The following is a 144,179-nucleotide window of genomic DNA, read 5'->3' as shown; positions in this document are numbered from 1 at the left end:
TTTAAGAGAAAAAAATGACATTTATACTCATTTGTATTATATGAAGCCACTTTTGCTTCATATACCTCATAGTCTTTATCATTAATCTCCTCGGTTGGGATTTTGTTTGGGTTCTTCTTAGTAAGAACATAAACAACTTTCAAAAGGCTGAGGTAAAAAAGAACTTTTTATTTCCACCTCTTAAAATGAACTCCCTTGAACTTGAAAGGCTTGTTGAGATCTCCAATTCCGTCATTGGTTTTTTCTGGTACTTGTTCCATATTGATCTACTTAAAATTGTTGGCGAAAATACAAGAAGAATTATATTTTATTGATAAATAATGTAAAGAAAATGAGATACAAATAGATTAGGCTGAGGCATGGATATCTCATTTTCTTTAAGAAGATCAAGCCCATTACGGTAGGAAGAACCCAGATACCAATGCAGCAATCACTAAATTCTGACTTGTCCCCTCTAGGATGCAATAGCCCGACCACTTGTCGTATGGTTCATGTCAACTCTGCATAAGATGGTGAACCCAAAGCTCCACCCAAAAAAACACCCTTCTTTGGCTAGTAACTCTCAAGTGTAAAAATAGTTGGTCTAAAAAAGAGTAGATGAGAGGAACAATATATAGGCCACTAGGACCTTACAAATTATACCCAAAAAAAATGGCCATAATACTAGAGAAAAGGGAGAATCTCGAAATCTCCAAATATTAACTCACCACTAAGCTCATGACCTTCCAATTAACCTCCATTCATGGACAAGACAAAAGGTCACCCAAAAAAAAATAATAATAAATAAATAAATATATTAAAATGGTCCAACATTGTGTATCTGTGAAGGTTTCAATTGCAGTAAGAGTGCCTCAAAACAGAAAATCACTTCCAAATTAATTGCTTTAACTACATTTATGGTAATAATTTGTATATGAAACATTGTGTTTGTGGTCCTATATATCTAAATCATTGCTTTAAATTTGCTTAATAGGTTCACATTAGAGAGCTTGAGAAAGAAGTGAAACTTCTTAAGAACCTTTCGCATCCAAACATTGCATTCTTACTAAAGCATTTTAATGTTTCCTTTGCCCATCCCTTAGAAAACAATTCAAATATCTTTCTGTGCCTATCCATAAATTCTTCAAAAGGTAAGGTATAATTTCCAATTTCTAGCTGTAAAAATACATTCTAATGATTTGAGCACATGCAAGTTTGTTCAAAATTATATAAGTGGTGATCCTCTCCACCATGCATAGAACTTTAAACCCAAATGAAAGTATAATTTTGCAAGGCAATTAAAATCCATTGGGGTTTCTGTTTGATTATTTGTCGTGGTATTGCTTTGTTTTCACTTATAAATTCAAATGGCTTTGGTCTGGCTTCCTTTGCTTATATAGATTTATGAGCCATCATATTGGTTTTCATTTTTCTTGATAATTAATTATTTTCTTTTATCCACCAATGTCGACAGCTATTATGGGCAATTTGGAAGTTGATTTCAATAATTTCTGACTTCTATGATTCTTTGATTTTGAAAACCAACACATGCTCTACATAGTTGATTTTTGGTGATTCTCTCTCTCTCTCTCTCTCTCTCTCTCTCTCTCTCTCTCGATTTATATTTGATGGGTTCAATAACTTTTTCATGGTGAGCACCCAAACTTAGACTTTTAGATATATTTTTCATGTGAATGGGTTGTTATTTCGTGCTTTTATTGGTATATTAGTATGGGGATTTTGGGATTTTTAGTATGTTGTTATTGCATTATTGTACGAAAAGGTTTTCATTTGAACCTTTCTGACCTTTGTTTTTTTCCCCCAATATTTAATGTACATTTGTAATTTCATCATACACCACCAGTTGAGCCCACGTGTGTTTGGATTTTGTTTTAGGCTGAAGATTCATAATGGAATGATTCCCACTCACTCCCACCCCCAATCTCAGTTAAATCTAAATAAAAATTTGGTTTTGTTTAATTGGTACAAATGTATTCAATTTCCATGGAATTTGAAACTTTACCAATGTAAGCAATTTCAAGTTGAGGCATGAGTTATAGATATAGAAGGTAAATTCATGAGTCAATTTGTTTTATACTTATAGAAGTTGAGTCATAGTTTTTATTTACAAAGATTTCAAATTCATGGCTTCTTTCTATTAATGATTAATATTTGAATTTTTTTTCAGTTAATTGGTTTTGAATTTCATAACTTAATCATTTGGATTTGTAGTATCATCCTGTTCAATCTTTGATTAATCTCATTAACAAAAGTCTTCTTATTTACATAGAATCCTCTAATTGGTTGTTTAGAATTTCATCATTATCGATTATTTAATAGAGAAGCCTTCTATTTGTTAAGCCTTATATTTTCCAAACCTTCTATTTCCAATGCTTTCAATTTGATTTCCAAATTCTATTTTTTTTTCAGTGTAATGATTTCACTATGTTTATTGTGGAATCTAATCTCTTTTTGTTCTTGGTATTATTGATTGGCAGGTTATTGATATTAACATAAAACAGTGCATCTTTAGCTTAAATTTTATATGATTAGTTTGGCATCTGCATATGTGTGTGGTTTTGATTGATTGCTTGAATTAGATGGTTTGATTCTTGGTCTAAAGAAACTAACAAAATTCATAGGAAAACAATGTGCAATAGCTCATATCTTTGTCAGATTGATTCAATTTAGTTAGTATTGGGTAATAGTAAAATGAATAAATACTGTCTTTTGGGTATAAATAGGACAGTTTCATGATTTCATCATAAATTTTTATCATTTTTACTCGAATAATCAAATGAAATTAGGAAGTTTGAACTAAAAAGTTTTGTGGATGGGACTGTTTTGTTGAGTATTGCTCATTTGGGACATTTAATTTTGTTTTTGCCTGTGTAACCTTTGTTATTAGGTGATTTTGAATAGAGCTTCAATAAAGTTGTTAACAGTTGTTGATTCACTTCCTTCCTCTCTCAGCTAAATCTCAATTTGCTTTTTTATTTTTTATTTTTTTATTTTTATACTGGTTGGGTGGATTCAATTTGTATGGAATTCAAAATAGAAAACTGTCATTTTTTTAAGTTGAATTGATGGTGTGAAATGTTGTGGTGATGACTGAATTTTACCCTCTATCCATATGGTCTTGGAGTACTTACCACCATTGACTGAATTTCATCATAACTTTTCTAGCATTTTCTACTACTGATTTGGTTTCATTTGTGGGTTTTTGACTGGATCACGTTTTTGACAAAAGCATAATTATGCTAATTACATTTGTTTTTACTTAAACACAGAATAATATTTGAACTATTATTTTTTCCCAAGTGGATTAGGCATAACTGCGTGTCTTTCCTAAATTGTAATTTGTGAACTTTATCATTTCTTCTTCCAAATTTTTCTTTGTCAACATCTATGCGGTGACACCGGATGTTCAGTTCACAGTTCAGTTTTCAATCTACAGTTGCTAATGTTTCAGCATGTGTTTTGAATGCTGTGACAACCATTTGGGTACTTTTTGAATGGTCAAGTTCTCTCTCTCTCTCTCTCTCTCTCTCTCTCTCTCTGGCTTTTCTTAAAGTACCACTCTCCACTCCTCTTTAAAATTTTCTCTGATTTTTTTTTCTTCTATTGTTCATTTTCATCACTTGAATTGCAAGCTGTTAGGTGACGGAATATACAAGCAGAAGACATGGTTTGCACAACTGGGAGACAACACATATCTAATGTAAAAAAGCCTTTTCTTTTTACTGTCATTCCTTCTATAAATACTTTAAATGCATACACATATGTATGCGCATAATGTAATGGATAGAATGAATTTGTCTAACATGAAAAGATCAACTTTGTTCCCTTTGAAAGATATTAATTCGTGAGACTGTAATTCCCTTTGAAAGATCAACTGCATTTGCAAATGGATCTTTTGATCTTTTTCAAGCATCATGCATTTATGGTGGTGTGCTACTGGCAATAAGAAATAATCAGAGCTAAAATGCATATAGAGATGTTGAACCAAGTTTAAAGTGGGACTACACACTTGAGCGGAGCTAGGATTTCGATTTAGGAGGGGCAACATTGAATTAAGATCATAGTGATCTACCATAATGCAAATAATTTGAATCTTAATTAAGGATAAAACAACAAAAAATGAACATAGTTTCATATTTAAAATTTTAAAGTTATGCTCAAATTAGTGAGTTTTTTTGCTTTATGTTTTTTTTATTTTTGATTGTTTATTTATTATTAATATGATGGCTATTTTAGTTTTGTGAACATGATAATCATTATAATTTAAAATGCGATCACATTCTATTATTAAAAATGAGAATGACAAAATTACACCAAAATACACCCAAAGAAAAAAGAGAGTGGAAGAGAAAGACATGAGAGAAAAGAGAGAAATAATATAGAATTTAAAAGAAAATATTTTAGCAAAATTAAATATTTAGAGTGACAAATTACAAGAATTTGTATTTTATTTTTAATGAATGAATCATGTTATAATGAAACTACTGAATTATAATCATAATGAAAATCAATACACCATATAACTAACATAAATAATTTTTTTCAAAAATAAGAGAGAGAATCATTAATAAATAATAAGGAAAATACAATCAATAACCAGATTGAGATATTTGAATCTCTAACCTCATAATGAAAAATGTAAGAATTTTGACTAATAGATTAACCCTGTTGGTTTTGCAAAGATTTTGTCAAAAATAAAAAATAAAAAAAAACAAAAATAGAAGAAGAGATATAAAAAATTATGACATACTTTGAATTTTAAAAATTAATTATTTTTCAAATAGGGTTAAAAGTGCAATTTTCAAAAATTGAGAGGGGGGCACGTAACCCTCCTGGTCCCAACGTGCCTCCACCCTTGTATAGAATGCATGATTATTTATTTTTTGGTTTCAAATTAATTCATGAACTATATGTGTTAAGTTAATCTCTTCTGATTTCATATTGTAATTACAAACTAAAAGGACGAGGGAATTAAAAATGATTGTAATTGTCTATATGTGAATACTTAAAGCTTCGTATTGCCTATGATATGGAGTTTAATCTTGAATATGAAGAATCTTTAATGGATTCAATGTGTTAGGTTTTATTCTTGGCAATTCCGTTTGACAAAACTCCTTTGTGTTGTAATTTTATTCGCATTTTTATTTCAGTGAGGATATGAATTGTTAAATGCGATCCAACCTGAATTGTGCCCTGCAGAGAAGTTTGTGATGTTAATACTTTCAAGATTGCCACTTCGCTGATTATGACGGGGATCGAGCTGCTCGGTCAGCTCGCGGGGGTCCAGGGGACAGCGCCCCTTGGTGGGTCAGGGGCAGCGCTACGGCGGGGTTAAGGGGGAGCACCCCCAAAGCAATATGCAAAAATATATTTGCCTGTCCGCTCGAGCGGACATTCCCCCGCTCAAGCGGAGAATTCTAGGTTTCAGAAGTTTGTTCACCTGCAAAAATACTAAATGTTGTTTTTTCCCGCTCGAGCGGAACTTTCCGCGCTCGAGCGTAGGTCCGCTCGAGCGGTCAATCTGACGCTCGAGGGGAGATCGCGGGACAGTTTTCTATAAATACGTGTTTCAGTCCAAATCTAGGATGACTTCTCCGGATCTTCTTTTTGGGTTCTAAGGTTTATATCTGGGGATATTTTGCTAGTTTTCTTTGATGTTTTGATTGAGTATTCAACTCATGGTTTAAAGAGTATATATCAAAGGATTATTTGTTTGTTCTACACAAAAGAGAGAGTTGTTCTTTGGTGGATTCTGAAGAATTCGAGCCTGAAGCTTTGGTGGATTCCAGAGTGGCTCATCGTCAAGACAATTACGAGGTGAAGACGGGATTGGAAGAGGCACATAGGGGTTGGTTCAATTCGGGCGTGGATTCGCTAGGTAATTGAGAGTATACCTGCGTAATTCCTTTATATCTTCTTAGTGGATTGTTTTGTGGTTGTTGCCCGTGGTTTTTTGTCACAATTGGAGGCAGAATCCAAAGTTGTGGGAAAAATTTTGAGATTCTTGCCCGATCGGTTCCAACCAAAAGTTACGACTATTGAGGAGGCTCAAGATGTTGACAACCTCAAGCTGGATCACTTGGTTGGAAATCTCCAAACTTATGAAGCACATAGGAATTTCAAAAAGAAACAAAAAGATGCTATAGCTTTTAGTAGTGCTCATAGAGTTGGAAAGGATTCTGATGAGGATTTTGAGATAGATTCCAAGATTACAGCTGCCTTTGTTAAACAGTTTAAAAAAAAAATTTTGAAAAAGAATCCTATTCTTTTGGAATCTACTCATACTCATAAATCCAAAGGCAAAGATAAACTCAAAATTAATTCTATAACCAAGAAGAAGAAAGGAAAGATACAAGGGAACTCTAAAAGAGTCCAATGCTATGAATGCCAAGGATTTAGCCACTTTGCTTCAGAATGCCCTACTCGTTTGAGGAAGAAGAAAGCCCTCGCTATCACTTGGGATGATGAATCAGAATCTGATGAAGATGAAAGTGACAATGAATGTAACGCCCTCAAAATAACAACATTAAACCCATCAATATAGACATGCATTGATATATAAAAGTTCCACATTCTTCCATTTATCAGAGTTTCATTACAAAAAGTATTACATGTCAACGACAAAAGCAAATGCCCTAAAGGCTTACAGCTTTCCAAGTTAACACTTGGTTACAACCAAAGAGTACTAACTCATTTACACATTAGCCTTTGGCTTGAATTTACATGTAATACATCAAAAATAATACGACAAAAGTGTGTCCGCCTCTAGCCTCCCAAGCTATGTCCTTGGAGGTGGCATGCTACCTGTACCTGAAAATGATATTCCCATATAGGGTGAGCCACAGCCCAGTAGAAATACACTAAACCATATATGAACAATGACTAAAAGATTAGCAATTGATAGATGGCCAACACAGATACTTTCCCTTATCACACTTTACGGTTTCATGACATACAAGTCCATATTACAGTCCATTTTCCATTTCTTTCCATTCTCAATTTACAACCATGGCTCAGAACCTGGCCAAACAACTCATATGAGACAGTAACTCATATCAAACACTTCCCATTTCATAATAGATAAGCATACTAGCTATATCACACAACAATAGATAAGCATACAAGCTATATCATCACTTCCACAGATATGCATATGAGCGCTATCACACTTCCAATGACAAGCATATGAGCTCTGTCAACACATTAATAGATAAGCATATGAGCTCTATCTATGGAGTCCATCCCCTATCTCCTCCCAACACATCCGGTTTAGAGGTCCATCCCCTATCTTCCCCTAAACCGTGGAGTACATCCCCTATCTCCTCCAACACAACACAATGCATATAAACAACAATTATACATATCATCACACAATACATAAATTTAATGTATTCTTTCAATCATCATACTCAATGACTCATTCCAGTGATTAGTTTCCGTTTGCCTAATCATCATGCATTGTCTACAACAATCAAGACTATCCTCCACCGATAGCCCAAAGCAGTTATTTCTATACAGAAAATAAATGCAACAATGGCTATATAATCAACATTCCAACTAGGCGAGTGATAAATAATCCAACTACACCCTTTAATCCCTTCCCGTTCCAATTTCCATATTCTCAATTCAATTCCTCATTTCCAACAATTAATTATACAAATTAATCAATCAATGTAATCAGGGCATTTTCCATAATTAACATTACAACCCTTAGGTTCCATTTTCATTAATGTTTTATCATTAATTTCACTTTTTCCATGCCAAACATGCATCTAGGCTTTATTTAGCTAAAATCCCAACCTTTGTAAATTTACACAAAAGCCCTAAATTTTCACCAAATTACCAAACCAACCCCAACATCTCAAAATATTAAAATTTAAAGACAAAGTTCATAGAAAGGAGTAGGATATCCCTACCTCAAAGTTTGAGCTCCAATGAAGATGAAGACCAAAACCAAAATGCTTCAAATTCTGAAATTTTCAGATTAAAATGTTGCCCTCGACGATCAACACAACTTTCGTAAAGACCAAAAGTGAGCAAACAACTCCTACTAGATCAAATCTAAGATAGAAGGGCCGGTTTTAGAGTGAGAAGCTCTGAAAATGGCTTTTTGGAAAAGTAAGAGAGATAAAAGATCTTGAAAAAGTGATCCAAAAGTCGGATCTCGGATTTATATAAAAGTCGCCCCGCTCGAGCGTCAAACTCCCCGCTCGAGCGGCACTCACAGACTCCCGCTCAAGCGGCCAATCCCCCGCTCGAGCTCCAGATGCACACTCCCAGAACCTTTGCAAACACGTCTCCCGCTCGAGCGTCCAACTCCCCGCTCGAGTGGCAATCACACAAACCCGCTCAAGCAGCCAATCCCACGCTCGAGCGTCCAACACTGCACAGGAAATACTGGATGGGTGAACTTCCCGCTCGAGCGCCAAAACCCCCGCTCGAGCGGACAGGTCAAAATCTGGGCAACTAGTTTTGGTTTCTAAACTCAATCAACCTGTAACAAGCCTGCCCAACACATCCTATAACCCAAATACAAAGTAAGAAAGGATGTACACCAGGTAATAATCAACTACTATCATCCACGGACACATGTCCAGATCACTGTACAACAAGGGTAAACCCGGGATCGCTATAACCTCCCCCCCTTAAAGAATTTCGTCCCCGAAATTAAACACAAGTTTTTCAAAAATAGGTTTTCTCCATTCTCATTAATATTACAACATAATACTAAACAACCCGACCCATTACCGGTCAATTCCATCTCTTTTCAAGAGGCATTTCACAACAAATATTGCAAATGCATTATCAACATGCAATTTTCTTCCATTTCCAACCATTTCCAACATGCATGGTTCACAGTTCATATCATAATCACTATACATGATACAACTCCAATTCTACAATATAGCCAACATATGCAATATCATAATCAACTCCCATATCAGGGTAAGTTCTACAACATACTTTCATTAAACCAAAACATTACCAATGTTTTACAACTTAAGACATATTTAAAGCTCTTAAGTCCAACAATATCACAGAAATTTTTTTTTTACAAAATTACTCATCAATGAACAAGTCCGGATATTTCTCGCGGACCTCCAACTCTCGTTCCCAAGTGGCTTCCTCCACTCCGTGATGTTTCGACAAAACCTTAACCAAAGGGATGGTCTTGCCACGCAGGACTTGATCCCGCCTATCCAAGACCCGAACCGGTCTCTCCTCATACGAGGCATCCTCATCTACCTCTAAGTCGGTCCAATCTAACACATGCGATGGATCCGGCTCATACTTCCGAAGCATACTCACATGAAACACGACATGCACTCCGGACAACTCCGGCGGTAAGGCTAACCGATAAGCAACCTCGCCAATCCTCTCAAGGATCTCAAAAGGCCCAATGAACCGAAGAGATAACTTCCCACTCTTCCCGAATCTCATCAAACCTCGCCTAGGTGATATTTTCAAGAAAACATGATCACCTACCTCAAACGCCAAAGGCCTCCTCCTACGGTCGGCATAACTCTTTTGGCGACTCTGGGCTGTAACAAGCCTCCTACGGATGAGCTCAACTTTCTCCATCGTCTCCCTAACCAACTCCGGACCCAACAAAGGTGCATCACCCACCTCGGCCCAACAAACTGGAGACCTACACGGTCGGCCATACAAGGCCTCAAACGGTGCCATACCGATACTAGACTGAAAGCTGTTGTTGTAGGCAAACTCCACCAATGGTAAGTGCCTCTCCCACGTCCCACTAAAGTCAAGGACACAACCTCGAAGCATATCCTCAAGGATCTGAATAGTACGCTCGGACTGCCCGTCAGTCTGAGGATGATAAGCCGTACTAAAGGTCAACTTAGTACCCAAGGCACTCTGCAAACTCTGCCACAACCTAGCAGTAAAACGAGGATCTCTATCTGAGACGATCGTCACTGGGACCCCGTGCAATCTCACTATGTCCCGAATATACAAGTCGGCGAGATGATCTACCGAATCTCTCACGCGCATGGGAATGAAGTGCGCCGACTTAGTCAACCGGTCTACAACCACCCAAATGGCATCACTACCCCGCTGAGTCCTCGGAAGACCGACAACGAAGTCCATAGTGATATGCTCCCACTTCCACTCGGCAATAGGCAAGGGTTGCAACAAACCCGCTGGCCTCTGATGCTCGGCCTTCACTTGCTGGCAAGTAAGGCACTTCGATACGAAAACAGCCATATCTCTCTTCATACCCCGCCACCAAAACTGGCGACCCAAATCCCGATACATCTTAGTGCCTCCCGGATGCACCGCAAGACGTGAATGGTGAAACCCTCGGAGTACTTCCTCTCGGCAAGACTCCGGCACAAACAGACGGTCTCGGTATCTCACACTCAGGTCGGGGTACACCGTCAAACCCTTCTCAACCTTCCCACCTGAGATCTTCTCTCGGAGGGATTCTACCTCAAGGTCACCTCTCTGTGCCTCTAACACTCTAGTCACAAGTGTAGGCTGCGCAACAACAAAAAACAAGGCCGCAGCCTCAACAGATTTGCCCAGAAGCAAATCAAACTCGCCAAGTGTACCCAACATCTCCCATTCCCGGATGGCTATACAAGCTACATTACTAATGGATTTCCTACTAAGGGCATCGGCCACAACATTGGCCTTCCCCGGGTAATAATGCAACTCAAAATCGTAGTCCTCAATGAACTCCATCCATCTCCTCTGCCTTAGATTCAAGTCTCCCTGTGTAAATAGATACTTCAAACTCTTGTGGTCCGAGAATACCTCGAACCTCTCACCATAAAGGTAGTTCCTCCAGATTTTCAAGGCAAAGATCACTGCTGCTAACTCTAGGTCGTGTGTAGGGTAATTCTTCTCGTGAATTTTCAACTGACGTGAGCCATATGCTACCACGCTCCCCTCTTGCATCAACACACAACCCAAACCCTCTCGTGAGGCATCACAATAAACCGCATAACCCAACCCTCTCTCCAGAATAATCAAAACCGGAGCGGTGGTCAGCCTAATCTTCAACTCTTTGAACAACTTTTCACAAGTCTCACTCCATACAAACTTGACCCCTTTCCGCGTCAATCTAGTCAAAGGCGAAGCTAGCCTGGAAAAATCCTTCACAAACCGACGGTAATACCCAGCTAATCCCAGAAAACTGCGGATCTCAAACACACTCTTAGGCTGTGCCCAATCTTGCACTGCCTCAAACTTGGATGTATCAACAGACACTCCTTCCCTGGATACCACATGGCCTAAGAATTTCACCTCTCCTAGCCAGAACTCACACTTCCCAAACTTGGCATACAGCCTATGGGCTCTAAGTAACTCAAGCACCACTCTCAAGTGTGCCTCGTGCTCCTCCTCTGAAGGCGAATAAACAAGAATGTCATCCACGAAAACGACTACAAATCGATCCAAGAATTCCCGGAAGATCCGGTTCATCAAGTCCATAAAAACTGCCGGTGCATTGGTAAGCCCGAATGGCATCACCAAAAACTCATAATGGCCATACCGTGTACGGAATGCCGTCTTAGGAATATCCTCCTCCCTGACCCTTAACTGGTGGTAACCCGATCTCAAGTCTATCTTAGAGAAACAACGGGAACCCTTCAACTGGTCAAACAAATCATCTATACGGGGCATAGGGTACTTATTCTTGACCGTAGCCCGATTTAACTTTCGGTAATCGATACACAATCTCAAGGCACCATCTTTCTTTTTAGCAAAGAGGGCCGGTGCTCCCCACGGCGAAACACTAGGGCGAACAAAACCCTTATCTAACAACTCCTGGAGCTGAGTCTTTAACTCACTCAACTCGGCTGGGGAAAAACGATAAGGTGCCATAGAAATCGGCGCCGTGTCAGGCACTAGATCAATAGAGAACTCTATCTCTCGGTGAGGTGGCAAACTAACAAGGTCTTCGGGAAAGACATCCGAATACTCACAAACCACCCTCGGTAACACAATCTGGGTCTCATCACACTCACCACTCTCAAAGCTAGCAAGTAGACCACTAAGCTCACTTCGCCCTCGCGAATCATACCCCGATGGCAAAACGCTACCAACCCGGTCTCCCAAGAAATGGAACCACTCCCCGTTCAAGGTACATAACGTGACCCTCTGGCGGTAGCAATCGATAACAGCCCGGTATGACGATAGCCAGTCCATACCCAAAATAACATCAAAGCCCTTCATGGGCATGACAACAAACGGAAAAGGAAGCCTATGGTCAGCGACCTCTATATCACAACCCCTAACACCTTGTTTCAAGATCAACTCACCACCCAAAGGCGATACCACACAAATAGGAGATGCTAACTGTGCCAACTCCAATTCTAAAACAGATGCAAATGCAGCAGATACAAAAGAATGAGATGCACCCGTGTCAATCAACACACTAGCAACCGAGTTGCAAAACAGAAAAGTACCTCTCACTACCGATGGAGCCGGTACTAAATCCTACGCGGTAACAGCATACACGCGCCCTGTAGGCCCCTGATCTACCTGCTCACCCCTCGGAGCAAAAGACTGCTGCACAGACTGGGATGACAAAGCTCCCGGATTAGCCCTCGAGGCCTGCACGGACTGAGCTGGCTGATAACTCTGCGTCTGCCTAGAACCAGACGCTTCCGAAGTAGCACTCAACTGCGGGCAATACCTCTTCAGGTGCCCAGGCTGACCACACTGATAACAAGACAAAGGCTGGCCTCTGCCCTGACTCTGGCCCTGAGGTCTAGCTGATGAAGAAGCAGCTCACTGACCCCCTCCCTTCTGCAGGCAAACTGAAGACTTGTGACCCAGCTGGCCATACCCAAAACAAGTCAGGCCTCCCTGACTACCTTTCCCCGAGCCTACACTCAGCACCGGAAAGGTCAATCGAGCAACTCCTCCCTGAGACTGCTGAGGGTTAGAACCCCTCTGTGTCCTGCCATCACCCTGACCATCTTGGCTCCTCTTGGAGCCTCTCTGCCTCTCATCCTCCTCCTGCATCATGAGCTCCATATGAGCTGCAGCATCCACTAAATGTCTATACTCTCGGATGTAAGACCCACCAACCCTCAACTTCCGCTCAAACTCATAGCCACAGCGTTCTTCGGACGCCACCAACTCAGGTGCAAACCTGGACAAACTAGTGAAAGTGGCCTCAAACTCTGCCACAGACATACCCTGTTGATTAAGCTGGCTAAACTGATCCCTCAGCTTCTCCCTAGCCACTGTCGATAAGAACCTCTCCTGGAAAGCATTCACAAACGCCTCCCATGTACCACCAACACGAACCTTCTCGTACTTCCACCATTGACCCGCATCTTCCTTTAGCTGGAAGGATGCCAAGGTCACTTTCAATGCTCCGTCCTCGATGCCAAGCATCTCGAACGTCTTACTCATCTGTTCTAACCACTCGTCAGCCTTCAGTGGTTCCTTTGGATCCCCAACAAACTCATCCGGATTAAACCGGAAGAACTCCCTCTTCAAGAAGGAAGGCCCTGCCTCAGCTGCTTGATTCCCTGCTCTGAGAATACCCAAAGCCCCTGCTATCTCTCGTGCCAAGGCACTCATAGCCTGTTGACCCGCTGGTTCGGCCACGTTGGCCTGACCAACTCCCTCCTGCACTGCCAGAATATCATCCGGTAAAGGTACTTCCTGCCTCGCAAGCCTACCATGCCTAGCACCTCTTCCTCTTCCTGACATCCTAATAAAGGTAATATAGAACGTTAGCACATTCACAAATGTGCCAAAACTAAACACTCACGTCCTAATGCATGGACAAATGAAATTCACTCCACGTAAGCACATAAACACAAAAGCACTTACGAATTTCATTTCCGGATAATGATAGTCCCGAGGCGTTACTAGAGTTCCGGTTAGAAACAGCATTGATCAAGTGCCTTTCCAACAAGACTCCCAGAAATCCAAGGATCCAATCGACATCCTAGAAACTAAATCCCATACCCACATAGTCACATAAGCATGTTATCAATTAAGCACATAGCATATGACACTACATCTAAGTCTCTATCAAGCGAGACAAACCCATTGTGATCCTAATCAGTTCCCACGTACCCAAAGTATTCGAACCCGGTACGCTCTGATACCAAGTTGTAACGCCCTCAAAATAACAACATTAAACCCATTAATATAGACATGCATTGATATATAAAAGTTCCACATTCTTCTATTTATCAGAGTTTCATTACAAAAAGTATTACATATCAACGACAAAAGCAAATGCCCTAAAGGCTTACAGCTTTCCAAGTTAACACTTGGTTACAACAAAAGAGTACTAACTCATTTACACATTAGCCCTTGGCTTAAATTTACATGTAATACATCAAAAATAATACGATAAAAGTGTGTCCGCCTCTAGCCTCCCAAGCTATGTCCTTGGAGGTGGCATGCTACCTGTACCTGAAAATGATATTCCCATATAGGGTGAGCCACAGCCCAGTAGAAATACACTAAACCAGATATGAACAATGACTAAAAGATTAGCAATTGATAGATGGCCAACACAGATACTTTCCCTTATCACACTTTACGGTTTCATGACATACAAGTCCATATTACAGTCCATTTTCCATTTCTTTCAATTCTCAATTTACAACCATGACTCAGAACCTGGCCAAACAACTCATATGAGACAGTAACTCGTATCAAACACTTCCCATTTCATAATAGATAAGCATACTAGCTATATCACACAACAATAGATAAGCATACAAGCTATATCATCACTTCCACAGATATGCATATGAGCACTATCACACTTCCAATGACAAGCATATGAGCTCTGTCAACACATTAATAGATAAGCATATGAGCTCTATCTATGGAGTCCATCCCCTATCTCCTCCCAACACATCCGGTTTAGAGGTCCATCCCCTATCTTCCCCTAAACCGTGGAGTACATCCCCTATCTCCTCCAACACAACACAATGCATATAAACAACAATTATACACATCATCACACAATACATAAATTTAATGTATTCTTTCAATCATCATACTCAATGACTCATTCCAGTGATTAGTTTCCGTTTGCCTAATCATCATGCATTGTCTACAACAATCAAGACTATCCTCCACCGATAGCCCAAAGCAGTTATTTCTATACAGAAAATAAATGCAACAATGGATATATAATCAACATTCCAACTAGGTGAGTGATAAATAATCCAACTACACCCTTTAATCCCTTCCCTTTCCAATTTCCATATTCTCAATTCAATTCCTCATTTCCAACAATTAATTATACAAATTAATCAATCAATGTAATCAGGGCATTTTCCATAATTAACATTACAACCCTTAGGTTCCATTTTCATTAATGTTTTATCATTAATTTCACTTTTTCCATGCCAAACATGCATCTAGGCTTTATTTAGCTAAAACCCCAACCTTTGTAAATTTACACAAAAGCCCCAAATTTTTACCAAATTACCAAACCAACCCCAACATCTCAAAATACTAAAATTTAAAGACAAAGTTCATAGAAAGGAGTAGGATATCCCTACCTCAAAGTTTGAGCTCCAATGGAGATGAAGACCAAAACCAAAATGCTTCAAATTCCGAAATTTTCAGATTAAAATGTTGCCCTCGACGATCAACACAACTTTCATAAAGACCAAAAGTGAGCAAACAACTCCTACTAGATCAAAGCTAAGATAGAAGGGCCGGTTTTAAAGTGAGAAGCTCTAAAAATGGCTTTTTGGAAAAGTAAGAGAGATAAAAGATCTTGAAAAAGTGATCCAAAAGTCGGATCTCGGATTTATATAAACGTCGCCCCGCTCGAGCGTCAAACTCCCCGCTCGAGCGGCACTCACAGACTCCCGCTCAAGCGGCCAATCTCCCGCTCGAGCTCCGGATACACACTCCCAGAACCTTTGCAGACAGGTCTCCCGCTCGAGCGTCCAACTCCCCGCTCGAGCGGCAATCACACAAACCCGCTCGAGCGGCCAATCCCACGCTCGAGTGTCCAACACTGCACAGGAAATACTGGATGGGTGAACTTCCCGCTCGAGCGCCAAAACCCCCGCTCGAGCGGACAGGTCAAAATCTGGGCAACTAGTTTTGGTTTCTAAACTCAACCAACTTGTAACAAGCCTACCCAACACATCCTATAACCCAAATACAAAGTGGGAAAGGATGTACACTAGGTAATAATCAACTACTATCATCCACGGACACATGTCCGGATCACTGTACAACAAGGGTAAACCCGGGATCGCTATAATGAAGATCAAGGTGAAGAGGGACATAAACAATTCCTTGCTTTCATGGCGGCTTCTCAAACTGAAGGACGAACAGAGTATTCGAAGAGCCTGGTTGAGAATGCCACTGATGATGAATCCTCAGGAAGTGACGATGAAGAGCTTGAGCAAGCTTATGAAAAGTTGTATAAGGAATCTCTTAAGTTATCCAAATTGAGTGACAAACTCACTGTGAAACTCACAGCATGTGAAAGTCAAACTAAAGGAGGAGATTTCCGAGGCTAGGAATGATGCCCTTAAGATTTCTAATGATTGACAAGCTCTTTGTGCAATACTCTTGACTTGTGAGACAGAGAGGAATGAGCTACAGCAAATCTATGCAACATATGAAGAAAAGATTGAAACTCTCGAAATGTCTCAAGTTGCTTTGGAAGAACTAATGATCAAGAAAGAGGAAGAACTCAAGTTTGCTATGGCTACCATTGGTCTTTGGAACAGAGGATCAAAGACTTTGGACAATATCATTGGGTCTCAACAAATTTGTCCTGACAAGAGTAGCATTGGGTTTGGTGGTAAGAAAGAGAAAAAACAGAGTGCTTCCACATCTCATGATACAAGAACTCAAGGAAAGGGAGAACAAAAAATTCAACATAAGGATGGACTTCTCAAACTTCCTAGAGTTGGTAAGGTAAAAGAAAAGAAGGTACACCCCGTACATCCTGTTTTTATTTGTCATCATTGTGGTATGCATGGTCATATTCGCCCTTATTGCTATAAGTTGCATGGGAGAGTGTATTTGCCTAGACCTAAAAATAGGAAGTTGGAAACCAAGTCGAGACGGGTTCCATTGAAAGCAAAGGGAGCCACAATGTTAAGACACCACCCAAGAACCGCAATGCTCACAACTTTGTTTATACTAAAGAGGTTTGGGTGAGAAAACTTGACTTGTGTTAATTTGTTTATTTGTTTTAGTTTTTGGGTTTCTGTGTGTTTTTTTTTAATGGAAAAAAAATGTGTGCATGTTCGTTTTTTGTCTTGCTTTGTTTAGAAAAAGAAAAAAAAAATCCCAAAAAGATTTTCTTTGTATGGTTTAGCAAGCTTAAAATTCTTGAGTGGTCCTTGGTGCATATTGGAATTGATAAGAATATCCATTACATGTTAATATGTGTGTGCTTTCAGTGGTCATTACTCATTTTGGAGTGTGTGTTTTTTGATTAGTGTGTCTCATTCTGTACACACTCTTGGAATAGCAAATTCAGGAGTCTTCCGCCTTAGTGATTATTTTTTTTATGGACTTCTAGCATGGTATCTTTTGTTTTATAGAGGAATTAACTTATACTAGCATATCATGGGTGATATTGAGTCTCTTAACCATCTTCCATCTTTTTGCATCTCCACGGCTTTCCCCTTTATTCTTTGTAGTCCAGCCATGAGGAAAAGGCTACCTCAGAGTCACCAACCAGGCCATCCTTATTATATCCATGCTTCTCTGGTTCGGTTTCCATACTCTTGAGCGTGTCAGCCACCAATGAGTGTGCAAAAGAAAGAAACAAAAAAAAAAAAAAAAAAAGATGTGCAAAAGAAAGAAAAGAAAAAGATGTGAAAAAAAAGGAACAAGTAAAGGATTCATTGATTGAGGGGGAGCCTCCGCCTTTACTCACCAAATACCCCTTGATTCCTAGTGGTTTGACTTTCCTTTGTTGTGCTTAGATTCACTTGTCAGAGGTCCAGCTTTCATATCACTACTAGGATTGAATCTAGTGTTTGTCGAACTCCAAGAGTCACACACACACTTTTCTCATGGGATCTATACTTTTCACATAATGCATCACTTTCTTGTATGAGGAATCTTCTAGAGGTTGTGCACATTGTGTTTTCAAGTAATTGTGTTTCTTGGATAATCTTGTATGTTCTAAGGTACAAATCTGAGATTTCTTGTTTGCTCCACCATATTATTTTTGTCATTTTCTTCTTGTTCATTGTTTTTAGTAAGGGGGAGTTTGCTTTATCTTTGCAAGAGTTTGTTAGCATGGACACTTTGATTTGTTTGGTAAGGGAGATTGGCTTTAGTTGTTTTGCATGTTGCTATATGCACTGTTTGCTTGTTATTTCCTTTTTGCATGCCCCTGATATTTACATCATCATATCATTGCTTGTGTGGTTTATGATCTTGCTTTTGTTGTTTGAGCTTCATTTGTCAATTCGTGACAAAAAGGGGAGAAGATTGTTTTTCATGTGTCTTAGGATTTCATGTATTCATGTCATGAGTTGGGTGCATATGTCTTAGTTTTCATCTATCCATCTATCCATGCTACATGTTCTTAAAATCTCCAAGTCGCATCTATTCATGTTTTCCATCTCATGCTTCAAATGCTTCAAGATAATCTAGCCAGCCATATGTTTATTGCTTTTTCATATACTCTTGTGGGACTAATAGTTGTTTTGGAGATTGCACTAATAGCTGTTTTGCAGATCATGACCTTGAGAAAGAAGTTTGTTTTTGTTGACTGCAATGGGTTGGGGTGATTAGGATTTTATTTGATAGGTGTGTTTTGTCACGGCATTGCCAAAGGGGGAGATTGTTAGGTTTTATTATTAGCAATCCCGTTTGACAAAACTCCTTTGTGTTGTAATTTTATTCGCATTTTTATTTCAGTGAGGATATGAGTTGTTAGATGCGAATCCAACATGAATTGTGCCTTGCAGAGAAGTTTGTGATGTTAATACTTTTAAGATTGCCACTTCGCTGATTATGACGGGGATCGAGCTGTCCGGTCAGCTCGCGGGGGTCCAGGGGGCAGCGCCCCTTGGCGGGTCCGGGGCAGCGCCCCCGAAGCAATATGCAAAAATGCATTCAAAGTTGCCTGTCTACTCGAGCGGACATTCCTCCGCTCGAGCGGAGAATGCTAGGTTTCAGAAGTTTGTTTGCCTGCAAAAATACTGAATGTTGGTTTTTTTCGCTCGAACGGAACTTTCCGTGCTCGAGCGTAGGTCCGCTCGAGCGGTCAACCTGACGCTCGAGCGGAGATCGCAGGACAGTTTTCTATAAATACGTGTTTCAGTCCAAATCTAGGATGACTTCTCCAGATCTTCTTTTTGGGTTCTAAGGTTTATATCTGGGGATATTTTGCTAGTTTTCTTTGATGTTTTGATTGAGTATTCAACTCATGGTTTAAAGAGTATACATCAAATGATTATTTGTTTGTTCTACACAAAAAAGAGAGTTGTTCTTCGGTGGATTCTGAAGAATTCGAGCCTGAAGCTTTGGTGGATTCCGGAGTGGCTCATCGTCAAGACAATTCCGAGGTGAAAACGGGGTTGGAAGAGGCACGTAGAGGTTGGTTCAGTTCGGGTGTGGATTCGCTAGGTAATTGAGAGTATACCTGTGTAATTCATTTATATCTTCTTAGTGGATTGTTTTATGCCTGTTGCCCGTGGTTTTTTTTATCACAATTGGAGGTGCTCCAATTGTGGTTTTTTCACGTTAAAATCGTTGTGTCGATTTGTCATGATTGTTTGATTGGGATTGTTTTATTGTTTTAAATTGATACATAATCACAAATCAATATCTAGTGGATTTCTAGATTTTTCACAATGGATCATAATTACAATGTGGTGGATTTTTACTAGTATGGAAACACTACATTAGTTTGTCCTAACTTTTATTTTTCATTGGTCAAAAATATATTAAATGTGATTTTTTTTTCTTTAAAAAAAAAAAAAAACCTTAAAGTGTCGTAGGTACGGTCATCTGCTAGTAAATACATAAAAAGGAAGAAAAAATAAAATAGAATGCAATTTGGACTTCTTCATTGCTCACTTTTGTCAGGAATTTGAAACCATCATTTTCGTTGTAGTCTGTACCCAATTTTGTTGTGTCTGTCGGTTTCCCAATTGTAAACACACTTGCCCCACTGGCCTTTTGGAAGTTTGAATTACATTTAAAAATAAAAAATAATAATAAAAATAAAGGACAGTCCATTCTTAACTCAACATATGGATAGTTAGATAGACATTAAAATATAGACATGACCTGGTTAAAATATTATTTAATCTAAGAAATGTTGCCAAACAAGCCCCACTTAAAATATATTTGTAAGAATGTAAATTCAAAAGAGTAAATAATAGAAATCAACTAAAATTCCATGTATTATCATCATTGTTACGAGTTGATGAATTGTGATTGGCTAGTGTCCAATTAATCTATCAAATATAAAATAAGACGACTGCTATTTGTCCTCATTTTTTAACTTTGGCCCCACTTTTTTGAATTCATATCTAAAAAAATGAGCTCCTTACCTTTTCTCTTTAAACTCCCACCTTAATACCAACTATACCCCTAATCCCAAACCCTTGCCCCTATCCCTAATCTCATCCCCACCAACTCCAGCAACTACCACTGCTATCTCTAGTGGCCAATCCTCATCCCCTCTCCACTATTTCCCAGCCTAGACCTAGGGTTTTTAGAAATCGGTGATGACAACAATAGCAGCTTTAGGCGGTGATAGTGGCAGTGGGTCACGATCTAGGTCGCGATGGGGAGAAGAAGAAGAAGAATAAGAGAAAGAGGTAGCGGCAGCGACCGGGAATCCCACCCCTTCGACGGCATTCTAGCACCTCTCCCACCTGTGGCCACTCTTCCACAACCTCCAACCATTGCGACCCCATTCCTTTTCCTTTTTCTTTTTCTTTCAAATTTGTAGCAGAGATCACTATGGCAACTGTGATTGTCGAACGAATCAAAGTGGTGACTGCCACTTCTCTCTCTTTCTCTCTCTCTCTCTCTCTCTCTCTCTCTCTCTCTTGTGGTGGCGACGATGAAGGGCTACGAAGGTGGTGGTGGTCGAGATGGTATTGCGAGGTTGGTGGTGTCGGGAATGGCTAAAGAAGAAGAAGAGAATGAGGAGGTGGTAGCGAGGTGGAGCAAATGAGATCTGGTGATGGCAGGAGGCTACCGACTGGAGTAAAATATAGGTGGAGGTGGGGTTGGGGTTGAGGTTAGGGTTAGGGTTGGAAAGATAGAGATGGGGTCAAAAATGGAAATTAGTAATAGGATAAAATTGTAATTAAAAAAAAATACAAGAGGTGGGGGTCCAAAAGAAAAAAAAAAGAAAAGAGTATGTAGCAACCCTCTAAAATAATTCTAAATTTATTCACAATATTACGTTTTAACCCAAGCTTGGGACCTCGCCAACTTCATCTCTCTAAATTCTCCAAGGCCATCTCATATTTTTGAGTCCTCAATAATAATTTGACAATCTATGAAGATAGTTTGTAGATTGGATTTGGCTTCTCTCAAATTGAAAGTTGAACTAAACCAGACAGTTGAGATCTCTAACCAAAAAAAATTATTAAACGGAAGAGTCTTTGAAAAATTTTAACTGAGTGGTAAGAGTCAAGAGTTTTCTGTTTAATGATTCTTTCCGATCAGAATTTTTCGTTTAATGATTCTTCCTTGTCAGAAACCCACTACAAAAAATTAAGGCTTTAGAGACCAAAATTTAGGGAAAAAAATATTTTTTAGAGACCAAACATTTTTGTTGCGAAAAGTGTCGTTATTATATTTTTAGCAACGCAAATTAGACATTAGTGATGAATTATTATCTTTTTGGGACCAAATTTTTTGTCTCAAAAAATAAACTATTTTGAGACCAAATTATTTTGTCCCTAAAAATCTATTTGTTAGTGACATTTTCAAAATTTTGTCACTAAAAACCTTATTTTTGACTTTTCAGGACGACCTTTTAGCAACTATCCTCATAACGATAGAAATTATTTCCTAAATGTCTTTTGTAACAAAATTTTCACTTTCAAAGACCAAAACATTTAGTTTCTAAAACTCTTATATGTTGTAGTGACCTCAACTATCTAATACAGTTGAAATTTTAATTAGAAACAAGTCATTCCCTTGTAGATTATAGTTCAAGGCCTCCGATTAGAACAATGATATTGATAGATAGATTCCTTTTCTGATGCACGGAAAAAATTATAGATAGAAAAATATTTACCACCCAAAATATATGAATTAAATCTGAATTAGAGAAAATTATACAATAGTTTCAGAGTACCACGTGATTATACTCCCTCACAAATCATTATTTATTGGGTGAATTACACTAATAGTCCCTATAGTTTGGGACTTGTGTCACTTTGGTTCATGACTTTTCAATTGTGACACATTTGACCTTGAATTTTGAATCTTGTTCCAAATAAGGACAATTGAAGATATCATTAAATTTTTCAAGGGTAAAATCATCAATTTGATAAAATATAAACTAATTTGACAAAAATAAATGTCAAACAAATATTTTTGAATTTTTAAAAATTATTTCTACCCAAAATTATATAAAATTGATAAATCTGTTAGACATTTATTTTATTTTTTTGCCAAATTAATTTTTATCATGCGTTTGGATGATGATCATATAAAATTAATTTTTAAAAATTAATCATGTAATTTTTATTAATTTTTATCAATTTTACATAATTTTATCATTGGTGGATAAAAATAATTTTTAAAAAATTAAAAATATTTTTTTGACATTTATTTTTGTCAAATTAGTTTATATTTTATTATATTAACAATTTTGCCCTTGAAATTAAACAATGGTATCTTCAATTGTCCTTATTTGGAACAAGATTCAAAATTCATGGTCAAATGTGTCACAATTGAAAAGTTAGAGAGCAAAGTGACACGAGTCTCAAACTATAGAGACTGTTAGTGTAATTTGCCCTTATTTATTATGCTTCTTATGTTTCTCAATCACTCAATACAAATAATCAACATTCTATTTTCTCCACCAATCATACTACCATATAACATCACATTATTGTACTCTATAATTATTGAATAATTACTCATTAAATATTATTATTTTTTATAATATATTGGTTATGACATTTTTGCGAATAACTTTATTCAAACCTGATGATTTAATTACTAATATATTGTCGCCCACAACTAGACAGTAGTATGATCATTGATTACATCATTCAAATTCCTATCCAAGAAAGGATATTTTTTGAAGTCTTTTTCTCTCCGGTTAATGTGGATAGGATCGCTTGATTAGAACAATTAACACTTGCCGATTAAAAATAATAAATAAATAAATAAATAAAGTCAGATTCGTTCCTTTATTTTTTTCCTTGCTAGTGGTAGGTATTGTTTTGGTTTTTTGGCGTAACTTCTGTTGAAATAATTTAAATAAATTGATTATTTAAAAATTTAGAGAAAAATATTTTGAATTCCTCCTTATGATTATTAATTTTTAATTTTTTTTATAATAAGTTGCGCCAGTTTATTTATTTATTTTTGAATAGCAAAAAGAATTTTATTGATACAAATCATACAAAATGAGAACATCAATACAAAGGGTGAGGAAGTATCATAGCAAAATCAAACGATTCCAACCTAGTTGGGGCCAAAGAGCTCCACTGCTCAAATGTAGTTATTTATTGAGAAAATTTCAAATCAGTACAAGCCTTAAAAAATAATTATAAATAAATAATAAATTTTATAAATATTAACAATTTAAATCATAAGTCTTTCAATGAATCTGTAATAATTTTATAAAATTTCCAATTAATGGTAATTTTTCATTATTTATTTCAAGATAATTTTGTAACTAATACATCTGAAAGTTATTATGTTACATGTTAATTTATTATTAACTAATAATATCTCAAGTCAAAAGGTAAGCCGCAATGTATTGTATCAGTTAACAAGTAATATGTTTTTGGTTGAACCGATATACCTCGCCATCGAAAATTCATGTTGACTAATACTGATCATCAATTCTATGGTTATATTTGATTCATAGATTTGAGAAAAAAATAAAAAATATATTAAAAAAATGTGTAAAATATTAGTGAATATGCAGTTATATTTCTATTCGGTTTGTCCTACCCATAAATGAGATGAGATTTGCTTTTAAGTTCTAACATAACGGGAAAGTCTATAGTACATTTTGTTCAAAAAATGTATAGTACATAGAAAATTAATGGTTAAAATTGAGCCACATCATTAAAAGTAACCTGATAAACATGCCACTTTTTATAGTTATGAGCCAAAATCATATTTCTTCATAACTATAATCAAATTGATCATAATTTAGTTATAACCACATCTCATAATTAACATCATTTTGTTTATAACTAATATCATATGTTTCATAACCATAATCACATTTCTCATAACCAATACCCTTTGGCTCATAACCACATATAGATGTGCTCGAACGTCGCGGCTCCGCGCGCAAAGGTGCGAAACCCGTTTGTTCTTAGCTACTACAGTTCGGACTCCATGTCACGGTTCTGAATCTAATCTCGCAAAGTGCAATACAAGACCAATAAATCACCAAAGAGTCCAAATCCGACAAATCGTTTTGGAAAACTGATTTTCATAAAGAAGTGCTAAACATGGACTGCTTTGCCAGACACAGAGTCGCCACCTAAATATTTTATTTTTGGGAATTTAGAAAACCCTAACTCGTGCCTAAGGCCACGTGTCCGTCATCACCAAAGTTGCCTCGGCTCGGGAACTTGGGTACGAGAGGGGAAAGTCATGCAATGAGCACCCCCGCTCGCCCGATCAAAAAGATTGGCCTTTACTAAGCATGATATTTTGTTTTTGAAAACACATGTGTTCTTATTCCGGTTTATTAGTTAGCTTACTATGTGATGCACACAGCATACAAGTATAGACTAGATCGCCTAAGTTGGAACAAAACATCTCATGTTTGTTTGAAAATGGTTTGAAGGTGCTACTCACAAGTAGGCTAAGATGTGGATTTGCCACCCTCGAGCGGGCTTTAGAAAACATGATTTTGCCACTCTCAAGTGGGCTTAAAAACTCGCATTTCAATGAATTGTTCCAATTCAAGCAATCCAACCTTCACCCACAGGCATTCAGGCAGTTATATCATATAAGCAGTTAGCCTCATGGCAAACATGCTATCATGACAGTCACTTGCACACATGCAAAATGCTAAAGTGTAAAAGCTTACCTAGTACTCCGAGCCAATACAACAACTAGTTAGAAATCATGCATGATCCTAGTTATGTTAAGATGGCTAATACAACACATGCAAAATACAACTAGAAATAGGCTCGGCTATTCTAAGATGTCATGTGAAATGCAACTTGATAACATGTATTCAAATCGGTATTAAAATACAATGCGGTTTGTATGATGCGCCGAGCCCGGTGCATGCAAGACAAATGAATGAATACAAACATGCATAGCATAAGGATGCTAATCAAAATATGACCTAGAACTAACCATCATAAGCGGTTAAGTAAAAGGGAGAAAGACGTGGGGTTGGAAGACATTCACACACTCACGCACACTTATTACAACAGTTGGCCCTCTTGATGGAGGGTCCGAATAAATAATACAAATCAACTAATTAACTAACTATCCTAGCAAGTTAATTATTACAAAACCCTTAACTAATTAAACAAATTAATCAAGTTACAAAACCAGCCAAGTATGAAACTAAAACAGGCTGCCACAGCTCTGCCTCGAAGTGATGAATGATGCATGCTCGATCGCCTCGCTCGGAAATCTGTTGCCATGCCTCATGTTGTCTCTGTTTGCACTGTTTTAGACTTCTGAAAACTGTGCCAACTTTTGAAACACTTCTAATCCACCTCGTAGATATGCTGAGAGGCCATCGGCCAAATGGTATGGTCATCGGCCAAGGGATAAGCGTCATCGACCACTTTTGAGTCCATCGGCCAAATACTGATAGCCGATCGGCACACTAGATAGCCGATCGGCCATCTATTCCTGCAAACTGCTCCTTTTGCTGCAGCAGAGTACAAACAGAGGCATGGCAATACATTTGCAAGAAAATGTTGTGCAATTACACCCCTTATCATGTTTGAAGTTCAAAGGAGTGTAGTGTGTAGATGTCCCCGAACGTTCCGGGAGGAAAACCTCCCGTTTTGTTCATTGGGCTCACTACAGTTCAGGACTCAAAGTCACGGTCCAGTATCTAATCTCATAGAGTGCAATGCAAGACTGATGAATCATCAAAGAGTCCAAAGAGTCCAAATCCGGCAAATTATTTTTGAAAACAGATTTTTTTGAAAGAAGTGCCAAACATGGACTGCTTTGCCAGGTACAGAGTCGCCACCTAAATATTTTATTTTGGGAAATTTAGGAAACCCTGACTCGTTGCCTAAGGCCACGTGTCCGTCATCACCAAAGTTACCTCTACTCGGGAACTTGGGTACGATTGGGGAAGGTCACTTCGTGAGCACCCCCCCTCGCCCGATCAAAGATCGGCCTCTACTAACCATGATATCTAGTTTTGAAAACATTATGCATTCTTATTCCGGTTATTAGCCTAGATTTACTATGTGATGCGCACAGCATACAAGTATAGACCGGATCGCCTGAATTGGAATAACACATCTCATGTTTATTTTGAAAATGGTTTGATGGTGCTACTCGCAAGTAGGCTAAGACGTGGATTTGCCACCCTCGGGTGGGCTTAGAAAAAAAATGATTTTGCCACTTTCAAGTGGGCTTAAAACTCACATTTAATGAATTATTTCAATTCAGATAATCTAACCTTCACCCACAGGCATTTAGGCAGTTATATCACATAAGCAATTAGCCTCATGGTAAGCATGCTATCATGGCAGTCACTCACACACATGCAAGGATGCTAAAGCATAAGTACTTACCGAGTACTCCAAGCCAAAACAAAAGCTATGTTAGAAATCCATGCATGATCCTAACTATACAGAAATGCCTAATGCAACACATGCAAAATGCAACTATAGTAGGCTCGGTTATTCTAAGGATGGCGTGTGAAATGCTACAGCTAACTCGTATTCAACTTGGAATTGAGATACAAATGCAGTTAGTATGATGCGCCGAGCCCGGTGCATGCAAAACAGATGAATGATGCAAACATGCAAGCGTAAGTATGCTAATTGAAACATGCCCTAATCTAACCATCATAAGCTGGTAAATAAAAGGGAGAAAGATGTGGGGTTGGAAGACATACATCGCACGCACGCACGCACACTTATTATAGTTGTGCCCTCGCTCGGAGGGTCCGAATAAATAATACAGTCCGAATAAATAGTACAGTCCGAATAAATACAAAATTCTAATTAATTAACAAATTAATCTAGGAAAGCAGGTAAATTAGCACGCAAATCCATGGACCGCCTCAGCTCTGTTCCAAATGATGAATGATGCATGCATGCTCGATGCGCTTTGCCGGTAAATTCCATGGCAATGCCTTGCCTCGCCATTGTTTGCAGTTGATTTCAGAAACTTACACAAAGCTCCAGGAGCCTGAAACTCCACCTTGGGAAAGCCACCAACCGCTTGGAAATCCCCTGCCGACCACCCCTCATGGTGAAAACCAAAAAAGGTGGTCGACCTACCAGAAAACCTGGTCGGCCGACCACTTTCTGCCCCTGGACTTTGGTTTTTCTGCAACAAAGGCAAGAAAGAGAGAAAGCAATGTATTTTCAGCATATGTGTGCGCGACCACTCCTCCCCGTCCTTGCACAAGCTCTAGGGAGTGTGGCCCTCGGTTCTCGAGCCACCAATCACGCATCTCGAAGCATGATGGCTGAAAGAACGAATTGCACATTTTTAATATGACATGAATGCGGGTATGAACATATGAAGCCAACAATTCTATCATAGATAATCAAGAACGTCAGGGACCGGGAATCGAGGCACGTTTCGTCACTTGGAGTACGAAACGCCCCTCGTTTCCCGTGCTTGGACTAATCCCTATTCCAAACACCATGCAAATGGAATGGCATGCACAATGCGACTAACATGCAACCTAGCATACGCAACACTCTGTACTAAAATGGCATACACAATGCGCGTGATGTAACATGGCATACACAATGCTCTAAAATGCAATCTAGCATACGCAATGCTATGGATTGAAATGGCATACACAATGCACGATGGACTTACACCAACATGAGTAGACCTCAGCCACACTCACATCAGTGGCCATGAGATGGAAAAGAGACAACCGAAATGTGTGCACACGTGCACGCATACCGAGGATCGAACCTAAGGCATAAAATGCCACTCTACCAAAGCATGGCAAGGGATGAAAGATAGCATACAAACATGTAATTTCCAGCACTGAAACATGATGCTAAATGGTCCCGAAACATGGAAATTTGGCACTCGATGCATGAAATAAGCCCCGAAACTCAAAGCTAGGCACATGTATTGAATTGTAACTATGCAAAGCAAGCATTATTTGGCTATGAAGTACAAAGACAGAGCCAAGGCAGTCCCAAAACATGCACATTTTTAGTTTAAAGCATGGCCAAAAAGTGCTAACATTATGGACTAAAATAGCATGCAAATTTGGCTAGCAAGCATGATTTACATGGCATGTATATGAAGCGTATGAGAACTCATCAAACCAGCCAAAAACAGTGAATAAAACATGACAAAATATGCCCAAATAACCACTGAAATGCATCCAATGCATGCGAAAATGATGAGCTCCTTTGAAGGGCCATGCAAGGGGTTACTCAACACATACAAGATAGACACTTAGCATGGCAAAACCAACTTTGGAAATCAAATATGACAAGCCTAAAACTCACCAAATTGGCTCTGAAATGGGTTGGTGAAGCATACAATGAAAGGCCCCCTCAAAAGGCCTTGAATGAAATTGTTCTACACATGCATTATAGACATAAAATATGGTCAAAGAGGCCCTGGACAGAGCTAGGGAAGACCTTGAAACTCACCAAATTGGGCCCAAAAAGTGACTTCACAACATGCTAGTGAGGGGCCCTTTGGAAGGCCAACAAGGCTAGTAAAGAGAATGAGGGGTGAGAGGGTCACCCCTCTATGATTTTGGAGCTCAAAGACACACCAAGGCCACTGAAAATCTACTGGATTTCAGTGGCTAAAAGGCCAAATCAAGGCCAATGCAAGTGCTCACATGCATAGCTCAAAACATGAGGAAATAAGACATGAAAGGGGGTAAATGACCCCAAACAGAAAAAGTATCTTAAACAAGCATGTTTATAACCTCAAAAGGAAACTTTTTCTAGTTTATGACAAATCTCAAAACTGCTCACAAGTAGGACTAAGATATGATGCAAAATAGGCCTACAAAGAGGGATAAAGCATACAAGGATGTAGGAGACCTCAAACAGAAAAGTGTCCTGAATCAATATTCAAGAGGAGCTCAAAATATGACACTTTCTGGTTTATGACAAAGTCTAAAAATACTTGCAAGTAAGGCTAATCAATGGAGCAAAAAAATGCAAGTTTAAGGGAAATAGGCACTTACCCTTGAAGAGCAGCAAAGCTAGAGCTTTTGGATCAAGTTGGTGAACCTTCAACCCTTGCAAGTCAGTCCTAAAGTGCTGGAATGGATGATGGAGGTGTGGTGCTAAGGGTTGTAGTGTAAAATGGCCAAGAACAAGGGTGCTTGGAGGCTTGAAGTAGAGAGATGGAGGGTTGTATGTATATATCTCAGCCCAAAGCTTCTAACCCTTGCCATAGAAGATCAGCCTCCCCTTTATAGAGGAGAGGCTCCAAAATATCCCAAAAGGGAGAGGATGCACCAAATGGCCTCCAGCTGTCACAGCTGGATTACACTCAAAGAGAGCAAAAAGCAAGAAGCAGGCCGGCCAGTTCAAGTGGCCGGCCGGCCACTCCCCCTGGTCGGCCGACTAGGGGTCAAAAAGGTCAACAAAAATTTTTGGCTAGCCACCCCAAAAAGGTGGCCTCCCAGATGAGTGCAACACAGCTGTATGGTGGAAAACCAAAAAAAGTGACCCATGAGAGAGAAAAGCTAGCTTTTAAGCAAGGTTCAAAAAGGTCAAGGTGAATTTCTGGCTAGCCTACCCATATTGGTGGCCTCCCAGATGAGCACAACACAATGGTGTTATGAAAAGCCAGAAAATGTGGCTTAAAAGTGAGAAAAATCAGCTTTCTGTCAGAAAACCGGCTTTTGGAGAGAGAAAATGAGAAAACTGGTTTTTCAGGGGAAAAGGTGGCCTCCCACCATCCTACCACCTTTCTAACAATGAAAATAGGGTCCCTACCAAAAATGGACCAAAACAGATGCAAAACGAAGGTTCGGGGGCCAAAACGCGCGGTTCGGGGCCCCGAAAACAGGCTGTTAGGCACCGGAAGTGGCGTATGACCACGAAGGTGGTCTCCCGGGCCACAGTGTGCCTCTAAAGGAAGGAAATAAGGTGTGTGCCAAAAATCGGAGCAATTGGAGGTAGTTAAGCGGTTTCGAACCGAGACACACGGCCAACGGCTCCGAAAACTGAAAACTGGCCTCCAAACGAGAAAAATGGCCTACGACCACGAAACGTAGCCTACGGACACTGAGAGATGGTCTACGAGACCTCTCCCTCCCTTTGGGAAGTGAAAATAAAGAAAAAAAGACCTGGTTTGCAAACCGAGGCAAAGCACAAAAGAGCTCCGAAGTCCAGAGGCAAGGCTCGCAGTCGAGACTCCGCAAACTCAAAATGAGCACAATATGCAACATCACCGAGCGCTCAACTGGTGACGTCTGAGTCTAAAGGTCGGTCAAAAATGGGGTGTCTACATAGTGCTCGACTCTCGAGCCATCAATCACGCATTTCGATGCATGATGGCCAAAGAAGCCGAGTCACACAATTCAATGTGAATGAAATGCAAAAAAACACATAAGAGACCTTAACCTCCATCATGTTTGATCAAGAGGCAAGGCATGCACACACAATGCAATGCAACAAGCATGCAAAATCATGCAATGCAACAAGCATGCAACAACATGCAATGCACCAAGCATGTATCAACAATGCAAGCAACAAGCATGCAAAACACAATGCAACCCAAACATGCAAGCATGATGCAATGTAACAATATTTGAACAACATGAAAAGATGAACTTAAACCAAAATGCACAGACCTCAATCATGCCCAAATCAGTGGCCAAAACACCAAAACTAAGGCACCAAAAGGCAAAATATACATGCACACATAGTGGTCTATAAACTAGGAAACAATGCACAATCTCAAACATGAGCAAGGTGTGACAAACATGAGAATGTGGCAATGAAATAAGCTCTGAAATCATGTGAGAAATGATGCCAAATCATACACATAATACAAGCATGGTATGTTAGGAGGTTCAAAGCATAAGGGTAGCCAAGGATTTTGTACCAAGGCCACATGAATCAAGCCCAAAGGGCCAAGGACAACCAAAACAGTCCTAGATCATGCCAAAATGAGTCTAAAACATGCATGGACCAAAGTCAAAACAAGTCAACATGAAAGGCATAAGGCATGATGCAAGTAAGGCCAACAAAGGGGATTGCACTACACCTATCAAAACCAAACATGGCATGACTTAACCAACAAAAATCAGAGTTATATCATGGCAAAATAACTCCCAAAAAAACACATTGAAACAGTAGCTCACAAGCTCAGGCATGAAGGCATACGCAATGGTTCATGTTAAGAAATAAAGGGCAAACCCTCCAACGCATTGAAAGAATGACAAAGGCAAGTGTATGACCATGAAACATGGACTGAAATCACATAACAAATGATGTCAAATCATTCAAATAGGCCAAGCAACGCATGCTAGTGGACTTGATACACAAAGCTAACAAGCTAGAATGCACTATAGCTATACAAAGCATGGCATGTATGACTAAAACAACACAAATCAGAGCTAAAGCATGCTAAAACATGGACAAAAGCTTCTTAGAGTTAAGCCAAAATCATGCTAGAATGATAGTCTAAAGCATGGCACACATTAGGCTAATTCATGGAAATGCACTACAAGTGCATGGAGCATGCATAGGGCCATCAAACCAAACCAAAACAGACCTAAGGCATGGCAAAACAACACTAGAAACATGCTGAAATGGACTCAAAATAAGCTAGAATGACATGCTATTTCATAAAGCATACAAGACTAGTTTATGAGGATTACACTACAAGTGTATAAGGCATGCATGGAATGATCAAACCAAGTCAAAATAGATCTGAGGCATGCTGAAATAACCCCAAATACATGCCAAAAACAAGCCAACAGAAGCTTAACAAACATGCTCAAACATTAGGCAAATATGACAAGTATTGAATACACAAGGAGAAGGGATGACCCTCTCCTATTTGGGACCTCAAAACACCATTTCGACGACTGAAAATCCTCTGAGTTTCAATGGTGAGAAGGTCAAAACAAGGTGGTCCCAATAGCTCAAAAATGAAGGCACAAAACAAGGCCAAACAGGGCCTAAGAGGGTGTAGACTACCCCTAACACAAAAGTGACCTTAAACAAACATCACAAGCATGCAAAATCAGAACTTTTTACAGTAGAGAGTTAAGCTTAAATCAGCATGCAAATAGGTCTAAAAGCTTAAGCCAAAATAAGGGATTAAAAGGTTAGTTTCTCACCCTTGAAGAACACCTTCAAGAACACAACTCCAGCACTCTTCTCTGATCAAAACTAGTCCAAAAACACTAACACCAGCTCCTAAGTACCTCAGCAACAAAAGGATGGTGTTCTAGTAGGTGCTTTAGTGCAAAAGTATGAAGAAAATACACTTTCAAGCACAAACAAGCACAAGTATGGAGAGAGAGGTAAAATATAGAGAGAAAGTGATATGTTTTGTCTCTCAACTTTCAGAACCTCTGAAAAGGGAGAGGGGTCTCCCTTCTTATAGAAAATCAATTCTCAAGCTTGTTGAACAAGCTTGAGTCTTGATTCAATCCCTCCATACACGTGTATGGAGGATGAGAATTGTGCTCACCAGCTGTCATAGCTGGCACAAAAATATCTGCAAAAGTAGGTGGAAAGGTCTCGGCCAGAAAATATGGCCGATCGACCAAAAAGAGTGCCGATCGGCCAATAGTTATGGCTGATGGCAAGAAAACAAGGTCGATGGCACAAGGCCTTAGCCGATGGGTTGTAGGGATGGCCAACAAGCCACCCTCTTCCCTCACAAGCAAAATCACAAGTCCTTGGTCTACAACCAAGCACAAAACAAACAAGTTGAGAGATCCTAAGGCAAGGCGCGTAGCCGAGACCTTCGGGAACTCAAAACGAACACGAGCATGGATGATCATCGAGTGTTCAAACGATGGCGTCCAAGTCATGAGGACGGTCAAAAATGGGGTGTCTATACCACACCACTTTGATCATAACTAATATCACATATCTCATAACCATTGATCACATCTCTCATAACTACTATCCATATGAATCATAACCACATCTCATAACCAACCCCTTTTAGTCATAACCAACATCACATATCTCATAACCACTAGTCACATATCTTATAACCAATACCTTTTTATTTATAACTACACCACTTTTATCATAATCAATATCACATATCTCATAACCATTAATGACATATCTCATAACCACTACCCACATGGATCATAACCACGTCTCATAAGTAACCCCCTTTGAGTCATAACCAACATCGCATATCTCATAACCACTACTCACATATCTCATAACTAACACCCTTTTACTCATAAACACACCACTTTGATCATAACCAATACCTCATATCTCATAACCACCAACACATATAGCATAACCAAACACCCTTTGACTCATAACCACACCACTTTGCTCATAATCAAAATCACATATCTTATAATCACTAATCAAATATTTCATAACCATTACCCACATATCTCATAACCAACACCCTTTGGTGTATAACTAACATCACATATATCATAACCACTAATCACATATCTCATAACCGCACCACTTTGATCATAACCAACATTACATATCTCATAACCATTAATCACATATCTCATAACCAAACACCCTTTGACTTATAATTACACCACTTTGCTAATAACCAAAATCACATATCTCATAATCGCTAATCATATATCTCATAAGCTTTACCCACATATGTCACAACCACATCTCATAACCAACACCCTTTACCTCATAACCAACATCACATATATCATAACCACTAGTCACATATCTCATAATCAACACCCTTTGACTCGTAACGACACTATTTTGATCATAACTAATATCACATATGTCATAACCATTACCTATATATCTCATAAGCAATATCATTTGGCTCATAACCATACCACTTTGATCATAACCAGCATCACATATCTCATAACCATTACCCACATATAGGGGTGTAAATTTGGCTCACGAGCTCGCGGCACACCCGAAGTCTGCCCGCGCCCTGGGTGGGTCCAACCAAGCCCGACCCTAAGCCCAACTCGAAACCCTAGGCTATGTGTTATGGAGCCTGGCCTGACCTGGGTGTGTTATGGAGTGCGACCCATCCCGTGAGCTCTGCTCGAAAGTTTTTTCCCTATCTGGCCCGACCCGACCCCAACAACTCCCTGTCCCCTGTTAGTGCAACGGTCAAAAAATTTAAAAAAAAAAAATTGAAACAGTCATATAACCGTTAATTCCACCAACAACCAATTTTATTTTATTTATTTATATATATATATATATAAATTAACCCATCCCGCCCAAGTCCTATAAATACCACCACTCTCTCATTTTATTTCTCACAAACAAATCTCTTTCTCAAACTCTCATTTTCTCTGAACTCTGAACTCTGAACTAACTCAATTAATTTTGAAGTGTCATCCCTAAATGACAATTGCAATTGAGCACCTATCCCTATTTTAGATTTCTTTTTAGTCGCCAATTATTTTTCCCGACAATCATTCAATGATAAAGCTGGCGACCAAAACTATAGCGACCCTGGTTTTGAACTGTCTCTTGTGGTGTTCCGGACTCGGGTTTTTATGGTTTGGAGGGTAGTTTATGTCTTGTTTCCCTTGTCTTCCCCTTAATGTTGGTCATTGGGTTGTAGTTGAGTATTTGGAACAAGTTGGTTGCTTGTTTTTCCAAAACTTTGTTGCCCAGATTTTGGCTTCTTCGCTCGAGCGAGGCTTCTTGCGCTTAGGCAAGCATTGTGTAAACTGTTCTTCACTCGAGTGAGAACTCTTGCGCTCGAGTGTGCGTCTGCATCTCTGTAAAACCTGAAGGTTGGTGTTCTTTACTCGAGCGAGCTTTCCTTCGCTCGAGCGTGCTTTTGTATTGTAGACCTGAAGCTTTGTATTGTTCGCTCGAGCTAGCATTCTTTCGCTCGAGTGAGGCGACCTTTTTGTGTCTGGTCGTTCGAGCGAGCCTGTTCATATCAGATCGTGAATGTAACATTTTAGGCCACTTTCAGCAGCCCATTCTCTCTCTAAAACCCTCCACAAACAATGATCTTCATATTCTCTCTCTAAAATACACCTTCTCTCTAAGATTTCTTCTAGATCCACTGTGTCCTTGACCCTAGTGTCTTTGAGAATAAGGTAGAGGGCTTCAAGAGCTTTGTTTTGATCCAAGAAGAAATTGGTTTCGTCATCTTTGGAGTTCCATCTTGTTGCTTGGGTTTTCTACACTTGAGGTAGAGATTTTTTACACTTTAATATGGTTTTTAGCTTAGTTATTTACTATTTGGTATAGATGATGAGATTTGGTTGTGGTTTGGACAAATCTAAGATTTGGGTGTAAAATGAAAATAGGGGTTTTTGATGTATGAGAGATAAATGAGTATGGGGTTTGAATATAAGATCTTGGTGTACCAAAATAGTTGATTTTGGGTGTTTGGGTTAATATTGGAAAAAGGGGAATTTTTGCCCTAATTTGATAAAATGATTATTTTGTATAAATTATTGGAATTAACATTGAATATGTTAAATTGGATGGTTATTGATGTAGGTAGTGAAATTGGATATGTAATATCTCACACCTTTGGAAGTTTTAAATAGTTATTTATCTTGAGATTTAATATATGTCTAGAGATAAATGTGTTGGGCTATTGGTGGAGGATAGTCATGATTGTTGTAGAAATTATATGAGGATTAGGTGATTTAATGATAATCTATTGTTGGTTGTCATTGAATATGACCGTACTATAAATACATTGTATATGTATGTTTATTGGGAGGAGATAAGAGATGTACTCCATATATGACTATGTTTATAAATACATTGTATATGTATGTTTATTGGAAAGAGATAGGGGATGTACTCCATATGTGATCATGTTTATAAATACATTGTATATGTATGTTTATTGGGAAGAGATAGGGGATGTACTCCATATATGATTATGTTTATAAATGCATTGCATATGTATATTTGTTTGGGAGGAGAAAGGGGATGGACTCCATTTAAAGCAAGTTGGCCGGAGTGTCCTGGGTGAAGACCCGAAAGTATATATATACATGGGTGCCAGTTCCTTCGGACGAAATTTTCGTAAAATGGCAAGGTTTGAAGTGTTTATGTGTATTTTGCATAGTTGGAAAAACCATTGATCTGCAATCTCATTTTGGTTGTTAAAAGGTAATGGATTTAAGTCATGAATTGAGCAGTATATATGAACTAGAAATGAATTGAAGGAAAATGGAATAATATTGGTCTTAGTGGCATATGAATATGCGGGCTTGGGGATGCTTCCATATCGGTATTGTTTATATACGTGGTGTTTATACCTTTGCTAAACTTCATAAATTGTGTTAGATTATCTCTACTGGATTGTTGGCTCACCCTATAGAGGAATATCATTTTCAGGTGCAGGTGAGGTGTTACCTCCAAGGCAATAGCATGGATGGACTTTTGGGAAGCAAGAGCTTCATATTTATGCTTGATGTGTGTAGGTTTGTTGATTGTAAAACCAAGGGCTTAAGTTGTAAAGAGCGAGACTCTATTCGTGTAACCAAGTAATGACTTGAAAAGATATAAGCCTTCATGGTATTTAATTGTTTGTTATATAGTGAACTCTGATGTATTCGTGTAACCAAGTAATGACTTGAAAAGATATAAGCCTTCATGGTATTTAATTGTTTGTTAAACAGTGAACTCTGATGTATGAATGTATGTTGTTTCTCATATTTATTCCGCATATCAGTTATCTTTATTGTATTATTTTTTAGGCGTTACAACTTAGTATTAGAGCGTACCGGGTTTGAATACTTTGGGTACGTAGGAAGTGGTTAGTACCACAGTGGGTTTGTCTCGCTTGATTGAGATGCTTGTATGTATTGTATGCTTATGTGATTATGTGGGTATGGAATTTAGTTCCTAAGATGTTGATTGGGTCTACGTGATCACTACTATTTCTTATTAGAACTCTAGCAATGCCGTAAGACGGTCATTATCTAGGAAGGAAATTCGTATGTGTTTATATGATTGCATGTCTATGTGGAGTGATTTATTGTTGTCCAATGTATTAGGCCGTAAGTGAGTTAAATTTGGCATGTTTATAAATGTGCTAATCCTGTTGTTACTTTTATTAGGATGTCAGGACATGGACGTGGTGGTAATAGGCGTGGTAGGCCTAGAAGGCATGAGGTGCCTTTACCGGATGATATTCCGGCACAGGAAGAAGGAGTTGGTCAAGCCAATGTGGCCGAACCGGTAAATCAATAGGCCATGGGCGCCTTAGCCCATGAAATGGCCGAAGCATTGAGAGAATCTATGGACATTCTCTGAGTTGAGAATCAAGTCCAGGCCCAAGTAGCTGAAGCAAGGCCATCTTTCCTAAAGAGAGAGTTCTTCCGGTCGAATCCGGATGAGTTTTTGGGTGATCCTAAGGAGCCACTGAAGGTAGATGAGTGGCTAAAACAGTTAGTGAAAATGTTTGAGATGCTTGGCATCGAAGACGGAGGTCTAAGAGTGACCTTGGCATCCTTCCAGTTGAAGGGAGACGCAGGTCAGTGGTGGAAGTATGCGCGGGGGTGCATTGGAGGGACTTGGGAGGCATTTGTTGATGCCTTTTAGGGGAAGTTTTTGCCTCCCACTATTAGGAAGAAGTTGAGGGATCAGTTCTGTCAACTTAAACAGCTAAATACACCTGTGGCAGAGTTTGAAACCACATTCACCAATTTATCGAGGTTTGCACCAGAGTTGGTGGCAACTGAAGAGCGTAGGTGCTTGGAATTCGAGAAGAAATTGAGGACCGGACTCATGTTTAGAGTGGCCAGGTCCATGACTAGAGAGTATGGGCGCTTAGTGCAGTCTGCAGCCCACCTTGAAACTATTATGCAGGCTGAAGAGAAAAGGATAAGGGGCTCCAAGAGGAGTCAGGATAGTCAGGGGGACAGTAAGAGGCAGAGGGGTTCTAACTCTTAGCAGTCCCAGGGGTTTCAGTCGAGGTCCACTTTTCCAATACCGAGTTCAGGTTCTAGGAGAGGTGGGCAGGGAGATTTTACTTGCTATAAGTGTGGTCAGTTGGGCCACAAGTCTCCAGCTTGTCCTCAGAGAGGAGGAGGACATCGAGCAGCATCATATTTGGCTCGTTTTCAGAGCCAGAGTCAAGGGAGAGGCCAGCTGCTCACTTGTTATCAGTGCGAGTAGGCGGGCCACCTGAAAAGATTTTGTCCATAGTCAGGTGGTGCATCTAGTGCGTCTGGTTTGAGACAGACACAGAGTTACCAGCCAACATAGTCAGCACAGGCCTCGATGGCCAATCAGGGAGTCTCTTCGGCTTAGTCTGTGCATCGGGCTTATGCTGCGAGGGGTGAGCAGGTTGGGCAGAGGCCTACTGGACGTATGTATGCGGTAGTAAAACAAGATCTTGTACCTGATCCTTCTGTGGTGAGAGGTACCTTTTTGTTTTGCAATTCAGTCGCTCATGTGTTAATTGATACGGGTGCATCCCATTCTTTTATTTCATTTGTGTTTGCATCAGTTTTGGGTTTGGAGTTGGCACAGTTAGAATCTCCTATTTGTGTAGAGTCACCTATTGGTGGTCAGACTGTCTTAAGGTAGGGATGTCGAGGTTATGACATCGAGGTTGCTGGTCGTCGATTACCTTTTGCATTTGTATTGATTGACATGCATAGTTTTGATGTCATATTGGGTATGGACTGGTTATCGTCATACCGAGCTGTTATAGATTGCTACCGTCAGAAGGTTACTGTATGTACCTTGAGCGGTGATTGCTTTTATTTCTTGGGTGACCATGTGGATAGGGTTTTATCACCGGTGTATGATCCGCGTGGGCGGAGTGAACTTAGTTGTCTCCTTGCTAGCTTTATCAGTAGTGAGTGTAATGAAGTTTGGGTTGAATTGCCGAGGGTAGTTTGTGAATACTTGGATGTTTTTCCCAAGGATCTTGTTAGTTTACCATCTCACCGAGAGATCGAGTTCTCTATTGATTTAGTGCCTAGTACGACACCGATTTCTATGGCTCCATATAGATTTGCACCTACTGAATTGAGTGAGTTAAAGATTCAACTCTAGGAATTGTTAAATAAGGGTTTTATTCGCCCTAGTACTTCACCTTGGGGAGCGCCGGCTCTCTTTGCTAAAAAGAAAGATGGAGCATTACGGCTTTGTATTGATTACAGAAAGTTGAATCGGGTTACTATTAAGAATAAGTACCCAATGCCTCGTATAGATGATCTGTTTGATCTGTTGAAGGGGTCTTGTTATTTCTCCAAGATAGACCTGAAATCGGGTTATTATCAGTTGAGGGTAAGGGAGGAGGATATCCCAAAAACGGCATTCCGTACGCGGTATGGCCATTATGAGTTTCATGTCATGCCTTTTGGGCTAACTAATGCTCCAGCTATGTTTATGGATTTAATGAATCGAATCTTCTGCGAATTCTTAGATCGTTTTGTAGTTGTCTTTGTGGATGACATTTTGATTTATTCACCTTCTAAGGAGGAACACGAGGAACATTTACGAGTAGTACTTGAGTTACTTAGAGCCCATAAGTTGTATGCTAAGTTTAGGAAATGTGACTTTTGGCTGGAAGAAGTTAAATTCCTAGGGCATGTAGTGTCAAGGGAAGGGGTGACTGTAGATTCATCCAAGATAGAGGCAGTGCAAGATTGGGCACAACCTAAGAATGCTTTCGAGATTCGTAGTTTCTTAGGGTTAGCCGGGTATTACCGACGATTTGTGAAGGATTTCTCTAGACTAAAGGAAATCAAGTTTGTGTGGAGTGAGACTTGTGAAATGTCGTTCCAAGAGCTCAAGATTAGACTCACCACTGCTCCAGTATTGATTATACCGAAGAGGGGTTTGAGTTACTCAGTTTATTGTGATGCTTCACGAGAAGGTCTAGGTTGTGTGTTGATGCAAGAGGGTAAAGTGTAGCCTATGGCTCACGGAAGTTGAAAACACATGAGAGGAATTATCCCACCCATGACCTAGAGTTAGCAGCAGTGATATTTGCCTTGAAGATTTGGAGACACTATCTCTATGGTGAGAAATTTGAAGTGTTCTCTAATCACAAAAGTCTGAAATATCTGTTTACACAGAAAGACTTAAATTTGAGACAGAGAAGATGGATGGAATTCATAGAGGATTATGTGTTTGAGTTGCATTATCATCCCAGGAAGGCCAATGTTGTGGCCGATGCTTTGAGTAGAAAGCCAGTTAGCAGTATAGCTTCTATCGCCATCCGAGAATGGAAAATGTTAGGTACTCTTAATGAGTTTGACTTGTAACTGGGCGAGTCTGTTGAATTCACAGCTTTGTTCTCAATAGTTGCGCAATCTACACTTGTGAATTGAGTGTTGGAAGCACAGAAGGGTGACCTTGAGGTGGAATCCTTTCGAGAGAAGATTTCCAATGGGAAGGTAGAAAGAGGTTTGACTGTGTATCCTGACCTACGTGTGGGATACCGTGACCGTTTGTTTGTACCGGAGTCTTGCCGAAAGGAAGTACTCCGAGAGTTTCATCATTCGCGCCTTGCGGTGCATCCGGGAGGCACAAAGATGTATCATGACCTTAGTTGCCAATTTTGGTGGAGAGGTATGAAAAACGATGTAGCTGTGTTTGTATCAAAATGCCTTACTTGTCAATAAGTAAAGGCTGAGCATCAGAGGCCAGCGGGTTTGTTGCAACCCTTACCTATAGCTGAGTGGAAGTGGGAGCATGTTACGATGGAATTTGTTGTGGGTCTTCCGAGGACTCAACGGAGTAATGATGCCATTTTGGTGGTAGGTCGGTTGACTAAATTGGCGCACTTTATTCCTATGCGCGTAAGTGACTCGGTAGATTATCTTGCCGACTTGTACATTAGGGACATAGTAAGGTTGCACGGGGTCCCTGTGATGATTGTTTCGAATAGAGATTCGCGTTTCACTGCTCGGTTGTGGCAGAGTTTGCAGAGTTCCTTGGGCACTAGATTGACTTTTAGTACTGCGTATCATCCTCAGACTGACGGGCAGTCCGAGCGTACTATTTAGATCCTTGAGGATATGCTTCGAGGCTATGTCCTTGATTTTAAGGGCTCATGGAAGAGACACTTACCCTTAGTGGAGTTTTCCAACAATAACAGTTTCCAATCGAGTATTGGTATGGCACCATTTGAGGCCTTGTATGGTCGACTGTGTAGATCTCTAGTGTGGTGGGCCGAGGTGGGTGATGCACCTTTGATAGGTCCAGAGTTGGTTCGGGAAACTACAGAGAAAGTAGTACTTATCCGTAAGACGCTAGCTACGGCTCAGAGTCGCCAGGAAAGTTATGCCGACTATAGGAGACCTTTGTCTTTTGAGGTGGGAGATCATGTCTTTTTGAAGATATCACCTAAACAGGGTTTGATGAGATTTGGGAAGAGTGGGAAGTTGTCCCCTCGGTTTATTGGCCCTTTTGAGATCCTTGAGTGGATTGGAGAGGTTACTTCCCGTTTGGCGTTACCACCACAAATTTCTGGGGTACATGACGTGTTTCATATTTGTATGCTTCGAAAATACGAGCCGGATCCATCGCACGTGTTGGATTGGACCGACTTAGAGGTAGATGAGGATGCCCCGTATGAGGAGAGACCGGTGAGAGTCTTGGATAGACGGGATCAAGTTTTGCAAGGCAAGACAATTCCCTTGGTAAAAGTAATGTCGAAACATCACGGAGTCGAGGAAGCGACTTGGGAACGTGAATTAGAAGTCCGAGAAAAATATCCGGATTTGTTTATTGATGCATGAGCATGTATTGAGAAAAAAATTTTGTTAATGAAAAGTATAAGCATTGTATATGTTTTAACTTGTAAAAACATTGTATATGTTATAATTGTTTGGGAAGAACATGGACTCAATATAAACATTGAATATGTTTTGAGAATTTGGAATATTGATGATGTTTTATCATTTTGGAAGCATTGTATGTGCTATGTACAATTTTTGAAAATTTGGACTTTGGTTGAGCATTGTAAATGTTTTGGGAAATTGAAATTTTCATTTTAATTCGGAACTTGTGAATCGAGTCGGTGTGAATAGATGACCGGAGAATGGGTCGTGGTGTTGAACTTGTGGGAATAACATGAGTATGAGTAGTTCAATTATGTTTTTGAGCCTGATTTGTAATTTCGGGGACGAAATTCTTTAAGGGGAGAGGTTATAGCGACCCTGGTTTTGAACCGTCTCTTGTGGTGTTCCGGACTCGGGTTTGTATGGTTTGGAGGGTAGTTTATGTCTTGTTTCCCTTGTCTTCCCCATAATGTTAGTCATTGGGTTGTAGTTGAGTGTTTGAAACAAGTTGGTTAAATAGTTGATTTTGGGTGTTTGGGTCAATATTGGAAAAAGGGAAATTTTTGCCCTAATTTGATAAAAAGATTATTTTGTATAAATAATTGGAATTAACATTGAATATGTTAAATTGGATGGTTATTGATGTAGGTGGTGAAATTGGATGTGTAATATCTCACACCTTTGGAAGTTTTAAATAATTATTTATCTTGAGATTTAATATGTCTAGAGATAAATGTATTGGGCTATCAGTGGAGGATAGTCATGATTGTTGTAGAAATTGTATGAAGATTAGGCAATTTAATGCTAATCTATTGTTGGTTGTCATTGAATATGACCATACTATAAATACATTGTATTTGTATGTTTATTGGGAGGAGATAGGGGATGTACTCCATATATGACTATGTTTATAACTACATTGTATATGTATGTTTATTGGAAGGAGATAGGGGATGTACTCCATTTGTGATCATGTGTATAAATACATTGTATATGTATGTTTATTGGGAGGAGATAGGGAATGTACTCCATATATGATTATGTTTATAAATGCATTGCATATGTATATTTGTTTGGGAGTAGAAAGGGGATAGACTCCATTTAAAGCAAGTTGGCCGGAGTGTCCTGGGTGAAGACCCGAAAGTATATATATACATGGGTACTGGTTCCTTCGGATAAAATTTCTGTAAAATGGCAAGGTTTGAAGTGTTTATATGTATTTTGCATAGTTGGCAAAACCATTGAGCTGTAATCTCATTTTGGTTGTTGAAAGGTAATGGATTTAAGTCATGAATTGAGTAGTATATATGAACTAGAAATGAATTGAAGCAAAATAAAATAATATTGGTCTTAGTGGCATATGAATATGCGGGCTTGGGGATGCTTCCATATCGGTATTGTTTATATACGTGGTATTTATACCTTTGCTAAACTTCATAAATTGTGTTAGATTATCTCTACTGGGCTGTTGGCTCACCCTATACGGGAATATCATTTTCAGGTGCAGGTGAGGTGTTACCTCCAAGGCAATAGCATGGATGGACTTTTGGAAAGCAAGAACTTCATATTTATGCTTGATGAGTGTATGTTTGTTGATTGTAAAGCCAAGGGATTAAGTTGTAAAGAGCAAGACTCTATTCGTGTAACCAAGTAATGACTTGGAAAGATGTAAGCCTTCATGGCATTTAATTGTTTGTTAAACAGTGAACTCTGATGTATGAATGTATGTTGTGTCTCATATTTATTCCGCATATGAGTTATCTTTATTGTATTATTTTGGGGGTGTTACAAAAACATTTAGTCAGCAAAAGTTTTGGGTGACTAAAATGTGACTTTTGGCGACTTTTGGCGAAAATTTATTGGGTACTTTGTGTGTGTGCGCGCGCAATAGTAACTAGTTTATTATCCTAATTACTTTCAATAGACTTGATTAACTAATAGTAATTTTAAATTGAGTGGGAAAAAAATTCATAATTTGGTAACTACCCGGTACGGGTATGACATGTTTGTCGACATACCCATGCTTCATAGTCTCAAGATAATTCTAAATGATAGTTTTTATATTTTTTTGCAAAGTATATATTATTTAAAAGTCATTTTCATAATTTGGTGGTGTTGGTGTAGGAGGCGGTACCCTTTGTCCAATCCATTTGAATCCAATTATAATTGAGTTTGTAGGATAAAAGTCATTTAAATTATGACGAATTTCTCACATAAAATTACATAATTATTTAATGATAATTGAATTTATAAATATTTATACACAGGCATCAACATACAACATTATAACCTCACAATCGCTACAATTATCACTAATATTGCTATAACCATCATCACCATCACTATCACTGTCACTGTCACTGTCACTGTCACCACCACCACCATTATGAAGCCACTATTGCTATTACCACCATCTTCATTATCATTGTCATCGTTATCATAAAACATACCATCATTTCAACTAGTAAAATTTCATTCTCTTTAAATAGTGAAATTTAACCTTATTAAAAGGTGAAATTTCTACTAAAGACGTAAAAATTATAAAATTAAAGGCCAAGATGAGCTAGTGAGTAGATGGAAAACTTATGAGTTAAAGAGAGATGTCACCAATGGTTTCGTTGGAGTAACAAGTGATTGTCACTATATTTTTAATTAGCTAACGATAATTTAATTTTCTTAATTAATTTGTTGTCTAATTAATTCTATAATGTGTGTAATTACAAAATTTTTAATATTGTTTAATAAAAACTTGATAGTAATAATTATTTAATTATCTTTAACTAGGGAAATTTCATTCTTTTCAAATAGTGAAATTCAGTCTTAATGTTTAGGTGTAATTTAACTATTAGCAAAGTGAAATTTCTAGTAAATGAGTAGAACTTATAAAATTAAATGCCAAAGACAAAATAATGAGTAAATTAGTATATTTATTGGAGGGTTTAATTTTATCATTTTATAATTTAGGTAGTAAAGTAATATTTCGTGATAGTTTCATAGGAGGAGAGGTAAAGTAAGACTTTATGCTAGTTTCAATAGAAAGGAGTAAATTGATACCTCATGATAGCTTTAGGAAGGTCAAATACTACAGGGGGTGTGGGACATTTTTGTATAACGGAAGAGAGGCCTACAATGATGTAGAATTGCAGAAGAATCACGAGTTCAATGAGAGAAAAGTATGCTTTCAACCCTTTGACAATTGCCTCTACAAATTTTAATTTTTCTATCGACAACATAGAGGCCAAGAGACATAAAAAGAAAGGTGGAAAAAAAATAAAGACTTGTGATGGATCTAAATGAGTGTCAATCGATCTAAAATCTTATTGCTGCAACAATGGTAATAGACAATCATGAGACAGAGTTTGCAAGGTACTGGATTGTCATGAGACAGAGTTTGCATGGTGATGGACAATCGTTGTGGATATGCAATTATTTATTTATGATAATAAAAAGTAATATATCTTTTCTTTTTTCTAGTTTTAAATTTGAAAAACTAATACTATGTTTGATTTAGAATTGCAAAAGTTATTTTTGAATTTTAAATACATTTTTTTTTTGTTTTAAGTGAATTTTATTAATATTTTAATTAAAATTTTTAATTTTTAAATTCAGTTAATCTAGATATAATTAAAAAGTAAAATATTTATAAAAAAATCTATAAATACAAAAAATAAAAAAATAAATGATTTTTTCATGTTTTTATATTTGGTGTAATTTTAATTTTTTAAATAAAATTTATACTTTTAAATGTATTTAAATTTTGTACTTTTTTTTCTTTTCTCAAACTGAGTCATAAAACTCCAATAAAATAAAAATTATAAACAATAAATAATAATTAAAAATATTAATTTAACAAGCATAACATACACATCTGCCCAAAAAAAAAAAATTAGAAACAAATTTTTTCACAAAATTTTATCATAATTTGAAATTCCCTCTCAAAATCTAGGACCTCAAAATTTTGCCCCTAATCACTCATACGTTTCTCTTGTCTCTTTCTCTCCCTCTCTCTCACACAACTACTTCCTCTCATCCCTTCTCCCTCATGGACGATTTTGTTGCTCCCATTCCACCATTGTACCGCATGAAATCCAAAGTCGACATCGCTGATTCACGAACTTGGACTATTTCATTGTCACCAGGTATGTTGATTTCTTTTTCTCTCTCTGGATCTTATTCTCTACCCTAATTTCTCACAAATCGACTCCCTCTCCTAGCAATCTCTACCTCAGACACTTTCACCGCTCTATAATCACTACCGCACCATGCCACCGTTGGCACCGTCTCTCTGAATATAGCGGAACCGCCTCCGTCGCCACAGTCCCCACATTCGCATGACCCATCACTACCGCCAGTCAATCCCACCGGTAAGCCCGCTTTCCATTGCTTTTGTTGCCTCTCTACATTCTCTCTTGCTTCCTGCTATCGTGCCCTAATCTCTCTCTCTCAGCCACCATATTTCGTTCTGGGTATATGTTAATTTCCAGATTTGGTAATTCGAGGAGTATTTTGGGTTGGTACTTTGCATTTATGTTTCTTTGATCAATTGCAAATTCAGTTAAACACACAATATATTTATGTTAGATGTACATATGAATTATTGGAAGAAAAAACCTAGCGTGAATTGAGAATTTGGTCTATTGAAATGTATAGTTTGGATATTGTCCCTTCAGTATTATTGGGAATGCAATTGATCTATTGATGAGTATTGAAATTAGAGGCTTATTGTTTGAAATCTTAAATCTAAATATTCAAAATGTATATGAATCTCATCAATGAACTTTTGTCAAGTATTTGGGATATTTATCTAGTTGAAGCCATTGTACTTGGTAATTAATTCATTTCAGAGGTTCGCAGCTAACAGCCCATTGCCATCACTTAGAAAATTCAGGTAGAGAATTTTGTTACTGACACCTTTGGTTTTGAATCCATAGAATTTTGTGTTTATTTAATGGTGTTTGCAAGAGTGAAAGGGATCTAAAGGCTTCTGTGCGTGCTTCTCAAGTTGAAGACGAAGTATTCTCTAACTCCATTGGTAAGATTATTTAGAATTTTTTCATGAGGGATGGAACAACAAAAAAAGAAAATCCTTTTGAGTTGTGAATTTGGTTTGGTCTTTTTGTTTTGTTCAAATATGGGACATTGGTATTTCAGCCATTTATGCTCCTGGTGGTTTCCTGAGCTATATTTAATTGGATTGTGATCTTTGATTTAATTAAACTATTACTACTGATTAAAGTCACATTTGAATGTCTAGATAACTGTTCTGTTCGAAAGTTGATGATGCTTTGGGTTATCTTAATGGAGGGTTGAATTTTTTTATTTTTAAGCTAACCTTCTGCTTGAAATTGTATGTGTCATGAGAAGCACAATCTCGTATGATCACCAATTAGGCACAATTATGAAGATAGGGTATTTATTATTTAATATTGTATCTTTAGCTATTGTTGGTTTGCTGAAAGATTACTACTTTGTTTTCTTTTTATAAAATTGTCTTTTTGTTTGTTTTAACTGGAAAAATTATGGTTATAGAGAGAAATATGGAAACTTTGTTTTATTTTTACATTATAAAATTCATAGCTATAAAAGGTAAATTCATTAGTGAATTGCGTTTTTTATTTAAAAGATGTTTTCAAATTAATGGTTTCTTTATGTTAATGGTTAGGATATGAATTTTTTCAGTTAATTGACTTTAAAATTGAGGAACAATTTAAAATTCCCTTGTTGTTTTCATTAAACATGGTGACTTATAGGTCCACTTTTATAATTATTTAATAGTGTTCAATACGAGGGGAATGGGGATTTGGTGAGGGGCACTATGTATTGTAATGAATATAGGTTGAAAATTTTTAATTTTGTTTGAATGGAGTGACAGTACATATTGTAATGGTGCATGATAGTCCTTTTATAGTGATATTGGTGAGTAATTAGATTTTGGTAGCAGAATTGCAGTTCCAATCCACTTTAATATTTTGCAAAATAGTGAACAATCAGAAAGAGGCTGGAATTGCACATCTAGTTGTTTTCAAAGTTGATTTGCATACTTTGCTTTCCAGTCTGTTTTCTTTATATATAACATATTTTAGATCACTACTTGTGGTTAAGATACAATTGCTCTTAGTGGAAATCAATCTGTTGATCTCTCTCCATTGCCCAACTCTTTCCTATTTCAGGTTGAAATAAAAAAGATAAACACTACACATTCGTTACCTAGGAGGCACTGAAGTAAGCTTAGAATAAACCGACAAACCCTTTAAAATATATATATATAATTAAAGAAATTATTAAGTTTACCTGTCATGGAAAGGCAAAATCTTTTCCAGCACTTTCCCATGCTCTGGCATTTCATCATAACACCAAATGAGAGAAATAAAATAATTCACCAACAATATATTCAAATGGTAGAATTATATGCTTCGATGATATCAAAATAAGGTATTCATGCATTTTTTGTGGTTCTTTTGTTTTTTTGGTTAGTGAGATAAGTTTAGTTTGTTGTTGTGAGAAGAACCATACCAAGAGAGAAACAATCGCAAATTAATAGTTGTCAAAGTAGAGTTGGTTTCATAATAATTGTTTATATTTAGATATTTTGGTTTTTTATTATTTGTTGCTCTTTTTTTTGAGTACATTAGTTGGTGTCCTTTTGGTTTTATTGAATTTCCATGCCATTGGTATGTTGTTGGTGAGAGTTAAGAGATAAGAATTTTTTTTTTGGAGCACATTAGTTGGTGCCCTTTGGTATGTTCTTGGTATGTCGTTAGTGAATTACATTAATTGGTATCCTTTGCTTGATAAGATTTGTTGTTTTTGTATTTTATGAATTAGCTGGAAAACTCATATTACTTAACTTTCTAGAATGATTTGTTTTAGGAATAGTATATTTGTTTTTGTATTGTGGCGGAGGGTTGTTGTCTTTGGGTTTGATATTAATGTTAGGTACATTTTTTAAAAAAGTCTTCGGACCAAGTGTTTTATTGTAAATTTTATCACTTCAAAGTTGAAATACTACTAATAATGTTAGGACTTATTGCTACACCTGCGTGTGTCCACTCACCTTGCATTTATATTTCTTTATTTTCTATCATGTTTGGATGCCATCTTCATACTAGCTTTTTTTTCTATCATGATAGCTGGAAAAAATGAATGAAAACTCGCATCTTAGCTATGTTACAGCAGACATGGTTATATTATAAGTCAATCTTTGTAAACATGGATATTATATTTTTGTTTTCAATTGGAAAATTTTCAGGTTTTGGAGGTTTGAAAGGGTTGTGCAGGTCCATTAACGAGCCTTTTCTTTGAATTGTTTGCCTTAACATCTTCAAATCTTTGTTTGGGGAGCTTGAATCTGATTTATTGAGCTAGAATCAAATTTTTTGTTGGACTAAGATTTGTTAGAAAATTTTACTAAAAATATTTACTACATTATGTATGTTGAAATTTTACGTAGAGGGAGTTTATACTTTCGTGATAATCAGCTTCAGTTTTTTTTTGAATTACATTTAACATTGACATTTTTCTTTTGGTTGGAATAAAGGTTTTTAAAGGATTTTGACAAAGCCTAAAGGATTATTGGAATTGGCATGAGTGATTTGAAGTTCATATATTACAAGACAACCATCTCTTTGAACTTTTTCATTTTTTTATTTTTTCCCCTTATTTAACTATTATTATTATGGCTACGCTTCAGTGGTTTGGCCTTGCTCGGGGAAAGGAAAAAGTTGTAATTTTATTAATTAAATAACTCTCATTTGTTCTTTGTGGACACCCAAGGCGATTTTGTAATGGAAAACATATTTATCGGGTTTCTATGAAATGTGAATATGCTAGAAATTTTAGAGATGTAAATAAGGCAGGAACTTTACTAATAAATTCTAGGTATGGAATGATGGAAGTCTTCTACTAAAGTAACCATTTAAAAACAATGCTTAAAAAAATTAAAAAATTCTTTTTATGTAGAAAGATGTTTTCAATTATGACGTACAAACAAAATTAGAATGTACACAAGAAACAACCTCAATTGGAACCTCTTCTATCTAAAGTGACCATAGATGGGCAGTTTTGTTTCCTGGCATTTTGTCATGAATACAAGAAGATTTAAAACTCCCATCCAATCTTTAATATCAAATCAGCAATGATATTTCTAATAGATGAGAAATTTTCTTCATTACAACTAATTTGTATGGTTAAAAGTAACTAATCTCATCTTATGAAGTAACTGAAATATTGAACATAAGTTAATGCAAGAAAAATGAAGGGTAGTGGAAATTAGTGACTAAATGTTTTAGTTGCTAATAATAATACATTTAGCAACTAAATAGTTTAGTTGTTATTTTTTATGACTAAACATTTTAATCGTCAAAAGATTGGATATTTTCATTTCATTTTATTTTACGACCAAACATTTTAATCGCTGAAAGATGTTGCGTTCTTTCGTGACTAAAATATTTAGTCGACAATAATTTCTTCCCTCATTCTGATTTGTTTTGATTACTGACTATTTGGTCGCCAAAAGTCTTTTGTTTCTTTTTTACTATTAAATATTTAGTCACCAAAAACCTTTACTTACATTTTTGGCTATCAAAATATAGTCGCCAAAAACTTTATAATTTTCTAAAAAAAAAATTAATTTCTCCACCACCTATATTTATTCCATTATTAGTCCAACCTGTATCCTGTATATAAACAAAATAATCCTTGAATACTAATTATATTAACATCTATTCCACAACATGCACACATTTCACTTTCAACTATTCAAAAAATTCATATTTAACGTCAAATTCTAAATGTAATAGAAATTCCATACAAACCAAGTATAATCCAACCTCAAAAATATAATTGCATACATAACAAAGGATTAACCAAATTTAATATCCAAAAGGTAATATATACCAAGCCAAAAGAGTGATCTATACCACACCAAAAATTAATCTGTACTGCACCAAAAGGTAATTTGTACCACGTCAAAAGGTAATTTGTACCACGCCAAATTTTAGATATGTACCACGCCAAAAAATTAATTTGTACGAAGAATTCTAATCTGTAGACTAAAAACAATGTCTTTCGTACTTGTCAAAAAAATCAGTATCCACAATTCCACGCCAAAAACCACCTGTAAAAATAAAATTAATCATTAGTGTTGACTAAATATTGGCATATTTAAAATTATAAATAAACCATATAAAACTTGAATTTAATTAATCATTTCAAATTAATCATTAGTTCTGAATACTTGAATATATATAGAGAAAAATATGTAAAACTCGAATGCATATATTAGGCAACAAGTAATATTTTATAAGTAATCATTGTACATAATAATTATTTTTTCATTTTTGGGCTCCGAACGCCCTTTTTTGGACTAAGTTTAAGCCATTCTCGACTCTAACTGCCAAGCTACGTGTCCTATTTACGTACCGCCTGTCCCTACAAGTCATATTTGTCAAGGGAAAGATGCCCATTACATCACAACAGTGGTTGGGGGGCTGTTTTGCATTTTCACCCCCCGAACGCCTTTTTCGGCTAAGTTTAAGGCATTCTCGACTCTAACTCCTAACAACGAGCAAGGCCATAAGGAACAAATTCGAACAGATTTTTGAAGGGAACTATTTTTCAATTTTACTATGATTGACACCTGTATGAATATTATCATGTCCTCCTTGTATCACGATAATCAATGATAACGCAACCAATATAGCTTCCTACAAATGGCAACTAACAACTAAGGACATTACAAATTGTATATGAATGAAACTACTTATATTTCAGAACTCAAACCAAAAATGTAAACAAATAAAAAATAATTGGGCATTGAAAAACAAAATATAACAACATTTATATTGGGCCGTGCATACCCAACTAAAGTTTTTTCACGTAAAATCCAATTTAGCAAAATCCAAAAACAAAATAAATTAATCTCAAACATCTTTACTACTATATAAAAGCATAAGACAAATTGGTTACTCTAAATTTATGTTCTTTTAACTATCTCCAATAACAAAGTAATCCTCAACAAATGTATTTTACCCTATTTAATTAAGTTCCAACTTCATTGATTTGAAAGGGCAAAATAAAAAATCAAATGGCCATGTAATACACAAAACTACATATCTTTTCAGACTCCCACGACTATCCTCTTTTTAAGTCAACTAAAACCTGCTTCAATTATTCACTAGCATTGATCTGCGCGCAATGCACGGGACTTGTCAAATTCAATGGTTTCAAAAAGAAAATGATTGTTTTATTTTAATTCCTATTATTATAACTAAAATAATTATTAAATAATTAAATTAAGTTTTATCGATTTAATATGTGGATGTACAATCTATTCATTATTCAACACAACAATCAACATCATATAAAATTTTAAAAAATTGGCTAAACTTTTTTTTCAAATGATCTCATATTAAATTCCAAATTTATTCAAGAAGATTTTTTACCACTCTTAAAACATGAATATGGACTACTTTATGATAGTTGTTTGGTTTAAAAATCAACTACGTAAGATCCAATCCCCTATGACATCATTAGGGGTGAATTTTAAAGTCATATTGTAGAAATCTCTATTTAGAAGTTTACCTAGCTGTGTTTCGATTTTAAATTTGTAACTGAAAAAGAAAATAGGATTCATTATATGTAATCATTGGTATAGGTAACTAAAACTAAAAATGCAATTAATTCGCAAATTGATAAATGTTTTCTTCGCATTATCAAAAAACAAAATATAGGGATCTTTCTCCAGTATTTAGAAAGCCTAATACAATTAGCAAGAAGGTTCTTGTTTTTATATTCCTTTTGCTGAATGATAATATATTTTTTATTAGCGCATTCATAATTGTTGTTTCATAATAACTAATTAAACTGCCCACACATTACCACCAAGACCCCAACTTTTCTAAACTTGAAATAATATTATTGCACCATATTTTACTTTGATGAAAATTTTGAATGGTTAAAAGAAATTTAACATGTAGCCAGAAGCATCCAAATTAGTAATGAAGAATAAAATGGAATGACTTCTCCATCTAACTACAATGCATCAATAATCTCGCACATATATTTGAAGTATCTTTGAAGAAAGACATATAGCATTATTGAGAGTTGAATTATGTATACAATTTAGGAAATAATTTAAAGCTTTTGTCTTTTTTCTCTAACTAAAAAAAATCTGAATAAAACTAACGGCAAAGATTGCATTCAAAATTAGCCATTTAATTATTGTGTACATCTACATATCTAGCATGATCAAGCAGTTGTCACAAAGTACAAAAAGGAAAATAAATTTTCAGAGAAGTTGAAAACTTGACTACGCAAATACTCAATATTAGTATTGAAAATCCTAAGTGATTCATGATTAGATCAAAATTTAATTACTCCAATTCCCAATCATTCAAAACACACAATCTAAATCATCAAATACTTACGAAAGTGATTTAGATTGTTGTTTTTCGAAAAACAATAAATCGACACAAACGATTTTTACATGGAAAAACCACAATTGAAGCACCTTCAATTGTGATAAAAAAAATCACGGGCGAAACGCCACTAATCAATCCACTACTGAAGAAAGAAAGATTACAAAGATAACAAACAAATTACCCAAACACTTCCAATTTGTCTTCAAATCTTCTGTATATCTTTCACCGTAACCTTTGTCTCAGAATTGATTAGACTGAAGTTGAATCCACAACTTCTATTGTCGTATCAACGACTACGCACAGTATCAAACTCCTTTGAAAACTCCACGCTTGAATCTTCGGATTTCACCGAAGAAGAACACTCTTGAATATAACCAATCAACCTCCTTGATATGTGCTTATCAAAACATGAGTTTAATACTCACTCAAATCATCAAGGAAAAGTCACAAAAAATCCTAAAAGAAAACCTCAGAAGAAACCCTAAGACCCTTAAAGAAGATTTAGGAAAAGTAACCCTAGAGTTAGACCAACAAGCGAATTTATAGAAGCAGAGATCGCGTGGTCCGCTCAAGCGTGGGAATGGGCACTCGAGTGGGGACTCTATATCACGTGTTCCAAACCAGGGTTCACGCTCAAGCGGAAGATCCCACGCTCGAGCGTAAAAACACATCACTCAGTATTTTTGCAAACATGCAAAATACTATGAGAGTGTAAACTCCGCTCGAGCGGCCCTTTCCCCGCTCGAGCGGGAAGAAAAAAAATTGGAAAATTACAACTCGACTAACAACATAGTTTTTCCATGGATTTTGACAAACAAAGGTCCTAACAATCTCCCTCTTTGTCAAATCTCGGACAAAACCATTCTAAACAATTTTCCTAACAAAACCACCACAAAAAAAACAACAAAAAGAAACAAAAAAACAACCACCAAGGACCATGCAATTCTTGAACAATTTCTTTGAACAATCCACCTGAAGAACAACCACACAAACCAACCAAAACTATGGAACTGTATAAATAACCAAATATAAGATATCTGAAAAACATAATACCCATCACCAATAATAATGCATATAACAAGTATACCATCCAAAATCCTAAAATATTCCCAAAACATTCCTAAATCTAATAATATCCAATATGCATGCAACAAGTATAAAAGCCAAAAATATAATCTCAAATTCTAACAATATAACAATATCCACTCCCTTTTTTTGGCTGGGAGAAAACAAAACAGTAGCTAAGAAGAATGTCTGAGGAACGAAAAATCACTGAGTTGGTGGCTGGGAAGGTGACGGCATCTGGAGAAGAGCCAAGATCTGAGATAAATGAGCAAAAGACTGGGCAACGGACTACTCAATGTGCCTGGATGAGGCCTCTAACGTAGTGAACCGTGCATTAGCAGTCGTCTCCAAATCCATGAGCCAGGATTTGAAAATATCCATCCGGCCCTCAAGATGATCAAAACGAGAAACAACAGACTACTCAAAATGGTGGAGCTGGCCACGAATAGTAGCATCACCTATACCTATACTGGAACGACGCACCCCAGTGGAAACCCCCCGAATATGTGACTGACTCTGGGAGACAGTTTTCTTGGTGAAAGGCCGGGACAGTGAAGCAAATTCATCCTCGTCAAACGAGGAAACCTCAAATTTGGCGAGAAGCCTGTTAGTGAGGCACCCATAAGGCAAACCAAGGTTGTTACGTTCAAGCGCAGCAACCGTCTTCTGAATAATCAAAGTAACAAGGTCAATGGAGCAATTGAGAGCAATACACTATAGAACAAACCCTTGTTCTTGGTTTATTTCCAAGCTATGGGTAGTCGCTATAATGTTAGCACACACGATGAGATTGAGTAACCGAAAATGGGGTAGAAGCTCATTTTGTTTGATCAATGCCCTAGGGAGCCAAGGACAAGATGTACCACATAAAGTACTGGCCACCTAATTGAAATCGCAAGTAGGTCTCACAGGAAAAGGATAGAAAATAGGGAAGACTTTACTTATCCCTAAAAGCTCTCTAACAAGATCAGTGGTAACAGTGATAGATTTGGACCGGACCCAAGTCTTGAATGACGGACCAATGTCATCAAGACTCTCCATATTACAGTAGAACTCTCTAACCCAACTGAGATTTTGTGGACCCGAGAAAGAGAGTGCCAAATCCCCACCCAAGGGATCAAAAAGTGGACAGATATGGATAGACTCAAAGGTGTTAGGTTGAAAATTTCGTTCGAGATGAACCGTTCGAGACGGATAGGACTCTTGAAACAGTTTGGCTTTCTCAGCCGAAGGAAACTGGTCGGAGTTAAAGGAAGGTCGAGAGGCAATGGACTTCCTTCTCTTGAAAGAAGACATGACTAACCAAACAAAAAAAAAAACAAAAAAAAAAAAAATCACAAAACCCCCAACCTAAGACAAAAATTAAACCAAAAAAGAAAACATTAGTAGCACAGTCAAATCTATCATCATGAGTCAGGCAAAAAATGGTATAAATCAAAATGGTCAATGCATATTAATCCCAAGAGAATAAAATGCATCAGAGATGAGTCATGGTGAATATAGCAGTCACATCCAAAGACACAAAAAGACTTAATGGAAATCAGTAAAACATACGACAGTAATAGATCGTAACCCATCTCAGTATGCCAAAGACTCAATAAAACAGGACAAGCTTCACACTACTAATAAGACACAATCATTACGAACATGAGTGAAGGATGAAACAAGAGTGGAAAAAAAATAGAAAAAATAGAGATGAAACTGAAGATAGACATACCTTAGGTGTGCAAGAAGAACATGAATCAACAAAGAAGAGACCAAGGATGAACAATGGACTGAATTGCCAAGAAGCCCTAGGAGAGAGAAGGATTTTTTGGGGGAAAATGAACTGAAGAGTCGAAGGAGAGAGTTTTAAACCAAACCAGTCCGCTCGAGCGTGAATTTGAACACTCGAGCAGGATCCAAAACACGCGTGGATACACTCGAGCTCGAAAAAGGACGCTCGAGCTCCAAAACTACCCTCGCAGAATTGCAAAAACACTGCACTAAATGCTGAATGAAAGAAATTCACGCTCGAGCATGATAAGTCCCGCTCGAGTGGGGACAAAACCCCACCAAATCCCAATTTTTTTTAATTTTAAAAAAAAAAAAACAAAAACAAAAACAAAAAACAACTGAACCAAAGAAAGGTGACCTGTAAAACAAAGAGGAGTAGCATTGGAAGACTGTAACACTGGGATGAGATGATCCACACGCCATGAAGTCTGTAAACTTGTATATTTAAAGAATATGAACCACAAAATCATGAGCAAGTCAGATAATATTTAATCAATGATCATAAGCAACATGAGAATTCATAACTCAAAAACAAACATGAGAGCTCACAAAAAAAAAAATGTGTGTGTGTGATCCTTGAGAGGCCACAGAGCTAGGGTTAATCCTCATAGTGATCAAATGACTGGACCTCCGGCAAGAGTAACTAAACATCACAAAGAAAAGTCAAACCATTAGGAATTACGGGGTATTTGTTGAGTAAACGCAGAGGCTCCCCCTCAATCAATGAGTCCTTTTTTAAAAAAAAAAAAAAACTTTTCTTTCTTGTGGGCACTCATTGGTGGCATGCACGCTCAAGAGTATGGAGACCAAACCAGACGTATAAAATAAAAAAGGATGGCCTGGTTGGTGCCTCTGAGATAGCCTTTTCCTAATGCCCGGACTACAATGAACTGAGGGAGAAACCGCGGAAGTGAAAAGAGATGGTAGATGGTTAAGAGACTCAACATCACCCATGATATACTAGTATAGGTCAATTCCTCTGAAAAAGTACAAGAAACACTATTAGTGGTCCATAGAGAACTTTGATCATTGGTGCAGAAACCCCTGCAACAGTTTATCTCAAGGATGTGTACAAAATGAGATCATGAAGTTAATGAGTATGGGCATTCAAAATGAGCTATGAACAAAGAAGAATGAGATCTTGTAAGCAGCATGAGTAGTGTTCATATAAATGTAGATGCAAAGATGATAGAAATCAATGACAATGAAATTAGAGCATCCAAGCACACAATAAACCAAACACTCACACCACTCACACCCACTCAAGGAACAGGTAACACCCTAGTTACTAAGCACTACACCCAATGTCTTTCTAAGGAACTCAAATCGAAGAAGATCAAGGGGTTTTGTAAAAATATCAGCTTTTTGATGCTTAGTGAGAGAACAACAAGGCCCTCTTCTACTAACTCTCGAATAAAATGATGACAAATGTCAGTGTGTTTGGTGCAAGAGTGTTGGACAGGATTTTTTGAAATGTTTATGGCACTTGTGTTATCACAGAAAAGAGTGAGAGTGTTCTGATCTATCCCATAATCATGAAGCATTTGCTTCATCCACAGCATTTGTGCACAACAACTTCCAGCAGCAATGTACTCAGCCTCAGCAGTCGAAAGAGAGATGGTATTTTGCTTTTTACTATGCCAGGAAACCAAATTATTCCCACGATGAAAACACCCCCCGGATGTACTCTTCCAATCATTAGCACACCCTGCCCAGTCAGCATCAGAAAAACCAGTAATTTCAGTTGTAGTATCGATAGAAAACCAAACCCCATACCCCACTGTCCCATTAATATATTTAATGATGCGTTTGACCGCAAGAAGATGAGACTCTTTAGCGCTGGCTTGGTAACAAACACAAACACCTACACTGAAAGCAATATCAGGATGACTGGTAGTGAGGTAAAGAAGACTCCCTATCATACTCCTATAAAGGGTAGGATCAACATTAGTACCAAAGGAATCTTTGGAAAGGTGAAGACTGGTGCTCATGGGAGTGCGTGCATGTTTGGAAAACTCAAGACCGAACTTTGACACAAGATTTTTGGCATACTTGGTCTGAGAAACAAACATACCAGAAGGAGACTGCTCAATTTGAAGACCCAAGAAATAAGACAACTCTCTCATCATGCTCATCTCAAACTCGTGTGTCATGCAATTCGAAAAATATTTTACAAGATGATCAGCAGTGGATCCAAACACAATATCATCAACATAAATCTGAGCAACAAGAATATGAGACTTAGTATGTTTTACAAATAAGGTCTTATCCACACTACCCCTTTGAAAGTCATTATCAAGAAGAAAGGTAGTAAGTCTATCATACCAAGCTCGAGGAGCTTGTTTCAACCCATACAAAACCTTGTCTAACTTGTAGACATGGTTTGGACATTTAAGGTCCTCAAACCCTTTTAGTTGCTCAACATAAGCCTCTTCTTTCAAGTACCCATTCAGAAAGGCACTTTTCACATCCATTTGATACAATTTGAAACCAATAAAACATGCAACACCAAGTAAAATACAAATAGATTCGAGACGTGCAACTAGGGCAAACGTCTCATCATAGTCAACACCGTCTACTTGTGTGTAGCCTTGAGCAACCAACCTGGCTTTACTTCTAACCACAGTACCATTCTCATCAGATTTATTTTTAAAGATCCACTTGGTACCTATCACATTCATGTCTCTAGGTCTGGGAACTAGAGTCCAAACATTGTTATGTTCAAATTGACCTAATTCTTCATGCATAGCATTAACCTAACTATCATCTAGTAAGGCCTCTTTAATATTCTTAGGTTCAATTAATGAAACATAACACATATAAGATACGTCATCCCGAATTTGTCTTCGGGTTTTCATTCGATCTGATACACTTCCAATCACCTGTTGAGATGGATGATTCAGTTTCACCCTTGCTGATGGTTTGAACTCAGGACTTGTGGTGACAGAAGTATTAGAAGTGGTGTCTCTCTGTGCACTCTTTGGACTCTGACTTACCTAAGAAGATGGTGTTGTCTCAACTTCTTGTGCTTGGACCTCAACTTCTTTTTGACTTTGCGGTTCAGTATCCAGGATTGGAGACTCACCATTTTCATTCTCATTTGTCGCTGGAGTAGGGGAACCTGTGTCATCTATAACCACATTGATCGATTCCATTGAAGAAGAAGTTCGCAGGTTATAGACTCGAAAAGCCCTACTAGTGGTTGAATACCCTAGAAAAATTCCTTCATCACTTCAGGAGTCAAATTTGCCCAAAGGCTCTCTATCTTTGTAAGTGTAACACTTACTCCCAAAAGTTTTGAAGTATTTTACATTAGGTTTCAATCCCTTTCACAATTCATATGGAGTTTGTAGAGTGTCAGGCCTTAAATACACGGGATTTATGACATAAACAGCAGTATTTAGGGCTTCAGCCCAAAACTTTGGAGGAAGTTTCTTACTAAGGAGCATGACCCTAGCCATCTCTTGAACAACCATGTTCTTCCTCTCAACCACTCCATTTTGTTGTGGAGTAATAGGTGCAGAAAATTCATGCTTAATTCTATGCATATCACAAAAATCTGAAAATGAACTGTTTTTAAACTCACGGCCATGATCAGTTTGGATTCTTATGATACACCCAATGGAAACACCTTGTTCATTTTGGATTTTAAGGACTAAGGCCTGGAAAGCATCAAACGTATCAGATATTTCCTTTAAAAAATTTACCCACGAAAAACGAGTAAAATCATCAACAGTTAAAAGAATGTATCTTTTACCTCTAATGCTTTCAGTGCGAGTGGGTCCCATAAGATCCATAAGCACCAATTCAAGAGGACATTTGGTTGTAAAGTTGTTCACCTTTTTATAAGGGGCACGGGTTTGCTTCCCAAGTTGACATGGTCCACACACATGATTCAGATTCTTACCCAGTTTAGGTACTCCTCTCACAAGCTCTTTGTTGGCTATCTTAGTAAGGTCTTTGAAATTCATGTGACCTAATCTTTGATGTCACAAATCAATGTTACTTATGATGGCTGAGTGACAAGTGAGATAATTAGTAGTAACAATCCCATAGCAGTTATCAGATGTGCGAATCCCATGCAAGACCGTATTTCCCTTTTTATCCAATATTTCACATTTATTTTTTGAAAACAATACTTCATGGTGGGAATCACACATTTGACTGATGCTCAAAAGATTTGCTTTAAGACCATCAACAAGTAATGCATTTTCAAGCTTGGGAAGACCAACTACACTTATAGAGCCCTTACCAATGACTCTAGAGGTGCCACCATCTCCAAAGGTAACAACTCTACCTTCATATTTTTCAAAGGATGTGAAGTAGGATTTGTCACCTGACATGTGACGAGAGCACCCACTATCAAGATACCACATGTGTGAGTCATGTGCTTTTAGAGCAGTGTGAACAACTAAACAAGTCAAATCATCTTTTCTCACCCAAATCTTTTTGGTCTTAACAAAATCAGGTCTGGCGGTCTTGGTAACTGTCTTGGCGTTATGAACACCCTCATGTATCTTGGTGTTCCGCCTAGACATGTAAGATTGTCTCCTAACCCAAAAAATATTCGAATTTCTACCCTTTTGAGACACCTTACAAACAATTCAAAGCAATAAGGATGAATGTGGCCATACCTACCACAATGATGACAAATAAAAACAAGTTTTACCTCCATTTTGTTGATCTTACCCCCTTTAGGTAGATGAAGAGAGGGATCACCCTGGTGTACCTTCAACTTTCCCTTTGCTTGAGTCTTCAGGTCATGTAATGTAGAGGCCTATCCCTTGTGAGCTGTCGCATTACCATAGCCTAGCCCACTTTTGTCGCAACCCATTTGTTGAGACCCGAGGATGTCTTCTAATGATTTGGAACCTTTGTTCTACGTGGCAATTGTGGCTCAAGCAATTCGGAGTTCTTCACCTTTATGAAAAACCATTTCTTCCAATGTAGCTTATGACATCTCAAGGCTTTCAAGCTTCTCTTCATATGTGGAATACACTTTCAGGAGTTCATTCCTTTCAGTTTCACAGGATAGAAGTTTCCCACATAGGTCTTTCCTGTCACTAGAGATCTTCATGACATTCTGCTTTGCTGTTACAAGTTCTCCTTTTAGTTTGACATTCTCATTTTCACATGCTTTGAGCTTGAGAGTGAGTTTGTCATTGATCTTGGACAAATTCAGAGATTCATCGTAAAGCTTTTTGTAAGCTTGTTGTAGATCATCACCATTAATCTCATCATTGTGTTCTGATGTTTCATCATCTTCTTTTTGCTCCTCATTCTTCTTGACCTCATCTAGTCGAGCAACTAAGGCAGGAAAGGTGACAGATAGTGGTGAAGATGACTCTCCTCTTTCATGAAATTGGCTCAGAATGTCCCATGCATCTTTAGCCTTTGTGCAGTGAGCAACCCTTTGCTGTTCTTCATCAGAAATTGCTCCACGAATAGTAATCAGAACTCTCTGATAGCTCGGATTGTCAGTACTTTCAACATCCTCTTCAATGGCTTGCTAGCCTTCTTGGTCAAAGCTCTCAGAAACACCCACATTATGATCTTCCAATACAAATAATGATTCTCATCAAAGGTGGGAGCATGGTATAGATTCTGACCACGAGCAAATTCCATTGGCTTCAGAAGAGGTTGAGCGAAAGTGGACCAAAATGCCATGAAAGCACTATCCCCATCTTCACCGGATTCAGTTTCTTCGAGTTCTTGCTCCGACCCGCTTTCATCATCCCAAGTCACTGTGTAGACTTTCTTCCGATTCTTTTTCGAAGGACATTCAAGGGCAATATGTCCAAACCCTTGACATTCATAACACTTGACCCTTTGCCCCTTTACAATCTTCTTTTCAGTTTTTGGAGCAAGTTTTGGTGGAAAAGTTTTGGGTTTATCATTACTCTTGTCTTTTGAAATAGGGTCTCTGAAATTAGGCTTCTTTTTCTTTAAATTTTTTTTGAACTGTTTAGTAAACATAGCCGTCAACTCAGACTCTAAATCAAACTCAGTCTCAAGAGTTTTTGCAGTCTCATGAGCACTTGTGAAAGTCACACTATTTTTTTGTTTTTTCTTAGAAATCTGGTGGGCTTCATAAGTCTGCAAGTTTCCAACCAACTGATCAAGCTTGAGGGTATCAACATCTTGACCCTCCTCAATGCCTGTCACTTTTGATTGGAACCTCTCGGGTAAAGATGTCAAAATTTTTCTAACAACTTTAGCTTCAGGGATTTTTCCACCGAGTGTGAAACAGAAATTCACAATGTCACTAAGTTTAGCATAGAAATCATCAAACGTTTCATCATCATGCATAAAAAGGGTTTCAAAGGCAGAGGTGAGACGTTGAAGTTTTGACCTTTTAACAGAAGTAGTACCCTTGTGAATCGTTTCAAGAATGTCCCAAGCCTCTTTTGCTACCTCACACGTGCAAATACGACGAAACTTTTCAGGTGTGACGGAGTAAAAAAGGAAATTGAGAGCCTTATTGTTCCAACTCAAGTTTGGATAATCGGTTGTGTCCCATTTATCAAGGGGTTTGGGAATATCAATACCATCAATGATGACAATAGGCTCACTCCATCCATAGATCACACAGTGCCAAACTTTCTCATCAATGGATTTTAAAATCGTTGTCATACGAGCTTTCCAATAAGAATAGTTTGTACCATCAAGTAACAGATGTCTATGGGTTGAGTTACCTTCATGAATTGAATCCATATCACCAATCACACAAAATCACACTCCTATAGTTTTGATGAAAACAAAGAGTGACCTTCTCTGATTCCAATTGAAAATCCTAAGTGATTCGTGATTAGATCAAGATTTAATTACTCCAATTCCCAATCATTCAAAACACACAATCTAAATCATCAAGCACTTACGAAAATGATTTAGATTGTTGTTTTTCGAAAAAAACCACAATTGAAGCACCTTCAATTGTGATCAAAAAACCACGGGCGAAATGCCACTAATCAATCCACTACTGAAGAAAGAAAGATTACAAAGATAACAAACAAATTACCTAAACGCTTTCAATTTGTCTTCAAATTTTCTGTATATCTTTCACCTCGTCTCGGAATTGATTAGACTGAAGTTGAATCCACGACTTCTATTGTCCTATCAACGACTACGCACAGTATCAAACTCCTTTGAAAACTCCACGCTTGAATCTTCGGATTCCACCGAAGAAGAACACTCTTGAATATAACCAATCAACCTCCTTGATATGTGCTTATCAAAACATGAGTTTAATACTCACTCAAATCGTCAAGGAAAAGTCACAAAAAAAATCTAAAAGAAAACCTCTGAAGAAACCCTAAGACCTTTAAAGAAGATCTAGGAAAAGTAACCCTAGAGTTGGACTAACAAGCGAATTTATAGAAGCAGAGATCGTGCGGTCCGCTCGAGCGTGGGAATGGATGCTCGAGCGGGGATTGTATATTGCGTGTTCCAAACCAGGGTTCACGCTCGAGCGGAAGATCCCACGCTCGAGCGTAAAAACACATCACTCAGTATTTTTGCAGACACGCAAAATACTGTGAGAGTGTAAACTCCGCTCGAGCGAGAAGAAAAAAACTGGAAAATTACAACTCGACTAACAACATAGTTTTTCCATGGATTTTGACAAACAAAGGTCCTAACAAATATCAAGATTTTTAACAAAGATAAACAAAAAGTCATAAACATACCTACAATAGTCAACACAGAAAATGCTTGAATTATTTTAATTTCCTGACAAAGAAACATCAAGAAAACAACAAAGAAAGATTACACGAGACACCAATCAATTAAAAACAGAAAAGAGTCCTCAATTCAATTCCAACAATATCTCTAATGGCCTAGCTAAAAAACAAAAAAGAAAGCAAGGAGAGAATGCAATTACGCTATTTTTGGTTTGAGGATTTAATTGGGGATTTGGAAAGGGAAAAGGAAAGGGAAAGGGAAAGGGAAAGGGAAAGGGAAAATGTGTGTGAAACTAAGTGAAATATAAGTATGTACCTTTTTCATTTTCCTTTCGAAATCCCTCCAAATCCCTAACCAAACACGGTATTAAAGAAATGTGAATATGACTAAGAACTTATGTTAACTTTGACTTAGGGTTAGGGTTTTGAAATCAAAGCCCCAATAATGTTAATTTTGACTAAGAACCAGACTTAATATCAGATATTCAATAAGGTTTAACGTTTTGAAATCAAAGCCCCAATCGCACAACTATTGTAAATGAAACTTAGAGTTAGGAACAAACCTAAGCTACAGAAAAGAGCTCTTGGAAAGATTTGATTCGATTCGATGGGAAGATAAAAGACACCGGCTAGGGGGTCCTTGCTCACAAACCCATGGTGGAGAACAGTGGATCGCCGACGGGGCTGCTGGTCTTCAGGGTGGTGGTCTTCAGCTATGGCAGAAGAGGAGGGAGAAAAGAGAAGAGCAACCAAGAAGTGGCAAATCTTTCTCTATTGGACCCGATTGACTGCCCTACTCTTTTCTTTGGTAACTGGCTATACCGGTTGCCAATTAAAAATTATCTTATTTAAGTAGTTGAGTTATGATGCGGTTACAAAGGAATATGGTATGTATCTGTAATTGAATATAACTAAATTATGAACTAATATAATAATAGTTATGATTTAAATGGTATGAGTTATGATATTAAAGTATATAAGCTCATAACTAGATGTATAGTACATCCAAATGTACCGTAGCATCACCCCTAACATAAAAAGCATTTTGTGTTTCAGAAAATCAAAAAACCACCTCAGAGCAAACCAAACTTTTTGCTACCAATCTACTCCACAGCAATGACCAAGCAAGTAAAACATCTCAGCCTTTTTGCTACCTTTTTGCTAGTTTCTTTACTAGTTTTGCTACCTTTTTGCAATGCTCAACCATCACCAAACTCACAAGTTGAGGAACTTCTCAAATGGAAACAAAGCATAGTCAACCAATCAATCCTCACCTCATGGGCCATTAAAACCAACCTCTCAAGCTCAAGCCACTGCAAATGGCTTGGAATAGCCTGCAACAATGCCAGAGATGTGATCGGACTAAACCTCGCTTACACCGGCCTAAAAGGTACACTCGAGCGCTTAGACTTCTCTTCTTTCCCTCAACTTCTTCGCCTCGATCTCAAAGTAAACCAACTCACTGGCACCATACCAATCACCATAGGCCTCCTCACAAACCTCCAAATCCTTGATCTCTCTACAAATGCTTTCACTGGCATTTTTTCACTTTCTGTTGCCAACCTTTCCATGGTTGTCGAGCTAGACGTGTCGGGAAACATGATCAGTGGTGAGCTCAATTCGTGCTTGTTTCCTAATGGAACAAAAGGGGCGAAAACCAGGCTTTTTAGCCTCTAGAAGCTACTAATCCAAGACTTTAACATGAGTGGTTATATTTCGTTAGAATTAGGGAATTGTAAGAACTTGACTCTTATTGCTTTAGATGGGAGTCATTTCTTTGGTACAATACCTAGTTCTTTGGGTAATTTGAGTGAGCTAACCGCTTTGCGCATGACAGAAAATCAGCTTTCTGGAGAAATTCCCTGGAATATTGGTTCATTGACTAAGTTAACCGATCTGTGCCTATTTAAAAACCGGTTATTTGGTTTTGTTCCTCAAGGGATAGGAGACTCATCAACTTTGACAACCCTTCATATAGCCGAGAATAACTTCACCGGTCACTTGCCTCTACAAGTGTGTCGAAATGGGAAGCTTGTGAATTTCACAGCTTCCTATAACAAGTTTAGTGGTCCTATTCCAACAAGTCTAAGAAATTGCACAACCTCGTTTAGAGTTCGACTTGAATATAATGAACTAACTAGTATTCTAGACCAAGATTTTGGTGTATATCCAAGCCTTAATTACATCGATATGAGCTATAACCGGCTACAAGGTAGGCTCTCACCGCAATGGGGAGAATCCAGGCATCTGACACTACTGAGAATTGCTGGGAATATGATTGTTGGGAAAGTCCCTGAGGAAATAGTTCAGTTGAACCAACTGGTTGTTCTTGACATTTCTTCTAATAAACTTTCTGGGGAAATACCGGTACAAATTGGAAATTTAATTAAATTAAGCTACTTAAGCTTAAACACTAACAAATTTTCCGATCAAATACCTTCACAAATCGGAGCATTGTCCAATTTGGGATATCTAGATCTATCACTGAACATGCTAAGTGGTCCAATTCCAAATCAAATTGGGAATTGCGTAAAACTATAGTTCATGAGTTTGAGCAAGAATGGCTTGAATGGTTCAATCCCAAACCAGATTGGTTATCTTGTAGCCTTACAAACTTTGTTTGATTTGAGTTACAATTCACTCACTGGAGAGATATTGTCCGAGTTTGGAAAGCTTGTAAATCTTGAAAATTTGAATCTCTCCCACAACAATCTCTCTGGTTTCATACCCAATTCTCTAGTTGACATGGTTAGCTTGTCGTTCATTGACTTGCCCTACAATGATCTTGAGGGTCCTTTTCCTAATACCAAGGCCTTTAATTCTTCTCCAAAATCTTTTGCTAATAACAAAGATTTATGTGGTGAAATCCAAGGATTGAGGGCATGTAACACATCATTATCTCCCAAAAATAGTAGCCAAAAAAGTGAACACTCTCGTATGATTGTTATTATCGTCACCTCTTCCATTTACTTACTATTGCCCGTATTCGCGGTTGTTGGGATCATTGCACTTTACCGTAGAGGACGCCAAAGGAGTGTGCAAGAATACAAGTCCCAATTGAGGAATGAAAATCTCTTTTCAATTTGGAATTTTGATGGGAGACACTACAAGAATTTTCACTTTTGGCGACTAAATATTTAGCCGCCAAAAGTTAATTTTTAGTCGCCGAATGGTTTTAGCGACTAATTATTTGGTCGCAAAAGTAGTCGCCAAAAAATTGTCAGTAGAGGTAATTAGCGACTAAAATTATTTTAGTCACCAAATGTATACAATTTCCAACTAAAATTTTAGTCACCAAAAGGTTGGACATTAAATTAAACTAGACCCTTTTTGGCGACCAAACTCTTAGTCGCCTAAAGTCCCACATTTTTAGCTACTAAAATTTTAGTCGGCAAAGAGTTCTTCTTTTGGCTACTAAAAATTTGGTCGCCTAAAGTCCCACAATTTTTTGTTACTAAAATTTTAGTCGGCAAAGAGTTCCTCTTTTGGCTACTAAAATTTTAGTCGTCGAAAGTCCCACATCTTTAGCCACTAAATTTTTAGTCAGCAAAGAGTTCCTCTTTTGGCTACTAAATATTTGATCGCCTAAAGTTCTACATTTTTTGCTACTAAAATTTTAGTCGGCAAAAGTGTTTTTATCCTTTAGTTTTTGTTTTTAGCTACGAAATATTTTAGTTGCCAAATGTTTGATTTTCTTTTGGCTACTAAACTTTTAGTCGCCAAATGTCTTCTTTTTTTTTTGTTACAAAACTTTTAGTCGCCAAACGTCTTTTCCTAATTTCTTTTTATCTAATAATTGTTTAGTCACCAAAAACATGATATTATGTTTTATCGCAAAATTATAATTTCTCCACAACCTGTCTATATTCCATGCAACCTGTAATACGTATATAAACAAAATGATACATACTATCAAACATTCCACAATCTGCATCGATATACAAAAAATAAATAACTTTAAATGTCAAAGTCCATACAAATCAACTATTATCTAAACTAAAATAATAATTCCATACAAAATATATCATACAAAAATCAAAGCCCTCCGTATACAAAAAATACATTTACTACCAAGCGAAATTACCATTTGGCATGGTACAAATTACCATTGTAATCTGTACCACGACAAAAGGTGATATATGTACCACGACAAAAGTTTCTATAGACCATGACAAAACGTCCTATATGTACGCTGACAAATGGTATATATGTACCACGACAGTCATTATCTATTGATTGCCAAAAGTTTTCTATATCAGTAATAATGAACTACACAAAAGCTTAGGACGACAAAAGTATTATATTAGTTCTACACAAAAGTGAAAATTCTTTTCTATACACCAATATGGATTATCCACAAGTCCACGCAACAAGGCCATCAACAAAGAAAAACAAAAAACGAAATATTAGAATTGGTTACAAAATATCAATTCAGTCAGCCATATGGAACATGTTCTAACATGCATTTAAAGTAGAACAATCGAGAAATGTCTTCTTGGAAATAAAAGAAAGTATATATATATATATATGTATCATGTAATATTTATTCCAAACAACTGCACAAACAATCTAATATGTAATTTATTCATCCTATAAATATATAAAGGAAATTATTAGAATATGTAGATATTATTTTCATAAAGTTGTCACTTTTTAAACTAAGTGTTGCGAGTTTTTTGACAAAGTGTAAGGCGTATTCGGGGCCTGTTATGAATTTTCGCCTCCGAAAAGCTTTTTTTCGAGTAAGTTTAGGGAGTATTCGGCTCTAACTCCCAACCTACGAGCCCAAATTACGTTTCGTCAGTTCTCACAACTCCTATTTGTCATGGAGAAGATATCCATGTGTGTCACGACCCCAAACCGCCCCTAGTAGTTTGGTGCCATGATGGCCAGTAATCCGAGATTACCGAAGGCCAACTTTCAAAATTCACACACAATAGAGTATAAATATATGGGGCTCGCAAGTACGGAAGCAATACATACAATCAGATTGGTCCATAAGAGCTGTGCGTAAGTCAAATGAAATAGCAACCATCTACATATGGGTTATAACTTAATTACAAACAAAGCAAAGTACAAATTACATCTTACATATTAGTAGAGGGCTCCACAAGTCGACATAAACAAAATGTACGAATTACAGGTCTAAGAACACAGTCTGCCAGGTTACCGACATCTACTTTGCCGACATAACAATTATACAAAACACACATCTTGATCAAAGGGCTTCTCAAGCCGACGTATGCAACATACAAGTATTACAAATCGAGAAGCATAATTTTCAAGACTGCCGACGTAAATACGGTTAAGCCGACATAATCAAAAACCCAAAATAAGCTCCAGAATCACATCTAGGCGTCACCGCCTTCCTGTTCATCACCTACATATATATAGAGAAGGTGAGCTTGGATACTCAGTGAATGGTATAAATAATAAAGGGGTTTGCATGAATCATAACCGAAATCCTTTCAAAACAATACAAGACAAAACTCTATATATAACAAGGAATGGACCTCGTCCATCTAACAAATCTTCAAAGTTTCAAGGGATACTTACTAGCATCACATATTACAAATAATAACATTCCGGCAAACATATCCACGCGGTAAACCGTCCGTGGTAAAACAAGACAAAGCAAGAGAGGCATCTCAAACAAGGGTGCTACAAAAGTTTAGAGTCCTCTAGCACAAGGGACCTATGTTACAAAGGCCCGTAGCCTTTCAACACGAGAGTGTTGCGAAAGTTTAGAGTCCTCCGGCACAAGGGACTTTCAAGACAAGATGTGCTACGAAAGTTTAGAGTCCTCCAGCACAAGGGACTTCCAAAACAAGATGTGCTGCGAAAGTTCAGAGTCCTCCAGCACAAGGGACTTTCAAACGAGATGTGCTGCGAAAGTTTAGAGTCCTCCAGCACAAGGGACTTTCAAACGAGATGTGCTACGAAAGTTTAGAGTCCTCCAGCACAAGGGACTTTCCGAAAAGGTCATCAAGACAAGATCATACTTGATATACGAAATAGGGACAATTATTCATGCTTAACAAACACTTTCAAAACAAAGCAACACAAAGTCTTTATCAAAACGTATAACATAGCTTTATTAAAAATACCACTCACATAGTTCTTCACACGTCGGGGTCAAAGCAAGTCCAAGTCCTACAAACACATGGCAAAGTCCATTGAATGCACTACTCAAAACAAGTCTAGCATACATGCAAATGACCTTGGCATTCTTCAAAACTAAGTCAAATCAAATCAAATCAAAACACAGTTTCTTATTTTTGGAAAACACGCTGGGCAACTACCAGGTCTAGGCCGATGTCCCACACCTCCTTGCTGAGGTGTGGCCTCGATGGCCACATTCAAAAGCGAAGTAGGGAAAAACTGGGTTTCCCTCTTGACAACATGAAGAACATGAGCATGAGGAGCATGAAGAACATGAACACGAGGAAAATGAATGCAAAGATCAAAACTTGCTATAGCGAAAGCTAAGATTTCATGCTATGAATTCAAAAACGTGGACTTGGGTACCCATACACAAGGATCTTATCAAAACAAACACAAAAACATGAGCCTTAGTGCAAACTTTCGGATCAAACAAGGCTTTTCTTCAAGAACACATGAAACCCATTTTCTCTTTCTAAAACCAACTTTAAATCAATGCATGACGTGCCGAACAGGTTTGATCGTGCAATGCAGCTAGATGATCAGTAAGAACAACAAGAGTAGATTAAGATTCTAACCTCAAAACTCGAATCTAACGGTTCAAGCTCCAACGATCAAGCTTGGAAGTTCACTCTCTCTTGCTCAAACTTCTCCTTCTTCTTCCTAGAGTTTCTCTCTCTAAAAGGCAAGATTTGATACAAAAATGATATGTTTCTCGCGACAATCACTGACTTAATCCCTCTGTCGGGACACGTGGCATCGGCCGATTGGCTCTACTCAAAAAGGTGACTGACTGATTAGACAAGACCAAGACAAGGTGTATTCAACAAGCTAAACAGCAAGAGTACTCCGGCAAGTGATGATCTCGGATAAGGGCAAAGTTTCGGCAAGCAGGGTAACAATGACATCGGCTTGGAAGGACAACACTTGACTAAGTTGTGCCACACCTCAGTCTAGATGTGCCACACCTCGGTCTAGGTCATACCGTTCCAGGAACAAAATCACTCATGCAAGGATCAAGGATCTAGAACGCCTAGATATTTACATCTCGGCCCAGATGATGCACATCTCGGCCTAGGCGACGCGCACCTCGGCCTATATGGTGACATCTCGGCCAATATGCCAGGGTGAAGATGGAGGTCAACCAACGGGGTTCCAAGATAGTTCTAAGTGACAAAGGTCTCGAAGGTGTCTAGGCTTAAGATGACCTCGGCAACGCACCAGACGAGAACAAAGCATGCAAGCAATCATTCAAGCAAAACAAGACAAGATTTGCAAATGCACATATTAAAACAAGATCATCCACAAATGTATGCAAGTATGACTAAGTCAAAATGAGGGTTGTTACATCCTACCCCCCTTAAAGAAGTTTGGTCCCCAAACTTGAGTTACCTCGCTCCAAAAACAATTCTGGATGTCGGACTTTCATTTCCTCTTCCATTTCCCATGTAGCATCCTCTCCATAATGCTCCTTCCATTCAACTTTCACCATTGGTATCGACTTGCTTCTCAACTATTTCACCTGCCTATCGACAATCCGTATCGGCTTCTCTTCATAGCCTAAATCTTCATTAATTACAATTCCGAAATAGTCGATCACATGTAGCGGATCTCGAATATATTTCCTCAACATCGAAACATGAAATACATTATGGACTTGGCTCAATCTTGGCGGCAAAGCAAGTCTGTAGGCAGCGAGGTTAATCTTCTCAAGAATTTCAAAAGGCCCGATGTAACGGGGTGCTAACTTACCCTTCTTCCCAAATCTCGTGACTCCTTTCATCGGCGAAACCTTTAGGAACACGTGGTCCCCGACTTCAAATTCCAACTCTCTTCTTCTCTGGTCGGCATAACTCTTCTGTCGACTCTATACGATTTTGATTCTTTGCTGGACGAGCTTAATCTTCTCGGTTGTTACTTGAATTAAGTTGGGACCAAGCAGAGCTTTGTCTACTACCTCAGTCCAACATATCGGCGACCTGCACTTCCTTCCATACAGTGCTTCATACGGCGCCATGCCAATGCTAGCTTGATAACTGTTGTTGTAGGTAAATTCCACCAAAGGCAAATGTACTCCCCAACTTCCTTAGAGGTCCAATACACATAGTCTAAGCATATCTTCAAGTGTTTGAATCGTCCTCTTTGTTTGCCCATCAGTTTGGGGATGAAAAGCTGTGCTAAACCTCAACTCGACTCCGAAAGCTCTTTGTAGGCTCTGCCAAAATCTGGAAACCAGCTTCGGATCTCGGTCCGACACAATTGACATCGGCACTCCATGAAGTCTAACAATCTCATTCACATACAACAAAGCAAGTTTATCGGCGTTGAAGGTGGTCTTGACAGGCAAGAAGTGTGCTGACTTAGTTAGTCTATCCATGATAACCCAAATCGAATCCATACCCTTTTGTGTCTTCGGCAAACCAACCACAAAGTCCATGGAGATGTGCTCCTATTTCCACTCGGGAATCGGTAAAGGTTGAAGAAGTCCTGCTGGCCTTTGATGTTCTGTTTTCACTTGTTGGCAATACAGACACTGCGACACGAACTCGGCTATTTCTCCTTTCATATTCGGCCACCAAAACGTTTGCTTCACATCCTGATACATCTTGGTGTTCCCTAGGTAAACAGCAAACTTGGAACCATGAGCTTCCTGCAGAATTTTTCTTTTCAACTCTGGGATGTCGGCTACACACAACCTTCCTTCAAACTTGAGCACTTGATTCTCTATGGTGTACCCTGATCTCGGCTTTGTGATAATCTCATCGGCTACTTTCTTGAAGAATTCATCTTCCATTTGTCTTGTCTTTACTTCCTCAACAATAGTCGGCTCCACTGAGATCGCGGTTAGGCATGCCAAATTTCCAACCATCTTTCTGCTCAAAGCATCGACTACGGTGTTAGCTTTTCCTGGGTGATATTGAATCCGCATATCGTAATCTTTCAACAACTCAAGCCATCTTCTCTGCCTCAAATTCAATTCCTTCTGAGTGAACAAGTACTTCAAGCTTTTATGATCTGTAAAAACCTGACAAGAAGCTCCATACAAGTAGTGGCACCAAATCTTCAAAGCAAATACCACGGCTGCTAATTCTAAATCATGGGTGGGATAGTTCTTTTCATGTGGCTTTAACTGACGAGATGCATATGTTATAACCCTACCTTTTTGCATTAATACACAACCCAGACCCTTATGCGAAGCATCACTGTAGACATGGAACTCTTCATTACTTGATAGTAGTACAAGAATTGGTGTTGCGACTAACCTCGTCTTCAACTCCTGGAAGGCCGCTTCTCTATCCTTAGTCCATTCGTAAGCCACTCCCTTCTTAGTCAGTTGTGTCAATGGAATTGCAATCCTTGAGAAATCCTTTACAAATTTTCTGTAATAACCAGCCACTCCCAGAAAGCTACGAACCTCGGACACATTAACCGGCCTCGGCCAATTCACAACAGCTTCAATTTTACTAGGATCGACCGAAATACCCTCTTCATCAATTACATGACCCAAAAATGAAATAGTGGAAAGCCAAAACTCACACTTGTTAAATTTAGCATATAATTTCCGATCCCTCAAAGTCTGTAAGGTAAGTCTCAAATGCTCCTCGTGTTCGGCTTTACTTCTAGAGTAAATCAATATATCATCGATGAAGACAACCACAAACTCTTCTAGATATGGCTTAAAGACTCTGTTCATCAAATCCATAAATGCTGCAGGGGCATTGGTCACTCCAAAAGGCATTACTAAAAACTCGTAGTGGCCATACCTCGTCCGAAAAGTGGTCTTCTCAACATCCTCGGCTTTAACCTTAAGCTAATGATAACCCGACCTAAGGTCAATTTTGGAAAAGACTCGTGCTCCTTGCAACTGGTCAAACAAATCGTCTATCCTCGGCAATGGGTACTTATTCTTAATGGTTACCTTATTCAGTTCCCGGTAATCAATACAAAGACGAAGTGTACCATCCTTCTTAACAAATAAGACGGGTGCTCCCCAGGGTGAAGTGCTCGGCCTAATAAAACCCTTATCTAGCAACTCTTGTAGCTGAAGTTTCAATTCCTTAAGCTCGGCGGGGGCCATCCTATAGGGTGTTTTAGAGATGGGCTGGGTTCCCGATATGATGTCAACAGCAAACTCTACCTCTCTATCAACTAAGTGGCCAGGCAAATCATTCAGGAATACGTCGGGGAATTCATTAACCACTGGGACGTCGGCTAACTCAACACTTTCATTCAAATTACTTAATATGCTACACAGGTAACCTTGGCACCCTTTTTGGATTAACCTATAGGCCTTCATGGATGAAATTAAGTAAGGTGGGGATACCACACCTTTTCCCTGAAACGTGACCTCGGCTAGGTTTGGGGGTTTTAACGTGACACTCTTAGAAACACAATTTATGGACGCGTGATTTGCCACTAACCAATCCATCCCCAATATAACATCAAAATGAGTTATGTCCAATCGCATTAAATCAGCTAACAGTTCAACATTCCCAATCACAACAACACATGCTCGATAGATGGATGCAACATTCATAGATCTCCTAGATGGAGTAAATACAGATAATACATAATTAAGGGGTTCTAGTTTCCTATTAATCTTCTCGGTAAACTTAGCAGAAATGAATGAATGCGTAGAACCCGAATCAATCAATACATATGCACTTTGAGAGCAAATTGAAAGTATACCTGACACCACTGTCTCAGCATTTTGAGTGTCCCCTGGTACCAGTGCAAAAACTCTGCCTTGTCTCATTGGTCCTTTCCCAGCGTTACCTTTCTGCACGGAGCCCGAAGTATTCTCATCTTTCTTACCTTCATCAGCCTTCGTTTTTGGACAGTCCCTCACAGAGTGACCTATTTCACCACATTCGTAACAAGCCCCAGACGCCCGACACAGACCCCGAAATATGGCTTCCCACAACTGGAACATGTCAGCTTAGTACCACTCTCTTGTCTTGGGTTGCTTGAACTGCCGACGTTCGCTTTCTTCTTGGTACCAAACTGTGCTCGGCGATTGTCATAACTCTGCCTCTTCCTCTGGCTCTCTCCCGAACCCTGGTATCTGTTCAAGTTGGCTTCGGCCAGAATAGCTTTGTCCAACACTCCGACATAAGTCGGCATGTTGAGCATGTTAACCCGGTCTTGTATCTGTCCACGGAGTCCACTTTCAAACTTCCTAGCCTTCATATATTCATCATTGACCATGTGGGGTGCGTACCTTGCCAACTCGGTAAAGGCACGGTCATATTCAGCTACTGTTCTACTGCCTTGCGTCAAAGTCTGAAACTCAGTAGCCTTGCGATTCCGAACACTTAAGGGAAAATTCTTGGTGTAGAACAATTCTAAAAATTGGGTCCAAGTCAAGTCTGGATTGCTTTCTCGAACCATCATCCACCATCTGCGGGCGTCGTCATCTAGTGTAAAAGCTGCTAATGTCACTGTGACGACCCAGAATTTTTCCCTCCGCTCGAGCGGAGGATTTGACGCTCGAGCGGACTTTTGGGGTTCCCAGCAATTTTGCAGACGGCTTGAGATTCTGGGAGTTGAGAATTTTCGCTCGAGCGAAGGAGTTGACGCTCGAGCGGACTGCCTTATTGGTCTGTGCGCGCTCGAGCGTAGGTAGAAGTGCTCGAGCGTGAAAGGTAAGATTGCCCTTGACATTGTAGTAGTGTATTTGGAACCTTCTTATTTTATTTTGGAGTATTCATTGAGATAGTAATTTGATGGTAAGGTAAGATTGGACAAAAAAATCTTTAATTCGAACAATTCGTTACGTTCAGCAGTTACTATTTTGCCCTTTTCTTTTTCCATACTTCAAATTTGTATGTGAGGTTAGAACCATTGGAAAGCTTATTCTCGGGGCTTCAATTTGGACACAAGAACGACCTAAAACGGAGTTCGGATGAGAGAGTTACGCATGTTTTGAAGTTTTGGAGTCTGTGCTGGGAGCAGATACGCTCGAGCGGGAATAAGGATGCTCGAGCGGGTTTGGCGAGTACAGCAACGTAAAAACGGGATTTTGAGATCTTTTTCCACATTTTCTTTTTCCCCTCTTCTTTCCTCTTCTTCTAAGTCCAAAACCCTAGCCTCAAAACCTTGATTTCCTCTATTTTGATCAACAATCCACCATGGTTTTTGCATCAAGGATGGAGAACAAGAGAAGATCAATGTTTTTACCCGATTGGAACTCGGATTTGTGAAGGCTTCTTCTCAAGCTCACTTCTTTGCATGATTATGGAGGTAGGGGTCCTAGTTCTCTTCAATACTTACATCAAGATATAGATTTGTGGTCTTTCCATTGTATAAATGTACAAATTTGCATTTTTTGAGCAAATAGAGTAAATTATGAGATTTGGGAATTTCGGGTTTGAAGCATTGAGGGTTCAATTGATGGGTTAAGGTGATGGAGTATGACCCTTAGATGTATAATCAAGGAGAAAATTGGGATGTAAGGTCATGGTATGAGAAGTTTGAATTTTTATGAAAAACTTTATTTTCCTTGAAACCCTAGGTTAATTTGTGATGATAAATAATGATTTTGCCCAAATTGAAAATAGAATCATGGAATTGGTGGGTTGAATTATACGTGTACAAGTTTAATTGGATTTTTGAGATGTTTTGAAATAATGTTAAAAATTTGCGAATGAACTATATTATGAGCATTGTGAATCATGTTAAAATGAGGAAGGAAATTAAGGGAAATGATTTAGAAAAGTAATGTGTGACTTCATATGTGTGTAGGACACGCTTCGGGAGGAATAAATGCTCCACCAACACACGGTGAGTAATAGTACGAAGATATACATTTTATTTATCATTGATAACAATTATCACTAACGCTTTGTTTCTTGTAAGTGTTACACGAACATGTTACACGAACATTTATGACGATTGAAAGTCAATGTGAACATTGAAAGATTGGCATACATCGGTATGACTTTGAAATGACTATGTTCTGTTAATAACGAATAATAATTCTCTGTTATTTATAAGCAAACCACGTCGTTTCTGAATGAATATATGGAATTATGTTCATCTTTAAACCAAGTATCTGTATGAAATTAAGATTATTCCATTGTGATACATATGGACCTAAGGTCGTTAAGAACCTATGACAAACATGCAAATGTGTAACATTCTTATGGGACTCACGTTAGGATGTGGGTTATTCTGTCCTTATTAAGAATATGGTAATGATATATGTGGCCTCAGTTAACAGTTGTTATTATTATTATTCAGTTGTCTGCGAGACACCTGTATTAATTTGTAACCAAACTATGGGAAACTTATGGGCATTATTACATAATGGTATTCTACGAAAACTGGAATTATTTCTATTACTGTTCCAATTATGTTATGCTAAGACATGATATGATGATTCGGTCTTTAAGACTTATGAAATTATGGTATGGAGCAAAGTGTTGTACGGAACTAAGTACTACAATTATTTTTCTTAATTGTAACGGCCCCGAAATACGTGTTACAATTATTTTTCTTAATTATGCATTAATATGAAGTAATTTGAGAATATCTGTCGAAATTGGAGAAATATATGTTGGGGTTATGACTTTGGAACTGAAATTGATAATCTTAATGAGTTCAAAAACTGAAATTGAGTACATGGATATGCTAATGGAAATTTTTAGAGCCATTTGGAAAGTTTAATTAAAAATTAATTTCGTTTGATTCGTTAAGTTATGTTTGGCTCTCATTATTGTATTAAGCATAGAGTTATATATATATATATATATATATATATAAGACTTAAAGCCTATGTTTGGAGCTCAAATTTATCCTTTAAGAGACAAAAATCTGAGAGAGAAAGAGAGAGGGATAGAAACTCTAGAGAGCTTGAGAGAACAAGAGAAGAAAGGAAGGAGAGAAAGAGGAAACTCAAGCTTTGGCTTGTATTTGCCTAGATTGAGCAAGAACAAGTGTTAGTGGTAAGACTCTAACTCTTAAATCTTAAAGATCATGTGATGTAGAGTGGGATTTGTAGATTATATAGAAACTTTACATGTATTTTGCTAAGAAGATGTTTAATCTTTGCATACATGGCATCAACTCATGAAGTAATGTTTGGCAACTTGTTTTTCATGCATAGCTCTTGAGTTTTGACAAGAATTCCCATGAAAGTTGGGCTTGGAACCCTCATTGTACATTGTCAAGCTTTTGTTCCTTCTTAATACCAATTGAGTTTTGTTGCATATATGATTTGTGCATGAAGTTAGACATACTAATTTGACATGCTTTAAAAGGGTTTTGAGCCTTAATTTGTAGAAATTGAAGTTGGTTTTGAAAATGGAGGGTGTCAAGACAAAACTAGAATTTTCGAACAACTTTTCAACCTAGACCGCTTGAGCGGCCAAGCTGCAGTTGCCCAATTTGCATATTGCTTCTTCACCGCACGTGCGGCCAACAGGGCCAGTGCAATCTGTTTTTCTATCTATTTTGATGACTTCCAGCCCTCCATTTACATGGTTTTCGTACATGTTTCATATGCATTTGCATATCATATGCATAAAGGAGATTAAAGAACCGAACGAATAAGTAACGCAAGAAATGAAAGAACCGAACGAATAAATAACACAAGAAATGAAGTAACGAATGAATTGAACCGAGATAAGAAACGACTGAATGAATAAGAGTTAATATAAGAAATGCCAAGCACTATTGACCATTTAACTGTGTATAATGATAAGATATATGGTATGCTGTGTGCATTGTGATTGTAGGTCACGAATTGAGGACGACACAACCGTTTTTGGAAGCCACTGTGAGTAACAACTTTGTAAAGAGATGTTGATTATATGTATATCCTGACTGATATGATATGCTCTGTTAAACATTATTTTCTAAAATATATGAATGATTGTCTATTCTTCTGAAATGTTCACGTTGCCTTTACCCGGAGGTAACAACACCATGGTTTTATATTTATATGTTCGCGTGGCCCTTACCCGGGGGTAACAATACCGTGGTTTTATATTTATATGTTCACGTGGCCCTTACCCAGGGGGTAACAATACCGTGGTTGTGTTCATATGGCCCTTGCTCGGGGGTAACAATACCGCAGCCTCTGTTCATGTGGCCCTCGCCCGGGGGTAACAATACCGTGGCCTATGTTCGTGTGGCCCTCGCCTGGGGGTAATAATACCATGGTTATATGTGCACAGAAATCTTTGACTATACCAATTGGAACCATCGTACTATTATGCTAAGAGGTGTATTGATATGACTGTTTACAAGTACTGATAAGACTTTTTACAAGTATTGGAATGGCTGTTTACATATACTGATAAGATATGTTATTAAGCTCTGATTCGGGAATCACTGTTGAACTAAATTATTTGAATTACTGATTTGAGACATCATTCATTAACCCTTTACCTTGTTGTTATTTACTAGGCTTTAGCTCACTATGTGTATTTATGTGAATAGGTGAACGTCAAGAAACACAAGCCCAGAAGGAACCTGTTAACCGAGCCATCGTGTAAAGTCTTTAAAGTTCTGCTTGGGTGCCTCCAAGTTGAGGCTAGGTCCAGAGGACCGTTGTCTAGTTTTGAGTTTGGTATTGAGTTATTGTTATAAGTGTATATGTATATAAATGTTTTGTATAAGTAATTATGTGTGTCATACAGGGTGGGTAAATTAACGTTATGTGCATGTGTAGTTCATATAGACTCACAACTCAATGGACTATTTGTTAATTTTGTATAATGCTTCCGCTAGCCCCTAGTTACTGTATGGCTATTACGAGGCCTTTGGTAATCTCAGATTACTGGCCGGTCATGACGCCAAACCTATAAGGACGGGTTTGAGTCGTGACGATATGTCTCAAACTTTTGAATCTGTTGTTTTGTTTTGATTTGTTTGTAGATAGGTGTTGAAGCTCTGTCCAAATTATAATCACTTGAACTATTGGCTTGTGAGTTATGGTCCATTGGCTTAGTCACCGAGCTTGACAAAAACAAAAAAATAGGAGAAACTAAGGAGAGAAAAAAAATTTAAAAAAACAAAAAAAAGGTCGAAAAGTAAGTTTGAATTTCAACCCATTGGATAAACTCAAATCAAAATCTTATTTGTACTAGCCTAAAACTTGTTTGTAGTATGAGTTTAAGTCAAATAAAACTCTTAACAAGCCTAACAGGTTATGATTAAATTGCATATTTTTAGTTAGATAGAATGATGGCTTTTTATAACAACGAGCCCACCAAATGTTACGAATTATCAAAGAATTCTATTTCGTTTACCAAAAAAAAAATAAATAAATAAGCTTTTTTTTGGGGGGGGGTGAGATTTCTAATAGAAGGTCCATTTCCATATATCTCAGTCAGACTTTGTTAGAAATTGGACGCCCATATGACATGACCTTTGACCCTTTTGAACCTTATCCATGTAAGTTTTGAATTTGAATTCAAAACCTATTTTGATAACCCACTCTTGATATCTATATCTATCATATCAATTGATATGGATAGACTGATATATATATGGTTATATATCTGATTATATATTTTGAATATTATATTGATATCAGATACGTTAAGTGGTTTTCACCCATAACATTTTTATATACTCTCTCTCTAACTCTCTCCCATTATGAGAACGATCCATCCTTTGCACTGTGACTTGTGTGGGTGATACTCATATTGTGGTATCACTCCACTGCTGAGAGTTCGTTGTTCGCATTTTTGAAACGCGTGATTTACCCACAAGATTCTTCGCTTCAGGTTCTGTCATTAAGGTATGATCTGAAATTTTTATCCGCTGTGTTATACTTGATTTACATTGGTATCAGAGCCATTAATGGGTATTTTCATGCTTATTTTATGCATTAAAATATGTGTATAATTTTATATAAATATATACACGTTATATGCATGGAAATTAATGTTTTTTCAAAACTTTACATGCATGATGGTTTTACATGCTTTAATTTCAGTCTGCAAATCTTACATATTTATAATCCTTGTTTCGAAACCTTCGAAACCATATATTATTTGTTAGATTTGCATTTACAATTGATGAGATACATCAAACCCTAATTTGGGTTCGTTTTGTTTTTTTGATGGTTTGAGGAGGAAGATGAAGTACAGGATTTCTACACTTCCACTCTCATTAGAAAGAGAGTGTAATACACCTCATCTTTTATGTTCGTTAAATGTCTTTTAAGAGACCACAAATGTTTTAAATTTCGAAAATGGAGTCCGGAAGTACTAAAATTAGACCAGAAAACACCCCGGAAGGCGACGCGTGATCCGCACGCGCCAGATGACACCGTCAGTGGGGGGCACGTGCTTCCACGCACTGCGACATGCTGTCACGCGCCAGGCGCGCTTCCCACGCACTCTGTGTGTCTTCCACGTGCGTGACTTGCACCCTTCCACGCACACGTTAGCTGCGCCGATTCGAACCGCGCCACGTGCGCTGCCACGCATGAGCCGTGCGCTGAGCCGCTCGCCGAGCCAAGTCGCGCCATTTTTCGTGCTGGCTTGGCTGGTTTAATGGCTGGATGTAAGGGTCTGTTTGGTTTTTTTTAAATTCAGAATTACGTTAAATGGTCATAAGTAATTCGTTATAGCTTTATTTTAAGCGTGGTTGATACTGTTAGACTCAGAATTATATTTTTTATCTACTGTAAAATTTTCAAAATTTTATGAAAATAAAAAATATTTTTCCTGAAATAATAATTCATTATTTCTGCTTTAAAATACTTCTGAGATTGCATGACTAAGTTTCTGGGGCTGAAATTTTTATAGTAGACTACTGTAATGGTTTACTATTTACTGGTATAATTGTTGCATTTTCACAGATTCTGGAATATTTATTTATGATTTTTTGTGTGTTTATTAATTATTTAAAATTTCAGAAAATTTCAAAAGTGATATACTTTCTATTATGGCATAATCTGAATATTAAATACAACATATTGTTTTTTTTTTTTTTTTGCCTAGAATTTCTAATATGTTGTGATTCGAATAGCATGATTAATTTTTTTTATTTGTCTAAATTCCATTATTAATTGTAACATAGCATGAGTTGATTGTGAATCTACATTATGATGCTATTGTATGGAATTAGAATATTTTATCATGCTTTTAGACATGCCATAGTTAGTGGAAGGTTGTCCAGTTGAGAGAAATCTTTGTAGATTTACTCCCAAAAACTAATATTTTGCGCATAAATAAAATTAAATTTTGGATAATTGTCACCTGTGGCGCAAGAGATGATTACGAGCATTGCGGATTTTCGATCTTGCAACTTGTGTAATATTGTCACGATTTAATTTAGATTTTTTCAGCAAACTTATATTATGCTAATCAAATTAATCCCAATACGAATTTCTCTCTAAATTGACTTAGCTTATGGAAGTTAATTTGGTTGACCTAGACTTAGTAAAGATGTTCAAATGTGAGTAATGTAATCCTATTCTTTAGATGAGCAAAAGTCTTGGAGACTTTAGGTCAGACCTTAATTGAGCCAAAGTAAGGAAACATGACTCAAAGTCGTCGTGGTTTTGTTGCCTTGTTTGACACAATAAAAACTAATGTGTGCGCTATGGTTAGTGGCACGCTATGTAGTTTTGGTTGGTGAGTTTTGGAGTTATGAAATTAGTAAGCCCTCAATAGATCTGTATATGATCTTGACTATTGAGTTGCGCGGATTGACTTTGTAATTTGACTTGTAATGATGTTGCATCATTGGATGAAGTAACATTCAAGAGTCACGTCATCCAAGAAATGCGAGCTTAAATGAATTAGCCATTAAGTGTAAGATGAGTAGCCAGAATGAGCAGTGTTTTGCTCTCTATCTAACTGTTGGGAGTGGATGGAGCAAAATTTTATGCACTATAATAGTGTGCATTAAAGTATCACTTGAAGTTAAAAGATTAGTGCTTCATAGCCGAAAAATCTATTAACGCTAAGTGAAGAGATTAGCGCCAAGTGGCTGCAAAATCTATTAGCATTGCCAACTTGTCTAAGTCTGGGCACTTACTATTTCCGCAGTTAAGTGTGAGACATAAGGAGATGCTTCTTTGTATAATTCGTTAGCTAGGCTAACGTTTTTTTTTAACGTTTACCATTAAGCGCAAACGTTGTAGCATAGTAATGAAAAGGTCAAGGCCGACAAGGTTATAATGACTCTAAGAATTTGGCACATCGCTTGCGAGAGCATTGTATTGAATTATACTCTTTAGCATAATTCGCGCTTAAGTTACTTCAAGAGCTGTCATAGATTGATAGATTATTCTTTTCTTCTTGTGGATAGTAGAATTAATTGCAAGTAACTATGAAGTGAGAAACAGAGATGGCAAGAGGAGTATCATCATCTTTCAACTAGATGCAGTAAAGTGTATGGAGAATAAAATTGACTTGAAGGTGTAGGGGATTTGCACTTACTAGTTAAATTTGCGACTTAGGCGCACTTGATATCTCCATGACACCATTTTATGATCTAGTGAATATGAATTCGTCGTGAGTCATTACCTAGTTGGACCTAAGCCTTTAAAACTTGTCTTCGAGAACTCACACATTAGGATGCTTGGAATTAGTTTATGACATTGGTCATAAACCGGCAGCTTATTATACTTAATCACATTAATGAGAAGATGACATGAATGGTTTGAATAGGCCCTCTCGGCCCCACTCGCTTGTGACATCCTGCTCTCATGTGAATGTATAACTTTGTTCACAATGATTGCACACAAGTAAGTAGGAAAGCCGTAGAAGGTCATTTGTATTGGTGCATTTAGTCCACTATGATATTTGTGACTGGATATGTGTAAGGGTATGATAGCTAGCCCCAAATCTCGACACATTTATAGATTACGATACGCATCTTAGTTAAGACTATTTGATCTCCCATAAGTCAAAAAGTTTTGAAATGATTTTTTTGACATTGCACATATGAGGTCGAGATCAATTAGATAAAAGCTTTCGTGCTTTTAGTTGACCAAGGTGGCGAGTATCTATTTGAGTTTTTTTTAGAAAGCTCTGTGAAGAGAAATGGATGCTTAGAAAATTAATTATTCCTAGTAGTCAACAGCACAAAAGTGTAGTAGAGATAAGGAATTAAGTATTGTTAATGTTAGGTGGATGATGGCGCAAAAATGTTTCCCAATTGGGAATTGCACTTTAGTTTGTTGCCTATATCCCTAACTAAGTGCCTTCCATATCAGTTTTTACACTCCATTTGAGTAATGGGCTAGCGGAGAGACATCTATGGGCGATCTGTAACCGTTAAGCAGCTTATCTTTATTTTTACTTCTCATAAGGTTGCAAAGTTAAGACCTAGGGTTCTATGGCGCATTATTGTATGTTGTCTTGTAGACACATAAGGTCACGTGGCGCATTATTGTATGCTGTCATGTAAACCCTCCGGGTCATGTGCATATAAGTAAGCAGCTTTGTGGTAATGTAACTAAGTCACGTAAAGTTTTCTTAGTAAATGTGACGTGAATAGAGTTTTGGAACTCTATAAGATAGAGAATTCTAAGTATAGCGCTTTATGTAGCCTAGTTAAGAATGGAAAGAAATTTCCAATATCCTAGGGACAGTGGGAGTGATGTGCCTACTAATGGATTACTCCATTAGAGAAGAATACTCTACATTCTTAGTTACGTGGTAGCGAATGTGAAAATTTTCCACGTCATCACTGGGTGATTGAGAGGGAAACATTCATGATTGCTCCGCAAGATGATAAAGAGCCTAGGATAATGCCAAAGGCTCTAGTCCCCTATTTTTAGAAAGTGAATCAACATTGCGCAGTCTAAGACAAAGTCTTTGAGGATTAACCATTTCTATGATTTGGTTGACTTTCCATTATGACGCAAAATTGTTCTAAAGTTATGCGCAATTTGGATAGTCATTGTTAAGGCATAAGGCTCGCTAGATACCGAAAAGTCGCACCATTGAGAAAAGTGTAGATCATGAGAAGACTTCCTCCTGGAGAGTAAGGTTCTTTCGACTTAGGCTATGATTGACATAAGTTCGGAACATTGATTTGTGGACGTTGTGACCTAACTTCTCGTTGGAGAATTGGATAAGTAGATCCGTAGGGATTTACCTTCTGCTTTTATAGTGAAAAGTTGGGAGCGCAAAAAGGTTGCTAGTTCCAATAAATCTTTTACAACCTAAAACAGTTATCCAAATAATGGTTCTTAGATTTCGTTGAGCTATGATAGGCCAACGATGATCGATGAAGGCCACTGAGGCATGATCAATGGTCCAAAAGAAGTTTTTCCTTACTTAGTCATTATGAGCCAGGAATTTATAAGGTTGTCGCCACCTAGGGTGGGCGGTCCTCTGTTTTAGATATGATGGACATGGGTGATGTAATTTATATGCTCGGATGTATGATCCTTAGGGATTGTTTTGGGAGAATTCCCGATTTGTCTTCGATGACTTACATAAGGAATATCCTAGAATGATTCTAGATGCAAAATTGCAAACCCATTGACTTACCTATCGGTAAAAGCTAGAGCCTTAGCTATTGAGTGAATCCTAGAATTGTCTTTGGGAGAAACAGATGACCTATATTCCTTGATCTTTTTTTGCTGTGGGAGCCTAAAGTACGCTATGTGGGCGTATTCGGCATGATAAGTGTTATCTATAGTAAATGGTCAACTGAGTAGTTTAGAGATTGACCTTCCTCATTAGACTATGTATAGAATGCTTTACTAGTAATATATTAATTTGCTCATTGTAAGATTCTCTGCGCTAGTTGGGCGCATCTTGAATGAACGCAGATTGGTCACCAAAATATCTTTAGAGAGGTAATTACACAAGAGGTAGTGATCTTGAACCATTTCATGTGAGGCGCACATAGAGGATTCCGTTGTATATGCTTATCGCAAGAGGTGTTGATAAGGCTTATGCTTGGAATCTAGAATTGCGCAGACTGTGGTTGTGTTTTTTAAAATCGATCACTTATTTGTTGTGAGATGATGGGATGTTGACACTATTATGGTTTGTGTCATAATGATTAGCAAATGATGATGTCAGCAAGCAAGATTGGCTCACTCACATGAGTAATCGCCCTTGGCGCTTGGGAGCGAGCAAGGATGAGACTAGTGGTTTATTTTTATTTGGAGCCAATAGAGGCTTAAATTATCCACTATGTATGTCGCCTTGGTTACAACCAAGATGAGGTCGTGTTAAGGACCAAACATGGATGTTAGTACCCATTTTCCATGTTGTGCTTGTTATGATTAGCCAAATGCGGAAGGCGAGCAAATAGAGAATTCGGGTTAGGCACTAGAAAGCGACTAGACTAAGATCTATACGGTGTATCGAGTATGACGTCACTCTTTTGGAAGAGTTACTTCCCCATAACATGTATTCATACTATATGTGCTTGGCGACCGAGTAATGAGGTGAGAGAATGGATCCCTGTTTCCTCACCGTGTGAGTCTTACGTGTCATTATTGATATGACTTTCATTTATGTACCCTTTTGTGACTTTTGACTATGTCATAAGGTAAAGGGTTGATGTTCTACTACTTTGGTATGTTGCTTGCGATCATGTATGATTCGGCCTTAAGGGACATCACTGGGAAAGTGGTCAATCCTAAACTAAATGACATGAGGGCAAAGGGAAGATCATCTAGTTTTATACCACTGTTGTATACTCACTGCCGGCAACTCACATCGCTCTGAATGAGAGGCAGATTGAGTGTGAATATATTGCAAGAATTGAGAGGGTCAAACATGCTCTTTTGAGGGATTAGAGATGTTTTTTGTACCAGTGTAATTAGATGGGTCTGGGGTATATGAGAGACACTATTTCTATTCTTTTTGGGTTGATGTCTCTATGCTGGCTCATTTTGAGTTTCTAGTAAAGCGCTCCCACATGCAGGTGTTTCTCAGCGGTCGCACGGTTCATTAGCTAGTATGTGATTGTTTAATATTTGGGGAGATTGAGATAAAGATATGGCTGTGTCATGCCAACTCATGTGCGAGTGGGAGATGTTATAAATTGGGCGCCCATGTGGCATGACCTTTGACCCTTTTGAACCTTATCCATGTAAGTTTTGAATTTGAATTCAAAACCTATTTGGATAACCCACTCTTGATATCTATATCTATCATATCAACTGATATGGATAGATTGATATATATATATATATATATATATATGGTTATATATCTAATTATATATTTTGAATAATATATTGATATCAGATACGTTATGTGGTTTTCACCCATAACATTTTTATATACTCTCTCTCTAACTCTCTCCCATTATGAGAATGATCCAGCCTTTGCACCATGACTTGTGTAGGTGATACTCATATTATGGTATCACTTCACTACTGAGAGTTCGTTGTTCGCATTTTTTAAGCACGTGATTTACCCACAAGATTCTTCGCTTCAGGTTCTATCATTAAGGTATGATCTGAAATTTTTACCCGCTGCGTTATACTTGATTTACAGACTTCATAATAGCATCCATTTAAGGCAACTTGACTTACCAAAGTTGAAAACCAAAAATTTGTTGAGGTTTTCATTGATATGCATATGATGTTGATTTTAACCAACCCTAAAAGTCTAACAAAGATTTCAATCACACATAAAAAAGAAGAAAAAAAAGTAGAATACAATTTGGACTTCTTCATTGCTCACTTTTGTCATGAATTTCAAACCATCATTTTCGTTGTAGTCTGTACCCAATTTTGTTGTCTATGGGTTTCCCACTTGTAAACACACTTGCCCCACTAGCCTTTTTGGAAGTTTGAATTACATTTAAAAATAAAAAATAATAATAAAAATAAAGGACAGTCCATTCTTAACTCAACATGATAATGGATAGTTAGATAGACATTAAAATAATATTTAATCCAAGACATGTTGCCAAACAAGCTCCACTTAAAATATATTTCTAAGAATGTAAATTCAAAAGAGTAAAAAATAGAAATCAACTAAAATTCCATGTGCATTATCATCATTGTTATGAGTTGATGAATTGTGATTGGTTAGTGTCCAATTAATTTATCAAATTAAAATAAGAGGACTATTATTTGTCCTCATCTTTTTACTTTGGTCTCATTTTTATGAATTCATACCCAAAAAAATAAGTTCTCTCCATTTTGTTTTTGAGTTCCTACCTTAATACCAACTATATTCCACCCCAAACCCTAGCCCTTAACCCTAATCTCATCTCCACCAACTCCGACAACCACCATTGCTATCTCCAGTGGCCAATCCTCAACCCCTCTCTACTATTTCACAGCCTAGACCTAGGGTTTTTAGAAATTGGTGATGGCAACAGTAGCGACTTAGAGCAGTGATAGCAGCAGTAGGTCACGATCTGGGTCGCAATAGGAAGAAGAAAAAGAAGAGAAGGATACGGTAGCGATCGGCAGTCCCACCCCTTTGGCAGCCTTCTAGCACCTTCCCCACCAGCAGCCACTCTTCCGTAACCTCCGACCACTGTGACCTCCATCATTTTTCTTTTTTTAGATTTGCGGCAGAGATCACAGCTGCGGTTGCGATTGTCGAAAGAATCAAAGTGGTGACTGCCAATTTCTCTCTCTCACTCTCTCTCTCTCTCTCTCTCTCTCTCTTCTCTCGTAATGGCAATGATGAAGGGCTACGAAGGTGGTGGTGGGCGAGATGATATTGCGAGGTTGGTGGCACTGGGAATGGCTGAAGAAGAAGAGAATGAGGAGGCGGTAGCGAGGTGGAGCGAATGAGATCTATTAATGGCGGGGTGTTACTGGCCGGAATAAAATAGAGGTGAAGGTGGAGGTGGAGATGGGGTTGGGGTTGGGGTTGGGGTTGGGGTTAGGTTTATGGTTGGAAAGATAGAGATGGGGTCAAAAATGGAAATTAGTGTTAGGACAAAATTGTAATAAAAAAATACAAGAAGTCTACCAACCTTCTAAAATAATTCTAAATTTATTCACAATATTACATTTTAACCCATGCCTGGGACCTCGCCAACTTCATCTCTCTAAATTCTCAAAGGCCATCTCATATTTTTGAGTCCTCAATAATAACTTAACAATCAGATAACTTGTCTCCAGTTGAAAGTTGAACTAAATCAGACAGTTGAGATTTCTAACCAGAAAAAATCATTAAACGGAAGACTTTTACTAGTATCGGTAAGAATTTTTTTTAAAAAAATTAATGAGCGGTAAGAGTCTTCTTTGTAATGATTTTTTCCAGTCAAAATCTTTTGTTTAATGACTCTTTCTTGTCAAAAACCTCAACTATTTGGTACAATTGAAATTTCAATTAGAAACAAGTCATTCCTTGTAGATTATAGTTCAAGGCCTCTAATTAGAACAATGATATTGATAGATACATTCCTTTTTGAAGTACCTAAAAATAATTGATAGATAGAAAAATATTGAGTAAATTATATTACCCAAAATCTATGAATTAAATTTGAATTAGAGAAAATTATACAATAGTTCCGAAGAGAAAATTATTCAATACTTCCAGAATACCACGTGTTCGTACTCCTAGTCAATCATTATTTATTATGCCCCTTGTTGGACTATTTTAATATGTTTTATTTATTTATTTATTTATTTATATTGTTTATGAATCTTCATCTTGTTCATGAATGGAGATTCATTGCTTTAGTAACCTTTTGTCTTGTTCATGAATGGAGTTTAATTAGAATTCATGAACGTGATGGTGAATTCATATTTGGTACACTCTCCATTTTCTCTAGGTTTATGGTCATTATTATTTTTTGGTGTATTTTGTAAAAATCCTAGTGGCCTATAAATAGTTTCTCTCTTCTACTCTTTTCTACAACAAACACATCAACTATTTTCTACACAAGAGAGATTACTGGCAAAGAATGGTGTTTTTCTTGGTAGAGCTTTGGGTTCACCATCTTGTGCAGAGTTGGCATGAACCATACGACAAGTGGTCGGGCTGTTGTATCCTGGAGGGAACAAGTCATAATTTTGTGACTGCTGCATTGGTATTTAGGGTTTTCCTACCGCAGTGGGCTTGATCTCCTTAAAGAAAACGAGATATCCGTGCCTCAGTCTAATCTATTTGTATCTCTTTTTCTTTGCATTATTTATCAATAAAATATATTTTTTTCTGGTATTTTCACCAACAATTTTAAGGAGATCAACCATGGATCAAGTACCAAAAAAACCAATCATGGAATTGGAGATCTCAACAAGCCTTTGAAGTTCAAGGGAGTTCATTTTAAGAGGTGAAAAGGAAAAGTTCTTTTTTACCTTAGCCTTTTGAAAGTTGCATATGTTCTTACCGAGAAGAACCCAAACAAAATCCCAACTGAGGAGATGAATGATGAAGACTACGAGTCGAAGAGGAGGCTAGAGGCCAAGATGCATTAATAACACAAACGGGTAATGAAAATTCTACCACAAAGGTAAACTTTGTTTCAGCAAACAATAACTTACCCAAAGGTTACAATTCCAAGAATGCTTATTTGAAGCCTTATAAAAAGAATATGAAGAATTATGGTAAGCCTCACAATGAATGGATTAATCCAAATAAGAGTCAAGGTCCATCACCTCCATAAAATTTTGCATTCTTTGTCTGTGGCAAAAGTGGGCATATTGCTCGATCTTGCAAATTCTGAAAACGTGCACCTACCCCAAAGGCTAACGTTATCGAGGAGCCATTTGTGGCGATGATTACAGACATTTGTATGGTTAATTATGTGGACGGTTGATAGGCAGATTCTGGTGCCAATAGACATGTTTGTTATGATCAAGCTTGGTTCAAGGTGTATACTCCCTTTGATGATGAGAAAACAATTATGCTTGGTGACTTTAGTCAAACCAAGATACTTGGGAGTAGTGAGGTTGACCTTAAGTTTACCTCTGGATGTGTGCTAACTTTAAAAGATGTGCTTTATACACCGTCCATGAGAAAGAATTTGATGTCAAGTTATTTGTTGAATAAGGTTGATTGTAAGCAAACTATAGAATCTTATCAATATTTGATTACCAAGAAGGGTATTTTGTGGGTAAGGGTTATACTTGTGATGGGATGTTCAAATTGAATGTTGATATTAATAAACCATCTACTAATTCGGTTTACATATTGCCTTCTATTAATTTTTGGCATGCTCGCTTGTGTCATATTAAAGTAAATATGTGGGAATCATGAGTAGTTTAGTCTTAATTCCTAAAGTGACAAAAAAAATTGAGAAATGTGAAGTTTGCAGTAAAGCAAAAATTACCAAGAGGCCTCATAAAAGTGTTGAAAAAAATACCAAATTGCTAGAATTATTTCATACTAATTTGTGTGAGTTTGAAGGAATTTTAACTCGAGGTGGTAACCGATATTTTATCAGTTTTATTGATGATTTTTCAAAATTCACAAACGTATATTTATTAAAAAATAAAAGTGATGCTTTTGAGAAATTTAAAGAATTCCTTCTTGAAGTGGAAAATTAATTCGGTAAAAAGATTAAGAGAATTAGAAGTGATAGAGGCCGAGAGTATGAATCTCTTGGATTTAACTCTTTTGTTCAGTCATTGGGAATTATTCATGAGACTACTCCACCATATTCACCTTCATCTAATGGCGTAGTTGGAAAAAAAAAAATAGAACGTTAATTGACTTGACGAATGTTATACTTATTGATTCAGGTGCTCCCTCATATCTTTGGGATGAAGCTATTTTGACAGCTTTCCATGTGATAAATAGAGTGCCACACAAAAAGACTAAAATTGCACCTTATGAGTTGTGGCGGGGGCATAAACCAAATCTAAGTTATTTGAGGGTTTGGGGTTGTTTAGCTTTTGTGAGGCTTCTAGGTCCTAAACGACCTAAATTGGGTGAACGAACTACCACCTGTGCTTTTCTTTGATATGCGTTGCATAGTACAACTTATAGATTTTTTGATATGGAAAATAATATTATTTTTGAATCAAGTGATGCTATTTTTCATGAAAATAAGTTTCCTTTCAAATCTTGAAACAGTAGGGGTCAAATAATTTCTGAAAATATTTTATCCGTGCCTAACTCTTCTACTCCATCTCAAGTTTTCCAAGAATAAGAAAATTCTCAAATTCAACCAAGAAGGAGTAAACGAGCTAAAGTTGAAAAAGATTTTGGCCCTGACTATTATCTTTACAATGTGGAAGAAATTCCTCTTACGGTGCAAGAAGCTTTATCATCACATGATGCTATTTTCTAGAAAGAGGCTGTAAATGATGAGATAAATTCACTACTTTCAAATAAAACATGGAAGCTAGTGGATTTACGTCTAGGTTGTAAAACTATTGGGTGTGAATGGGTCCTTCGTAAAAAACTTAAACCGGAAGGAATTATAGATAATTATAAAGCGAGACTTGTCGCTAAAGGTTTTAAGCAACAAGTTGATCTTGATTTCTTTGATACTTTTTCTCTGGTTACTAGAATTACATCCATTAGACTGTTGATAGTAGTGGCTGCAATTCATGATTTAAAAATTCATCAAATGGATGTCAAAATAGCATTTTAAATGGAGATTTAGATGAGGAGATTTACATAGACCAACCCGAAGGCTTTGTGAAGCCTGGCCAAGAAAGTAAGGTGTGTAAGCTAACTAAATCCCTTTATGGTTTAAAACAAGCTCCTAAACAGTGGCATAAGAAATTTGATTTCTGCATACTTGAGAATAGCTATAAGACTAATGAATGTGATAAGTGCATATATTATAAAACTTGTGAGAATGCACATGTGATTATTAGCCTATATATGGATGATCTACTTATCTTTGGCTCTAATTTGCATATTATAAATAAGACAAAATATGCTCAGTAGCCACTTTGATATGAAAGATCTTGATGAAGCCAATTTTATTTTGGGAATTAAAATTACCAAGACTAATGATGGCATTTTTCTTGATCAGTCGCATTATGTTGAGAAAATTTTAAAGAAATATAATTTTCTAGATTGTAAACATATTGTTACTCCTTTTGATGCAAGCATACATTTATTTGTTGTAACAAATGAAAAAGAAGTGATTAATCAAAAGGAATATGTTAGCATGATTGGTAGTTTGAGATATGTTACTGACTGTACTAGACCTGACATTGCATATGATGTTGGAGTACTTAGCAGGTTTATTAGCAAGCCAAATCGTGATCATTGGCTAGCCATGGGAAGAATTATGAGATATTTATCTGGTACCAAAAATTATGGTTTGTTTTATAACAAGTATCCTGCAGTACTTGAGGGATATAGTGATGCCGATTGGAACACTTTGTCAGGTGATTCTCTCTCTACCTCGGGTTTTATTTTTACCTTGGGTGGTGGTGCTATGTGTTGGAAGTCTAAAAAACAGACTATAATTGCTAATTCTACAATGGAAGATGAGCTTATAGCGTTAGCTTCAACATATGAGGAAGCGAATTGGTTGAGAGATTTCTTACATGAAATCCCTTTTTGGGAAAAACCAATTCCTCATGTGTTAATTCGTTGTGATAGCACTACTGCTATTGGTAGAGTGAACAACCATTTTTATAATGGTAAATCCAAACCTATTCGAAGGAAACACAGTAATGTGAGATCCTATTTGAGTAATGGTATCATAACTGTGAATTATGTATGATCTTGTGATAATCTTGCGGATCCGTTAACCAAGGTCTTGGCAAGAGATAGGGTCTAGAATACATCGAGGGGAATGGGTTTGAAGCCTATAAAATCATAAACCATGTATGAGGATACCCAACCTAGGGACCAAAGATCCTGTAACTAGGTTCAATGGGAAGAACGAATCATATGGTGGTTGTAAAAAATGCACTCTTTAATATATTGTTATCCATCCCTATGATGCAAGTGCATTTGTCCTGTAATATTAGAGGGTTGAGCTTTTATACTCTTAATGAAATTTTGTAGCTCTTGTTGAGTGGGGTATGTAAATTACAGGAACATCTTTGACAGATTTCACCTATGTGTGCATGAAAGTGAGGCCGCTTTCTATGCGAACAAGGCTTATTCTCAAATATGCTTATGAAAACTGAGATAAGCACAAGGCCGTAATGTGCTGGCTATTAAAAGCTCATGTCAATACCTGAATTATTATGTGTGAGCAGTAATACTTTATTTCCCCTAAGCAGTCATAGTTCAAGTCTGAGACCACTATTGACTCTGGAGTAGAGGTTGTTGATTCACTAATAAATGTTCAATGCAGAACACACCTTCATGATGCATACTAGTCTATCTTTGTTTGGTAATCTCTCTTATCTTTGTTGATATTAAAATGAGTGGGGGATTGTCAGACCATTTTAATATTTTTTATTTATTTATTTATTTATATTGTTCATGAATCTTCTTTTGTCTTATTCATGAATCTCATCTTATTCATGAATGGAGATTAATTGCTTTGGTGACCGTTTTGTCTTGTTCATGAATGTTGTTTAATTAGAATTCATGAACTTGGTGATGAATTCATATTTGGTACACTCTCCCTTTTCTCTAGGTTCATGGTCATTATTATTTTTTGGTGTATTTTGTAAAGTCCTAATGGCCTATAAATAGTTTCTTTCTTCTACTCTTTTCTACAACAAACACATCAACTATTTTCTATACAAGAGAGATTACTAGCAAAGAAGAGTGTTTTTCTTAGTAGAGCTTTGGGTTCACCATCTTGTGCAGAGTTGGCATGAACCATACGACAAGTGGTCGGGCTATTGTATCTTGGAGGGGACAAGTCATACTTTTGTGACTGCTGCATCGGTATTTGGGTTCTTCCTACCACAGTAGGCTTGATCTCCTTAAAGAAAACGAGATATCCGTGCCTCAGCCTGATCTATTTGTATCTCTTTTTCTTTGCATTATTTATCAATAAAATATATTTTTTTCTGGTATTTTCACCAACACCACTCATGTCCATCAATCATCCAACAAAATACCTCACCTACTCACCTACACACCTTCTCCACCAATCACAATACTATAGAGCACCACTTGTCTATACTCCGAAATTACTGAATAATTACCTGTTCCAGAGTACCACGTGGTCCCTTACAAATTATCATTTATTATGCTTCTCATATTTCTCAACCACCCAACACAAATAATCAATATTCTACCTTCTTCACAAATCATATTACTATAGAACATCAAGTTATTGTACTCTGCAACTATCGAATAATTATCGATTAAATATTATTATTTTTTATAATAAATTTGTTTATGACTTTTTTGCGAATAATTTTATTCCTACCGAATGATTTAATTTCTGATTTATTGTCGCCCACTTCTATGCAGTAGTATAATCATGATTATTCAAATCACTATCCAAGAAAGGAGATTTTTTGAAGTCTTTTTCCCTCCGGTTAATCTGGTAGGATCGCTTGATTAGAACAATTCACTCGCCGATTAAAAACAAAAATAAATAAATAGATAAAGTCAGACTCACCCTTTATTTTTTTTCCTTTGTAGTGGTACGGATTTTTTTTTTTTTTTGTGTGTAACTTTTGCTGAAATAATTTAAATAAATTAATTATTTAAAAGTTTGGAGAAAAATATTTTGAATTCCTCTTTATGATTATCAATTTTTATTTTATTTTTATAATAATTTGCACCAATTTATTTACTTTTTTGAATAGTTTTATTAATACAAATCAACGTACAAGACAAGAACATCAATACAAAGGGTGAAGAAGTATCATAGCAAAATTAAATGATTCCAACTAAGTTGAAATCAAAGACCTCCACTACTCAAATGTAGTTATTTATAGAGAAAATTTCAAATCAGTACAAGTCATAAAAAATAATTATAAATAAGTGATAAATTTTACAAATATTAATAATTCAAATCATAAGTCTTTCAATGAATCTGTAATAATTTTATAAAATTTCCAATTAATGGTAATTTCCCCTTATTTATTTCAAGATAATTTTGTAATTAATATATCTAAAAATTATTATGTTACATGTTAGTTTATTATTAAATAATAATATCTCAAGTTAAAAATAAGCCGTCATGTATTAATTGTATCAGTTAATAAGTAATATTTTTTGGTTGAACCGATATATGCCTCGCCATCGAAAATTCATGTTGACTAACATTGATCATCAATTCTATGATCATATTCGATTCATAGATTTGAGAAAAAATTAAAATATATATAAAAAAAAGTGTAAAATATTAGTGAATATGCAGTTATATTTCTATTCGGTTTGTCCTACCCGTAAATGAGATGAGAATTGCTTTTTAAGTTCTAACACAAAGCATTTTGTGTTTCACATATCAAAAAACCACCTCAGAGCAAACCAAACCTCTACTCCACAGCAATGACCAAGCAAGTAAAACATCTCAGCCTTTTTGCTACCTTTTTGCTAGTTTTGCTACCTTTTTGCAATGCTCAACCATCGCCAGACTCACAAGCTGAGGCACTTCTCAAATGGAAACAAAGCATAGCCAACCAATCAATCCTCACCTCATGGGCCATTAAAACCAATCTCTCAAGCTCAAGCCACTACAAATGGCTTGGAATAGCCTGCAACAATGCCGGAGATGTGATTGGACTAAACCTCGCTTATACTGGCCTAAAAGCTACGCTCGAGCGCTTAGACTTCTCTTCTTTCCCTCAACTTCTTCGCCTCGATCTCAAAGTAAACTGACTCACTGGCACCATACCAATCACCATAGGCTTCCTCACAAACCTCCAATTCCTTGATCTCTCTACAAATGCTTTCACTGGCATTTTTCCTCTTTCTGTTGCCAACCTTTCCATGGTTGTCGAGCTAGACGTGTCGCAAAACATGATCAGTGGTGAGCTGGATTCGGGCTTGTTTCCTAATGGAACAAAAGGGGCAAAAACTAGGCTTTTTAGCCTCCAGAGGCTACTAATCCAAGACACTAACATGAGTGGTTATATTCCTAGGGAATTGTAAAAACTTGACTCTTATTGCTTTAGATGGGAGTCATTTCTTTGGTACAATTCCTAGTTCTTTGGGTAATTTGAGTGAGCTAACCGTTTTGCGCATGACAGAAAATCAACTTTCCGGGGAAATTCCTTGGAATATTGGTACCTTGACTAAGTTAACCGATCTTCGCCTGTTTAAAAACCGATTATTTGGTTCAGTTCCTCAAGGAATAGGAAACTCGTCGGCTTTGACAACCCTTCATATAGCCGAGAACAATTCACTGGTCACTTGCCCCAACAAGTGTGTCGATATGGGAAGCTTGTGAATTTCACAGCTTCCTATAACAAGTTTAGTGGTCCTATCCCAATGAGTCTAAGAAATTGCACAACCTTGTTTAGAGTTTGACTTGAATATAACCAACTAACAGGTATTCTAGACCAAGATTTTGATGTATATCCGAGCCTTAATTACATCGACTTGAGCTATAACCGGCTACATCGTATGCTCTCACCGCAATGGGGAGAATCCAGGCATCTGACACTGCTAAGAATTGTTGGGAATATGATTGTTGGGAAAGTCCCTGAAGAAATAGTTCAGTTGAACCGACTGGTTGTTCTTGACCTTTCTTCTAATCAACTTTCTGGGCAAATACCGGTACAACTTGGAAATTTAACTGAATTAAGCTACTTAAGATTAAACGCTATCAAACTTTTCGGTCAAATACCTTCACAAATTGGAGCATTGTCCAATTTGGGATATCTAGATCTATCACTGAACATGCTAAGTGGTCCAATTCCAAATCAAATTGGGAATTGCATAAAACTACAGTTCATGAGTTTGAGCAAGAATGGCTCGAATGGTTCAATCCCAGACCAGATTGGTTATCTTGTAGCCTTACAAACTTTGCTTGATTTGAGTTACAATTCACTCACTGGAGAGATATTGTCCGAGTTTGGAAAGCTTGTGAATCTTGAAAATTTGAATCTCTCCCACAACAATCTCTCTGGTTCCATACCCAATTCTCTAGTTGACATGGTTAGCTTGTTGTCCATTGACTTGTCTTACAACGATCTTGAGGGTCCTCTTCCTAATACCAAGGCCTTTCATTCTTCTCTGAAATATTTTGCTAATAACAAAGATTTATGTGGTGAAATCCGAGGATTGAGGTCATGTAACACATCATCATCTCCCAAAAATACTAGCCATAAAAGTGAACACACTCATATGATCGTTATTATCATCCCCTCTTCCATTTTGTTACTATTTCTCATATTCGTGGTTGTTGGGATCATTGCACTTTACCGCAGACACTACAGGAAAAATGGGCTACCGCAACGTTTCTTTTATGGCGTTTTGTGAAACGCCATTATAGATGGATGAAACACAACGTTTCCAAAACGTTGTCTTAGAGCTCAGTTGAACGGCGCCGTATTGGGTGTATACATTTGACACCGTCCACTTTCCGTCTCTCATTTTCTCTCTATATCTTCCATAGCTCGGTCTCTCTCCCTCTCTTTCTCTCTATTCCAAAGCCCTCGACTGATATTCATCGAACCAGATCAAAGACACACACACTCTCTCTCTCTCTCGCTCGCTCGATTGCAGGTGTTGCTCTTCATTGATCTGTCGCTGGAGAGCTTTGATCAGTCTCTTCATCGAACTTGAACTCAAACTCGATCTGTTCTTCATCAAATCGCAGATCCAAAATCGATATCATTCTCGAACCAGATCGATCTCTGTTGCTCTTATCTCAGGTACAATTTTCATTCTCTTGAAGGATGTCTGGAGGTTTCTCTCTCTTCTAATTCTATTTGGTCATTTTCCTTATTTTTGTCTGCTCTAATAATGGCTTACATATCTATAGAGGCTTATAGGGTGTTAAATCTTTGCTTATAGCACTGTAATCACCCCGGTAAGTTTGATGATTGACAAAGTACTCCAGTTTTGGAGTCAAGAAATTTTTTGATCTAATGCCTTCATCATATGGCTAGTAGGCCTTTTGATTTGTTTTTGTTTCCTTCGGTGAGTGTTTATCCACATTTTATTATTTGACAGTCAGAACAATGCCATTTTAGTTCTGTGCTGTTTTGTTTGGACGGCTGAACTATCTTGGAGATGTAATGAACTGTAGAACTACTGAGAAATAAATGTCCCTGTATGAGAATGTGATAATCTTTGAGTTTCATCGACACATATATAAATATATTGAATGTATTCTAAATCTTAATGGTATTCACGTTTAGGTAAATGGAAATATGGAGTTTTCTTTAATTGTAGTCGAGTGTTGCTGCAATTCTTTTTTTGTTTTGCGAATTTAGATGTATGTTTTTAGTAATTCCCAAGCTTAGAATTAATTATTGATGATTATCAGTCTGAAATTGAGTTTGTAGGGTTGCCTCCACTTGTTCTGAAGGAAGGCGCTAACCACAGTCTTTCTTCCTCTTTTAACTGTGTTGGTGGAGATCATAGAATGCTGAGAAACCCTCTGACTTTCTTAGCTAATAAATTATTGATAGTTGCAAGACTAATTTCTGTACTGATGCTTTTGATCAGATGGGCTTCAGGTTATTTTGCAGTTTGTCTAAGCATATTTGGCTAAGTTGGTATGGGTGTCCTTCAATTATAGGGAATCCTGTTTGGTTGACTTTGGTATAGTGGAAAACTTAGTGTAAACATATTTCTTTTATTGCCTGCGAGCAAGTTAATTTTATTATATATTGGAACCAGCTATGTGAACTTAAAAGACTCGAAAAAATTCCATGACATGAGATTTAATAGAGGATATTGGAAGTTGAATGATGGTCTCTACTCCTAAGGTGAGATGGACAAATCAGGGCACCAATTTTATCCACAAACTTGGCAAGTAAAAACTGCATTTTCTGTCCAAAGTTGGATTGAATCAAGATACCTTTAGTTATCAACCCATATTGAGGCTGGAATGAAAATTATATGTGGTGTGGGTCTTAGACTTGGGGATTCAGCAAATGGAAAATGGACCTTAATGATATACCAGTGAGATATCCGGGGTGCAATAAGATATAGACTTAATTGCGTGATACATAAGGTTTAAAAAGTTCTTTTGGGGGTTGAGATTGTTGTTATTGTTGTCAATTATCTTTTGATCTGCTGATATTAAATTTTATTTTCTATTTGGCTAACATGTTTCCCTGCAAAACTTGCTGACATGTAATTAGTATTTCATAATTCAAGTGGATTCAATCTTCTTTTGATGCATGTCTTACATATGAATGGCAATTTACATCAATTTCACATTGCTGTAGGCAAGCAACAATGTTTCTATTGAAGTTTTCTTTCTTGCTTATGAGACTTAGAAGTTTGAACAACAGTTCTAACATAGATTGTCCAGTTATATAACTACAATTTTGAAAAGCAATAACCTTTATATATTGAATGGACCAAATAGAAAATAATTTTATTATATCTAAACCAAAGAAATTCGAAAGCTACGTGGTTGGAATTCTAAAACTCTAATTTGATGTTTGAAACATGCTACAGTTGAAATTACAATAAATATACAATGGAGATTGAAGAAGATTCTTTGACTAGGACGAGCGCGGAAGCACTCACCTACAAGTAGTGGCCCCTAAATTGAATTAGGGCAGCAGGAGAAAGGCTTGATTAGGTTTGAATATCTTAGGTTTTTTAGGCTGAAAGATATATAATTTTTGGGGTAAGTATTTTATTACCAAAATCAAATATTACAATAAAGTTCAATGCACACTCCACTAGGTAACACATCATCAAACGAGAGATTCTTAAAAGTCTAGCTTAAGAGATTGGCCAAGAGACTAGGCAAAAGCAAACATGCCTGAAGGACCTGCAGAGTAAGCAACAAAATAAACATCAATCACTAGATTACAAATCCATTCATTTCAAACCAAAAGGCCTACTAGCTTATTACTTAAAAATACTATTACTACATCATTTTAGCTTTTTTGTTTTTTGCAATATGGCAATTTGCAAGAATATACTTTTTTGACAAAAAAGATCCGCAACATTATAGTTGCATAAATACATTATTCAAGTGGAGCCAATTCAATATTGATGGCAGAAACTAACCTTAAGAGAGTGGCAATAATAGACTTGTGTGCAATAATAGAGACTCATGCTTCTTCATCACTTAGACAAGACTCTTTTTTTTTGTTTTTGTCCAGTCATGATTTAGTTTTGTGGACAAATCAGCTGACCTTTATAAGCATGGTAAGATGTTACACACACATATGTAGATGGTCTCATGATCTCAAAGTGACAATGTATGAGATTAGTTGGATGTTTGCAATTAATTATCTATTTGGCAAGTGTGCTTGGTCTATATTTTTTGTGCTTATATTTTTTGTGTAACATTATGATTTTGAATTTCTAATGTTTATCATAATTTTTTTTTAAGTAATTTGAAATCTACCCTCGTCTGCACAGTTTTCTTTTTGGGCTTTGATAGGGACACAAAAATGGTGCTATACAAATGAAATAGAACACTACTAAGATATATTGGTACGTGTGGGTGTTCATGTAGTAGTGAGAACTTGTTGCTTACTTGTGAGTACAAGAACAAACTAAATGAAGCATACCTAATATCTAGTACTTGCCATTGTAATGTGCTATCAACTACAATCATGGAATTTTTTACTTTGTGATCAATCAAGATAATCTGGTTGTTCTTGTAGAATCTTCATTAGAGATACTCAGTCATCTTGATGAAGTTCTATATCATAATCTATCAAGAGCATTGTAGAAACTTTTAGTTTCTTCATTAATATGCTTCATGCTAGAAATGCTTCTAGTATGCTTGATAGTGTTGATTCAAGTTGCACCACTGGGATGCAAAAATCATGACAGTTGTTAATTTAGCAAGTAATTATCCATGCATGCATGAATAGCCGTAGACCCGTCCAAGAATCTTCATCAGAGATACCTAGTCATCTTTGATGAGGCTCTTCTTGGATTGTCCAGTTCGGACAGTTCAGGAACACAAGTCTATGTTGTAATTAGTAGTTCTACTACTTAAATATAGTCCATCTCGTAGAGATTTCGTGTAGTAGCTCCTCATGTTCTCCGGGTGCATACTAGACAAGGTGTAGCAATACACCCAATCTGTGTAGTGTACTTGGAGAACCATGGGGAGATGCTGCCGAAATTTCGTTAGAGATGGATAGAGCGGTATGAGCTACTTTTTACAATATAGACTGTGCATTCCTGAATGGGAAAGTAGGATGAACCAACCTATTAGAGAAGAGTTAGAGGTAAATGGTGTCATGTCGCATGCATTATAAGGTACTTAATTGAGGTTAAGAATAATTAAAATGAAATGATAATTTTGAACTTTGTTGATTTGACAGTGACAGTTGTAGTGTAAGACGAAGTCAGATGGATAAAAGTTGGATAAATCAGCATAGGTTGCATCTAGAATATATAGAAGGGGTTAAGGAATTTGTTAAAATTGCATGCCAAAATAATCTTCTATCCAATAAAGTCACATGTCTATGTAAACGGTGTCGGAATGTCAAACTAGTAAAGAAAGACCTTTTGGGGGAACATTTAATGGTCAATGGGTTTATTCCAAGCTACACCAGATGGATTTTTCACGGGGAAGATTTATCGGCGTCTGTGCCATTGAATGAGAATGTCAGCGATTCGAATGATGGCGATGAAGTCAATGAAATGATATATGAGGGGTTCGGACTTCCTCCACCAAGCTTGGTTCATCTTGCTAGTAATAAGACAGGAAGTTCTAATATCGAACTAGGCCCGGATAAGAAAACTGAAAGATTTTTCAGTTTATTGAAGGAGGCCGAAAGAGAGTTGTATCCAGAGTGTCACAAGTTTTCAATGCTCTCATTTGTTGTTCGATTATTGCATATCAGGTGCCTTAGTGGATGGAGCGACAAGTCCTTTACGATGTTGCTTAAACTTTTGAAGGATGCATTTCCAAAAGGTGAAACTTTGCCAAAGTCGTTCTATGCAACGAGGGCACTCCTTAGGGAATTAGGCCTCGATTATCACAAGGTACATGCATGCCCAAGAGATTGCTCACTGTATTGGAAGGAGACAGCTAGTAGGGATGATTGCATAGTGTGTCAGACACCTAGATACAAACAGTTTGAGGGTGAGAAGAATGATTATAAAAAGAAGCAACAAAGAATTCCCCAAAAGATTGTGAGATACTTTCCTTTGATTCCAAGGCTTCAAAGATTGTTCATGTCATCCAAAACTGCTTCATTAATGAGATGGCATGCGGAGGGCCGAATTGATGACGGCAAAATGAGACATCCTGCTGACTCTCCTGTCTGGAAAAATTTTGATATTTTGTATCCCAAGTTTGCGAGTGAACCTCGCAACGTCAGACTAGGTTTAGCCGCGGATGGATTCAGGTATTCTCTGGTTGGTCTTTTCTAGAAAAGAAGAATTTGGGAATTGCTAGTACCTTGGAGAAACTCAATTCTTCCCAGGCTTGAAATTTCTATATATGGAAGGTTAGACTTTAGATCCATTGTTCCCCCACCAGATCTGATTACCCTTTTTCATTTTTCACATCTTCCCCTAATTCCCACCTTCAATTTGCTTCTCTTAATGATTTTACTTTGTGTTTCTTTTAATTTGTTTGTTTTTTCAAAATAGATATTTGATTGGTGTTTGTCAGGCATTCCATTCTGCTCAGCTTTTTGGAATTTAATCTATTCTTTAGGCTATTCCCACCTCTAATTTTCTCTTGATTTACTTTGTATTTTTGTGTTTGTTTTCTAATAATGTTATAGAGCAATTTTGACAGCAAGAGAATTCTGTCATATCATATCATTTTGTATACTTCTTTTCTATGCAATTTTTTTTTTCAATGACACTGCTAATAATGTTATGGCCACATGATAATTTCAGTTGCATTTCACTTTCATATGTTATATTCCCACAACTTATAGAGCATAGCATCATTTGATATCATACAGGGAGAAGAAACTGGAGAGCAAGAATGTGACAGTGGAGAAGTGGTGGAGAAGCCTACTGAAACCATCCAAGAAGAGTTTTATTGGGCAATGCTAGAAGAACATGAAAGAAGGGAACATTAGGGGAGGAAAGAAGCGGCTAGAGGTGCGATTAGGGAGGCTATGGCGGCTAGTTCTATAATCCTTTTTAGTTTCACAATTTTCATGGGATATAGGCTTGTTTGATGATTGTTTTGAGTATTTTTGTTGTAATTGTTCTAGTGAACTTTGTTTTTAATGTTTTGGGATTCTGTTTTTGAAAACCTGGATTGTATTGTGTATGAAATGTGCAATTAGTTAAATTCTTTGACTTTGTTTCCAAAGTTGTAGTATGAACAGAGAATGCCAACTTTGGTATTTTTTTTCATATTCTTTTGTACCACCACCACCAGCAGCAACAGCAGCATAGGTGGGGGGAATTGATATTTCATTTAATAATAATAGTAGTAATAGTAAAAATAAAAAAACAAAACAAAAGTGGCGTTTTTAGGAAAATGCCACTAACTTTGCTATTTTTTGTGCTACATAGCTACGGGTGGGGTGGGGGTGGAATTGATATTTCATTTCATCATAATAATAATAATTTTTAAAAAAAGAGTGGCGTTTTTTAAAAACGCCACTAAATGACGTCATTGTGACGTCATCCGTTAGTTTGGGACGGAAGTTGAGACGGATGTCAAAGATTTTGCGGCGCTTTAAAAAACGCCGTCTAATAGTTTCAGCGACGTTTTGTAAACGTTGCAAAGCTATTGCGACGGCCGTATCAACGACGAAAAATTTAAACGTCGCTGTAACATTTAGCAGCGTTTTTCAGGGCTTTAGCGGCGTTTAATACTCATTTTTCCTGTAGTGAGAGGACACCAAGTGAGTGTGCAAGAATACGAGTCCCAATCAAAGAACGAAAATCTATTTTCAATTTGGAATTTTTATGGGAGAATTGTGTGTAAGGACATCATCAATGCCACAGAAGATTTCAATGATGAGTATTGCATTGGGGTAGGAGGGTCAGCAAGAGTTTTCAAAGCTAAGCTACCAAGCGGCCAAGTTGTTGCGGTGAAAAAGCTGAGCACCACAACCGAAACAATGGAGATTGAGGATCGCAAGAGCTTCACGAATGAGATAGCAACATTAACAGAAATAAGGCACCGAAACATTGTGAAACTCTATGGCTGTTGACCTCATGAAAGGCACACATTTTTGGTTTATGAGTTCATGGGAAGAGGAAGCTTGGCAAATGTGTTGAGCAGTGATAAGGAAGCAAAGGAGTTGGATTGGTTCAAGCGGGTGGAAGTTATCGTTGGACAATTTTCACTGTATTTAAATTAATTAAATTTTGTTGTGTACTAAACAACAACCAGAATATAAAGAAATAAAGGAAATGAGAGAATTTGTTTGATTACAAAAATCAAACTCGAAATAAAAATAAAAATAAATAAATAAAAACAGATTTTATTTTGTTACAAAAACAAAATTAAAATCTGATTTAAATAGATAATAAAACACTGAAAATAAATTAAAGAACTTACTTGATTTAATTTCTTCGAATTATAATCTGATCAAGTCCAGTGTTTGACACTGTGTCCTTAAGACAGATTCGTCCTCTTCACAGTGCTTTCAGAAATTGGACGTCTATCTCCCAGGATGAAATAATCTACTACAAACAATAGCAGCACTACAAATTGTTTGCCTTACGAACACACTAAGTGTTTACACTTTTTCTTTAAAAAAATAAATGCAGCAAAATGCAGAGATTTATAGCAGAGGATGGAGTACGAAAATTGGAGTAAAATCCAAATGGGAGGCTAGTCTTTATAGATGTAAAGGTGGCTGTTGGTTTTGAATTGAACAGGTATGAAACCTGTTGGTTTTGAATTCAAACAGATTTGAATCTATTGAGTTATATTTCAAACAGATAACATAACGGGAATGGCCCTGTTTGGGTGTGCAATAATACCAGACTGGTTTATTTTGGGAAGGGCCCTGTTTGGATGTATAGTAAAACCGAACCAGTTTAATTTTGAATTATGGATTTTATTTTACTAAAAAATAAAATTAAATTCAAATGTTTTTGACCCAAAAATATTAATATTGGGCCGAACAAGCCCAACCCAACCACACAACACGCACCCGCGCCCCAGCCGAGCCCAGCCCGCCCGACCGGACGGACGACGGCGGCACGAGCGTGGTGATTTTTGGGTCCAATGGGTCTAACCCATTTTGCCCATAACCTCTCCCTCTAAAACACTTGGGTACCCCTTGGGGCACACCCCAAGTACCAAACCCATGCCTTATAAACCCTTTCAAAACTTCTCACCAAATCAATGTGGGACAAGCCAATTTACAATCTTAAGGAATTTCCACCAAAGCTCCATTTCCATGGAGCACACTTTGGCTTTAATTTCCCATTCACTTGATAATGGTTTTGAGCAACCAAATATATCACGTGAATCACCACGCGGCATAGAACGCGTTACCACTTTGACCCGTGAAAATCGACGCACGGGGCCCACCTAAAAAATAGACTAAACTTAGGAAAAAAATTCTGGTTTTATCCAAAATTTTATAACCATTTCCAACAATCCCCCACATGAATGGAATTTGATGACAACGGAAATGCAACAATATGCAGACTATCGAAAAAGTATAAGTCGAAAATATCTTGCATCAGGATAGGTAGCTTTCGGCCTTGAACCTTCCCTAGTGATAACCTATCGGACTTACTGGCTAACCAATGGACGCGATGCCTTGAATTGTTCAACCGTTTGTGTAAGCTAAGACAATAGATTTCACACAAAACATCTTCTAACACGTCGTGGTTCTCACTGTTGTGTTCATTTTGGCCTTGAACGCTCCTGGTTTTCATGAATGTTTCTAGAGAATTTAGCCTTTTCATTCTCATAGAACCGGCCCCAGTTCAACACTCATATAGGTGATTCTTATTGTGAGTATCTCCTTATACTCGTCTTGATTTATTCCTCAATCAAGATATAAGTAATCATTAAAAGCAAAGCTTATCCTTATACCCCTGCATATAATATATGTTACAAATATCACTCTCACCATAGGAATGGGTAGGGAATTTGTAATCCCTTGGTGATTTCTGGCGACCCATACATAACTTAGTTGTCCCTTTGAATTTAGTTCTTGGGATCTCCAGTCATATAAGTAGGGTTACCATTATGACGACTCTTATGTAATAGGCTTTAATCCCATCCCCTTCGATGAACTATACACTAGCTCTTTTGTCAAACCTTTTGTTAACGGATCCGCAATATTCTCTTTAGATTTTATATAATCTATTAAGATTATTCCGTTTGACAACAATTGCCTTACGGTATTATGTCGACGACGAATATGTCGTGACTTACCATTTTACATATGATTCTGCGCCCTGCCTATTGCAGATTGACTATCACAATGAATGCAAATAGCTGGCACAGGTTTTGGCCACATTGGAATGTCTTCTAAGAAGTGACGAAGCCATTCTGCTTCTTTTCCTGCTTTGTCCAAAGCAATGAACTCGGATTCCATTGTGGATCGTGTGATGCAAGTTTGTTTCGTGGACTTCCAAGAAACAGCAGCGCCTCCCAGAGTAAAGACTTATCCACTAGTGGATTTTGAATCTTTTGTATCTGATATCCAATTTGCATCACAATAACCTTCAAGTACTGCTGGATATCAAGGAAAGTTCAAACCATGATCACGAGTGAATCTTAGATATCTAAGAACTTGAATGATCACTTTCCAATGGTCTTCTCCGGGGTTACTAGTGTACCTACTCAATTTACTGATAGCATAAGCTATATCAGGACGAGTACAGTTCATTAGGTACATTAGGCTTCCAATGATTTGGGAGTATTTTAACTGAGACACTACATCATCTTTATTTTTCGATAAATAAAGGTTAACGTCTATAGGTGTTCTAGCTAAATTCATATCATCCTTGATAAATTTACCAAGAATTTTCTTAATATAATGTGATTGAGATAATGCATGTCCGTCAGATGTTTTAGTAATATTCATTCCTAATATAACATCTGTGACCCCCATATCTTTCATATCAAATCTTTTGTTAAGCATTTGCTTAGTTGATTTGAACATGTTTTGACTGCTTCCAATGATAAGCATGTCATCCACATAAAGACAAACTATGGCATATCCTTGGTCAGTGTTTTTAACATAGACGCAATTGTCACATTCGTTTATCTTAAACCCATTAGTAAGCATTGCATGATCAATTTTTTCATGCCATTGCTTAGGTGCTTGTTTTAATCCATAAAGGGATTTTACAAGTCGACAAACTTTCTTTTTTTGTCCTGATACTACAAACCCTTCAGGTTGCTCCATATAGATCTCTTCATTTAGACCACCGTTTAAGAAAACTGTTTTAACATCCATTTGATGTATTTCTAAATTAAACAACACTGCTATAGAAAATAAGCATGCGAATGGAAGTTATGTGTCAAAATAGTCCAGACATTCCTTTTATCTATAACCTTTAACTACAAGTATTGCTTTATACTTGTCAATTGAACCATCTGCTTTCATTTTTCTCTTGAATATCCATTTATATCCAAGAGATTTAGAACCTGGTGGAAGATCCACCAATTCCCAAGTATGATTTTGCATAATGGATTCAATTTCATTATTCACGGTCTTTTTCCACAAAGGTGCTTCAGGACCTGTCATTGCTGCCTTAAAGCTTTGAGGTTCATTCTCTAACAGGTATGTCAGAAAATCTAGACCAAAGGATTTTGATGTTCTCGCTCTCTTACTTCGTCTTGGTTCATCATCAGTTAAATCCGGTTGGTCGAGACCATTACTAGTCTATTGTGTTTTGATTGTCATTAGTCTCTTGACTTTGTGTACAATCATAAGTTCTTTTCTGTGAACTTAATTCTTGTCCTTTCTTATAAGGAAAGACATGTTCAAAAAACACAGCATTCCTTGACTCTATAATAATGTTCACATTTATATCAGGTATTTCTGATTTATAAGTCAGAAACAGATATGCACTACTATTCTGAGCATAACCAATAAACACACAATCTACTGTTTTTGGTCCAATCTTAGTCTTTTTAGGAACAGGAACTTCAACTTTTGCCAAAAACCCCCACACTTTTAAGTATTTGTAGAAAGGTGGTCGACCTTTCCACAATTCATAAGGAATGCTTTAGTTTTCTTGTGGGGTATTCTATTAAGAACATAATTAGCAGATAATATTGCTTCCCCCCACAAGTTCTGTGGTAAGCCTGAAAGGACGATGCATATCAAACGATGACGCCAGGAAGGACCAATGCAGCAGTAATAGATCCGGCTCATATTTTAAAATCAACCGCCAAAATTTAACCAGAAACATTTTGGGTCGCCATTTCGTGCCACTGCTAGTGCTTCGTCCTTGGTGCCGGCTGCAAGTGCATCCCGATATATATTGTCTTTGTTATTCTGGTTAGCGCAGCGACTCCTCTCATGGAATTCAACCCATTCCGTGTAATCCCCGTGTTTGGAGATGTATTCCAGCACATTCTGTTGGTTGTACGCCCCTTGTACATTCGGATGGAAATGGCGACTAGTTCGATCGTGAGTAACATCGAAGAACCGTTCATTCTGCGTCTGAAAACGGTATGGAAATTGGACAAGAGCATGGAGATGTTGTTGCCCGTCCTCGTGTAATTCATGTGCAACCCTCACATAATTTGGTGGTCTGGTTGTGAACAGCTCTCTAATTTTCTCTAACAATCTTTCTTTAGGTATAGAACATCGGGCATATGTGAGGAAGATGTTCTTGTTTTGGACTCTAAAACGACGTCGCATTGATGCCATAATTCACTCTCGATGACGTCACTTACTCTCTCGGATGATGCAAGTCACTCTCTGAAAAACTTTACTGCTAGAAGAGAGTTAGGGAGTGAGTTATATAGGTGCCCTGGAGCGTCCCACTAATATTACCTGGGACGCTCCCCCCGCGCCACGTGTCGTCCCCCGATTGGTGCTCCCTTCCACATTTTGAGGCGTGTTGTCAACTAGTGTCTCCGCTCCGCGCCCAGATCTGCGGCCAGGATTAAAAATCTAAAAAGGCAAGCGCCGCTCCCCGATCTGCGGCCATGATTAAAAATCTAAAAAGGCAAGCACAGGCGGAAAATTATATAAGCCAAAATAATTGGGGGAGTTTGAATTATTTTGCAAATGGATCGCGGAGATCTAGGCCAATTTCGACGGTTGATTTTAAAATACGAGCCGAATCTATTACTACTGCATTGGTCCTTGTTGGTCGTCGGCGAAAACAACGCCGAAAATTTAATCCGGCTCATCAACGCCTTACAGTGGCAAGAAGATGCTCTTTTCGCCGGTCTAAAATAAAATACCGAAATAATATCTGATTACAAAAAATCAAAAAAACAAACCACAAATTAATTTTCTAGTTACTAAAACCAAAAAATAAATTATAACACAAAATCATTTTATTTTTCTTGTTACTAAAACTAGAAAATACTGTAATTTTATTTTTCTTGTTACTGAAACTAGAAAATAAAATACCACAATACTATCTAATTACAAAAATCAGAAAAAACACAAAATAATTTTCTAGTTACCAAAACTAGAAAATAAATTAAAACACAAAATAATTTTATTTTCTTTATTACTAAAACTAGAAAATAATATAATTTTATTTTCCTTGTTACTAAAACTAGAAAAATAAAATACCAAAATAATTTTCTGTAACACCAAATAATATTCTGCAATTGTTAATGACACCAGTATATTACTACTAGTTGTCAAAGAAAAGAGACAGTATATTACTACTATCTGTCAAATAGCATAAATCACTATTTATTTTTCCAACCAGAATATTACTTTGAAAACACAGAAAATTAAATACAATGAAGATACCAAAAACAAAATGTAAAATCTGTCTTAAGATTGTTGGACAATCTTCACTATATTTAAATTAATTAAATTCTGTTGTGTACTAAACAACAACCAAAATATAAAGAAATAAAGGAAATGAGAGAATTTGTTTGATTACAAAAATCAAACTCGAAATAAAAATAAAAATAAATAAATAAAAACAGATTTTATTTTGTTACAAAAACAAAATTAAAATCTGATTTAAATAGATAATAAAACACTGAAAATAAATTAAATAACTTACTTGATTTAATTTCTTCGAATTATAATCTGATCAAGTCCAGTATTTGACACTGTGTCCTTAAGACAGATTCGTCCTCTCCACGGTACTTTCAGAAATTGGACGTCTATCTCCCAGGATGAAATAATCTACTACAAACAATAGAAGCACTACAAATTGTTTGCCTTACGAACACACTAAGTGTTTACACTCTTTCTTTAAAAAAATAAATGCAGCAAAATGCAGAGATTTATAGCAGAGGATGGAGTACGAAAATTGGAGTAAAATCCAAATGGGAGGCTAGTCTATTTATAGATGTAAAGGTGGCTGTTGGTTTTGAATTGAACAGGTATGAAACCTGTTGGTTTTGAATTCAAACAGATTTGAATCTGTTGGGTTATATTTCAAACAGATAACATAACGGGAAGGGCCCTGTTTGAATGTGCAATAATACCAGACTGGTTTATTTCGGGAAGGGCCCTATTTGGATGTACAGTAAAACCAAATCAGTTTAATTTTGAAGTATAGATTTTATTTTACCAAAAAATAAAATTAAATTCAAATATTTTTTACCCAAAAAGATTAATATTGGGCCGAACAAGCCCAACCCAACCACACACCTGCGCCTAAGCCCAGCCTGGACAGACGGACGGCGCGCATGGTGATTTTTGGGTCCAATGGGTCTAGCCCATAACCTTTCCCTATAAAATACTTGGGTACCCCTTCGCGCACACCCCAAGTACCAAACCCATGCCTTATAAACCCTTTCAAAACTTCTCACCAAATCAATGTGGGACAAGCCAATTTACAACCTTACGGAATTTCCACCAAAACTCCATTTCCATGGAGCACACTTTGGCTTCAATTTTCCATTCACTCGGTAATGGTTTTGAGCAACAAAATATACCACGTGAATCACAACGCGGCATAAAGCGCGTTACCACTTTGACCCGTGAAAATCGACGCACGGGGCCCACACTGCTGCAAATCAAGGATTTAGCGGCGTTTAAAAAACGCCGCGATAGGTCCTAAAAACGCCGTCAAAACATTTTGTGACGTTTGGCGCCAAACGCCGAAGACGCGGCCGTCGCTATAACTTTATGGCGCTTGAGAAACGTCACTATATGACTATAGGCGGCGTTTTCTAAAAACGCCGCTAAAAGTTCTACAAACATTAGCATGACGTCACCATGCTATTTAGCGACGTTTTAAAACGCCGCCGTATCTCTTTTTAAAAGAAATCCAGCCATTGGTGTGATATTTAGTGACCTTTTTAGAAACGCCGCGATAGCCTTGTTTTTTTTTAATTTTTTTTTTTTATGTAATTGAACTAAAAAATCCCTATAATAAAACTGAAAAATAACACTTATATAAAGTTGCTATGTTTAAAAGCTTTTCTATTACATTAATGTACATAAAAGTAAGTGGTGCAAGACTCCCAACTTAACATTGCCATTCAACCAACATACATATCCACAAGAAATGCCCAAAACCAATTAAAACAAGCATATCATATGAGCTCCACACATACAAATTCTCAATTGAGTGCTGAAAAAAAAATACAAATCTCTCTCTCTCTCTCTCCTGTAGAATATACAAAAGTTTCTCATCCACATCCTGCAAAGAAAATCAGAGCCAGGTTCGAAATTGAAAAACTGTGTCATAGGCATATAGCAGTTTACAAAGCATGAAAATACATTCGAGTGCATCAAATTTCTTACAGGATCGAGGTTTCCCATAAAAAGGTTAGCTCCAACATCCAAGCTCTTTTTATCTTGATACGCCTGGAACCCAAAAACAAGAAGATAAAACTATTGATCAGATTTTAAATCTAGTTCAAACAAAGGCTCTGAAAGTCAAACCATGAAATCATTAATGATGGCTTCTGTGGCAATATCCTAAGCATAAGCATAAAGAAACAAAAAATGATGCATAACAAGGATATAACATTCCCACCTTATTCACTCTTATTGGCTTCCCATAAAGTTTAATCATATTCAGAACTTTTATTGCCTGCATTGTGGATTTAAAAAATAATAGATAAATAAAATGAAAAAAAAGAACTGATCATACAGCTATGAGCAAGTAGGGAAAGCAAAACTCAAGAGAACAGTAAAATAAATGCAAAGAGCATAACTGATGAACAATAAAGAAAGTACAAAGCAATGAAGCATAAATATGACAAAAAATGACCAAACCAAAACAGACTTCAGCTCCAAAATTGCAGTATAACCTTGAAACATAATATTTATCCAACAGAAGGGAGACCAACATGCTGATAAGACATTCAAAGGTGCAAGTAGCAAGATTTTCCTCCGAGAAAAAACAGTACTCTTAACTAAATGATGAAAACAGAACACCAATTACCTCTGGTGCCCAAATTTCTTCATACTTGCAAGCAATTAGCATTGAACTAATGCCGACCAACTGAAGCTCCCTCCTTGGGACAACATTCATTGAAAGGTACCGATCAACTATGTTAATTGTGAGGTAAAGGGTCTCAGGCATTAGTTCAAACATCCTGTGAACCTCTGTCAACCAGTCTATGAGAATTGATCTCATCTTTGAATTGATTTCAGGCTGTGAATCCATGTAATCGTGAACTCGACTCTCACCCTACCATAATAAATTCCCATTATTGAGCAAAACATGTCGATAGATAGAGAAGGTAAAAAGATAGAAAAATAAAGGCCAAAATAGTACCTCTGTTAACTTGTAGAACTTGTAGATGTCCTCAACATACTCCACAACTGCCAATTCATTATCAACATCTGCTGCATCAATGTCTACTAAGTAACAAGGAATAATATACATATACAAATAGAAAAAGTATGTACAGAGGGGAAAGAATTGATGATGAAATTAAAATTGAGAGAAGTCCACACTAACAACCTTACTTCGAGCAGTGAGGATCGAAGTCAAGGTTTTGACCTCATTCCTAGAAGACCCAACTCGCGACTTTCTTGCAATGACAGCAATAGGCTTTTTCAAGTCTGAAAAATGAAAATAGAAGAAATTCATAGATCATTTTGTTTGATGCAATTTTTTGTTGGACCTTTTCTTTAGATTTAATTGCTACTTGCTTAATATGGGCAGACAGCACCAATTAATCCTTTCAATCGAGAGCTCCAAGCCATCAGCATCCCAAGGTGTCCCACTTGGAGGAATGGGGTAAGCACTGGTTCAGTCGTCAAGCATGTCATCTTTGCTAATATATAATAGTACAACACTAATTTTGTGTATATTTTTCATTTCCCTAAACTATCCAAAGAAAATTAAATTATGCATTATTAAAATCCTTTTACTTCTATATTCATTTAAGGGTAAATGTTCAAGTAAACACATTATTCTAAAGAACTCCCTACAACTGCCTAGAACTCCCAGTTAATTTTAAAAATTCCCCTTCCTAATTAAGAGGCTACTTAGTACACCTCTCTCTCTCTCTCTCTCCCTCTCTCTCTATAATGGGGTCAAATCCTTTTGATGTTACAAGAGTGGCAGCATATCAAGAGGTTTTAGAGGAGAGTTCAGGCATTGGCAAATTATTCCTAGTACATGTGACACTTCTCCTATCATGGCCAATCAGTTCTCTAATGCTCTACTCTCCAACTCCTCATCTGCTAGATGTTTTTTATTCAGCTCTAGGAAATATAATATGTTAATAATCTGTTATAATACATTATTGGTGTTGAGTGATCTATTGATTCATGTGTGTAATGCCAATGGCACAAACTATACACATGGTTCATATTTCAAGAGGTGTTTGAGATGTTACTGTCTTATTTTGTAAAGAACATGCTGCATTTTTGTCATGTAAATATTTACTTTCTTACTAGAATGTTGTGTTTGATTTTATATAATTATTTTTACTACAGATTTTTATATCTCGAGACAAAGGGAATAAAAAAGAAAACAGAAAGTAATCAAAATCTAAAAGTATGAGGCAAAGGCATCTTAGAAGGAAAAAAGCCAAGGCACAAGACTGTCAACAGTCCAAATTTCTACAATTATTCACTAATTTCCTACACGAAATCACTTCATGTCTTAATAGATTTATAAAAGTGAGAAATTAAAAACTAGTGATATTGGTACTTTTACATTGTTAGTTCTTCTTGAAGATAAAAAACTAGCTTGAAGATAAAGAGACAACAGATGTACGATAAAATGCAACGACACAGAAGAAGAAATTAGCAAAGATGAAAGAACTAGAAATGAATTAGAAATCAAGGCATAATTGAAAGAAAATGAACTAGCAGAAATCCTGAGAGAGAGAGAGAGAGAGAGAGAGAGAGAGAGAGAGAGAGTTTCCTGTCATCATATATCCACACTCAGCCTTTAGTTGCAAAAAAAAAAATTGACTAGTAGTGTACACTGTACCCACCTCAGTATATGTGATTAGGCATAAACTAAGTCATAATCAAGTGACAAAAGCAATTGGCTGATGACTGCGTAATGTTTTCCCTTTCTATGATCACACTCCACCACCAGATGGTATGTTTATATTTTGGACCCAAAACTACCAGTTCTTTAATACAAATTTAGCTCATGATAGTCTCCAATGCTAACATGGAGGGGGAAAAAATATCCACTCAAAACTATCCTAGGTCTCATAGCTAGCTATATTCAAAGAGATGCTTGAAATACAAGTAGCCAAAATTGGAAAGAATAAACCTTCTTGATTGGCTTTAGATGTTCATTGCACATAGAATTGGCAGAAAAGATAACTAATCTAATGCATACAATAAACACAGAACAATGCTTAAGATTATGATGTGGACGGCACAGCGCATGCACTTGAAATATAAAATATATACCTGGGCAATCACAAACTCATAGTTGCTCTTAAAGCGCTTCCTTAATTCGCTCTCGGATTTAGCCAGAATATTCTGTGTACTGCCATTACTGATTCCTGATATAAGAGCAATCAAAGCAGTAGTATCAAAATTTATGAGATCAGCTTGACGTTCAAGTCCTTTTGTGGAGCAAATTCAGCATCATTGACATTGACATCCAAGGGGCCTAATTTCATTCTAGAAATGAGAGAGAAGAAAGAGGTAGCCAAGTTGAAAGGAATGCAGTCCTCTCTGGTGGGGGTTGCAGCAGCAGCAGCAGCAGTAGCAGACAGGAGCAGGAGTGAATCCTTTAACCCCCCACTTTCTATCTGTGGAATGGAATCCCTATCCCTATCCCTATCCCTATCCCTTGAAAGATCAACCTTCATTTGAAGGACACATGGAGGAGGAGGAGGAGGAGGTGGTGGAGGTGGATATATCCAGTCACCACCACCCTCTAATTCCTCAGAAAGATGGAAATGGAGAAAGTGGAAACCCAAGTCAGACTTGCCCCAGTTTTTGGGACAAACAACCCTTGAAGCTTACCTTACAGAATAATTCAATCAAAATCATGGATTTTATTCAAGATTATTTTCACTGCTTAAAAAAATTCAATCAATTCGAGAATACGCAATAAACATAACAAATGAAAGAAAAGATTATAATACCTGCTTCTATTGCTGCCACTGCTTCCAGTGCTTCCACTATCAAAGTAATGAAGAAATTTGGGCCCAGCATTAAATCAAGTAGAAATGCTCTACAAATTGACTAGGAATGTTAGGTCGGGCAATAAAATTTCAGGAATGTTGGACCCAACATTAAAATTGAGCTATACAAAATGGGATAGTTAAACAGAAATTTCCTCACAATCTACGACATGAATAAATTGTGCCTTTGCACTGTCAAGTGGAAAGCAACAGTATAGATCACAGATTGCTTTCAAAAGGATAACCTAAAAAAGGCATGAAAACCACATAAAAATTAAGTCTTTAGCATCCACAATTGACAACAATTGAAACTAATAATCTCAAAACTTCATGGACAAAATTTGAGAAAATTAAGTATAGCATAACATCTTCATCAAATTAGTAGACACTGACCATTGAATCTAATTGTCATAAAAATATACTAAACATGAATTCTTGAGGTGTTGCAAAACAGAGAGAAATATAGAACAATCTCAAACTCCATAAAAGCAAACCAAACTACGATGATATTCACTAACCTTATGTAGCAAAGCTTCTCTCTGATATCCCTAACAGTCTCAAAGTCAGGAATCTTACTTACCATACCTTCACTAAAGACTCTTATACTCCAATCAAAACAAAAGCAATTACTGTGAAGAACATTAATGGAAAAAAAAAAATACAATATATTTGTATAAACATAACAAAAATCTAGATAAAACACTATAAAGAGAACACAAATAAAAGCAAAGTGGTAGTCAAAATCTTTACCTGTTTTGCCCCAAACTACAGGATCAATAAAGGGGCCGATCTTGATAGTTCAACCCATTCCCTCTTATCACTAGTCCAATATCCAGATCTGACAATGTGTGATCAATAAGAGTTTTTAAACTTGGAAATAAAAAAATAAAAACTAATTTCTTTGGATCTAGATCAAGTTTAACAAAAGGAGGTACAACAGATTTCATTAACTAAGCTTTTGCTAAATCAAGTGCAGGAAGAAGTGTGAGCCCATATTTTATTTATCTTAACAATGAAATCTAGAGCACAAGACAAGCATGCACATAAGAACATAGTTTATTAATTGATGACATGTTCTTCAGAGTCAAGAATTATCACATGAACTTCACATATGCCTCTGCACGTCATATCATCCTACAAAACATAAAAATGTTTGGTATCTTCTAGAACAACAAGATTCAACAAAACCACAAAGCCTAAATACCTTAACAATCAAAGATGAACTGCCTTAGCTGTCCTACAAAAGCTTAGTTGGTCTATCACATTTTACATAGTAATTCAATAAAATCTTGTTTACAAGTTTCAAGTGGAGCCCTTTCCAATCTCCATCCATCTGTTCTGCCCCTTTACATGTCATCCACTAGTTTCAAATGAAGATAGATAAGTGAAATAAGAAATTCAATAGGCCTAATATGAACTCTAGAAAAGCGATTGCTATAAATGCTTCTTTTTTTTAATTATTTATATATGATCATGTAGACATTAGATTAATAATACTATCATAGCATATGACACCTGGACACCATATAACTGTTCCAACAATTTATTTCAGCTTTCAGCCACTAACATGTGAGAAAATAACACTTACTTTTCTCTTATAAATGAGGAAGTCTCACTAATATGCTATTAGTTCTTTACTTCTTACTTTGTTGGCAAATATTTTCAGAAGACGTGCATTTGATTACAGTCTAAACTAGAAGCAAAAGTTGTGAAGCAAAAGTTGTGAAGCAAATTGATCATTATTTTATCAGTAATCAATAATGAGATTTCTAGATAGCTGAATTGCCTACACTACATCTATATCAGTCTTCATCACTACTGTCAACTGATTAAACCAAACTGGAATTCATAACCCAATAGAGCTCCATAGAACAAAAAAAATATACAACACAAATCTGACTAATAGTAAGTTATATAGAGTTAACCAATTTAGATGAATTGAGACTAGCATTTATTTATATTAGAAAAATACATAGAATGGCAATTACATAGAAGAGAGAATACATATAGAACAGAACCTCTTCAACTGCCTTCTCTCTAAGGCTTCCCCCAATTCTCGATCCTTCTCTGCGCAAACAAAAATCAACAACCAAATCAACATTGTACTTTAACAAATCAAAAATCGAAAATTTACCTAATAGTGATTTGAGCAGAACAATAAGTAAAACTAGAAACGAAGAAGATAATGATTTAAGCAAAAAGTGGAAACAGAGCATAAAAGAAGAGATTCACAGAGCTGAAGAAACATCTAAGAAGAAGAGTTCCAAACAGAGCACAGAAGAACATCTAACCTCTGATCGAAGAAGACGAAGATCACGGATCTGAAGAAGAGTTCCAAATCACGGTGCTCAAAATCGAACTTCAAAATCGCAATCGCTCTGTGCTCAAGAAGAAGAATCACCGAATCGAGAGAGAGAACTTCGTATTGATTCGATCCTCTGCAAAATCAAAACGATTCTCTCTAAAATCATGCAGAAAATTTTGACTACAACCAACTGATTCACTGATTTTTTAGATTACTAGGAATGGCCATTGGTCAATCCATTTCTCATTTTGTCTTCCAGAACTTGAACTTAAAGATAGCTACCAAAACAATTAACAGCACTACGATGAGTTCAAATTTCAGTAATCACTGTCCAGTTCTGTTTGACCACAAACCATACTAAACATCATTACTATCTCAGATTTCTTCTCACAAAGCCACAATGGAAGGGGGGAAAAGAATATGTGTGGCACAAGCAAGTCCCACTTGTATAATTAATGTGTCTAAACTCTGAAGTTTTGTTATTCCAACTAACCTAATGAAGCACTAATTTTCTTAATTTCATTGCAAGAAAATTCTATCTCCTATATGAACTTCATGTTACTTGATTACTAAACAATTACCATCAATTAGGAAAAAAATCTACACACTTCTGAATATAATAAAGATGTTCATGCATTAGCAGATTTGGCTAAAATGCTAAAATAGGAACAACAACAACACTAATGTATTTAGCAAAGGTTCAGCCAAGTAGCAGAAATTTATACTAAAAACAGTAGTTCTCAATAGAGAGACAAACTTATAATTCAATAAGGAAAAACAAAAAATCAATCCCTCAGCATCTGAAAGGTTTAGATGTATTTAGAGAAGGTAAATCTAACAAAAGTATTCAATGTAGTAGCAAAAATGATGTCAATGACGATGTAAAAAATAAAAAAATCCATCAGATGTTCGGTTTTAACTTCTTTCCATTATGTTGTGTTAAGTAATCTTTGTGTCTTTGATTGCTTTTAAGCTTATAACATTCATGGCCCTTAAAATTAGATAAAATGGCCATTCGGTGCTACAAATTAAAGGTTATCATCTGTCACAAGAATCTTATATTCCTCAAATCCAAGAGCAACATTCACATTGTCTACTCTAAGCAGGAGTTTGCTGTCACTACTCGCTACATTATGGCACCTGTACAACAGAGAGAGAGAGAGAGAGAGAGAGTAGCTCACCGATCCGAATCGATTCACCGATCTGAATCGATTTTGAGAGAGAACTTCGAAATGGTTCTGATGAATCACCGATGTAAGATCTTCGAAGCTCTGACTTCGATTTTGAAAGATTTCTGATGAATCACCGATGTAAGATCACCGATCCGAAACGATTTCGATTTTGAGAGAGAGAGAGAGAGAGAGCGAGAGGGCGAGTGAGAGTCAGATTCAAAATAAAGGTGAAACAGGGAGAGGAGATGTAAGATCTTCGAAGCTCTGACTTCGATTTTGAAAGATTTCTGATGAATCACCGATGTAAGATCACCGATCCGAAACGATTTCGATTTTGAGAGAGAGAGAGAGCGAGAGCGAGAGTGAGAGTGAGAGTGAGAGTCAGAGTCAGATTCAAAATAAAGGTGAAACAGGGAGAGGAGCGTGCGGGACAAAACCATTTCAAGGCGTTGATAAACGTCTTCTATTCATGAAACGGCGCCGTTTTGATTAGAGAAAAATGCGACGCTTATGAAACGCCATTAAATATTACAAACAGTAGCGTTTTTAAAAACGCCGTTAAAAATACGCCGCCAAATCTAATATTTCCTGTAGTGCCACCTAAAAAATAGACCAAACTTAGAAAAAAAATTCTAATTTTATTCAGAATTTTATAACCATTTCCAACAGTTATTAGAAGTGTAGCTCATGCTTTGTGTTACATGCATCATAGTTGCATGCCTCCAATAATTCACCGTGACATATCGAGCAAGAATGCTTTGTTGAACTCGGAACTTGAGGCTCGTGTCTCGGATTTTGGCCCTGCAAGGTTTTTGAAGCCTAATTCCTCACATTGGACCACGGTTGCAGGCACATATGCATATATCGTGCCAGGTAACTTCAATAAATTCATAAAAATGATATCAGTTCTTTTTATCAGTGAAATCTAACCATTTTATTTGAATTTTTTTATTACAGATTCTACAGAATTGGCATACACAATGGCAGTGACAGAAAAATGTGATGTGTATAGCTTTGGGGTTTTGGCACTTGAAGTTTTGATGGGATCACATCCAGGAGAACTTATTTCAAGCCTAAAATCATTGGTTGATCAAAGACTAGAACTTGAAGATGTGTTAGATCATCGTCTTTCACCTCCTTCTGGTCAAAAAATTGAAGATGAACTGAATTCCATTGTGAAGCTAGCACTGTGGTGCTTATGTGTTGATCCGCAATCGCAACCTACCATGAATGCTGCATCTCAAGTGCTTGAAAAAAAGGTAGGTGATCACCGGGCGCTAAGCAAGAACAATCAAGCTTGGCTAAAGTAAATTTCAAATTTGAATAATTAAAAATGTGTACTTTTGTAATATGTGATGATTGTATGTGTGAACTATGTTGATTCTTTACTTTTTATCTTATGCTTTGAAAGGATTATCCTAGTGTATAATTTTCTCAATAAAATTTTAGATATAAAAGGGATAAATTTATAAATCTATTAAAATCAATTCGGCAAATGGTCTTTAATCAAGGAGTTATTTTTCACCTTTTAATTTTTTTTTCATTTTATAATTTTTTTAATTAAGGGAAATTTGTCTTTTAATGGCAACAATTCAAAAAGTGAGAGTCATGTTACAATTTTCATTTGTACCCAACACAGATCGATGTGAATTTCTATAAAAATTACAATTATTTTAATTACCCATTACCCAATAATAACGTAGGTGGATCCACTCTTATCTCTATCATTCCCCTTTAAGCTGAACTGCTATGGGTTCATGAATATCTTATGAATCACATAAATGTAGCAACTCTACTTTTTCTGTTTTGATTTGAAATCAGAGTTGTTCATTGAAGCAGAATTTACTTAAAAGGCGAAAATCTGAGGCTCCGTTTGGTAGAGTTTTGTAATTATGATTTGAGAATATGAGTTGTATTTTGAGTTTGTGTGTTTTAGAATTATGATTTGAGCGTAGAAAATTTGTTTGGTTATGGTTTTTGAATAAAGTGTTGAATTGAGTGTGGAATTGAGTGTAGAATTGAGTTTTGAAAGTTTGATTTGACATGTGAAGTAAGAAAATTTGTTTGGTTATGAGTTTTGAAAAGAGTTTTCAAAACTTAATTCAAATTGTTATAACTCATAACAAAACACATTACTTTCACATTATTGAAAATTTGATCAATACTCATAACCAAACTCTTTTTAAAATTCAATTAAAAAAATTTATTATTAACAAAAAATAACATTAATCAATTTTTTAATTGAAAATACTACAAAGGAAATAATTTTTTTTCAAAATAAATATTCAAAAAATTTAAATCATAAATATTTAAATAATTTAAATAATCTAAAAAATTTAATAAGTAAAAAATTAAAATAAATATTCAAAAATTTTAAATCGTAAAAATTTAAATATTTAAAAAATTAAAATAATTTAAAATTTTAAATTTAAAAACAACTCTACACTCAAATCGTAACCAAACACATAAAACAAAACTCAATTAAAAAATTATTTTTAAAACTCATAACCAAACACATAACTCGAAACTCCATACTACTTTCACAACTCTACACTCAAATCGTAACCAAATACATAACAAAAAAAATTAAAATATTTAAAAATATTTTTATAAAATAGAGTTTGAATTTATTTTTATAAAATATTTTAAAATTTAAAAAATTAAAATCGTAATATTTAAAAATATTCAAAAAAATTAAAAAAATTAAAAAATTAAAAAAATTGTAACATATTAAAATATTTAAAATCTTAACAAAATTAAAATATTTTTAAAATATTGATTTGAATGGAGTTTTGAAAAGAGTTTTGAATTATGTGTTTGGTTATGAGTTTTGAAAAGTAATGATTATGTTTTGAATTGAGTTTTGAGAAATGAGTGTAGAATTATGATTTGAAAACCCTAAACAAACACCACACTCAAAAGTAAGTGTGGAACTAGATTTTGAAAACTCCACCAAACGGAGCCTGAAGTTTTCAAATGAGATTTGAAGTGCAAGTGCTAATGTATAACATGGATGGTGAGAGATGGTAAAGTAACCTGTAGTATCTCCGTCCCTGTTTAAAATACTCATAATTATTAGATCATCGAAAATTTTATAGTGGGATAATCTTGAGGTATAATGGATAAATGTGAATGTTACAACCGACCTAGCAGGCATTGAAGCATTTTGTCATCTTCTTCTTCTTTCTTCCATTAGCATTAGGCATTTAGCGTATGATGTCCCTCTCTTCAGTAGATGCTTGAACTTCAAAAATGACGGAATTAAATTTTTTTTGGACCTTTTTCTGCACTGATAAGTCCATGTCAATGCGTGCGAGCTAGGTAGCTTGTGAAAACGCAATCTATAGTTCAAAAAATTGATTTTCTTTGAACCGAAACGTGTTAAATCGATGGAAAGTGAAAGGCAAGTACTTGGGGGTTATAAATTGGGGGGTTAAATACCATTCTGAATCAATTAAAAGAACAAAAATGCTTCGTACCCCTAATTTAACACCATTAAACAGATCACTAGTGACGTGGCGAGACGTAGATCCCACACTAATGTGATAGTTTGGCTCTTTTTTTTTTTTTTTCCTTACACTGCCACGTAATTAGTGCTGCTTTTAGTGATGGTGTATTAGTAGTCTGAATCAGAACTCTTAGGGGAAAAAAATTGGATTCGAGGAAGTTGGTCGTTTTTTGTAATGTTCTTCTGATTTTTATCATTTTTTTTCACTTTTCAAGTGGCTGCAAGGGAATTGCTTGAGCATTCCACCACTTGTGTCACGGGTAAATTTAAAGAAACTTAAGTAAATTTATTGTCTAATGAATCTTACGATAATTAATGATATTTTTTATCAAATACTATTAAAAAATGTCACAAATTGTTAATTTTCAACGATAGTTTGAAAATTGTCATAAAAAATGTCACTAATTATAAATTTTAGTACAGTTTAAAAAAGCGTCACAAAAAAGTCGTTAATTTTTAACTTTCAGCTACAGCTTGAAAAAATTGTACAAAAAAAATCACTAATTGTTAGTTTTAGAGACAATTTATAAAAATCGTGACAAAAAAAAAATTCACCAATTGTCAATTTTTAGCGACAAAAAAATCACCACAAAAATTTATTTTTAGCGATAATTTTACTAGAACTTATTTTCAATAGAGCTTGATGGGAATTAAGTCAAACTATTAGGACCTAGTGATAGTTTTTCCTACATTTAACTTGTCTATGAATCTTATCTGTTATGTTTGGATCTTAAATTTTCTTACAAACTATTTTTATAAAATAATTTGCTAAATTCTTCTTTCTTTTTTTTTTTCTCTTCCGATTTTTTTTTTTTTCTTTTAAAATCAGCCAATTTTTTGATAACTTGGCTCACTGGACCAATTAATTTGGGACCAAGCACACTTACAAGATTTCGAATCTGCAACATTGAAGGAGTACATCCCAAGCCAGGCCAAACTAATTGGGATTTTTTTTTTTTTTTTTTTCCAGCTAGTTAATGGTATTTGGTGTTGAGTAGTTGGTGTGCAACTTTTTATAACATCAACAAATACAAATATATAAAAAGGTTTCTAAATCATTTTTTAAATCCTTGCAAAAGTGAAAAATGTATGGCAGCAAAGTCTTCCCAACATTTTTTAAAGAATAAGTTTATGAACCCCATTTTAATTATTGTAAATTTACTTTGAATGTGAATGTGTGGTTAAGATTAAATTTATTTAGTGTATGATCCTGTGCAGAATAAATCTGAATAATAAAATGATAATTATGAATAATTTCTAAATTTAAGTATGAGTTTATAATCAGGGACGGAACTAAGAGAAGATTAGGGGGGTCATGGCCCCCTTATTTCTGTGAAAGATATGGTTTGCCATAACATTTTAAAAATATATATCATTTTATATATAAAATGGCCCCCATATAAAAATTACATATCTCATTTTTCTCCTATCCTGCACTTTTTTTTTATATCAATTTCATCCTATTAAAAATTTCATCCTATTGGTTTCTTTAAGATGGATACGAAGCTTAATGAAACCAATAATTCTGATGATCCCTGGGGCCACGGTTATATTCACAATTGATATGATGATGTTTCTTCATCCTAATCTCGCTGCTTGCTGTGGTATTGTATTGAGCCCTTTGTGGTTCACTACTACTCTTTTCATATAATTGTAACATGGTATTTTGTAAAACCATGATGGGCTATTATTATGAATAAAATTCAACTAAAGGGTTTCCAAGGCTCTTGTTTTTCATTTGTTTGTCCCCATCCTTTGGGCTAGGTTTTGTATTTCCTTTCCCTGTTTGGTTTCATGGAAAATAATTGTAGCAATATAATAATAAAATGTAAAGTAAATGGTGGGAGAAATTCTTAATTTTAGATGATACTTTTATTTTTTTCTTGTCTCCTTGATTATTACTGAGCATATTTAAATGCAGAATTTTAGTTTTTAAAATTATTTAAGTAAGATTGAAATGGTGAAGGAAATTTTTTTATTTAATTATTTTTCCTTTTCCTAATCTTGTATCATTTATAAGAATAAAAAAGAAACCAAGTAAATAAATTCAATTTTAAAAAGAGGTTTCTAGTTATAGGGGTTTTCCCACATAGATCTTAATAATAGAAATTTATTTTGGAAAATACACCAATAAGAGTACCATATACTAACGAGGAATTATTATGTGTTACAAGAATTTCACATCAATGGTATACTTTACCAATAATAGGAGCCTACATGACCTTACAAATAAGAAAATAATGAAGAAATAAGATGATATTATTGGGCGAGCACACGGCCATGTGATCGTCCTGACTCATACGATAATTCCTACTAACTCTTAATGCGGTTTTGTCATTAGTAAAACGGGAGTAGGGCCTACAATTTTATGTTGAGTCATAAGGAACAACATGGGCATGGTGTTAAGTGAAAGGTAAGGGGAAATAATAGAGAAATAAAACTATATTATTGGATGAACACACAACTACGTGATCATCTTGACCTATAGAATAATTTATATATAATTTCTATAGGTCAAGTGGTGCGTTGGACCGCCAAATAATTTTTCTTCATGACACACATGAAACGTATTTCTAGGCACATATGAATATATCGCACCTAGTAACTTTAATAAGTTCATAAAAATGATATTAGTTTCTTTTATCAATGAAATCTAACCATTTTGTTTGGGGTTTTTTTACTTCAGAATTGACATACACAATGGCAGTGACAAAAAAATGTGATGTGTATAGTTTTGGAGTATTGGCACTTGATCACATCCAGGAGAAATTTTTTCAAGCCTAAAATCATTGGTTGATCAAAGATTAGAACTTGAGGATGTGTTAGATCGTCGTCTTTTGCCTCCTTCTGGTCAAAAAATTGAAGATGAACTGAATTCCATTGTGAAGCTGGCACTGTGGTGTGGTGCTTATGTGTTGATCTGCAATCGCGAGCTATCATGAATGCTGCATCTCAAGTGCTAGAAAAAAGGTTGGTGATCACTGTGTGCCGAGCAAGAACAATCAAGCTTGGGCACAGTAAATTTTAAATTTGAATAATTAAAAACGTGTAATTTTGTAATATGTGATAATTGTATGTTTGAACTATGTTGATTATTTACTTTTTATCTCATGCTTTGAGAGGAATTATTTTTCAATAAAATTTTAGATAATAAAGAAATAAATTTATAGATCTATTAAAATCAATTCTGCAAATGGTCTTTAATCAAGGAGATTTTTTTCACTTTTAAAAATTTTAATTTCATTTAATAAAAAATTTTAATCAAGGAATTAATTAAAGGAAAATTGTGTTTTAATGGTAACACTTCAAAAAGTGAGAGTTGTGTGACAATTTTCATTTGTATCCGGCAAATCATTTTGAATTTCTATAAAAATTATGATTATTTTAAGTTACTTCTAATTACCCAATAATAAAGTTAGTGGATCCACACTAATCTGTATCATTCGCCTTCAAACTGAACTACTTTCTCTATTTTAGTTTGAAATCAGAGATGTTTTTAGAAAACATAATTTACTTTGAAGGCGAAAATCCAAAGTCTTCAAATGATTTTTTTGAAGTGCTTAATTATGAAATTGATAGTGACAGGTGATAAAATATTCTCAAAGCTCTCCGTCCTCTATCTTAAAATATTCATAATTATTAGATCATTGAAAATTTTAAAATGTAATAATCTGATGATAAAATCAATGAATGTAAATGTGAAAGATCTTATAGATTGGATATAATTAACTCATTATTTTAAAATGTGAAAATTTTTTAAATGTATACTATAGTTTAAGCTAATAGTATAGCGAAAAATCTTATAGATTGGATATAATTAACTCATTATTTTCAAACAATTGACAGACTGCTTAGTGTGATTTATGATATCTCATGCTTTGAGCATCACGTAGGCAATGTTATATGGTATTCTAAGATTGTTTAATAATTTTCATTTGAAATACATTATTTATAAGTAATATCATCTCTTTAATATTTTTCTATCAAATAAAAATTAAATAGATTTTATAATAATTTGTGATATAAAAGATGTGTTTTTATTTTCTAAAATTAAGAATTTTGATCCATAATTTTGTATTAAAATTACAAACTTATATCACCGTCCCGCACCGAACTATTCTACATTATTATAGAATTTTAATTTGTTCTTATTAATAATAAATATGTAATTTTTTATGCTTAAATTTAGCTCATAAAATTATTATTATCTTAATATTCATCATGCTTTTTTTTAAATAAAAAATTATAATTAATAGTGCTCCATGTAACTCAATTTTCTCCGCCACTGGTTAATGGTACAGAGTTGAATATTTGATGTGCAACTTTTTATAACATCAAGAAATACAAAAGATTTGTAAAAATGTTTCGGCATCATTTTTTAAAGGGGAAATTCTTTGTCAGTGTAGTTAGCAGAAAATATTTTCAAATTAATGATTCTTTATAAATATTAATATGTAATATTATATATTTTTTATCATTTTATAATTAAAATATGAAAATATCATGAACGAGTAATTTTCCTTTTTTTTTTTTTTGAAATCCTTAAAAAAGTGAAAAAAAAAAATGGGTTGTAGAAAAAGTCTTCCCAGCAATTTTTTGAAAAATGGTGCAGGAAGAGTTCCCATCACTCTTCAACTCGAGTGGTGTCTTAGAAACTCAAGAAATCGGTAGCATGATTCGGCAGGAGCTTGCCAATGTTTATGTATTATATTTTTATTCATTATTTGATATGGCGTATTGTAAACTTTTATGTCACTTGAAAAACACGCTTATATAAAAATAAAAATAAAAATGTTGTTAGATAAATTGATAGAGAGAGAATAAATTGTATGTATTATGATTGATGTATTGAATATATATTGAATGTTGTGTTGAGCTCTCTCCTTTATAGAGGAGAGGGAGAACAATTACAAACCTAAAGTAGAAGCACAAACCAAACAACATTATTAAAGGTACATTATTAAAGCATACTAATTATTATACTAACCTAATTATTAAAGCAACACTTTACATATTATATTCTAACAGTCCCCTCAAACTCAAGGAGGATAGGGACCAACCAACTTGAGTTTGGAGAGAGTAGAAAAATAAAATAAAATAAAATAGGATAGGAGACACTGTATGGTTGTCTCAAATTGTTGCTGAAGACACGGTATGGTCGTGTCAGACCGTTGTAGGAGCTAACCGGAATAAATGTCGGGACAGTTTACGGGATCATGCCGGACCCTTGTAGAAGCTAACCGGAATCAATGTCGGGACAGTTTATGGGGTCATGCTGGACCGTTGTAAAAGCTGACCGGAATCAATGTCGGGACAGTTTACGGGGTCATGTCGGACCGTTGTAAAAGCTGACCGGAATCAATGTCGGGACAGTTTACGGGGTCATGTCGAACCGTTGTAGCAGACACTGTATGAGTGTGTATATAGGCTGCCCAAAAGATATACATGGATATATATATCGAGCCCTCAAAAGTCGCGCCCTCAAAAAGCGCGCCCACTGCATCAAAAGCCGTGCCCGACAGAAATCATCGAGCGGCGAACCATCAAAAGTTGCGCCAGACACGTGGCGATGCACGTGATCGACAGAGCGGCGTGTCGGCCGCGTCGTCATTGTCGATATAAACCAATGCGGAGGCTGTGTAAACCAAACCAGGCTGAAACCTCTGAGCATTGTCATTCTGAAACATTCTGTAACCAACCCGTTCTGACATTACCAGGCGGAAATCGCTGCTGCTCTGAAACACTCATCAACCCAAAACATGGCCTCTTCTTCCCGTGGTCTACTCACTCTCTTTCCAGACCTCAACGAGTCCACAAGAGAGATAACTGGTGCGGTTGCCCTTGAACCTCAACCAAGCGCCCCTGAGTTTGCTCCGTTGACCTTTCCTATACGGTCTGTGGAGCAAAGAATGGCAGCACAATCAGATATTGAGGCCAATCAATATACATTGAAGTCATGTGTGGAGACGATGACGGCAGTCACAAACTTGTCGCACCGGCTTCAGAGTAGGACAAATGAGGTGCAGCAGTTAAATGCCCAACTGGCTCTGCTCCAGCGCATGTATAAGGATGCGCGAGCAGAGATATGTGTGCTAAAAGCGGAAAACAAGGATCTGAAGCGGAAGGCCACCGTGATGTTCCGATTTTGAGGTCCGCCATATGCTGCAGTGGAGGAGCAGAGGGGAGTGAACATGCTCGGTGGCGTGGGAAACACGGAGACAGCACCGTCAAGGGCCGCGCAGGACGGAGACAAGAAGAAGAGACCGGCGGCAGAGTACAGAAGAAAAATCCCGCCGGTGGATGTGGGTGTTTTGTTTTTGTTTGTTTGTTTGTTTTTTTTTTTTTTTTTTTTAGTGTAGAATGATGAGCGGTGTGAATCCCTGTCATGAATAAAACGAGTGTTTTTTTTTTTTTTTTGTGTGCAAATCGTATGGCAGGAATGACATAATACGGAGCAGAAATAATAATGGAAAAAAAAAGATTAAAAATAAAGTGAAAGAAAAAAAAAAGAAATAATAATAATATATTTGAAATCAAAACGAGAGAGTGAGGGAAAAAGGAGATTGGTTCAAGATGGAATTTCTGATCTTGAAGGTGAAGTTCTGCCATGGAATTTGTTAAAAACTACTGTAGCGCAGCAACAACAAGATCAAGAGCAAGAAGAATAATTTGTGGTAGCGGAGTGAAGGTATGGGTAGAGGTCCGGCGGGCGGCTAAGACGAGACTGCCGCCCGCCGGTGAAGCGAAATTATTAGATTCTTAACCTAGCTCTGATACCATGTTAGACAAATTGATAGAGAGAGAATAAATTATATGTATTTGTTGGCTTTTTGGCTTTTCGAAGGGTATTTTTGTAAATGTGAGCGTGCCAGCAAGGATCAATCAGTCCTTACAGAAATTGTGATTGCCAACCAATTACCAAACGATTGTGTTTTAGTTCTTTCAGCCTCAATGAAGAGGACTTTTACTGGTGGCTTGACTTAGGAGAAATTAAGAGAAATAACAATTAATATGAAGAACAATGGAAGTATTTCATAAAAATGAAAAACTTACAATAGTCCAAACTCAGCCTCGAAGAGGTTTACAGTAACAGTCCACTTGAATCTACTTGAGACTACTCCTATGAATTGAAGTGCAGTGCAGATATGTAAAGTGCAGGTATTGAAAGTACAGGAATGTAAAACTGGAAAGTAAAATATGAAATAAAGACTGGTATGTATGATCTGAGTTCCCTCTTTTTTCCTGGGGGTCTCTCTGCTATTTATACTTGTCAAAGATGACCTTCGAACTGCTCTTCGAACCGTCGAACTGCTCCTCCATGATCGCTGATCATGTTGCCTTAGAAGTAGCTCCATTATGCCACTATTTGCAATTAGGCTTCCCTCCTGTATTTGAATTTGAATATGAGTAACCGTTGAAGCCACGTCACCTTGCGTTTCTTTACTGATCCAATGTTGCTCAGACCATGTGAGAACCAATTATCATCACCACGTGTACGATCAGGATTGGAGACTTTAATTATTTTCCAATAATACCCTTATTCTGCCACGTGTCGGATTGTAACTGCTTTTACAAAATATATAGCTAACATTACCCCCCGCACTAATATACCCAATACTTGGTGATATTAGTGGACCAAGAAGCTTTTCCCGCGCTTTTGGATCGTGTATGGAATTCATCTCCAGGAAACATAACCGTCACCTATTTGATGATTATTTGCATTAATTCCCTTTCGATTCTGTTGGATATCCCAACACCTTAGTATTCGAACAGACCATGGCTAAACCAACTCCCCTTTCTACTGATCAAGCATACGAAGAGTCATTGGGTAATGCTAATCCCCCTCGAAAGAACCTCCACGCATTCATTAGCCATCTTTATCCACCTTCCTATATTCAGGTTATGGATGCCTTTGCAAATTATCATCCTTTGGACCACGAATATATTGCCCTTAAGACTTCGATTCGACAAACTACAGCCATAGATACAAGAAGTTCTTCCTCTGATTCTTTCTTGTATTTCGAACAAACTGCTTCGATCCCTCGATTCAGCAATTTGCAGCCATGGATTTAGGAAAAAATTCTGCATGGGATGAGGCTACAACTTCTTCATCTCCTGGGGCCTCTGGCTGGACCAACTGGTCAACACCTGAGACTTGTGATTTGAGGGAGCGAATCAATCACCATTTCGTTGAATTCACTGACCCTTTGGAATTTCCTTCCTACGCTCGAAGTTCAGTGGTCTATCCTTATGTGCCCATTGACCAACGACGTAGCTTGGAGGAGAACTTGCTTGTGGCTTGGTATACATCTTCTATACCTACGAAGATAATGCCTGCTATCCGGCGCTCAGAAGAAGCACAAGGGTACAACCCATCATTCTTAGCCAAGAAGGCGAAGATCTGCTCTTCTGACTGGCTTGCTTATATTAATGCCTTTGTTCCTTCCGCTCCCGCGCCATCTCCTATAATGGAAGCATCCACACCTTCTTCTCCATCCTTTGAAGCTGAAGCATCTACGTCTTCTTCTTCACTGTTTGAAGCAGAACCATCCACTCCGTCTCCTCCTCCTACTTTGTCCTGGACGGAGAAACTAAGGCTTGCCCTTCCAATGGACAAAGTTTTCCCACCTTACCAACCTCCGTCACCCCTTTCTCCAGCCGAGCAAAAGAAAGCTCAACTTTTGCTCGCGGCTTTCTCCCACCTGCCCTTCAATGTTCTTGAGGATGACATTCCTCTTAAGAACTTTCGATGGGCTTGTGATGTCCTGACTAGGGGTTATGTCCTCAACCCTCTTGCCCAAGCAGAGCTTCATTTGTTTTTGGACCAACTTCCAGTGCTCCTTTATTGGCATCGGAATTCCATGGTCACCATGCAATCTTTAGACCAACTTTCGTCTCTGCGAATTCAGGCCCAGTATGAAGCAGAAAACTTCACCGAAGAATTCGACGACTTCAAGAATAAAGATTCTGCATATTGGGATGATTTGATCGTAGATGAATTGGAACAAAGATTGAGGGAGGAGGCTTTTGAAATAAAGGCTGAAGAGCTCTATTATGAAGTGAGAGCACATCAGCTCATGCAACCAACTCTTGAAGAAATAGAAGATATAATAAAGAAAGAAAAGAAATTCATTGACCATTGTTGGACTAAATTTCATGATCTTGTTATCTATTCTATTCCTTATTTTTATGAACTTGAGTTTGTACCCAAATGGGGTTATTCAATGTAATCTCTTTATCTTTAATACAAACAAAGTTATTTTGCACTCGCCATTGCTCGACTCTGCTTCCTTTTATATTTTAAAACTAATTTAGAGCTTCGAATTGGACAACCTCATCCTTCGAATTATATATTCAATCATTTTCTTTTAATGATAATAATGAAACACTAGAAGGAACCAATCATGTCTTTTTCCAATTCATGGAGTAAAATTGACAATTCTGGCAGATATTATCTTAGTGCTTCGATTTCAACAACTTTACTCTTCAACACTAACTGTAACCAATATATGGTCATGGTTGATATAGCCAATCAATTTTAAACTGATCTCTTTGGCTTCGAAGGGCAACCTATAGCAATTCCTTCTTGCACATATAGAAACCAATGATTGGTTTTAGATGTTTCGAACAGTGCCCCTCTTCTTTAAAGAGTCCTAGGGTTTGCTTCGAATGTTGTCACTTTGACTGATAACCTTCAAACAGGTCTTTGGACTTTTTGAAGTAGACCAATACTTTGAGCATTCAAGTATTTTTAAGCATGTAGTATGCTTCGAAGTCGGCTTCTGCATTTCGAAGCCGTTGTTGTTTGAAATTTTAGCGCCAAAATTTGGCTTCGAAACTGGCATCAATGTGCTTTTCCCTCCAGAAATTATCGATGTTGAAAGAGATTCCTTGTATTCGCACGTTTTAGTACTTAACGACTTACGAGATATATTCCCGAACACAAAAGTTATTTAAAACCTTTTTACTCTGTGCTCCGGAATTGTTTACGCATTCAAACCCCCTTTAGATTTCCATTTCTCTCTACTCCCTTCTATATTTTCCGAAAAAACTCACTATCAATGGCTTCTTCCTCATCAAAAATTCCGACCATAGAGCGCGTAAGCTCATCTGTGGCTTTGAAACGGCTTATTGATGCTGAATGTGAGAAATACAAGGGTGATGAGAAAAGTGTCATCGATGGGCGTATCTTTATCCCTCGTCGCCATGTGCAGCGAGAGTACGTGCTTGGGCCCATTTTCAAGGAGATCCCTTTTGAGCTTCCCGCCCTATATCCTCGTTTGGAGAATCAATGTCTTCTGTATGAGGGTGGTCTCGACTGGAAAGGTTGGAAAGTCAATCGTCCTCACCGATGCTGGCCCACGATGAGACCAGAGTGGCAAGAATGGTACGACCGAGTTGTCCCTGCTAGGACACTGGACCTTCAAGAACTCTGCCTTCTCGATGCTCTTCGACTATCTAGGGTAACTATCTCAGAAGACCCTTTTCTAATTCCTGCTGCTTTATGTTTTTGGAACCCTATTTTCAATTTCTTTCAGTTTAGGTGTGGGATGATGGCTCCCACTGTCCTTGACATTTGCCATCTTTTAGGAGTATCCCCTATTGGTACTCCCATTACCCCAGATTTCCCTGATTTAACGGTCCCTTTCCTTCTCCCTTCTTTTACTTCCTCTTATAGTGATTTTGTTAGAGCTGAGAATAAAAAAGAGGGCCCAGTAACTGATAGGGAATTCTTTTCCTTCTTGTTATACTGGCTTTGCAAATTTCTCTTCTGTACTTCTTCCCAAAGAATAATGTCAGAATTTGCTCCTCTTGCCAAAGCCTTCGTCTTGCGGAAACGAGTAGCCTTGGTCCCATATATCTTAGGCCATACATATAGAGCTTGCTCTCTCTTTTGTGAAAAACCCTTAGATGCTAACCAAGGGGGGCCATTCTGGATCCTTCGGCTTTGGCTTTTCGCCTACTTCACCGACTTGCAATCCAAATGCCTCAAATTTTCTGGGCCGTTTTCTCTTACCCATGGCATAAGATTGGCCAATGCTTCACTCTATCCCTCTACTTTTTCCTTTTATTTTTCTTTCTTTCATCAGCTACCAGCCACCCCTCCTCTTCATTACTTCCGTCCCTTCGAATCCAATATTGGCCCAACTTGGTTGAATAATTTCCTAAGTGACAAGCTCTGCACCTTACCTATTCATAAAGAGATATGGGCTTCTCTTCTAATTCCTCGAGAGATATTCATCGGGACCACCAATCCTAGAGCTTATAAATGTATAGCTGAGCCCTATTGTCCTGCCCAATTTGCTAGACAATTTGGTCTCACACAAGGGGTCCCAATCCCTCTCTATAGCAACACCAATCTGAGCCTTACTAAGAGGGATTTGAAGGTTCGAAAATCAAGGTTAGAAGAGGCAACCTTCAAGTTTATGGATGATTTGGCCAATTTTGAGTTCACCCCTTTCTCTCCTCAAGGTACTGAATTGAAGAGATATCAAAATTGGTGGGTGAGCAACATGGAGGTTTATTTGGCTATCCCCCCTCAGAACCTATTGGAGGTGCTGGATGTGCCCAAGCCCAAGGGAGCTGAGACTGTCATTTCTTCCACTGTTTCAATTACAATACCTGCTACAACTCAGTTTACTTCTGCTGCTTCAATTACTCCCAGAGTCACCCGAAGTATGTACCCCTTTTTCCTTTTCTCTAACCTCCCCACATAATGCTTGCTATCTTATCTCTAATCCTTCTTCTATGAAGGTGGTCAACCACAAAAGAAGAAGAGACTCCTTGAGCTAGAAAAGGGAAAAACTGAGCTTCCAGAGACAGAAGAAGAAGAAGAAGATCAAGAACAGGAGTCTCCCTTGAAAAAAAGCAAAAGAGTACCTCAATTGGCTCAAGAGGAGACGGCCGCTAAGAAGGTAGAGGAGGAGCTCATTTTTGAAGAGTCTGGACCCCAACCTAAAGAGGTCGAGAAGACAATGAAGGAGCGAATGATACCAATTCAAAGGAAAAGGAGAAGAAAAATTACTGTTTCTCCTTCCGATTTTACTGAAGATTCTGATTCCGAGACAATTGCCCAAGTAATAGAAAAGAGGAGGAAGGTTACTGCTTTAGCTACTGGCTCGTTTGAAGACCCCATCCATAAGGCTATAGAACAAGAATATTCCAAAGCCATAGTTGTCCTTGAAAGGGCTGAGGGGAGGCAGCAGCAACAATAACTAAGAGAGAAGGTCGTTGCCGTTGATGCATTACCAAAGGAAATGGCAATAGAACAACAGACTATTGAACTATACACTGGAACAAGTAATTTTCTTCATGCCTTTATTCTTTTCTTGTCGAATCTTCAAGACTGAGACTTGACATTACCTCATATTTTCTTCTTTTTGCAGCAACGACCACTGCATTCATCTTTCCAGCGAGACCTTCCCCAATTTCAGTTGAAATTGACCAGATGCAACGCGTGAAAACCATTCAAATCATGCTCCCACTTCCTAAGCCTATATTCAATACATCTTTTCCGAGTCCAAGTATCCCTGCATCTCTTTTCCTTGGCTTAGAGCCATACCTCCCTTTCTTGACTCTTGATCTGCCTCAGTTTGCTTCTTCGATCCTCGCTCTTCCTCCTACTGCTACTTCATCTCACATGGCAGTTGATTCTCCTTCAGAGGGTGCTAATAGTTCCCCAACTCTTGGTTCATCATCTTTACCCACTTCCAGCCCCTCTTCACTTGATTCATTGGTGGTTAAGACCATAGAGGCTGCCAGAAATGCTCCACCTATTTCTCCTGTTCCCATGCAGTCCTCTGTGCTTTTCACCACAACACTTTCTGCACCCCTCATGTCTATGGATGAGGTAGACATTTTCGAAGCCAAACTGGCTAGTTTCTCCGACACACCCTCTACCTCTCCATCATTTAATGCCGAAGCTGAGCCATTAGTCTTGGCTGACTCCTTGCTGGAAATTTTTTAGAGTTCTTCCTCTAGCAGCAAGCCTTCTGCACTTTTGATAGATATGGGCACATGCCTAGAACTGCTAATTTCTTTCTCAAGAATTCCCTTCGAGGCTCTGCAAAGGCCAATAATCAGAGATGGGTTCCTTCAATGTTGCAAAATCGCTGAGCAGTCCGGCATGAAAGTTTCAAGTTATCTATCTCAGGCAGCAGCTACTGTTGACTTCTACCTCAACATTTGTCATGCTGCTAAGGCTGCAGACGAGAAACTGGCTAAGGATCAGAGTTTTGTTTCTCAAGTGCATACTGAAGTATCAGATCTCAAGGAACAGCACTCTTCTGCTTCTCAATTTCGAATTCAGCTGCTGGAGAAGAAAGCCCAACTTGAAGAGGAGCTAGCTGCAGTAAACCAGGCCTTGGTTCAAACCGATACCAAATTGCACATCACCAATCAAGAGTTGACTGATCGAAAAGGAGACATGGCTGCAGCTATCCAATTATTTCCGTTACTTAGCAATAGAAAGTCTACTGTACAAAAACAATTAAGACATTGTAATGATTTCTGGGCCAATCTGTGGCACAACGTATTTAATTCTTTATAAAAGAACAAATCTTGTGCATCATTCGAATAGCCTTGTGTTTTTGTATTATCCTATTCCTTGTGTTTCCCAAATGGTTGGAAAATAAGGTTTCAGATACCTGCCATTAATCTTTTTGGGATGTACATAACCATTTAAATTTCTTAAATGATATGCTCCAAAAGGCAAAACTCTATGAATTTGATATGGCCCTTCCCAGTTAGGTGACCATTTACCAAACTTATGGCTTTTAATTCCTATTCGGAGTATTGTTTTTCATACCAAATCACCTTCATCAAAGCCAATGTGTTTAACTTTCTTGTTGTAATTCTTGGCTGCTTTCTTCTTCTGTAAAAGAATGCTATTCAAAACCAGGATTCTGGCTTCATCTATGCCTTCTAACTCCAGGCACATGCTTTGATGGTATTGCTCGGGATCTAACTGATCTTGGCATTTTACCCTCAAAGATTTAATATTAATTTCCACAGGTAACACTGCATCATGCCCATATACTAAGGCATAAGGAGTAATTCCTGTGCTTGATCTTGGGGAAGTTCTGTAAGCCCACAAAACATCCAACAGAAGGTTGTGCCAATCCCTAGGATTATCTTCCACAACCTTTTGTATACCTTTTTTCAAGGATTTATTGGATGATTCAGCTTGTCCATTGGCTTGTGCATAATAAGGTGTGGAATTAACAAGACTAATTCCAAATTCTGCCACAAAATATCTCACCATCTTCCCATCAAACACAGTCCCATTATCTATAGTTATGGTTTGTGGGATGCCAAATCTATGGATCAAGTCTTTAATGAACCCAATGACCTCTGTTTGATCTACAGCCTTATATGGCTTGGCTTCAACCCACTTAGTGAAGTAATCAGTGGCCACCAGAATGAAACAATGATGTTTCGAAGAAGGTGGGTGTATTTTGCCAATCATATCCATGGCCCATCCTCTGAATGGCCAAGGCTTCACTACTGCATGTAAGTCAGTTATGGGCACATGCCTTATTGCGCCATGTTTTTGGCATGCCTGGCAACCTTTTGCATATTCGATGCAGTCCTTAAGAATGGTTGGCCAATAATAGGAATGCCTTCGAAGCAACCATCTCATCTTTACACCAGGCTGATGAGCGCCACAGATGCCTTCATGAACCTCAGCCATGGCTGTTAATGCTTCTTTTGGGCCCAAACACTCCAGCAATAAGCCATCTCCCCCTCTTTTGTAAAGAGCGTTACCATATATGATATATTGCATGGACTGCAATTTGACCTTCCTACTGGCCTTCGAAGATGGACCAGCTAAATATTGCATTATTGGATGCCTCCAATCTTGTTCTTGTAAGTCATTATGGTTGGCTTCCAAGACCATATTCCTTTTATTCAAAGGTTGTATTAATTTCTGGTATGTTGTCTGACTTATGTCCCTTTGAGAATTATTCTTTCTCTTGAAGTTCGAAGCCTTTTGAGCCACATCATTAGCTCTAATGTTCAAGAATCTTGGAACATGGGTTACATTTGCTATTTGAAACTGAGAAAGCAAATGTAATGCAGCAACATAATATGGAAAAATACTTATGCTTTGACACTTGAAAATCCCTTTCACTTGATTAACCACCAATTGAGAGTCTCCAAATATGTCAACTGCATGTACTTGTAGCCTAATAAGGATTTCTAATCCTACTATTAAAGCTTCATACTCAGCCTGATTATTAGAACAAGTGGCTTCATCTACTCTGAAACCATGTGTGGTTTCTACCCCTTGTGGAGATCTTATTACAACACCAATTCCAATTAAACCATTGGCTTTCGACCCATCAAACCACATCTGCCATGGCTCAACATTAGCCATACCAAGCTCCATTATCTCCTGGCTCTCTGTTTGAGATGGATGGTCTGCCAAGAAATTGGCTAAAACCTGCCCTTTTACTGCCCTTTGAGGGACATATTCTAGATAAATTCTGATAAGGCAAGTATCCACTTGCCAATTCTTCCCCTCAACATTGGTCTAGATAACATATATTTAACCAAATCTGTGGTTGCAATTACCAAGACAGTTGTAGGCAAAAGATAATATCTTAATTTTATTACAGCAAAATACAAAGCAAGACACAGCTTTTCAACAGCTGAATATTTACATTCACAAGAATTTAAAAACCTACTAAGGTAATAAATAGCTTGCTCCTTGCCTTCTTCGTTGTCTTGGGCTAAGAAAGCTCCCAATGAATCCTCTGCTGCAGCTATGTACAACTTCAAGGGCTTGTTCCCCTTTGGTGGCATCAGCACTGGAGGGTTAGCCAAGTAGGCTTTGATACCTTCGAAAGCAATTTGATGCTCTGCTGACCACACGAATTCTTCTTCAACTTTCAGCCTTAACAAGGAAGAAAATACTTTAGTTTTTCCTGCAGTGTTAGAAATAAACCTTTGAAGAAAGTTAACCTGTCCAAGGAACTTCTGTAATTCTTTCTTACTTGATGGAGGCCTGGCTGCAATGATGGCTTTGGCTTTGTTCTGGTCAATCTGTATTTCTTTCTTGTGTACCACATAACCCAAGAAGTTTCCAGATGATACGCCAAAGGCACATTTAAGAGGGTTGAGCTTTAATTTGAACCTTCTCATTCTTTCAAAGGCTGCTTCTAAGTGAAACAGGTGCTCTTCCATGGATTGGGATTTAACCACAATGTCATCAATATAACATTCTAAATACCCTCCAATGAGGTCATGAAAGATAGTGTTCATGGCTCTTTGATATGTAGCTCCAGCATTCTTTAGACCAAATGGCATTTTAACCCATTCAAAGGTGCCAATATTCCCAGGATATCTGAATGATGTCTTGTGGATATCTTCCTCTGCAATGCAGATTTGGTTATAGCCGGAATGCCCATCCATCATTGACAAGACTTGGTGACCTGCTGAACTGTCTACCAGCAAGTCCACTATAGGCATAGGGTACTCATCTTTGGGAGTTGCCAGATTTAAGTTTCTGAAATCGATACATACCCTCATTTTGCCATTCTTCTTTACTACAGGCACAATATTAGATAGCCACTCGACATACCTGGCTGTTCTAATAAAACCTGCCTTGAGGAGTCTAAGGATCTCTTCCTTGACCTTCTGAATTACTTCTGGACTCATCCTCCTTGGTTTCTGCTTGTAAGGCTTGAAATTAGGCTTCATGGGGAGCCTATGTTCCACTAATGACCTATCCAATCCTGGTAGTTCATTATAAGACCATGCAAAGCAATCTTTGTATTTCTTCAGAACAACCAATAGCTGGTTTCTGTCCAGAGCATTCAAACAAGCACTTATATAAGTGGGCTGTTGTACAGAACCTTCCCCTAGATTTACTTCTTCCAAAGGGTCTTGTGCCTGAGGACTTACCAAAGCTTCTTCCTTGATTTCTTCAACCTTCGAAGTAGCCTTCTTGCTTTGTTCTGCTCCTAGGTTTTTTAGTTCAACATCCTTGCCCTCCTCCTCATAGACAAAATCTGTCCATAAGGCATCCTCATCCTGTATCTCCTGGACTTTTGTCTCAATGTCCAATGCACAATATTTCCCAAGGGTCAAAATTCTGACCTGTTGCTGTTTCTGCTTGCAGCCGAGTATCATGGCCTCCCTTTCTTGCTCCTGTACTCTCTGGACTATAGCTTCTACATCCAATGTTGAGAATTTAATCAGAGCCAAGGATGTGGCTTCTTGCTTTTCACTTCTTTGCCTATAACCAGGCATCATTGTCATCCTTTAGAACGACCTCTTCATCAGCACTTTCTTGGACTAAGTGCTTCAAGTGTGTCACTTCCTCATCAGCCGTCACTTCGGCTGAACTGTCATCTTTCATCAGTATACTGAGCGGTGTTACTCCCTCAATATACAATTTAGCCTCCGCAAAGTCTGCACAGGCTATGAAGGGTTGAGGATCTGCATCGATTTCCTCTGTCTCTCAATTGCCTAAAGCCATCATGATTTTCTGATGCAAAGAAGAAGGCACACATTTGTTAGTGTGGATCCAATCCCTTCCAAGTAAAGCATTACATTTAGCATTACTGTCGATTACGAAGAATGCTGTCATGCAATCCCTGGTTCCCACACTTAAATTAATGGGTAGAATCCCCTGAGCCATTTGCTTATCTCCAGCAAAACCAGCGATGGTTGTGCTGGTTGGGATCAACCTGGGATTCCTTTTCCCTAGTTTCTTCAAAGAAGATTTTGGCAACAAGTTTACTGCTGCCCCATTATCTATTAGGACTCGATTCAGTTGTATCCCATCGAAGAAAGCCTTGATGTACAAAGGCTTAACATGTTGTGTCATGGAATTCGAGGGATACTCGAATGGATACGATAGATTGATGCTTACCACTTCCTCGCTCTCATATTCATCTTCCATCGGGTTAACCATTTCGAAATTATCTTGCACCATACTTGCTTGTGAGTCTTCACTAGAGATCTGAACTGGATCAGCTTCCTGCCCCTCTTGATTCTCATCTCCAGCTTGGAATTCCTGTGGTAGTATGTGTACCATGTTCACTGATACTGGGGGAAACGAGCCAAACTAGATGGCTGGCTGTACCTGTTTCCCCTCTTGGTCACTTTGGTCGACTTCCTCAGAAACATCCTGCATGATGCATTCTGGTATTTCATTGCTAACTGATCCCTTCGAAGGATCTTTCTCAACTGGCTCTTCAGTCAGAAACGTTTGTTCAGCCATGAAGGCTTCGAACATCTCTTCTTCCATCATTTCTTTCTTTTGGCTTGTGCCAATCTCTTCTTCTGTCTCACTACCACTCTCCATCAGAGCCTTCTCCAATCCAGCTAAACTAGCCTTCTCTCTGGCTGTTAGTTCGGCATGAACCTTAGCCAATTGTTCTCGGCTGCAGACCACTTTGCTCTGTGGAACCGGCTTTTGAGCATGGTCTGACTTTGGGTTCTTCCTTCCTTCCATTTTGACTGGTGAAGAATTTTCTCCACTTTCCTTCAGATCTTTCTGGTACTGGGTGTACCTGCGCTGAATTTTTCTCCTCTGTGATCTTGAGATGACTGGGACCATGTCTGGTTCCCTCGTCTTTGGGTGTTTAAGCAGCACCCAGTTATTCGGAGCCACCATAGGAGGCTTGATCATCCTGCCTTGGTTTACAACATCTCCATAAGCAAGCACTTCCCTAGGTTTGTTTTGCATTACAAACCAGTCCGGGACTCCAGGCACCCACGAACCTACTGATCCAGATGTGGAACTGTTTCTTTCTACCTTCGAAACCGCCTTCGAAACTGGCTGTGAAGGTAGATGCTTGTTCCTGACTTCATGTCTCGAGTCTGTTTATGGCCTTTGATGAAAGTGGCCACTTTCAGTTCTGCGTGAGGTTAGTCTAGGAGGCCAATCCCTGGCTTTAATCCCGTAACCTGAACTCTTCCCCAATCTTCTTTCAGAATGGTTGCTTTCTACTCTGTAGTAGTTAGGTGGTCTAGACTCATACAAGGACCTCTTGCCTTTAGCATGCATTCTGTCCACTGCAGGTTCAACCATTGATGGTCGCTGCCTATCACTACCCGGATACGGCCTTTTGTTGTAAGCATTGGTTGGCTTAGAATGTCTTTGAACATCTCTGTAGTATTGCTTTCCATCAATTGGAAGCCCCCTCAACCATTTATGACTCAGTCTGCACCTGGGACACATCATCTGCATTACAGCTGCTTCCAAGGAATTGTCATCTAGTGCTTCTTCGTCAGATTGCTCCTTCTAATGTGAGAAACCCTGTCCAATAGCTGGTGGGTTTCTAGTCTCCTTCTTAGCAGTTGTCTGGTTGGCAGTATGCATTTGCACGTTGACCTCTTCCAACTCCTGCAGAGATAGATTCTGGAAGTTTGGTACAACCACATTAGCTGTGCCTTCTCCAACTTCTGGAAACGGGTTACTATCAATCCCCATGATCTTTTCTGTTTTGGTTGGGAATTTCAGACTTCCTTTCCGAATCTGCTCCTGGATCCTGTCTCGAAAAACAATGCAGTTTTTAGTCGAGTGAGACCAAGAGTTATGCCATTTACAATATATTTTTCCTTTAAGTTCATCTGGAGATGGCAGTTTTACTCCCTTTGGTAACTTAAGGAAATTGGCTGCAAGCAGATGGTCAAAAATGTCATCTGCTTTTGCCAGATCAAAAGAATACTTTCTGTGGAAATCTTTCTTTTTAAACTGCTGGTCGATGGTGGTGTCTTTATGAATCAATGCTTCACAAATTACAGGTTCTTTGCCCACAATCTCTGCTGCATCGATTTCATAATTGGGATCTCTATAATATGTCTTATACGAGGCATTATTTCGATCTTGTTCTTCTTCTAATAATGCTTCATATCTAGACACCTTATAGGTTAATTCGACCAAATCCCTGAACTCAGTTGAATCAAACTTCTTTCGAAGCCTGAACTCTAAACCGTTTTGAGCTAATCTTACAAACTCTGGCTCTGGAAGAATGACTCTACATTTATTCCGAGCCCTTTTAAATCTAGCAATAAACTGAGTAGCCTTTTCCTCAGGCCTTTGACTCAATCTAGCCAAGTCTGCCATGGAAACTTCTGGCTCTGATTGGAAGAATTGGGCATGGAATGCCTCTTCCATCTGTTGCCAATTTTGAATGGACCCAGGTGTAAGGTTGATGTACCATACGAATGCTCCTCCAGTCAGAGAATTTGGAAATAATCTCAGTTTCATATAATCATGATTAGTGAATTCACCGCATTGAGTAGCAAATCTAGCAATATGCTCTACAGTTGACTGATTTCCAGTTCCATAAAATAGAGTAAAATCTGGTATTCTGAATCCTCTTGGGTATTCATGTACCCTATCTACCCAT

The 144,179-nt window shown here is 37.2% G+C and overlaps 1 long non-coding RNA gene and 1 pseudogene across 2 annotated transcripts; one reads left to right on the top strand and one right to left on the bottom strand.

Moving 5' to 3' along the window:
* The first annotated feature begins 66,728 nt into the window (after positions 1-66,728).
* On the top strand, positions 66,729-121,612 carry LOC145793758 (uncharacterized; annotated as a pseudogene).
* Positions 114,179-119,263, bottom strand: LOC114289218 (uncharacterized). Of its 2 annotated transcripts, none has more exons than XR_014333418.1 (6): positions 119,117-119,263; positions 118,844-118,892; positions 117,344-117,663; positions 116,787-117,070; positions 116,101-116,195; positions 114,179-114,279 (listed from the first exon to the last, which is right to left on the bottom strand). It is a non-coding gene; the product is annotated as an uncharacterized LOC114289218 (long non-coding RNA). The 2 variants fall into 2 exon arrangements; XR_014333419.1 differs by having other exon boundaries at positions 116,787-116,822; positions 117,576-117,663.
* Positions 121,613-144,179: the final 22,567 nt, after the last annotated feature.

The sequence above is a fragment of the Camellia sinensis genome, chromosome 6, assembly GCF_055761805.1.
Source record: "Camellia sinensis isolate YWXY chromosome 6, ASM5576180v1, whole genome shotgun sequence".
Taxonomy (NCBI): domain Eukaryota; kingdom Viridiplantae; phylum Streptophyta; class Magnoliopsida; order Ericales; family Theaceae; genus Camellia; species Camellia sinensis.
This window is presented reverse-complemented; position numbering and strand designations above follow the sequence as displayed.